At 43.1% G+C, this 121,896-nt stretch overlaps 1 protein-coding gene across 2 annotated transcripts; it reads right to left on the bottom strand.

Annotated features, from left to right (window-relative positions):
* Nucleotides 1-502: 502 nt before the first annotated feature.
* TET2 (tet methylcytosine dioxygenase 2) lies at nt 503-72,210 on the bottom strand. 2 transcript variants are annotated; one of them, XM_069013279.1, is made up of 10 exons: nt 72,113-72,210; nt 21,231-24,618; nt 19,011-19,101; nt 15,446-15,539; nt 14,114-14,322; nt 13,142-13,292; nt 10,888-10,977; nt 8,210-8,347; nt 6,497-6,854; nt 503-5,277 (listed from the first exon to the last, which is right to left on the bottom strand). In XM_069013279.1, exons 1-10 carry the CDS (start codon nt 72,140-72,142, stop codon nt 3,866-3,868), a joined length of 5,961 nt encoding a protein of 1,986 aa, XP_068869380.1. In that variant the 5' UTR covers nt 72,143-72,210; the 3' UTR covers nt 503-3,865. The 2 variants fall into 2 exon arrangements, with proteins under 2 accessions (XP_068869380.1, XP_068869382.1); XM_069013281.1 differs by having other exon boundaries at nt 503-5,259.
* Nucleotides 72,211-121,896: the final 49,686 nt, after the last annotated feature.

The raw sequence follows: 121,896 nt of genomic DNA, 5'->3' as shown, positions 1-121,896 counted from the left end.
TGTGGCACAATACTATTTGTTGCAGCATTCCACCATTTGGGAGTGATTTGAAATCAGGTAGAAAAATGCTTAACCAGGTACAGGTAAATACCCTAAACAAACCAATGAATGCTTAGAGTCTCCCCCTTGTTTTGCCTCTGCTGGGTGTGCATTTGTGGCTGCTACTTGAGCAGTGAGGCCACTGGAACAGTGAATATGCCAGATTCATTTGTGTACACAAACACCAATGGAAAACCAGCAGTGAAGCTCTACTGTCTCTTCCTGCCCATAGAAATGCCTCCCTCCTTCCCTGTAAACACAGATTTTATGGAGCAGTAGCCTGGGCTCAGCAGCCTGTGTCCCAGCCTGTTAGAGGTAAGAGTCAAAGCAGAGCTAGGAGTAAATGTGATGCTTAGGCCTCCTGTTTTGAAGTCCCCAGTGATGCACTTTGTTTGAGCATGATGCCTGCTTTGTTGTCAGCTGGTAAAAATGACAAGGAAAGACACTTTTCTGCAAGACAGACTTAGAGTGCATTAAATAAATATAAATTTTATTAAAAACACCCACATCTCAGCGTTATCAGGAATGATATAATAATAAACAGCTTTCAAATAACCTGCATTACATTACAATACTTACAGTATTTATAACCATCCTCAGATTCTTTTTATAGACATACCAAACATCTCATGAAAATGAATGAAACTAAAGTAAAAAAAAGTAGAACATAAGCATAGAAAATGCACACAGAAGTTCATTACCTTAGTGTCAAACTGCTAAAGTTTCCTACACAAGTTAACCACTAGCTTTAGAAGTGAACTTTATACTGCTGTGCGTCAATCAAGATGAAAAATTCATTCAAGTAAAGTTGACAACTCTCAGAAGCATCTTCAAGTATGGCTATAGTCAACCTGATAATCCTATACAAGCAACTCTGTCTGCTTTGTCATTCGTTCCAACTGAGGCAGGGTTCTGTACACCAAAAATTACAGCTCAGGTATTTACAATACAAAACTGATTCACCAACTAAGCTTCCTGCTCCTGCTGCCAGCAGTTTGGCAAATGATGGTGCATGGCATAGTAACCAAAAATCTACTATGGATTACATGAATTATATAGGATTAAAAAAAAAAAATCACCAAAAGATGAAGATATATAATGATTTACTTAATCTGACATATAACCATCTTTTTTTTTTTTTTTTTTAAAGATGAAACTTTTGTTTCAATGAGTGGGTAAAGTCACAGACTGAGAAAAAACATAATTGCCATAATAAATATTTGACCATTAAACCCAAAGGCCTCCTTTGATTTGAGTTAGGTTGTGATTCTGTTGGATAGAATTTTTTTCGACCAAACTTAATCTTACAGTATATTGCACAAAATATAGCTGGGACATGGAGGTTTGCATGTTTAGGGAAGCCCTTGTACAGACTGTACCTTTTTATATTTTATTCATTACAGTATCTAAGAAGCCTTATTTAGAGAGTGCCTTGAACAACTCTAGCAAACAGTCACTTGCCAAACCCCTGCCTTACATTTTTCCCTTTAATCAGCTCAGTGCATTCTACTTTCTTTTTGTTTATTCATTTGAAACAGTCAAAACATTCTAAATCTCTTAAACACTTCTGTTACAATAAAAAGAGCTAACAAATTTACAAAATTAGTTTTAGTTACACAATACATGTACAAGAAAAGTAAGAGAAGGGATTCAAAAGAAAAACATTAAATCCCTGAAAAAAAACCAAAAACAAAAACAAAAAAAAAATCCAAGAATAATATATTTAACCTACAACAGCTTTACATACACACAGGTGACACGTTGGCATAGGAGAACATGAGCTGAAATATCCCTGAATTTTTAGAACCAAAAAAAAAAAAAGGAAAAAACAAGTTGAAGTTCAAGTTATACTTGCAAAAATGTCAAGTATTGAGAGTTTTTTTGTTTAGGTTTTTTTTTTTGTTTGTTTGTTTTCAAAGGCTATTGGGGGAAAAAGATGGTATACAATATATAAACTTTCACACTCAGTTCGATATCCTATTGCCAAACTAGTGTTGAGGTATATGACAAGTAGGAACATCACTCAAACCTTTTAATGTATTTTAGCTCACATTATGATATATTTGTAGCAGGCTGAGTAGCACCATGATGTGAATTCAGCTCAAAACCCAAATATATATAGATTTAATATTTTTACAGTACTAAAATACTAAAGCATTGCGTTAAAAAAAGTTTTGTTTACAATTTAATTTACTATACAACTCTCCTGCTTTTTTTTTTTTTAATAGAAATTAATGATTTAAATCCACCACAGCAAGCCAGCTGCCTATTTTTTTTTTCTATTTAATCAACGGAATCGCACAGAACTAACCCTGTTTCATTCACCTTGTGTAGGCATCGGGCTGCTCAGTCTTCCTGGAAAAGAGGCCACTTGCACCGAGAAAGGACTTGCACCACAATGTACATAATTATCAACACTAAAGCAGTTCTGCCATTCCAGTGGGAGCGCACAGATCTCGAGAAACAGCAGAAGCCCAAGCTAACTAGGTGTAGTTTGCTGCATGCTGCTAATTATTACCTGTGGTTAATATAAAATTCTTTCCTTAAAACTGTACATATTTGAGCAATGAACTTGTCATAATAATTGTAGAAAACAGTTTACAGTATAGCTGTGTGAGATGAGCACCAGAAAAAATGTGTTTTGTGTACTAAAGTATTCCCTTATATCCAGTAAGCCCCATTTTTACCATAACTGACTGTATTAAAAATGGATATGTAGCCCACTAGCTAATGCATGGCTAAACCAAAAGTATTTAAAAGCTTTTTTAGTTTAAAAAAATTATCTTTGCATTTTAAAATCAAAGTAAACTCTTCTTTTTTTTTTTTTTTTTAATGTCTTAGTACCTTAGCATTGTTCAAGTTGCCAAGCTTAGGTAGACAAAGTGCTTTTGAAACACTATTTAAAAAAAAATATCTTTCTCTCTATTTTATTGTCCTTTTCTAGGACTTGACTGGATGAGCAAAATCCAGAGGTCTTTGTAATTCCCATATGTTAAAAAGTAAGCTTATTTTAACACCAGGTAACTTCAATACATACATGAATGAAAAGGTCCTCCCCGTTGCCGAAGAACATTTGACTGCATCATTGACGTTTTGTTATAAAGGCATTAACTGTTTAACTGATAAAATAAAGACACCATTCTCTTAGATAGCACCATGGTTTTAGAATATTCAAACAAATTCAGTGTTTTGCTGTCTATTTGTTTTATACTTATCTACTTCATTAAATAAAATCAAAAGACTATTAAGATTACAGTAAAAACTGCATGTTAAAAAGCCATAATTCCAGTATTTCAGTACATCATAGATTCAGCACCAGATGTTATTTTAAGATTCCTGCAGTTGTAATACTACAGTATTATTTTTTTAGGGTTTTCTTTTGCTCCTGTTCCATGACTATGCAAACTTGATGACATTAAAAGTGGCCACAGATGTGTAAAACTGTAAGAAAAAAAAATCCGTTTGCAGATTATCTCTTTCAGTAATAGAGCCAGTGTTTTCCAATGTAAATTGTGAAACACTTTTTTGTTGTGTTCTTTTTTTTTCCCTTTCCTTTTCTTCTTCTTCTTCTTCTTCTTTTTTTTTTTTTTTTTTTTTTTGCATAGGATGCTTTGGTCTTGTTTCCTACATGCCATCTGTGACCACTTCAAAACCCATGGAAAACAAGTGCTCTAGTGAGATTTACCTCTTTTTGCTGGTGTGCCGAGGCTTTTTCCACTGCTGAGTTCGGTTTCCTTCTCCACCCTTGCCTTCCCCGAAATCTAAAGCTCTACTACCCTAGTGACAAGGTGTTGTTTCAAATGAGGTAACCAGCCAAGGTGTGAAGTCAGATATATCGGTTGTAAGGCCCTGTGACCCGTGTAAAGGCATATGGAGATGTGGTTACTGTGGAGTCCGTGGTGACCGACAGTGTCCTTTGTGCCAGGGACTTGATGAAGCGCACGTACGTTGGCTCAGAGGGCTCGTGGGGCTCCGCAGGCTCCCGCTTGGCTTTTTTGCCGTAGGATTTCTGAGGCACATAGTCTGGGCCGTACTTCTCGCATTCCTCTTCTTTCTCTCTTGCCTTCTCAGCCATCTTTGCCTCCCACAGAGCCAGACCATGTTTTGGCTCATTCATGCTCTTGTGCTGGTAAAATACAAGGGATATTCTGGTGGGATGGTTCCTGTTGGGATTTTTTAAGGGAGTCGTTGCATGGAGCTCACGTTTTGCACACTCTATGAGAATTGACCCATGAGATGGAGCAACTGCCACTCCTCCAATTTCTGGATCCAGAAAGTTCTGCTCACTATCTGACCAGACTTCATCGGGATCCTCTGCTTTTTCTGGATTCAGCACATCAGTTTTATCTAAACCACCCTGGGGAGTAGTCCTGTCATGGTTTTGACCTGGAAGCATGTTAGACAAACCATTAACTGCATGTGAAATCATTTCATTATCCTTATTCTGGAGATGCAGTGAATTAGTAGGACCACTAAACATACTTGGAGCAGAATGGTAGTCATGTGGTAAATGTGGAGGGGGTTGCATGTGATGATGTTCACTTGTTTTACTCATGGAGGCATAATCCATGCTTGGATTACTCAGATTAGATTTTAACCTTGAGGCAACTTCCATAAAATGGCCATTGGCCTCATGGGTGGAGTAAGAGGAAAATGGCCCTAGGTGGTGTAAATTTGGTCTAATGGTGCAGTTATTGAAGGAGTCTACTGGCATATTTTGGTTTCCATAATTCAAGTACTTGGGACCAAAACTCTGATTATTCCCAAACCTATGCTGGTATAATGTTTGAATGGGTGGTAGACTGAGTTTAGACATATGGTCTTGGCTCTGGCAATTATACAAGTCCATGTGCTGATGCTGGGAAGGGTAGGAGCCCAAGTAAGAGGGGCAGTTGTCCATAGCTATGTTTCCATTGCATTGGTAGGGGGGATATTGGTTATTTTGACTTAAAGACCCTGAATAAGGGTTCATGGGACTGGAAGAATTCAAATAAGATCCCACAGACTGTGATGAGGTTGTATAGAGGTTCATGGGATTGGACCCTCCATATGGATCTGAAGTGTACGAAGAGTTTGGATAAGCATTGGCTGGATTAGGCAACCTTCCATAGAGATTTGCAGAACCTGAACCCGAGTAAGAGTTAATGGGATTTGACTGAGGGTTGTTAGGGAGAGTGCGCTGTGGATGTTGCTGCTGCTGCTGTTGTTGTGTGGCTGGTCCTGAAAGACGTAAAAGATCTGTAGATGTAAAAAGGAAAAAAACAACCACACAACAAACAGGCTTTAAAAAAAAGGCCCCAAACCAAACAACCACCCAAGAAATTACATACTTTATATGAAATTTCTAAGAAAAGTAGATTCATTAACAGACGCTCCCTTTCTCATATCTCAAACACCGTCCTTTAAGAAGCTGAATAAATACTAAGGCTACTCTTCCTTTTTGGCATGTATCCAACGAGATCAGATGCTAGTGGCAGTGAGGAAAAGAGGACAGTGCAGTCTGTTCAGAGTCACATGCACAAAATCCAAAGAGTTGAATCATCTTTTAAGTAGCCCATGAACTGGAGCATCAAAGTGCTCCCAAATAGCCGTGCACAAAGTGACTTTCTTTTCCCCAAGGATAAATAATTCTTTTCATCTATGTGAATAGAACTGACTCCAAGAAATATATGTTAAAACCAACATTCACTGATAGACAGAACAGTGCAGTAATAAGTGAGATCAGCTGAAGACATAAGAGCAAAAATACCATTCATTAAAGTGCAATGGCATCATTTAATGGTCACAACCTTTGCCTGGGTCATGGGACAGCTGACTTCTATTCATAGGTATTTCAGTGACCTTCTGGGTGGCCCTGGAGGTATCCCTTTTTTCCTCTCTGAAAACTGCTGTAATAATAAAATAGTTCTGATAACTCCTTTGCTCAGGACTCTCAAATCTGCTGCTGAAAACTGCCATAAGCTCTTACTCCACTATGGAAAACCTGCTTTGCTTTTGGTCTTGAGGCAGAGAGTATAAATTGTGGTAAAGAGGTTACACTTGTATCTCCTCAAATTAGGAGGTTCTCTTTAACAGATTGAGTGATGTGTTGGTCATTCTTTCTTTGGCAGCAGCACCACACACTTCTCTTCATGGCTTCTAACACTACTAGTCTTTTAAAGATACTTTACAATACACTGAATGGCAAGCAGAGTTTGCTTCTAGATTTCTACAAGTGTTAACTATCCAACAGTAAAGGATTTCTCAGTGCAGCTTTTTTTTTTCTTCTCAGGAGTTGTACCAAATTTGGCACTCTAGTATTTATATAATATTGATATTCACTTTCAAGAATTCTCTTGCCTTTTTACTTCAATACATTCTTGGGCTGAAAAAAATGGTTTTCTTGAGGCTGATTATAACTGGCCCTGATTTGTAGGATGCTTACCACTGCTGACCCTGCTCAGATTCCTGTGTTTACCTGCCAGCTGCTTTGCATGACCTGCTGCTTCAGAGGTGCCTTGCTTGTTGCGTGCTGCAGCAGACTTCTCTCTCTCTTTGCTAGACCCATTCTCCAAGGAGGCAAGCTTTTCTGCAGCTGCTTTCTTTGCTTCTAGCTTCCTTTGCCGACAGGTCTTAACAGGCTCTGCTAACATCCTTACTTTTCGTCGAAAGGAGGTAAGGACCTGGATGCTGCCATTCCTCTTCTTCTCCTCCTGGCCCTCAGTGCTTCCGAACTCATCCACATCAGAGACTTTGTATAACGGGAGCACATGGAGCTGCTCATCTTCTGGTGTTTGGCCAATTTCACGATTGTCTTCTCTAGTCAGTGTGCAAACCTGTCGGAAAGGTGTATTAGAGATGTGAAACTCTACCTCTGCATTGTGTCTTGCCCTGCCACGGTCAGCACTGGCATCTGGCAAGCTCTTTGTAAGTGGGGAGTTTCTGTGCAATTTTTGCATACCACAACAAGCCTGCAAATGACATTTCTTCCATTACTTTGTTAAAAGAAACAGAAGGTGTATAGATACCTATTTCTTTTACCTGTGCTGAAATGAACAGTATAGTTAGGGATTACCCTCATGTGAAATAAACTCCGATGCACTCTATAGTGGCCAGAGAGATAAAGCAGTGAAATCTGGGGCTTTGTACTCACCTGAAGGGTCTTTCACTACAATACATGAGGTAGCTGCCTATTAGAGAGAGTGTGCAATAGTGTGTTGTCTTGCACACTGCCTTACAGTGTAATAACATTAATACAGTGTATTAACATTACAGTGTCACAGTAATGTTAATAACAAGATTTAGGGAAGTTACTGTTGCCATGCAGCAAGCTTGTGTTAGTTCCAGCTAGAACAGGTATTAGGAGGATCTTTGTGGAAAAAGATGCCAATAGAGATATATTGTTGTCCCAGCTTTGGGGAAAAAACCTCAGCTGGAAATGTACGTTGTACTGGTGGTGATTAACTTGTGAATTAAGTCAGACCCTGGAAACAGGAAAAATTTAGTTGGAATTAAAAGGACAGATACTCTCTTTGGTTGCAATAAGAGCTGTGAATCTAGGGAGCTACTTCAAACTACAGCCATGATGATTTTTCATAGCTGGAGAGTATTCTTTCTCATGTTTGCCCCAACTGTTTTGTCACAGAAATAATCCAATACACATTGAAAACCAGCTTCCTTTTCTAGTATCTTCTACCAAGCTTCTGCAGTACATGCCAGAAATCAGAACTGAGGAGAGTAAAGGGTGCATGTACTTGCAGACTTTCTGCTCATCCCAAGCAGGATCAAAATCCAAAATTTCCAAAACTCTCTCAGAAAGAAGTTATTTTATTAGAAGATAGTCTCCAAAGTTGTTAGGGAAAAAAAAAAATGTGTTTCAAGAGGATAAATATAAACTGTTTTGTGCCAGGAACACTGAAATAGGCATTTCAGCTCTGCTGGGACCTTCTTTCCATTGTCTCCACAGTCCTTCTTTTATCAGTTCTGCATTAAAATGTTCTTTAATACACTGTAAGTCTCATTCATTTGAAAGAAAATGTGTAGGGGGTAATAAGTTAGCTCAGTTACTGCCTAATTTTTTTTTTTTACTAATCTGCATTATGCAGTATAACTTTAAACAGAGAGGAGATAATGAATCAAAGCCACGAGCTGAGTGCTGGAGTGAGGAGGCTGTTACACATCCCAAACTTACCAGAGTACTCCCGTTCTGCATATTGTGCAAGTCTCTGTGAGCATGAGCACAGAAGTCAAGGCAGGCAGTGACCCCCGAGAATGGGCGACCTTCCTTCAACCCCAGGCGACACTCGGGGGCTCTGTGTTCGTACTCGATCTGGAGAGACAGGACAGGTTTCACTGGCTGCTCCAGGACACCGAGTGCACAAGGAATGCTGTGCTGTGACAACGGGCAGGTCTCCCTCACATCTTGGAGGTGACAACAAACACATCTTGAAGGCAAATAAAACTACAGCAATTCAATGGCCATTTTGTATCCATGCTTCATTCCTCACTTCTTTGTTCTCTGGTACCTTCTTTCTCTGGTGTGATTGTGAAATTAGCCAATAATACTTTTCCTTGTGTATTACTCCTGATTTTCTGCTGGGGGTTGGTGTTTTTACATGACAAATGCAGTGCATGGTTTCCGTGACTGGCACTGTGAGAGTGATATGTTTGTGTAGACTGGAAGTATACCAAGCTATTAAGGGAAAATGGCTTTAGAAAACTGACTTCAGAATGACTTAATGAAAAATAATAATTTGCTTTTAGATTTGTAATATTTTGGCGTGCTAAACATGTATTTCATTAGCTTAAGTACAAATCTAACCCCTGACTGAAAAGAGAGAGAATTCAGTCAAGACAGTACTTTGTACCCATGCAGTCATTATTAAGGAGCTTTACAAAGAATTCATAATGCAACAGTAGACCTTGCACAAAAAGTAAGGATTTCGTAATGGAAGATAAATCCTTAGAAAAATGATGGTTTCATATTATATTTAGAAAATTAAAAATGAAACCACATTTATAAAATGCTTTGCTGAAATTCCTGAACCTTTCAAATGAATGCACAGAACATCTACACTTAATGGAACTTAATGGATCCCTTTTTAAGTTAAGGTCAAATTAGAAGCTTTGCCAAGTCTTCATTCAAAACCACTAAAAATATGCCTAGTTTGCTCACAGACATTTATTTTTCAAATCTGGACTATTTATTTCCCTGGAATCTGAAAATAAAAGCAGAACAGAACTTGAAAACTGTCTAAACTTCTTTGGAATTAAATGTGAGTGGTCTGAAATGTTAGCCAGACTATAATTATCTGATCAAACTATACTGGTGCAGCTGCTCTCTAAGATGTTCTGTTTGGTCCAGTTGGGAAAACAGACCTTTTCCAATTCTTGATTGTAATCCAGAAGTGGTCCAGATTTGGATTAGAGTAAATCTGGGAATTTGAAATTTGGTTTTAGGGCTTTTTTGGTTATAGAACCTTTTATAATGTCATACAAATTAGGACTCAATCATCTCTCTTTAAAGCCACTGACAGTAGCTCGAGTACAGTTTCCCCACAAATACAAGGTCTACATGAACTTCCTGAAATAGGCCAAGCTGTACACATGCCTTATTCCATAAGGTAAAAATTGAAGCTTGTAAAAGCATGTATTTTCAACAAACATTGGGTAGAAGAACCACAGCTGACTTGGAGAAAAGTTCTTTAGTAAATTTTTGTGGGAAAAGAAAAGAAGACCAAGCAAAGAAACATTTTATTGTTCCCCACCTTATTTTTTTTCCTTCCTCTTCCTTTTTTCTCTTGCAGAATGTCTCTCAGATATTTGGACAGATAACCACAGCTAGTGGGCACACAGCCACAGTTTTCTCCATAATGAATCTCCAGACATTATCTGATCAGGTAAGTGAAACTGCCTAAGTCTGCACTGAGTCTGCTTACCCTGTCTAGCTGCTACTAAAAATGCAGTAAAGGAGTAAATTTTACAGCAGATAATAATGGACAGTTTTGTGTTTGTTTACTGTTTCTGTTAAAGCTGAAAATCTGTCTTTTGCTGGTTGTACAATGCTGTCAATGGGAAAGCAGGATGGTGTCCCAGTTTGCAGTAGATGCTGAAAGTTTGGGGCCTGTAAGTTCTGTGAACGTTCCTAACAGTAGTAAACCTAAGCAATGAGAATGAAGGCCAACAGTTAGATGTTTGCAGGTGGTGTGTTGTCAAATTTCGGTGTAACTGTCTGAAAGACATTTTGTAATGAAATGTCGATGAGCCACAGTCACACTGGGAGCCTCGTCAGAGCTCTGAACGTGCTGGTGTCTGAGAACACCTGATCCATGGAACACAGGCGCGCACGATCCCCTCATGCAAGAAGGCTGATGCAGGCACTTGTGTGCCTACGCAGGGATGAGTGTGTTCAAATATAAAACTTCACTTTGAAAGCATGTTTATAAAGGCTATTTTGGTGAAAACTAAATTCATCTGCTGCTTGAGAGAGCAGAACTGAAACTGTGGCTTCAGGGCTTGAGTGCAAACTGTTGCCAATCTCACACCAGATTCATGGCAGCTTTGCTGGTTTGGCTGGTAAGTCACGCTAAATCAAGAAATTTGTATTTTAGAGCTGAAGAGTGAAATAATTTCATTGTGTTGATGTAGGTGAAAAGATTAGTTCTATTTAGTGGACCAAATCCTGCTAGTTTCACTTGTGAGAGCATTTTAAATGTAATCATTCATTTCTATTTATCTTCATGCTGATGTCTAAGAAATGTTGGCACAAAATGTATATAATGGTTTGGTGCAAGGCTGAAGCATTGGGAAGTGTGTTAAAAATCAGGTTATTTCCATGACTGCTCATATTCCTTTTTTCCCCCATCATACCTGGTTATTATATGCATCAGGTGCAAGCTTCTTGTAGGTAGGTGCCATCAGGGTTGACAGATTCTGCAGATTGGATTCTAGTTTTTCTTCCTGTTAGAAGATGAAACAGGGTTCAATGACATTTCCATACTGTACATCTGGGATCCAACAAGTTAGGGTCTTTACACAATTATGTTTACACTGATAGTTGTGTAAAGGCATAAACCAGTATCACTGGTGTTTAGACAGTAACTGTTGTGAATCTCCTTTTAATTTTATTGTTCCAAGGCCTTTAAAGGAATGGAGCAGTTACAGCAGTGTAGTGGGATACCTTCAATAGGACGTCATGTATTATACTCATAATTTGTTTTATATTAAGATAAATCACATTCTTCAACATGGATATGTTTTAGATGTAAGTGTGATAATCCTCATTATTTTCCTTTTTGGAGCTTTGGAAAATAATTATCTTCAGATAGCTTGAGAGAAATAACATCAGAATGGTCCATCAAGTAAATCTGGCTAATTTTAAGGGTTTTGCACATTGCAATGACAACACTTTGACATACTGAGACATTTTTACATGCAGCAATTTAAAAATATTTAAATATTGCAGCCTTCAAAAAGTTCCCAATCCTTAAGCAATGCAGAATAATCATGGATGTGTCTAGTAACTGGAGATATGGAGGTGGGAATTACCATAGCTCCTTTTTTCTTTGAATTGTACGCTCTCAAAATAAAGTGCTCTTTAAAAATAATCCAATAACATACTCCAGAGTTGTTCCCCATCCTCTAAGGATGAGAATCCTAAATTCAAAACCTCGCTTATATGAGGCCCTTATCTTTAATTTTAAGTGCATAAAGGACAGTGGCATACTGGAGTGGTGTACTCATTTTTAGAAGTTTTTGTATTTTAGTGAGATGTGAAGAGCTGTGAAAAAACAGGTTTCAGAGAGGTATGTATTTGGTGTGTTTAAAGTTTATATCCCATACTACAGGGCAATATCCTAGTTTGGTTTGACATGAAATTGTCAAAAATATCTTGCTGTGACCTTGTGGCTGCTGCCAGAATGTGGAGCTTTGGTATGGCCTGTAGGTTAGCATTTGTTAGTGCAACTTCTAGTTCTTTCGGTGAGAATTCTGTTTGTGCAGTCTATAAACTGTATCTATGCTATGGAACCCAGCCCCTGGTCTGGATGCATGCTTTGGCTCACCCCAATTTTGGGACCAAGACTGGAGGGTAAATCCCTCTTTCCTGCCCAAATCTGGCCTCCATTGGAAGTAAATGCAAGAATGCAAGTTGGAAGAGTGCCCTGGTGTGCTCTGGCCAGGTATCCATCTTAGAAATGTAGGTAGTTTAGGATTGCAGGCTGTGATAAAGAAGGCATTGTGCCACAGCATGTTTGGAGGAGAGCTATTCTGTAGTTCTTGGTGCTGTAGAAGAGCAGTGGGCAGGAAAATCTGTATGTTAGTGATGATGCACTCTTTTTAGCACAGACTGCAGGATGCTGAAGTACCTGTCTCTCTGGTCATGTGAGAGGAATGCTTGGATTTGAGTAAGACACCAGAATACAGTGAAACTGTGGTCTTACATGCCAGTACATGAGCAAGGGACTAAATTTGCGTGTCCGTGCCAGAAAGCAGACCGGGCCACTGGAGCTTCACATGACTTGCTGGAGGTGTCCAGGAATCACTGCAGTCATAACTTGAGGGTATCTTGTGTCCAGGCTAAGGTCAATGTTTATTACTCTGGCTTATTTTAAACATTTGCCAGTTTGCTGTAACACAGAGCCCAGTCTGGAAACATTCAGTGGGGCAGGACTGTATGCAGAATGAGTCTTCCTAACCTCTTCTTCCTATTGTCATCTCAGAGTTTCATCATGTTTGTCTCCATTGAACCAGTCTGCTCTGGTTCCCAGTTGCAGTGTTATGTGCCATTAGCTGGTAAACCTTCCATTGTGCCACTGGGGAATGCTCAATTGCAGGCCTAATAACAGCCAGAATTATTCAGGCCGTGCCCTCTCCTCTAATTGTGAAAGCCTGCAAACATGGTTTCAAGTCTCAGGACTTTTACCAGCTGTCAGAATTTGGACAGTCGATTCAGCTGGCTCAGTGACTGGAATCAATCGGTTTTGACTGGCAGTTATTTAATTACCCTACATGTACAGCACTCAGGGAGGCCTCAGGCCCTGCTCTTTTGTACTGAATCTCTATTTACAGAGTGACAGAAAACACTTCTTTGCAAATGAAGCTCATTTTAGAAATGGACACCAACCTCTTTTGGGTCATCTCCCATCAGCTTAAACTTTCTTGGAATCTTGCTTCTGGCAAACTTACAACCATTGTAGTACATGCTCCAGGAGCAACCAAAGGAAAATGAAGCACCACAAGTTTCAGGGTCCAGCCCTTGGCATGCACAAGTGCGTCTAAAAGATAAGAGAACACAGCTGTTAGCAGCAGGCAGGTCCCCCTGTGGTGCTCTGGCAGTAGGCATCAGTGTTCTGCCAGTGCTCTAGAGAATCAGCAGTGTGGATCATCTTCCATCAGTAAATAATGAAGAAATGCTAGGGGGAGACATACACATCATGACAGAAGAATTTATCAGAGTGAATAATTTCATGGTTACAAAGTAGGGTCTTTGGGGGTTCTATACTTGTGTGAGAAACCCGGCTTTGCTCAGCTCAGGGCACATTGTGTGGTGCCTTGTTAGGTACTGATATTCATGGTGCCTCAGAGGCTTGTGCTGACAGTACTGCAAGAATGTGCTTAGCCTCTGACTGGGGCTAAGCAATAATTCCTGAAATATGACTCTACCCATGAAGCCAAAGTAACATACAGTGATAGCTGTGGTAATTTTGGTCTAAATGTTCTTCTCTCTCAGAAAGGCATGGGAAAAAGATATAGTGCAATTTCTTTAGATTGAGGCTAGTCAGTGAGTGTCAGCTTACACCAGTATGATTTAGTGCACTGAGCTTTTATTTCAAGGTTGCGGTATCAGCTATCCTGGCGCCTGCTGAGATCTCTTCTTTTAAATATATTGAGATGCTTCACAACTCTGAGAAAGTGTTTTTCCTTATTTGTAAGAGTGTTTACGTTGGGTTTCCTACAAGGTTTGTGGGTTTTCAAACCACCTGAAATAGCTGGGAAGTTTGTAGAAGTTTCAGGATAACAGCATGAGCAGAGGTGCTGGGTCTGAGGCTGAAGACAGGGCTGCAGGTTTGGTGAGCACAGCCTTTGCTCCACTTACTCTTCGTTCAGGGCGCAGCGCCGGTTCGTGAGCGTGCCATACTTCCTCAGGGTGTCGGTGAGTTCAGAGTAGAGCTTATCAGCCAGGCTGGTTGGGATTCCCTCCCAGACCAGGATGAGAATCACGATGACGGCCGTCTCACACGTGTGTCCTGCTCGTTCACGCACCAAGCAGAGCAGCTTCTCCTCCTGACTGCTTCTGCGGACTACCTGCATGTACAGCAACACACACCCCAGAGCCCCAACACAAACAATGCATTTCTTAATGTGAAGAGCAAGAGAATAGGAAACCTCAGCATTACTGTGCGTGTGGGGAGGTTGCTTCTACTTGTATCCTCCTCTTTGTTTCTGGCAATTCAGTCTGTTTTTCTCACTGTGATATGGCAGGGCTACCCTTTGTGTTTAATGAAGTTGACTCTAAGAGGTTGACTGATGGCATGGAGAGCCATGGTGGTGGAAACCAGCTTTGTAAAAGTATCCTCCATGCTCTGATTCAGCAGGGATCCTCTCCTGAATCTGTGTTACGGTTGTGGTCCAGATTGATTGGTGAGAAAGAGGAAGCAAGCAGTGAGGTGTCTCCCTGCACAGAGTTGGGTAGTGGACACCTGTCTTAGAGCAGGAAGCATGCAGGGAAAGGAAGGTAGTAAGGAAGGGACTAAATAACTGGACATTGGGAGCTTTTTCCCCTCTCCTCCCAAACTTAAGCAGCTATACTCATAACCAGCTTCACAGTTTTGTGACCTGCTGTTATTACATACAAACATTACAGTGTTGAGAGGAAAGCAGTAGATGTTTTTCAAATAAAAGTGTCCTTCCAGTAGCATGAGCTCTGCCAAGCATTTCTTTAAAAGGGTGCAGTCTGGCATGCATAAAGACTATAATAATGTATTAGTTTTTCCTCATCCTGTCTTCCCCCAGCAATCCAAACCACTCAGTAATTTGTTCCAAAGTGCGACAGTGTTTGCTAAAAGGGTGTCCTAACACTTCTCTCAAACTGGGAAGGTATTTTAAAGGTATCCCAGTGGTGCACTGGACTTATTTGTAGGCTGAAATTAAACAGCAATGAAAATGTCAGGTGGTGTGATACTTAAATCTAAGCAAACATGCCTTTCTTCTTAGGTTTTTGTACCTTTAAATCAAATTTTATTCTTGCTATTCTCTGTGCAACAAGTAAATGGAGTGAGAGATGGGTGGGAGCAGGCTACAGGCACCCCATATTACTGCTGCTGTTGAGCTGTTTTAAGTTTCCTAGTGTCAGCTAACAGGACATGTCACTGCTGTCAGCTACATGAACCATCATACTGAACTAGATTGATTTGTTTACATCACTTACCCATTTAGCAATTGGACATCCTTGAGAACTTTTGCCTTCTTTCCCAGTGTAGACAACCCTCTCAATCCTTATAGCTTTACCCTTCTGTCCAAATCTTAAACAAAACAAAAATACACAAACAGCAGATTCATTTGGTTCTTTGTGAACACTGAAAAGATGGAGCACATTTGCCAGTCTTATCTTAGAAAAATACACACTATGAATTACAGGGAAAGATGTGCAATGTGGTTTACCTTGATGATTTTATTACAGTGGTGGAATGATATATTAAGAGAGGCTAATGTCTTTAATACATCCCAGATGGGTAAAAATTATCAATACCACATTAATATTACCAAACATTTTAACCATGTCTTTAGAGCATTTGTTACAGACGACATTTTGAAAAGCGGACTTTTCAAAAAAAAGAAGTCTCTTTATTTTGTTGAAGAATTTATATTTTTTTTAAATTTCTGAGTTGAAATTGTTTCTCTGAAATGTACATAATTAAGTTGTCATGGAACAACTGGCATGTAACAGTCACTCTATTAATTTTCTGTGCATGTTTCTGGCTTAGGCAATGTGAATCAGTTAAGTCAGGATTAATTTGCATCTTATCTTTTTTTTTCCTTTATCATCCATTCATAAATTGTTACTTATTTACTTCGACTTCAGTACTCCAGTTAGGATCACAAGGTGCCCTCAAATAACGCCATTTGTGTGGCTTTTTGCGGCCAAGGTGGGCAAGCTCAGCTCGTGCTGAAGCATTTAATCAAGGGGATTACACTCTCAAGGCAGACTCTAGCCCATGTGCAAGCAGTGCTGTTGCCGGAGCAAAGAGGATCCACTTTCCAGGTGGAAATATGTGGCAAATGCCATATGAAGCAAATCTTGAATCAGTAGAAAGTGCTGGATCTGTTGAGCCATTTCCAGGCATTTCTCTGGGATTGCCCACCTGCTGAGCCTGGGAGCACACCAGGGCTCAGGGGAGGCCAGGGGCAGAAACGACAGTGGCTGCAGTGTTACAGACTGAGCTGCCCTGGCCATTCAGCTGCTCCTTGGGCACTGGGCAAACTGCACTTCCATCACCATTTCTGGAATTCTGCCACTCTCATTGGTGTTAACTTTTAATAGCCAAGTGTGGGGACTGACTAAATCATTCTCCTTGTTCTTTACCTACAGAGCAGTCAAGGTATGTTCCTTTTATGCAGCCATTTAGTGATGCCTTAAGAACTTTTGACCTCTTTCCCTCTTGTTTTTGCACTAAAATCTTGGTGACATATTTTAGGTCTGGTATCTGTGTTTAAACTTTTGTCCTGTAAAGGAAGTGAAAAATGCTTATTTTTAGATGTGATCTCATTGTGAAGTTTCAGTGTCACAGGAAATTATACAAACAAAATCAAGTTGTACTACGCATGTTCTGCAGGCAACTGTTAGGTCACTTTTTCCTGCTTAGGCTTAGATGTTAGTATTTATTTGTTTCCTTAATTAACCACATTAAAAAACCCCATTTTTAAATCTTAACATTTTCTATCAGTTTTCTAATCTGGATTGCAGGACAACTGTGTGGATGCCTCTTATAGAAATATGTTGTACATTACACACTGGAAATGAAATGGACTTTGTCTCAAATTTTTTCAACTGTCAGAAAGGAATTTGTGCCTGATGTTTGTCATACTTGCTTTCAGGCCAAAGCTGATTGGCTTTAAAACTGGAGCAAAACTCACTGAACATGAAGTAGGAATTGGGAGAAGAAAGAGGGAAAATGTCTGTATCCGGTGTGGATTCTGCAAGAAATTAGTTCTGGTATAGCTAAAATTTTAATTGTAAGTCTAAATCCAAATCCTGGCTTCTTTAGCAGTGCTGATACCTTAAAAGTCAATCCATATTCATATGGGAAGCCAGGTTAAAAGCACTTCAGTTGCGATTAATGTCACCAGCTGCATATGTATGCTTGAGAGTATCTTTATAGTGAAGGATTTGGGCTTCTTTTACTTAGGGATACAAAATTAACTAATGAGTTCTGGAGTTCTTCGGTCAGAGAATTTCACAGTTCATACCATACAGTTTAACACTAGGTATTGTTCAAGTAGCTGCCCTATACTCTGCTGAACCTGGCTGAGTAGTTGCATGTTACCTATGATCTCTCATGATTTCTTTCTGCCAACATGAAATTAAATTAAATTAAAGCAAAAAGTTAAGGTCAATATTAAGAATGAAAAATTACATTCCAAAGTAAAAAAAAAAAAGTCATCTCTATAACTGACATTACAACATGAATTACTGTCGTCTTTTATTTATTATTTGTAAATACTCAAGAATTAACCAGTTGATGAGAGCTCTGGAGATAACAGATTGTAAAGAATTTCTTCAGAGAGTCAGCATTCACTTTCCCTTCCCAGAAGGAAGCTGATTTATGTAGTTTACATGCACTCAAGCTGCTCTCAAAGCTGAAAATTATTGGGGCAGGAGTCACAGGGAAGGAGGTACTAAGAAAGAGAAAGGACCTCAGGACTTAGAGGTAATCTGAAGGGTTTAATAGGCTCTAAGTGGCCCATGGTTGTGCAGTGATGAGCACAAGCTAACAGTGCTAAGAAATGGTGCTCCTTAGCTCAGACCCAGCACTGCAACAATGCCCACTTGCTTTTGCTCCTGCAATTAGCTGGAGCTTCAGTGTTGTTCTGGAGTCCAGATTTTTAAGGTACTAACAAATCAAATTCCCATCTGTCTCTGACTTAACCGAAGAGTTTTTTGTTTGCTTCTTTGTTCAGAGGGGAACTGAATCCCCAGATACCTCTAAAAATCTGGTCATTATTGGCTACAAGTAATGCAGAATTCACAGTGCAGAAGTCACTTTTGTGACAGCTTTTAATTTATGTGTCTTAGGCTGGTGGGGTTTGTGCTTACACATATTTTTAAACAGCACATATCATATATGTGTTCTGTGCCTTTAAAAATTCCTGCTTTGGTTGGTGTTGATGTAATAAATACGCCACAGGATGCAACATGATAACAGGGATTGTCCACAATCAAGATAAGACTGGGTTTGTGCAGTATTCCAAGGCAGGGGAATGTTTTCTCACAACACTACTTATTGATTCTTGGGCTGAAATCCCATCCAACAATTTTGTGGCATTCCTCTGGACATGAATTAATTAGATTTAAGTTTAGATAGTTGGTAATTTGGCAAGAGGAAACGAATGTGGAAATTCAGTATTCTGCTCTTCATCCTCCTTCTCCGCTGGCATTCTCCTAGCCAGAGGGAACACCAGCCCCATGCCTGCCTTTGCAGCCACTGCCAGACGCCCTGCTTGGCAGGCTGGTGAGAACTTGTTCCGGCTTGGGTTTGCTGGCATCTGTCTCCAAGGGCAGAGCCCGTGCCAGCCAGCAGACTATTAGCCCTGTCAAATATTGTGACTCTCTGGTGAATAGCAGGGTGCGTAATGTTGGCAACACTGGAGTAGCTAAGCCTACAAGTAATTACTTGATTTGCAGTTGTTTATTTCTTTATGTGCAAAAGCTGGAAAAATTCTGACATCCACAAAAGGATAAACATTAATCTGCTCTGGGCCTTTGGACTAATTACCTTTCTTCCATGATTTCTCTAATAGCTGCCACATTAGGACCGGCTCCTAGGTGGGTATAGAAAGGACCTTCATCTTTTTCAATAATTTGCTCTGTTTAAAACAAAATAAAGGTTATTACTTTGAAGCTTAATTCTTTCATGTAAAATGTCACATTGCAAAGCTTACATCTAGCTTGTTGGAAGACTGCTGTATGGGCCTGGGGTCAGTTTTCAAACACTTATGTCTAAGGTATTTGCCCACACAGTTTGTACAAAACATGCAAAGCAATGGCTAATCCTGCAAACAGCTGTGATAGGGACTGTGTGCCTTTCCCTAACACAAACACTTGTTCCACATCTCAGGCTCTACACTGACATTCAAATTGGCGTTTTCCTGTTATCAGCAAACAATTGTTTCTCCTTCTTCCACTTCCTCCTCTCCCAGTATATAGAAAGGAGGATAAATGGGATAACAGTGGTAAATATTGATGTTAGGGAGCTGTACTGTACTTGTTTTTCAGCAGACATGTTACAGTGCAGGAACTTACAGCTTGAAAAACTGACCAGTGAGGTTACACAGAGAATTCCTGCAACCCACAGAAAGACAGTGAAATGAAAAACAAAAACCCAAGTTTGCTGAAAGAAATCGTGCACAAGGCCTGGTCAAAATGCTTGTATGCCAAGAATGTGGCCTCGGTTTTCTGTGTGTAGGTAGGACCATATCAGCAGTCACAATACATGCTGTGTGTTTGCTTTGGTTCCAGGAGGCAGGCTCCAGCGGTGTGAAAGAAACGGCCAGGCCCTGCTTGGGTTCAGGAGATGGTGGAGCTGTGCTGGATGCTTCCTGCCATGCTAGCTCCAAGGGCTGGATGAGGTGGTGCTGCTCTTGACAGACAGCCTCTGGAAGCATGATGAAGGCATGGCATAAATCTGAACGTGTCAGTGGGGAATGGCTTAATTTAATCTTCTTAAGGACAATATTGATAAGAAAAAGCAATAAACCTGTAGATTATGCTGTGGCACTGGGTTCTTCGGAGAAAGTTTCATACTCCTGTATTTCCTAGTGTCTGCCAGGACTGAAGAATTAAAATGTAAATGGAGGATAAGTTCTTAAGTTTGCTTAGTGGTTTCAGTACAAAAAAAAAAAAAAAGAGCATAAGGAAATGACTGCTAGAAAAACTTGTGCTAACTACATGGAAGAAACAATATAAAAAACCCCCAACAAATAACAAAAAAACCTACATTTTGAAGGTTGTTTCCTATAAAACAAGGACTTGACTTCCAGTGTTCTTCCTGGGAGCTCCAGAAATACACTACTTCCTGTTTTTGTTCCCATAGATCATCTCTGAGGCATAGCCCCAACATTCAAAAAGGCAAAAAGGTCCATTTTGCATTTTGGAGGAGCATTGATTCAACTTTCCTCTTTTATAGTTGATACAAAATCCTAGTAACTGATACTGTAACAAGGATTTTTATTTTCTTCCCCCCATTTTTGCTGCTGAACCTTTTGTCTCACCCTGAATAGTTTATCCAGTAGAGTCTGAAAGTGCCTGTTATACTTGGCTACGTGCAGTGTCAGTACTGTGTGGAAGTTTGGGCTAGGGGGCCGTGCCTGTCACTCTACTTCCCTCTGCTCTATTTTTCCAGCTTTTGGAGACAGGGTATGCCATCAAGCAACAACAGCTGCTTTTTCTGGTGCTGCTTGTGTAGCTACTCTATGAAACTGTGGATCTCTTTAGCCTTACAGGAGACAAATGCCTGAAAGGGAGGATAAACTCTTGCAACAAGTGAGGAATAATCTGACATCTGTTTTTGCTTAGGCTTGACTAGGGGCAACTTCACCAATTTCACTCTTAGAGCAAAAAATGGCCATAAGTTTTGGACTAGGACCGGGTTTTTAAAAGCTGTATCTGACCTTGACAAGTAAATTAGGTCATAAAGTTATGACCTACTTTTTATCAGGATGTTGTTGTTACGTCTGCTGCTCAAGGAGAATGGATGTGAGGCCATAAGCATTCTGACTGAAAAATCAAATAGGTAATTGCTTTATGAACTATTGAGAAAGGGCCCATGTGTAGGATTGGTAAGTGGAGTAGGCATAAGTGTTTAAAATTCCAGTTTTATCAGTCTTCACTAATTGCTCTTAAAAAAACCCAAAAAATCTTCCAGCAGAAACATCCAACTTGAAGGCTCATTTCCTTCCTGTGAACTATTATGTTTTTAGTACATCTCAGCACTTACCAACACAGCTGCAAGATGGGAAATCATACTGGGTTTTGGCAGGTGTGTCCAATAAATTTTTTACAGGAGTATCCAATAACTTGGAAGGTGAGTCTAAAAAATTATTGAGAACAGTTCCAGCTGTTCTTTTGGTCGGGGTTTTCTCAGCAGACAAGTTTGCTTGCTGATCTAAGATTGGGGTTTGAGTGTCAAAATCTGCAGCACTGGTATTTCGTGATAGGATGGTAATAGGGCCTGCTGTTTCAACCTTCACATGTTTGGGTGATTTGAGAGTAAAAGTCTTATGATCAAACAGTGATTTGACCTGTATCTGTTTTAGCTGCTGCTCCATTGTCTCAATGATGCTCTTTTGTTGTGTGTTCTCGCAGCCAAAGTGCTGATTCTCTTGTTTAATTGTTTTTTTCCACATTTTGTTTTCCAGCTGTCCAGCTGATGGGCGCATGCAGACATTAGACTTTGTGCCAGCCTCAATTTTTATAGGCTTGCGTGCTGCACTGGGACCAGTCTCAGTTTTGGGTTGCTGGTATGATTGTTGCTCCTGTTTTTGCAAGAGATGCCACCGCAGAGCAGCGTGCTTTTGAAAATCCTTAGAGGTCTGGGACTGCAAATGACAGCCTCTCTGGTCTTGGGTGTGGGGGGCAGTTTGGCTGTGTGGTAAGTACTGCTGAGGGATCTGTGGAGCTTGTTTGCTCGGGAGGTCTTGGTTCAGACTAGCACCATAGCCCTGTGAGGGCTGGAGGGGTGGCAGCTGCAGAACTGAGGCTTGTTGCGTCTGTTGCTCTTGTTCTTGAAAACAATGATTCACATCTTGCTTTGCGGTCAAGTTATTTGAAAAATACTGCATGTGCTGCAAGTCCTGCATTTTGTTGGCTCCAAAGCATTCCATATTTGTGGCGTTCCCTTTCTTCTCGGAAATCACGTGCCTGTTGTTTGGGCAAGGGTGCTGGACACTGACGTTTGCCTGCTGAGTGTAAAGGGGAGCTTTGTTGTTCACGGTGTGTACCTGCTCTAGGCCTAGCTGATGGTTAGGCAGTGGGAATCCAGCTGATTTACCGTACTTATTCCCAGTTTGGAAACATTCATCTGCTTTAAGTTGATTGAAGGACTTCCTGTCTAGAGGCTGCTCAGCATTGCTTTGGGGGTGGGATATGGCTTGGGGTAGGTCTTTAGTTCTCATTTGCGGAGCCTGCTGCTGGTTTGGGGTTAGCTGTGGACTGCATGGCAGTTGCACTGGATGTGCCTGTTTTTGCAGCATCTGTTGCAAAATATGTGAATGCAAGAATTGCCCCTTTTCCCCTGGCTGGGGATTCAAGTGCTGCTGTTTCAAGGGGGCCCCTAAATGCTGTTCAGCTTGTTGTTCTGATCTTGGCTGGAAATGGAGCTGCTGTGGTGGCTGTTGTTGCACTTGCGACTTGAGAAGGGAATCCACCTTTGTGAGCTGTGGCTGCGGTGAGTGTTTGTGGAATGGCAGCTGCTGGTCAGCTGGGGGATGCGGCTGCAGCTGGGAGCTCTCGCTTTTGTACAGTGGAGGAAGTTGTTCCTTTTGCATTATCTTCTGGCTCTGGGCCTGTCCTGAAGGCCCCTTTAATGAATCAGGACTTCCAGCATACTGTTTTGTATAGACTGTTTGGGCTGTGCTTGCCTGGTACTGAAGAATTGACCGCAATAATGCTTCACTGGGCTTTTGGGGAGGCTCTCCCTGGCGGAAGTGAGTGGAAACCAGCTCTATCCAGGCTGGTTTTGAATATTGTTGAGCCTGTTGTACAGGCTCTTTCACTTGGTCCTTTTCTTTGTCAGGAGGAGTCTCAGGTTCTCTCTGTCCTGGGAAATGCTGATAGTGTTGTTGCAACTCACCCTCGCTTCTGTGTGCGTGCAGGTTTTGGAGGGGAGGTTCTGACGCCAGCGTCACTTCTTCGGGGCGCTGCAGAATTGAGGCGGCCACAGCAGCTTGCGGGTTGCTTTCACTGACATCTTGTTGTGATGTTTGTGCCTGTCGCAGAAGGCTCTGCTGAGGGTGAAGTTGTTGTTGGCTGAGGCTGGGACTTTCTGACATTGGTCCCTCCTGTTGCCCTTCATTTTTTATCTCCCCAGGAAGAGTTTCATCACATCTGTTGTCATAGGAATGGTGTCCTTCTTGCACCACGGCAGACAGTGCACTGTTCATTTCTGGAGCAGGAGGGGTGGAGGAATCTTTGTGAAACGTTGAGTTCTGTGTAAAGAAAGCACCATTATTTTCTGCTTGCTCAGAGTACCTTTCCAGAGCAGTGCTCTGAGCTTGCAGGTTACTGCTGGAACTTAGAGAGAGGTCTTGGTTGGGAACCTGCCCTATGCTTCCATGAATTTTACTGTTTCCTACAGGTAACTGTTGAGGATCATAGCCTGCAATCTGTTGTTGTAGCTGTAGTTCTGGTTTCTGAAGTGAACAGCTACCTGGCAATACAGGTGGTTTACTGGAGTCTTCTGTGTTGTAGACCTCAGTAACCACTACAGCTGGCACTTGAGGCAGCTCAGAGTTTGAGGTCTGTGAGGAAGTGATCTGCCCTGAGGTATGGGATGAATGTGTTGTCTCATAGGACAACTCATTAGTAGCCTGACTGGTAATGGCATTGATATGAGATGTGTTCTTCTGCATTGCTATGGAAACATGTTCTGGATAATATTGAGACAGTGTTTTCTCCAGGAGTTCACCATGCATGCTTCCCATGGAAGAGGCAGAAACTGTAGCACCATTAGGCATTGGCACTGCCTTGTTCTTAAGTAGTAAGACAATGTCCCTGTTATGGCAATGAATATTTTCCCGCTCCTGCTCATCCTGAATCAGAAGGTCATGAGGGTTTTCTGAACCAACACTGTTGTATCTTGTAGATGGAATCAAATCTGAAGCATCCTTTTCTTGTCTTGTAAAATTCTCGAGTTTCTTCTCACTATAACAATTGGAGACACTTGGTTTTTCACTGTTGTCCTCTGGCTCAGCTTCTTCTCCATTTACCTCTTTGTCTTGTTTCACTTTCTTGCTCTCATGAAGTCCATACAGAGCGGGCTCGCTATAAGTGCGCTTGATCCCACCATTTTGCATATATTTGGAATAGACTTTCTTTTCTTGTAAAAGGTCGGGGCTAACGCAATTGTTTGGACTTCCCTTTGGGTGGGGCACTCCAAAGTTGCTTTTATTGAATAGCGGCTTGTGGTCTCCATTTACTTCCACGTCACGCCTCTCTGTTGCTGGACTCCCATTCTGTAGCTTCACTGCAGAAGGCTCTGCCTGGCAAACGTGAGAAGACTGTGGTATTAGAAATGGACTCAATCTATTGCCGTCAACATGGTTGGTTCTGTCCTGTTCCATCTGGCCTGCTCCGGGGCCATCCACAAGGCTACCCTCTGAACGTATCTGAAAGAGAAAAGAAATAGGAGAGAATCCAAGTCAGCTTTAGTTTCCATTGAAGGACAGCCAGTTACTGACAATTCCTGCAGCACTCAAGCACCCATTGCCCTGACCAGCTCCCACACAGAGTGAGCCTGCAGGCACACCTGAGGGGTGTTTCGCTATCCTAGCACATCTTGCAGCCCCAGGTCTCCCTTTTTCTTAAAGGTTTGTTCTTCAAGATGAAAAGAGAGTGAAAATACAGTGGCTTCCTTACACCATTTAACATACAAGATATTTTACCAGAAGAAATTGCTTGTAGTGGTGCAAAAAATATTCTCTGCTTTTGAATGATTTACATAGACTCCTCTGTCATCACATTTTGCCCTTGGTAAGGCAGAAAGTCATGTTGAAGCCATGGTTCCCAGACTTGGTGCTAATCCTGTAATTTGATTAAGTGTGCCAAACCTCTTTTGTCTGACTTGAATGAGTATGGTCACCAAGTTTCCACTTAGAGGGGAAAACATTTTTTTTCTGTCCTCAGCTGTCTGACAAGGTCTTTTAAAACTGGCATTCCTAAAGACCACGCAAGTGGCACAATGCACAAGACAAAGCCATGCTTGCCTGCTGTTCACAGGAACTCTTACAGTTCATCAACAGATCAGTAATGTTGATAGAAAAAGAGTGATTTTTGAAAGGTTTGATGGAAATTTTTTTTCTGGTATTAATATCCTTTCAAATTTACATCTAGACATCAAGCATGGCTTAAACTATGTATTTGGGTTTTGAATTGAGCTCTGCAGCTGTGGAGCTAGGATTTTTTTCTTCTTTGTTTGGATGGGAAATCCCATTTTCTCATATACTCTTTATATTTTATTTACAAAGTGAAGTTTTTAGCTGGATGATAGTACTGACAATGTGCAGTGAGCAAATTCCATACAGTGACAAGCTAATCCTCTTCACATGCATCTTCCTAGAATTCACAGACCCAGTTAACATAGATAAAGCCCTTGTTTGACTCTGCTTGTAATTTATTCTTTGTTGGTTTATGGTTCTCAACCAGTCACAAATGACAGAAGGCAGACTGACAGTGAGTCTTACAGACATGAAGTTGCACAGAGAAAATTTGGACATATGCATGTCTGTTCTGAAACTTTTATTTCTGGTTTGCATAAAGGAGAATCTGAAGGGTTCTCCATTACCAGGTCAGCTCTCCTTGGACTGCAAAATCAAGAGAAGCACTACATGTGGCTCTGTACATGGTATTGCCAGTACATAGGAAGAACTATGATATGGAAAACATTCTCCCATCATGGTTGATCTGCTTATGTATTTATCCTACATTAATATTTTTATGTTAATAAAATGTAATTTTAAATGTTATTTAAATGTAATTTTTACAGTTTTTAATGCAGTATTGCCTTATTCAGTTTAGTAATATGATTCTAAAATGCTTTAAAAAGTAATATTAATTCATTAAATACATTGCATCCAGCAGAATTCTCTCTGCTTGCAGCTCTAATTTCAGTACCAGCACAATTCAAATGCACATTTTGACTGGCAAGCACCTATATGATGACTTGTATTCATTTCCTCCAAATCCCAAACTTGATTTTAGATTTACTTTTGACCTCCTGAAGTTTGTTTTTTTAATTCCTTTACTCAATTTATGTTTTTTATGACAGAAATAGAGAAGTTCTCTCTGCAAGTAACAGTACTTTAAAAAAGGATTTTTGGCGGGAAAGCTATGAACAGGGAGATGGAAAAAAATGTTTGTCAATCTTGCCTGGGTTTTTTTGACATGGTAGTGCAGGCTTATTTCCTTCTAGAAGTATTACCCACCCTAGCTTTATAGTACCACAAGACACGAGCATTTGCAGCTTTCCCAGGGAGATGATGTTCTGTGCTTAGCAGAAAGCTGTATGGAAAGGATTCCTCTGATGTGTCATTCTAGGCCAGGCAGCAGAACGATGCTCCTAGAGTGTTTCAAAAGTAAAATGCCAGCCTAATTTGGAAGCCATTCTTTCCCTTCACACCTTTCATTCCTAAAAACTGCAGGTGAACCACAACTCAGACACAAGTGTGTAGGCTGCTGCATTTCACAAGTATGAAATGAAATAAAGGGTACCATAGTAATTAACACTATGCTGTCAAGCTGCTTCTAAAAGATTTATTTCTTTAAAAAAAGTTTCAGTCTGTGCAACTAAGCTGTGAGAAACTTTGTCTGGCTCTCAAAGCCTACCTTGCTGTTGTTTTTCTAGTATACCCTGTGGGTTGCAACTAAATTCCTTCTGAGAATTCCCAGGCAATCTTTCTTCTCAACTCCTTACTATCTATCAGATAAACCCACCATTTCCTTTAGAAGTGGGGTCTCCCTGACTTCTCTAAACTTAGCTTGCAAACTCCTCAAAGGAGTACATGTGTGGTCAGAAAAGAGTCTTAGGTTCATGCCGTCCTCAAGATCCACAAGGTTATCTTGTGACATGAATTATTGTTCATGTCATTCTGAAAGACCTCATGGTATGTTCCCCCAAATTCTGACAACCTTCAGTGTAAAAGGCACTGGTGTATACATTGCAAAGAACATGGGAATCATTTGGTTCTTTAAAATACAAAGTTAATTCATGCATTGAAAGTGCCAGATTTGCATTCTTTGAAATGCATCTGTGACTTTGCATTATACTTCTTTCTCTGTCTACACTCAAGTTATTCGCTATCCTCAAGTTAGACCTGAGTAAAAATCTTCCTCAAGCACCTACAAGTCACAGCAAATGTAAAGGAATGTAATTTGTAATGTAGAACTGGCAAAAAATAAATGGCCACGATATCCCTATTACTGGTTTTAACTGGGACACCATGAAGTAGTACTCCTACCTGCTTGCACCTTAAAAAGGCTTTGTGGTTGTCCTTACAATCATTGTTGGGTGAACTGTTTGCCTCTCAAAGTAAATCTACCTTTCCCCAAGTGCAGCAGTTATTCTTTTTGGTCTTTCCCATAGCTGTATTTTATCCAGACCATTTAGAAGCTCCACGTATTTCTCTTCAGCTATAATCCATTAGAAATTCAAGTCACATCATCAGCATCTGTGAAACAATTACTGCATCTAGGACTGACTCTGCAGTCTAATCCATCATAATTATGACTGGCCTCTTTGAAGATGCCACAATGCGTGACTTTAATATAGTACATTACTGTGCAAATGGATCAGCATCTCATCCCACCAATATGCATTCAACTTAGAATTCAGACTACCACTGTTTGACTTTTTCAGATGCAATCGATGTATGTACATTTATTTCTTGCCACACATAGGGCACAAACTGGAAACTAGGCACTGAATGAGAGCCTGAGATTTTTGTGTTGTTTGTTTTATGGACAAGTTTGGCATGTTTTTGCCACCTCTTATCACTATACTATGGAAGGTGGTGTTACAAGCACAACACCCATTTCTGCAGCAACAGAAGTTGTGTTATTTTCTTTCACAGAAAACCTTTCTTTAGTTTTAGCCAGTTCTAGAGGTTCATAGCTTATTTCCTATAGCAGCTGTATCAGGGCAGTTTGTGAGTGCAAAGCAGCTCAGATGAATGAATGGATAAATACACCTGCTGCAGGGGAGTACAATCTTCTGCAAAACTGGGCGAGATTCCCAGGAGAAAAAGTAGGTGGGGGAATAGCTGTGGTAGAGGACTTGTGGATCTAAAAGGACCAAAAGGTGGAGTGTCAGATGGGTTGTTTGAGACAGACATTTATGTCCTCAGAGGTTTTTCTCCCCAGCAGAAATACACATCCTCAGATCACAGCCTGACTTGTGCTCAACTGATTATTAGGATGAGACTCAGGAAAGCAGAAGTCAGATATCCAGAAGCTTGTTGATGGCTCACTGGGTTGTTCCTGGAGTGTTGACACAGTCTCCATCCTGCTGGCACCCTTCTGCCACTGCCAGATGACACAGAGGTCTAAATTGCTCCTAGACAAGAAACCCCTCTGGCCCTTTCTCGACAGGAGGTGAATTTACCCATATGTTTTGTCAAACCTCCCGTTTGGTAAATTGTGCTTTGTGCTTACACTCTCCTGCTCCTGTTGTGTGTGTAGAGGAGCTGGCTTCACTTGTGGCTGTGTATCCTTATGTGCTGTGGTGCAGTTGCATCTCTCCGCTGAAGTTCATGCATCTGGTAAAGAGTTCTAAATACTCCTGAAGTGAAAAAGCTCCTGAAGTTAAAGGTTTGGTTTTTTTCCTATTTCAATGCTGAATGAAAATTTGAGAAGAGGCACAAGTGGTTATTACTTAGGTAAAGAAGGGCACTCATGCATGGCATTGAAAGCTCAATTTCTGCTCTAAACCCTCTAAAACCTTATGGACTTGCATACTTGCAAAATTGTTTCTGAGTTAGCCTGTGACAAAGTTTCCTCTTCGTTAATATTGGAACAAGATGTGTAAGCAGTTACAATGACGCTTAGTACCAGGATTTGTTATTATGGGATGTGGCTCTCTGGCCTAGCTAAAGACCGGTTGCTACAGCTGTGCCCTGGGTTAACACCTGTAAGCAGCTGCCAGTGTCCCTAGAGGAGAAAAGATGTGCAGTTAACTCAGATGGCCAAGGGGTGACGTAACACATCAAAGCTCCTTATTAGTGAGACATTTCCATTATTGCTGGGATAAAAAGTTGAACACGTGTGGTATAGTTTAAGGATTTCCTATATGTTCTGCACCTAAGGTACTGTAGTTTGTACGCAGAGAAACAACATGAGCTTCCACATGGAAACTTAGAGGAGAGGCAAGACCAAGAGAGATTCGAGAGAGATTGCATTCATACCCAAGGTAAATTGAGGCTCAAAACCCCACAACATCCCCTAAGGATTTGCTCTGCTCCGTACCAGCATCACTGCTGCCCCACTGCATATGTGGTGGGTGAGGAAAACACAGTGAAACTTCAGGGCAGATGTAAAGGAGGCCCCAGAAGGACAAGGACACTCTGTTGTTAGCTGGGCTCTATGGCTTACAGTAGGGTCCTTTTGCACTTCATTCAGCTGTCTCTTCATTTGGATAGTTTATTTATTTAGGGCATTAGCAATGCTTTGGAAAAAACTTGAGTAAGGATGCCATGCCTTGCCTGTCCCTTGAAGTTTTTTAGTTAAAGGTATATTTCTTCCTAAAATATACATATTGCTTTCTTATTGTAGCTTTAAAGAGCAGTTAAGGGGTTAATCTAGAAACTCCTCCATGACTCTGTGACTGTATTCTGCAGAAGGTCATATTACATGAATATAATTGTCTTCTCTGGCATTTAGATCTATGATACTTTGTGTCAAACAAAAGAAAATGTGGGATGGATAAAATTCGTTACCTAATTTATAGCTAATTTATCCTTCATTTACAGGGAAAATGGTGACTAGCGAATATAGATATAAGCAGACGTAAGGGAATGAAGAGCATGGGATTTGTGACATATGAGGATTAATAATTCATTAAATCTTATCCAAGCCAGACGCTTCAAAATTCATGCATTTTTAAAACCAACTAGTACTAAACCCCCCTCAATTTACTGACATCAGTTCCTGCATTTCAGTGATACAATGGTCTAATTGCAAAAGCACTTGAATCAGGTTTTTTTTTGACCTTAATAGAGAGGGCATGATAGTAAAGCTAAACAGTCATTTCCCCTTGCTACATTACATAACTATCAACAAGACTGAATACTGCATAATTTCTACCCAGATGTGAAAAATTGTACTATTTTAACAATTACAAAAAATCAAGGGAAGTAAAAATTAAATGCTTCTACAATATGGGTGGAAAAAAGCAATTATGCAAAGGAAATGAATTCAGGATTATAAAATGGAAGTAAACAGAAATTATAATGTTGCATCATACAGCTCTCCAGTTCCCATTTTTTTGTGATTTATCTTCCATACAAACTTTGTACCTAATTGTACTATGTAGCATTTCTAGCAAAACACCACAGCTCCTCGAGTAGTTGCTTTTAATGCCACCATGGTATGACCAGATTAGAAATGTTTCCCAAAAGGTCAAACTTCAGAACCAGGTTGAATTTAAGAAACAAAAGGACCCTGCCATTGCAATAACCAGATCATTCAAGATGAGGTTGGCATCTATGTCTGTTCTTGCCGGTTGTAAGCTCTTTTCTGTAGTTTAGGTTTGGAGTATGGTGGATCCAGGTAGTTTGTACTGACAGACCATTCCACAGAGCTGCACTGCTCCCCAGCTTGTTTGGTGCTACCTTGGCTGCTGGGATGCCAACATACTCTAAGTCCAGTATTACTCAATTTCTTGAGCACCACCTTGACTACCAGATGTCTTTAACAAATACAGGGAAGTTGAACTAAAGCACCCTTTCATCTTTGCTGGTTTTTTAAGAATCTTTGTATCTAATAATTATAATAGGAAGGCTGAGGGAATGGGAGTTAAAGCCTTAAATCTCAGGGGTGCTCAAATAAGTGTGTGTTGAGTGAGATGCTTTTGCATAATGAGAAGCTTCTCTGTGAAGTCTGGACCAGCAAAACTGTTCCAAATTGTGACCCACACAGGACATCATTTGGTAATTCCCCAGCACCTGTGAATTCAACACTGGGAAAGATGTTGGGGTTGGAAAACAGAACAAAGTCTCTTTTTCTTTGTCTTAATCCATTATGCTAGGCTAGGTGTGTTGAGCAGTGTTAACCAGGTGCACAACTGGTGCTTTGACCTGTTTCTGATTTCTGAGAAAGGATGTTATTTGAGGGGTGATTTTCCTCTCAGTACTTCAGCTACCCCATGTGTCAACTGGTGATGATGATACAGGCTGCTGATTAAAATCAGCTCCCCGAGAGCAACAGCTGACTGCTCTTGCTGTTCTGGCCAAGCTCTGCAGTGCAGCCTCTTGTGAGAACACCAGGATAAGCAAGCGTTGGTGGCTGAACCATTCCTCAAGACACACTTGATGTTATCAACCTGCTTTTTAGGGACAGTTACCAAGAGGTCACTGTCATCCTTATCTTCCAGTTTCTGTGATCTTTGTCCATTTGGCTTCAGACCTGGATATAGCATGGATTTCTTGGGTTGATGACTTCCTAGCACCAGTAAAAGGTCGGTTATCCATGATGATTTCATCACAGCTTTTAGCAGAGTGAAAAATCCCTGGATGGAAAAGAAAAACCACTGGCAAGCTAAAATTTCAAGGTTTCATCGTGTTGGGACAGTAACATTAGAAAATAGGCATATGAGCGGAAGAACTGATAGAAGAGAATAAAACACTCTGGGCTGCACCGTCCTCAGAAAACCTATTTACACAGCCCTGGTTTCCATTATCCTTTGAACTTCAAATAGGAAATCCTGTTGGTCTCACAGTTCTGTTGAAAACAGAATTTTCTACAAAATGCAGTTTTCTTAAATTCCTTTTTTAAAGTTGAAGATCATACTGAGAGGAGAATGGGGAGAATGCAAAGAGAAGGTTGATGTCTCCAAGGTGTACTCTCACTGGTGCTCCCACATGTCCAGGTGGTAAAGCAGAGCTTTCAGCCCTTTCACTGGTGTCACTATGGTAGCCTTTACACCCCTCTACACATTCCTCCTCTGTTTTTCTCATGGCTCTGCCACACCTAGTCTGGGATGTTGTAGTGAACTTAACTTTTGGCTGCTATGTTTTGAGAAATGAGAGGCAGCCAGAGAGGCAGCTCCCACACTACACAGTGTACGCTGCGTGTGCCGATATAACCGAGGGGCAGGTTCTAGGGATCCCTGGCAGGGGCAGTGAGCCACGAGATGCCCTGTGTCCCTGTGAGAGATGCTGCCTGCCACTGCATGTCCTGCTGGGGGTTCACTTCCACACAGTGGAGCTGGAGGAGTTGAACCAAAACAAGGGTACTCGCTTTGGAAAAATTTTACACTGTTTTAATTGTTGCATGATTTAATTTAAAAATGTGTTTTCATTCCCACTTGTGATTTTGTTTAATTCCTCCCAATTTGTGCCTTTTGCGACTTACAAACCAGACCAATTGCTCATAAACACATGGGAAAAATAGGTTTGTTGGTGCCCTGTTCCTTGGCTTCAGGGCAACACCAGCCAGACCTGTACCAGTCCACTCCAACCTGTTTTCAAGAGTCTCTGATGATGAGGGTTGCATAATAACACAGTTACATGCAGTAATTAATCTTACTTATTAGAAAGCTTCTACCATTTAAAACATAACCTTAGATCAGCTCATCCCATCTGCCACAGACATGTGGAACAGGTTTTTTTTCCCTTCTGTGCTATGGCTTCTTTCTCCCCATGTAACTGAAGACTGTCATTAATGCTCCCCTCCTTAGACAGAAAAAACAACCCAGTTCGTGACATCTGATCTCCTCCCTGGGTGGATCTGTATCCTTACCATTTGTTCCCTGACCAAATGCATGGAGGTCACAAAGCAAATCCACAGTCTGTTCTCTGGAGACATTATGCACATCCTGCACTCCGCTAAATTTTCTCTCAAATTCAGCTGTAACATGTATCTGTATAATCTTCCAAAAACCTGTATGAATTACCTTGACTTTCCCCTCAGTAACTAAGCAGTTTTATTCCCTCACTGTATAAATCACACTGAAATCAACAGAACAGGCTTGTTACTTCTAGTAGAGCTTTGTGGAAGAGGTTGTTTCCTTAAAATCTTGCCATGTGCTTAAGTCTTCGAGCTACTCACACAAACATCTCTTCTGACTCCCACTGTTGCTGAGGCACCACAGAAGATAAGAATCAAATGCATTTTTAGATGTCTATGAGAAGATGCTCCCTGGAGCTGTGGTTGCCATTCAGCTTTTCTGCATTCGTGTGTGGTCTTCAGGAGCAGTTTTTATGTGGGTTATTGCAATCTACACACAACAATGGCACGGATTATTGTGCTGAAATCCAGATCTGAGAAAACAGTTACAGTTACCTCTCCAGATGTACCAGAGATGAAAGACAAGGTGGTTTTGATGACCAGAGCCAGCTGACGACCTAAGAGTAGTTGAGATCTAATCCTGATAAAAGCAAAACTGGGAGAGAAACAAAACATGGGAGCTGGTGCTGCCTTACCACAGTTCCGAGCACACAAGAGAGCTTGGCATGGGTACTGTTGCCATCCCCTTCAGCTTTAGGCTGGAGATGAAGATGTGAGACTGCGTTTTCATTTTGAATACTCAACATACAAGCTTGGGAAGAACTTGGTCATTGATCTTCTTAGATAAAAGGGCTCAGGACCCAAACAAATTGTCAGTCAAGAGACACCAACTTCATATCATGGCAGCATTTACTGAGAAATCACAGCCTAGCTTCTTAAGCCTGGCTTGAAAAACACATTTTCTGTAGTTACCATCTTGGCTACAGTAATTTTCTTCCCTTTCTAATTTTAGCTTTATATCGCTTGCTGATAGAGGTTTTAGGTTTTTCTTTAGAAGGCCACTGTTAATCTTGTTCTGAGGATAAAGTGATAGGCTCCAGTTCATGCTTCCACACAACTGAGGCCATTTCTCAGCTCCTTCTTACCTTGTTCTATCCCCACTTACAAAGGATGTGGGGTTTATGTATAGCCATTTAAAACTTCTTAGTATTTAAGCATAAATGGGCAGTATATGGGGAGTTCTATGTATTTTGTGACAAGAAACATTTAAGAAAACTACTAGAGAAAAAAGATTATTACAAGGATACAGGCGTTTTCCTTTCTGTGGATTATCCCTTCAGTATTCCAGGGAAACTGGAAACCAGTAACAAGTCTAGATTTTGTGAATGGGAAGTTTGCTTCAAAACACAGCTCTAGCATGAAAGTTTCTCCCTTTAACCAAATTAAAAGACTGGATAAAAGCTTGGAATTGCTGTGCTGAGAAACAGTTGGGACCCCAAAACGAGCTGGCACTCCTTTCCTTTAATTTCCAGTAATTCAAAGGAACATTGTTTCTCCTGTTTAAATTTTTCCCTTTGTGGCGGGATACAACATGAAGAGGCAGAAAATTCACTGCTGCCAAGCTAAAAGGAGCCAGGGGAACTGGCAGATTGTGATTTAACTCTCACTAAGACTTTTAGACTCCCACAGCTGACACTTGGAAGAGTGGCATTTGAGCAGTCCTGAAGGGAACTGCAACACTTCTCTCTCTGTCCTTCCTTTTCAAATATTTTCAAAGCTTTGAAAACAGTCGGTTGTTCTTCGTTCTGGCAACTCGCCACTTGCTGCTGGCTCACATCAGTTCATAGTCTTCTGAGGTATCTAGTGGCCTGCATGGATTTGAGAGAGTTTGAAGCTCTAATGAAAGACCTTTGATATTTTGGGATATTTAAGAGACATACAGAAACGGGTGAGTTAAAAGAGCTGTTGTCAGCCTCTGCAAAGCCCACTTCATATTCTGAGTCATGAGATACCGTTTCACTAATTGATTATTGTCTGTCCACAACACAGTCATGCTCTTAGTGCACAAAGCAGCAGTGTGGATGAAAAGCTCACCATTGTAAAGTACACACTCAACTGGATTTAGAAAGCTGGGAACAACAAACGAATCTAAGATATGAGACTACTTTGAATGAAACTCATAAATCATAGCTGAGACGTTTTTCAGCTTAAGTCAACATCTTTCCTACAGACAAAAGTTAATGGAAGCTTTAAATGCCTCTCTTTAGTCTTCCTGAGGACCTAAGCAGGGGAGCTCTCCTCTAAAGGGTCAGGTGACTTCTCATTCTTTAAATCCACACCTCCAGCAATGAGGACTTGATCCCACAAGCCCTGCAGAACTGCTTCTACCTGGCAAGGTTGTGCAGAGTGTTTGCCAGGCTAGTCCTTCAGCCAGCAGCCTCATAGCTGCGGTGGTCTTGAGCTCAGGAATGCAGGTGTAGGAAAGAATGCCCTGCATTGTGTGCTTGAGTTCCTGTCAGTGTGTGCGTGTCCTCAAACACCAACTGGATTGCACAGCACAGTCCCTGCCAACACAAACCTACACTCCCTCTGTCACCCTTGCTGCCCCAAAACACATCAGGGAGAGAACAGGTTTGGGGGCAAAGCAAGGATGATAGGCATTAAGCTCTGATATATGCAACTGTTTTTGCTCAGAAGGAATACAGCAGTGTGTGATTGGTAGTGTTACTTCTATACAGCCTCTGGGGGCAATGAACAGCTGCTTTTTCATATAAAAAAACAAACCAGGGAGAGTTGGGAGAAGAGAGGAGACATCTATCAGGATACTCAATGTCTAATGCAGTCAGTTAAGCTAACATGCATACCACTGTCAAATGCATATAAGGGCACTTTATCTTTGGTTTGTTAACCTTTGAGGGTCAGCCAGGTCGATTATGAGAAAATGAGGTAATAATTTTACTGTGGGAAGAGTGGGGGACAAGGATGAACAGCAAAGTTTATCTGCTTATTATACTCCCCAGTAAACAAACCTTCCTAACAGCCTCATCTAGCTCACAAAAGTTGTCTGTGGAAACGGTGTTTAATAAATCAGATGTGTGCCTCAGCTTCCCAACCAAAATTGTCTTAAGAGTCTATGGTAGGTATTGGTGATTAAGCAAATGTTCTGAAAAGTTAGTTGCACCTAAAATTAGAACTGAGAACAAGATGGGCAAAAAAAATTCTGGCGTACCTGCAGTTAACCTTTAAAAAAACATGTGGAAGACTAAAGCAAACCAGGTGAATGCTAGAGACAGAGTATGTCCTCATACTGCTGTGCATCAACTGTGCAGCATGACAGAGAGAAATTACGGCATGAAGCTTTTGGACTCTGTGATTCAGGGTGCTGATGGCTCCAAGCCTATCCTATTTTCTACCTTTTCCCTCTGGTACTTTTAAAGTCCTTTCACTGAGAGGTCCCAACAAAACTGTGCTCCTCTCTTCAAGCAGAGAGGCCAGCTGAACATGCAGTGGATATAGGGCATGTGTCAGCACTGTGCAGCAGGCCCCCAGTCCCATCCTGGAAACTGATGGGGATCCCAGCGGCTCCCAACCTCCCCCTGCCTGTACTCCCTGCCCCAGCCCTTGTTCCTGGAGCTGTGGAGGTAGAGATGTCTTCAGAGTTGTTAGTTGTTTTCTCATACACTGCAATATAACCAGGCAGCACAAAAGTCTTAGTCTGTGCCTCAGTTTTTCTGTCTTCATTGAAAAAATTCAGTGTCTTGAAAACAGCTGGTACTACTTAATGATCTTTTGGTAACTAAGGCTGATTCCTTTTGTTATGCTCTCTGAAGATTAAATTTTGCTCTAGATTCTGTTGCCTGAAGGAGGCTATTGTAAAACAAGATACTCAAAAATCAGCAAAAAGATGTTCGAGCTAAAACAGAACACCAAAACATTTTAACTCTAGTGGTGCTGCTGCCAATGAGTTAGAGAAAAGATCCTAAGATTATGCTAAAACCAGTCTGTATTGTGGGTCAATGACTGAGGAACTGCTTTCTAAAAGTGTGCACAGCCTTGTAAATGAATCAAACCTCCATGATATAGAAGATGCTTCTTTGATGTTCAGTTTTAAATCCTGACTTGGTCAAACAGGCTATCATGGAAATAACTAGATGCTGGTAAGCACTGCTATTGCTTTAAATTAAAGGAGGGAAATACAAAGCTCAAGGATTTGCAGTCCCTTTTACAAGAGACACATTGGGAACAGCCTGCATCTACCAAATACTGAAAAGCTCCATCAGGATTCCAAAGGAAATTGCTATAAAAGATTAAATATGTGGTCAGCAGTAATAACTCTCCCTCTGTTTGTTGTGTCAGATTGTATTTGTGTTGGAGGAAAGATTGGTGTAGTTCAGATAGCAACAAGGAAGAGAAAGAGAGATTTTGAGAGAGATTTTCCATTACAAGGTTAACAAGAGGAAGTGGATGGGGATGAGGGAATGTGCTCCACAGAACTGCAGGAAGCTGAAGTTGGAGGAAGGCAGTGCAGCATCTAGAGACTGTGGCTAAAAGTTTTGATGGCTACCAACACTGACAGTAGTTTTTAGAGATGAAGTTACCAAGGACTAACAACCAACAGAGTCTTCAAGTCTCTGTTGTTGGGATGCTCCTGCAGCACTTGTGGGGATTGGCCTCTGAACCCTGGAATTGACAGGCAGTGACCTTCTGTCGGGTGTTAATTACAGAGGCTTCCCCTGGGATCTAGCCCACTAGGAACCTACTGCAGAGTTTGCACTGACTTATTTGAAAGTTTAAGCTCATGCTTTGCAGCTATGGCACTCATCTCCAAGTAACTGCAATAACTTTGATTCAAATCAGTCTTTATAGAAACTGGCCCATACGACCCTTTGACCCTTCCCAGTGCAGAGCAGCTCCGCATGCCTTCCCTGTTCTGCTTACTTGCACTGGAGTAGTCTCCTCCCATCTAGCCTGGCACCAGCACACACTCATTTGACCTGAGATCCCACCTGTGGGGTTTGTGAAGCCACTGCTTTGAGGCTGTCTCTGCCCTCCGACTCCCCACAGCGAGTTGCTGAATGATACTGGGGGTTGCATGTGACACCGCTTAGCCTTCGTTCACGCTCCAGTGCAACAGGGCGGCAGCCTTTGCCAGTTATTGTGCTCACATAGGTCACAAGCACAGATAGAGATTCGCAGGGAACTGCAGTAACCAATACATAACAATGCACAAAATGCAGGAAACGCTTTTTGTACGCACTTTGAGTGTCATTGTTGCCTCTTTCTGTTAAAGCTATAGATATGTATTTATAATATACAGAACCAGGTTAATTAAGGCAAGAACTGCCAACATGATCTTTTAGGAGTAGCTTTGCAATTCACACATGAAGACATGAACAGTGACTAGTGCATGTAATGCTGAGCATAACTGAGTAACTCTTCCTGAGGGATTCAGGGTGGCCAGACACTGTAAAACAGTGGCCACAGGCCATGAACTGTGTACAGTGTGGCGTGGCAAAATGTTGAGCACATAGGACAGGATATAGGGTGGTTTTTTCCAACCAGAAGCTCAGGGATGAACTATTCATAGGCATTGTAAAACAAACAGCTAAGCTTTTAAGTTTTAAATGAACTTATTTGACTTGAGACTTAGTGGGTTTTCAGTAAGCTGACTGAAAAGAGGAGCAGCTGTAACATCTGTTATTAACTTGTTCTCATTTGTGGCCTTATCATAATTTAGATTTAGTTTTAGGTACAACAATTTATCTAAGTGCAAAATTATTTGTTACTTTATTAATACTTTCATTTCCATGGACTGTACATGGAAAAGAGGACCATAAACATTTGCATCCAGTGCAATGGATGGAAAAACTGATGTTGACTAGGCCAGAAATCAGATTTTTACACAGAAACATTACAGATTTTAGTAACTTACAGGTGTTACCATCGGCTACAGGAAAAGTAGTGGTGGTGGTATTTTGTATATTGGTCATGCCCCAGTAACTCCCACAGTGCTCTTCTGTTGTAATACTGAGTCTTTCATGGCTTGACAATGTTTATTTGCATTCTTTGTATTTTTTGCTTGAAGGGAAGTTCTTCTGTTAGCCTTTTTAAAAAATAACAGAAAAAATCCCTCTATTTTTTAAGTCTAGTTTCTGTATTTCTCATCTTCTCTTCTCATTCTAATCTTCTCTTTTCTCAAAGGGAAAAAATAGATTTATAGTATCTGAATGAAGAAGACAGATAATATTAAGTACCTGACACCTCAAAAGAGCAAAGATCATCAGCTTTCTCTTTCAATGTTATAGTTAGACAGTGCATTTGACAAAGTTAGGCTGTCAAATAGATCATCTACTGGGAAGATTTACACAATTCTCTCACTTGTTATCTCTACTCATGACACAAAGCTTAGCTAAAGTCAAGTCACCCCAGATGAAAAATGAGAAACTGTGCTTCTTCACTTAAAATCTTTGGTGATTTTAAAATGTACAAGGTAGATCTGTTAGTTTCCTGCCCTGTACGATGGTGATCCTGAATGCATATTTAGCATCTGAGCTTTTGAGGCAGAGCTCAGGAAAGTCCAAATGACAGCACAAGGTCTTAGATAAGAGGGATATTCCTGAAAGGTTTCCCCATACCCAGAAAGGTGTGTAAATTCATACCCCATCTGACTTTGCTCCATGTTCAGTGTCTATCTCACAAGCCTAATTGGAAAATGCTTTACAGCAGAAAACGGAATCACTGTCGGATGGGCAGAAATCTTTCTTTCCTCAGTTCTACAGTCCTCACAGCTGGTTGCTTTTATTGTTTTCATTTCAACTTTAGTTGTGTTTGAGAGCTGGTGAGGAAGAAAGAAAATCCAGGCCAATCTCATGCTTACACTTCTTGTCTCACAGAAAATGTTCTATATCCCTTTTTCTTTTATTCCTCCCAATTTTAAAACAGAGCTAAGAATTTTCTTGGCTATCTTTAGGGGTGAAGGAAAGGGATTATTTCCTAGCTTTAAATGGAATTTTAGCTATTCAGAAAAACAAGCCTTTGTCATAATGAAGAACAGTATAATCACCTTGTAGCAGGTGATACGAGTGGTATAGCAAGATTTTTGGTTTTGTAAGGGTAAACACTAGTTCTGTAGTTCAGACATAAAATAGGAATCTTTCTAGATAGGAGTTGACCTTTTCTCTCCTGGAGCTTATGGGTGTTTTCTCAAGAAGTAGAAATTCTTGTTCTTGCTGTGCATGGAGAAGATAAGGACAGTATCACAGAGGGAGGCAGTTGTGTTTTCTCAAAAGGTAAATTACTGTTTAAAGAGGGAGAGAAAAAACAGATAGAAACTGTCTGGGGGGGATTTTTGCCCAGGGGAAGAAAGAAATATGTAGTATCACAGCTGAGACTAATTACACTGAAAGGACTAAGAAAAAGAAAGAACAACAGTGAAGACAGGAATCCAAAACCTGTAGAAGTAAAATGCACCCACCAAGGGTAGAACGGCAGAGATTAGCATTCTGATTTGAAACTGATTTGCTGGCTTTCTACAGAAAGAAAGGGGGGGATGAGGTTTTTGGGTTTGTTTTTGTTTGGGCTTTTTAAGTCATCATCTGATGAAATGCTTAGTTAATAGCCAAGAAAAGAAAAATCCAAATACAAGAAATCTTCCTGTGCCTCGGTAAAGAAAACTCTCAGAGTCACTAACGCATTGATTGAACCCTGTTTTAAGCAGGTAATGACTTGAAACTCCCTGCTGAAAACAAAGGTGGTTCACAATGATACATGACAGATGCAGAAGCAATGTGAGTGTGAGATGGCATGGTTATTTCAGTTTCAGGGATGATGGGAGTTTATCTAAGGATAAAGGAGGGAGGGATTCCCTGTGCAAGGTCAGTGTAGGGGAGAGATCCAGGGGGAGACCAGCTGTCTGTACTTACTAACCTCTAATCCAGGAGGATGGCTTTGTTGTGCTGCTCCAATACAGAACAGGTTAGACTGAATGCAGATGAGGTACCAGCCATCTAGGAAATCATTTTCTGTTTCACTGATTTTGGTTCTCGTTGTTTTGTTTTCCCTTCCCTTTGTATGTAAAACAAGTCTTGAAGGAGTTCCTGAATAGAAGTTGATCTGCTCCTCTCGAAGAGCGGCCTTGTGAGCAATGTGGCTCTGCTGGCCCAAGGGCTCGCCAGCACTTCACAAAGGGCCCTGATAGTACATAAATTCAGATCTTCACCAGATAGATAATTTTATGTGGTCTGCAGAAGAATAGGCCTTTGTCAGAAGGAGATGATAGCTGACTTTGTTTGGGAGGGGGAGGGGAGGGACGAGTTTTCTCATTTTCTGTGTACTTCTATTCAGCTGCTGCAGAAACATCCCCATCTGCTTTGAATCTACATTTTAATTCCAAACCCTTGCAAGAAATACAGCAAGCTGGCTTGTTCTGTCTGGCAAAGTACACACATAGCAAGTTGCTGAGCTGAAAGCTGTTCCAAAATCTAGGAATGTAACAAACTTAAAAGCCAAGTTACCTGGCCTCATGCTCTGTTTAACCATATGATGATGGTAATCAAAAAATAGATTTCATTTGTCTGTCCTTTAAATGTTGTCACTTACTCAAGAGTATGTGCTTTCTTTGCTATCTGCTCTGTCAGGAAAATGTGGTTTAAGGATATGAAATGGGTTTGGGTTTTCATTTCTCTGGTGAAAGCAGGCAATGGAACTTTTCCTGTTTTTCCTGCATGATGAAAAGGTAGTGAAACAGGAGGTGCAAATTAAATTGTTGATTACCGTCATTTATAACACCTATATCTGAATTCATGTAGTATGACACGACTTTTGCTAGTAGCAGTGAAATCTTGCATGGTTTATATATATGTGTGTGTGTGTGCATGAAAGCTCAAGCACTTATTTTAGCTTTAGGATCTGTACAATTTGTGTTTCTGCTTGTCTGTCCTAGTGCATAAAATTTTATCCCTAACTGTCAACAGGTGTTAGAAACAGAAGCAGCTGGAGCCAGAGTTGAGCACCATTTCTGTTCTGATCTGATAAACTTGCAAATAAACCATGTATAACTTCTGTTAGGGACACCCAGCAAGAGCTAATCGTGATGCAGACCTTAAGTTAATTTCTGTGCCTGTTTCACAAACTGCAAACAGGATAGTGAGTGATACACAGACTAACTCACAGGCTGATAAGCAGAACTGCCTCTAAATTGTTCCTGGTTGAAAGGAATCATAGAAATGCAAGTTATTTGCATGGCATTCTAGAGAGAGTACAATTTAAAGGGGTTTTTTTTGTGATGGAAAGAAAATGGACAAGCAAAACTGTTCAAGCAAACTTAAGCTGTTGTGAGAAAAGGCAGAAAAGGAGAAGAGCGTTTACTGTGAGCTGAAAGGGAAAAAGAATTGAAAGATGCCCATTCAAATGCTTCGTCTGCCTGCTAATTTTAATTAAGACTCCTCCTTTGTAACTATGCCACAGAGCCTGAGTCTTTTAAAAAAAAATTGTCACTAGGCAGATTTCTGAGAGTCTCCTGATTGAATCATCATTTTAATCTCTTCACTGCTATTCCCCTCTCCTGAGCAGAAGCTACCCGCTGCACTATGTGACAATTAACATGCTGAGAAATGCTACTGCACTCCTCAGGGAGTTTCAGTGATGCAAAACACTGTTCTGCTGTGTGACAAAAACACCAAAACATTTAAAATATCTCTCTGGTAAAATATCATGGGTTTTTAAAGCCTGGATGCACACCTTATTTTCACTAGGAAAAAATATTCTTCATTAACTTTTTCTGAAGAAAAAAGTATTCCTTTCCTTCAGCTCTCCCCCAGCCCACCCTAAAATCCTCTCCATGTTTGGAGAACTTGATAAATACTTTGCAAATAATTAGCAACCAGTGACAAAACCTGCTCTTTCTGGGTTTGCGTGTCTTTGCTCGGTGTACTTTTACTTTCTCAAATCCTTCATCATCCTTGCTTTACTGCTTCCTGTTTCACCTCTCTTCCCTAACAAAGCACTAGAAACAGCTTCTTGCTCTGTGCCTGATGTGGTCCCAGCCTCCTCTTCTGCACTGTCTCACTCCAGTCCCATGGGAGACAAGCCAGGTTTATTGAACTGGGTCACTGCCCCCAGTTAGACACCACCCACTGTACCAGTCTCCTCTCCTAGCAACACAAAAAAGAGGGGGGTAACAAAAAAGCAAATGAATCCTTTCTGCGTCTTTTCTCTGTCACCTTTGTAAGCCACAGATCAATCCAAGCAAGGTCTGCCCACAGGGACATGCTAATTGAGATGCTGTTTGGCAGCAGACTCTGTCCTTGCACAAATGTTCACAAAATGACTAATTAAAAACAGGCCTCTTGCCCTGCTTCCTTCCCTTGACAGGCTAACATAGGCACGTTTTTCCTTTCATTATTTTATGGACAACAATAATGAACACACCGAAGAAAGAACACTTCAGGAACAGTTTTGTCTGAAGAAAATACCAAGGGTGGTTGTCCCTTTCTTCTTCCACACCCTGATGGCTGCCAGCATTGCTGGGTGGGTGCAGTCCAGGAGGAAGTCATCAAGAGCGGGTGTAGGGGAAAGGTGAGTCAGTCCAGGCAATTCTTAATTATAGTGAAAAAGGAGGAAATATGCTTAAGCAGAAGAATTCTGTTTCTGTTGTTCCAAAAGTATTTTGGGTATTTGCGAGGAGAATAAACAGATTTTCCATGAAGCCTGGAAGGTTAGGTCTCAGTGAGAAAACCCTTTGGGTTCTGCTGCTCAGCTGAACATCTGTCCTCCCATGGCCTTGCTTGGAAGCCAGAAGGCACCAAGTAGGAGTGCAGAGTACTGCGTTACTCCAGAAAGTATACACCATGCCAGATGGGCAGAGCTCTTAATTACATCATAGATAATCATAGTGTAATCATGGAAATATGCAAGGAATGGGAGTAACTTTAATTCAGGAAAAATGGCTAAGTGGGTTGTGTAATGGGAAAAACCAGCAAATGCAGAAGAAGAACCACAGTGGTGAGGTGACTGCTGCAAAGCAGGCAACAGAATGATTTCCACAGTGATCAGAGATTGTGAAGCAACAGGCTGGATTTTTATCTGGCTGCTGTGCGTGACTAACATCAGCTCTGTGTGTACATGAAATGCTGAGGAACTGATTTCACTGCTACTCCACTGCATGTGTGTTCATTGTTGTCTAAACTTGGGAATAATTGCTGTGAAACTTTCAAGCGCCTAAGAGTTTTCCTGTAGGCAGAATGGACAAACTCCTAAGGGAGAAACAAGTTGGCTCTTTCTGAGGACCTTGATCTCTAGACTTGGAGGGGAACAGCTTTGCTGTGCTGGTAAAAGCTGCATGCGCTTCCACGTGCTTTGGAGGCAGCCTTCTCGCTGGGTGTGAGCCAGCTGCTGAGGAAGCAGCTCTCCACGCACAGCCAGACTGCTGGGTGAGTGCCCGCAGTGCACAGGGACACGGAGGGGAAGCCGTGGTTGTTCCTGCTGAGGCTACGAAGGGACGGCAGTGTGGCACTCAGCAAAACCTGAGTGTGGGACAGAAGAAATGAGCGAAAGATGGGCCAAAATGTGCAGTGGTGTTTGAGCACATAGACATGCAGATGAATACATCATGGGGATTTACAACATAAATAGAAACTCTATGGAATTACAGAAGTACTAGTCTGACTCTCTAAACATCTGAATGCCTCTGGAGAGATGGTCCTTAGGGCCTGTTTGACCAGAAGTCAGGTATGCAGGTTTGGTGACCATAAAATGCACAGCTCAGATGTTTGTGAAAGCAACTGTCCTGCAGGGTACCTGAGCTTTGCTGTGGACTGCTGGGGTTTTGGTAGCCCACTCTCCGTAACACCAGCCTGTGCCACTCAGTTAGCAGTCCCATATGTAGTTTGTGGAACTGCTGGTGACCTCCACAAGATCCTGCCAATATGTGGACAGTTGCCAGAATCAGCCTTATGAAGCTGAGGTCAAAGCATATGCAAAAAAAAAAAAAAAAAAAAAAAAAAAAAGTGCAGTAGCAATTTCACCTTGATACTGGACCTCCCTTGCTAAGCAGGTAAATAAACTTAGTCACAAGGAAAAGCCAAATGCTACAGGAAGTAAGATTCGTATTTCCACACGTAAATCCACCTTCCCTTTATGTTAGCTCCAAACCCTCAACGCAGAAAGATGAAGTTGCCTGGTTTACAGGCACAAAAATCTGTCTTCTTCTGAAATAGTTAACTACATTTTTGTTCAGAGTAAGGAAAGGGCAGGAACTGAAAAGAGTGGTCTTTACATGTTGGGTTTTTATTTATGTAAACTATCCAGAACACCTCGACAATCTCAGGGATACACAGAGCTATATATAGAAATGTGAATAAATCTATTAGTGAGCATGACACTGTGTGCAAGCCAGAATAGTCCTGAGTGTTTTAAGCCATATGCTTTCCTTCTTCCATATAGCCTTGAGTAGGTTATTCTAAATCACTTTAGCACGATGTAAAAGATTTTTTTCTTGCCTTTTATAGTCATTATTTCAGTATGGATACTATGTAGTCTGAGACTTCCTCAAAACCTCCCAGTTTGTCTTGAAGTTTCCCCTGAATAAACTTTTATTAGGGTCCTGTAAAGCTGTATCTCTATCCCACTGAGGTAGATTATTCTGCAGTGAGCAGGTTATACAGAAACCTCATTGCTGAAGAAGTAGGTGTGCTATGACATGAGGATCAGTAGATCAATAACCCCAACAGGCTGATGATTCCTCCAGAATCAGTACATACCTATCATTATCCTGAGTTACTTACAGAGCTTTTTAGAACCGAATGTGAACCTGCGAGGTAAGGTCTTTTCCAGGGGATTCAGTACTGTTACTGTTACTTGTATTCTGAGCATGAAGAGCACATGCTGTGAACTAGTATTTGGTACTCCTGAGCTGAAATGCAAATGCTAAATGATTCTGACTGGAGTGGGAACTATTCCTGATTTGGGACCCGTGGCATACTTTCCAAGCAGGTAGTTTCAGGAGCACCAAGCCTCAGGAAGACTAAGATTACCCTGGGTTTGCTTTTCTTGGGTGACTGAGAGTTTCAGCAGTGAAACTCTCCTGCTTCACAGGAAGCTTTCCTGTGGCTGGAACATGTTTAAGGGCTCTCTCCCATGGCGGTTCTTTGGTGTTTAATAACATGTGAAGTTATGCATTTGTTGTTCCTTCACTGGGATGTTTACAGGGTCTTTTTCCTTTTCTCAGCTTCTGATCTTCACAACAGTTGGAGCACTAAATCTGTCATATATGGCTGAAAGCAGACAGTTGAATCAGACTTCCTTTGTGGGGGATGGACATGTGCATATGCACAGTATCATCCCCTATTATTCCCTGTGCTGGGGAACTAGCTTAATATATATTTTTCTAGTCACAAGAGGTATGTATGACTGCAATAGCTTGTGGTAGTGAGCAGAATAGTCGCTGGTATTCATGGATAAGGGAAATATGTTCAAACCAAACAGCAGAAAGCTGTCAGACACAGCACCTTAACCACAAGTCAGAGGACACTAGGCAACACTATCTGTAAGAACTGAAAGTAGAGAGGAGACAACAGAGAATGGTAATTTTAAACAAGTCCTGAACCTCGCAATCCTCAGTGGGGATTATGCGAGGAGCTCCTCTGGAGGCAAGTGGAACAGGTTCATGGAAGACACACCCTGTTTGGGTTCACACAGAGAGGTGAGAAGGTAAGAAGTAAAACTGAGCAAGCCTTTTTGAAGCAACAGAGTTACTGTAATTTGACTGGCTAGAGGACAGGACTTTGGATTGACAGCTTTCTTGACTTCTATGGAGAGAAGCTTGATAAGTAATGTTTTGGGGAAAGTAAATCAGAAGTAAAGCCCAGAGCAATGCTTCAGAAGGAGGAAGGGCAGACAGGTGGTGCAGTGTAGAAAAATTCTGTGTTGTTTTAATGCATGCTAAGTCATGCAACTGCAGGGTAGGAATTTTGTGCCAGTCAACAAGTTTTCCCAGAGAACACTTCACACACACTAAAGTGACACACACATGAAAGGCTGGAGAGCCTCAGAACTAAAAGGGACAGAAAGCTGGGGATGTGCTAGAAGAAGTCCCTTCCTAATTTTTAATTTGGGAAGGGAACTGTTTTGGAAACAGTTAAAGATAGTTGCAAAGTTTGGTCGCAGGAACTGAAGAGAGAAGTTTGAAGGATGTGAAAGGAAGCAGGGTAGTCACACAGGCAGAAAATGTGTAGGTGCTTTGGGAGCAAGCAGCAGCCAAGAATTGAGTAAGGAGAGCGCTGTATATATCCAGATACAGATGCAGACCTTGGTTAGCTTATTCAGATGTCTGGCCTTCTTTGGGAAAAAAAGCAGTGAGATCAAAGGAAGGATTCTAAAGGAGGGCAAGAAGCAATGAGTGAGAATGTGAAATGGAGAAGGCTAGATATGGAAAAAGAGGTTCTGGATAGTGGAACAAAAAGCTTAAAAAAGCATGTTTTGAAAAAAAGCAGTGATATTTTTCAAGGTGCAGAAAGTGAACAGAGCAAGCGAGAGGTGAAAAAGAGTTTATAGAGGCAAGAAATGAGATAAGAAATAAGATTTTCTGTTTTCTTTTAAAACTAATTAACAAAATTGTGAAGTTCAGCTTTCTGTAAATGACAGTCATTGTTCTTCCTTCCTTCTAAGAGCTAGGGGGGTTGTGACCAAATGGTAACAGTTATGGACACATGAAAAAGCTCTCTGGTGAGGCAAAAATACAGGAGGATGAATTTACCCATCTAGTTAGTTCATAATGTGTGCTGTGAACACCCCATTCAAAATGATCAAATGGCTTATACGATATCTTTTCTGTGGCACGTGGAACCAAATCTGTGTGCTGGAGTAAGGTCACTACACTGTCAGCTGGGTGACAAACCTAGTTTGAGCATTGACTCAGGATTGCAGGCCATGGGCCTCAGGCCAAGGGATGTCAAGCGTGCCACAGAGGTGAGGCGCGTACTCCCAGCGGAAGGCTTCCAGTCCATCGGCACACCGCCATGCCTTCCCCGCGCCAGTTCGTGGAAAGGCAGCCGGGCTGCCTCCAAAAGGAGTGACTTGTCTGCCTGTCCAGATGGATGTGGCGCTGTGCTGGCAGCAGTGAAAACCTGGCAGAGAGGAGGAGGGGAGTCTGTTGGGGAGCCACTGGCTGTTTGTGACAAGCTTTATAAACGAGACTGAACAATTGCCGAGGATGCCCTGTTAGCTTTGGCCAAAAATATCTGGTAATTTTGCAAGAAATAGGGAAGATGAGGGCAGGTGCTGCACTGCTGTGGATCAGGGTAGCTCCCCTGATTTCAGCAGAGTCATACTGGTGGAGTTTTGGCTCAAGGTCTGAGCAATGGCATTAGCACAGTGAGGCTGTTCTGCACTCCTGTAAAATGGTACCGTTCCAGATGTTCCTGGTATAACATGGGTGTCAGCCTGTGCCTTGAGCGTTCCTGTTAAGATATGTTGCTACTGAGACTTTATTTGGGGTTTCTGCATTGGTTTGAAAGGTAGCAACCTCGTTGCTGCAGTTTAATCCTTCAGACAATGCCGTGACAACTGTACCACATGGTGCCTGCCAGGTTCAAGCAAGGACATGGTGGAGCACACGTCAACAGTGGAGCTGCAAATGAGGTAATGTGTTATCAGCAGACAGGTCACGGCTCTATGTATCAACTCCTGGAGCACAGAGTGACTAAAAATAACTTTCTATTGCAAGTACCCATTTCCCAAAGAAGGAAATGCCCTTGTTTAACACCTTCCACCCCAAAGAAACCAGGAATGACTTAATGTAGTTCCTGTACCCCTTGACATCCCAGTGTTGGACCTAGTTGGATGCCTGGCTCAAGTGCTCTGCTTTCACCTCCAGAAGGTGACCATAAGTCAAGAGTAATATAAAGACCTGAGCAATCCCAGCCACAACCCCGTCACCTGACTGTCACCATGGATAGTATTACAGTTAAGCACCAGCCTCTCTCTGTCAGGAATGTGAGTGTCTGGAGCAAGTGTGGAGAGGAACTATTCCTCGTGGCTTTTGAGGTACACATCATCAGGTCAGGATCTAGACTACTAAAGTGCCTCACATGTCAACTTCCCACTTGGGTCTGAACTGTGAACAGAGAAGCCTTTGGCTTCTGTTATTAAACTGGACTTTATACCCATACACAAGACACCAGAGAGATCCCAAGGAAATATTTCTATTATTTAAAAAAAATTACTATTCATCTGTAGCTTCTAGAGTGTCCTAAGAAGTTTACTTTATCCACTAAACTGTAGTGGATATTTTGGTCCTTGCCATGTATGAAGAAGTCTATAGCACAACACTTCAGTGTGAAGGGTGTGAGTCTGTTCTCCCTAACAGTGTGGAGCAGCATGGACTTGAGGCAAGGGTAGAAATGAGTGAGGTCCAGTTTATTATTAATATTGGAGGACAAAAAAAGAGTCAAGCTCAGGTACTCTAACGGTATTTTTGCATCTTCTTAAAAAATGTTTATCTGATTTCTGCAGCTTGTTTCACTACCTTGTCCATCAGCTCTGATGTTTTCACTCTGGCCAAGCAATTTCTATTCCTCCTGCCCTCCTAATTATACTTTTCCATATATTTACATTAGTAAGTCATGGAATATGCTGATCCTGTCTAATGAGAGTGACAGGCTTACAGCTGTGCCACTACAGGCCAATGCAGTCTTCTCCTGAAGACACTACTGCTTTGAGAACATGCAGTTGAGGGCAAAAATGGAAAAGCAAAAGCATTTTGAAAAGGCACCTACTAATAGATACACCAGGAACAAGCATGGTAAATAACTCATGGCACATCTCCTAGTGACCAAAACCACAGGTGTTTTAGTAACACACATAAGAAATGAGCTTAAGCAGGGCCATTGGATCAGGCAGGCCAAACTCCTCTGTTTGCATTATTTGACTCAGGATTGGGCTTTTTTTTTTCTGACTACAGACAGTGCAGTGAGTATAAAAAGGACAATTAAGCACCACTGCTGAGCAGTCTCTTCTTCCCATGTTGCACACCCTGGCAACAAATCAATTTTGTCTTTTGCTGCAAGACTCTGCTGGCTCAAAATTACTCTCCCAGAATCCTCTAGAGCAACTATTTTTTCCCCTTCACAGTTCATCCTGCCAGTTGCCACTTCAGTAAAAAGCATATAGCAAGCAATAATTTTATGTTTTCCATTCCCTCTAAAGGTTAACTATAGGTGAATGTTTTATTCTTTATAACAAGTAATTGACATGCATGAGCCAACTTTCTGTTCAGAACATAATTTGTATTCTTGAGAGATCTGTGCGTGTTCTTGTTCATATTGCTTCTTCCCTGAAGGGATCTGGGAGGGGGAGGAGAAGGAGAAGCTTTTAAAGTTTGGCTCACAAAAGTTACAGAGAAAGATCTAGGCTTTCAGCTCCATCAGATAAATGCTAATGTAACTGCACCATGTACAGTACAGTGGCACGTACTGATAGGAAAAGAACAGAGTAAATAAGTGGGAGGGAGAAGGGGAGAAGTCAGCAGGCAAAAACCCCAGAATACTCAAGTGTTCAGGCAAGCTGGCTGCTAAAATATCAATCATCAAACTTTGATACCAAAGGTTGGTGGTCTTATTAGAAATACAATTCAGGTGGGAATTTAATGAGAGCTTTCTAACAAAAAGTCGATGTAGTTCTTCATATCCTTACACCTGAGCACTTTGTCAGCATTTGCTTAATCAAGACTTAAAGATATGATCCCACGATCACAGAAATCAGATTTGTTTCACTCACTTCAGTGAGTTTAGAATGAAGTTCAAAAAAGCACCGTTTTAATGGGGGTGTGGCAGGGATGTTCACAGAGCGTACTTCTTTCTTTTTTTTTAATAAATCAAGAGTCTTCTCATGTGGTTACGTCTTCTTGTGAGAAGATCTTTTTAGGATTTGGGTATAAAAAGAGTGTCAGCACATATGCAACCCCTGTAATTTAGAACATAGCTTGCGGGTTGTGGTCTCGGTCAGCCTGATAGGTGTGGTGGGTACAGCTGTGTAATCCTTGTGATGCTGGAATCTGGCAGCTGCCATATTAATTTTACTACACAATCGTGATTTCTTATTTTGTAGTAAGGATCTTCAGCCCCCTTGCATATAGTTTTTTCAAAATTAAACAGACTTAAGACTGACTCCCTTTAGCAAACACAGAATATTTTGAAAAGCTAATGTAAAATCACAGATAGAGACTTGATATTCACACTTTCACCTATGAGGGTAGGTCCTGCTGACCAGCAGTAACTCTCTCCCTTAGCCTCTAACATTCAAATTTGTGGTTTTGAAAGAGTGAACAGTATGGTTTTACTGAAGAAAATACAATTTACAGACAGAACTGGGACAGGATTATGTATTAGTTGCACATGATCATGGCCATTTATGAGATTTAGCTCGTGGAGTCTTCACGCTACTTAGGTTACAGTATCCTCTTGTAGCCTGCTCCTTGCAGTTTTCTGCTGCACCCACTAACAAGCATTCTCCACACACAGATCCCAGTTGTCTACTAAAAAATACTTTAAATGCTAAGCAACTAGGCAACTCAGGCAGACTAAGCCACCTATCTTGTACAATAAATAAAAGATGGAAAGAGCACCACGAGGTTATTCTTTCCACTCACACTTTATTTCAAACAGGTGTGCAAAGGGAACATATCAGAGAGATTTAAATAGGTTAAGCAGACTGTGAATTTCCATCTACGCTTGGTCTAATTAAAGCTATGAACATACGTGAGACTGAGAATTTTGTTTAGAGTAATCCCCTTATCAAAACTGTCATATGCCAGGAAATGTTAGAAGCAGAGCTGCTTATTCCCCATGTTCTTGAGCTACTGTGTGTGCCATTTAAATATCAACATTTCTCAACAGCTTTCAGTTTAACCCACAGAGGTTTTCCCACAGTAACTTCTGGCTGACTTGTGAGCCCCTTACTCATACTGGTGATTAGTTAATTCCACAAATGCAATGGGATCACATTTAATTATGACTGCATCAATGTAAAAGGTTTCCCGTCCTTTAGGACTAACTCAGATAGTGCTATGAGATAATCTCCCAGAGGCTGTGATCACCAGACTTTTTTTCTACTTCTGCTTGTGTGAAGGATAAACCACTGCCACCACAGACAAGTGACAAAATGTTCCTATTGCAAGCCATGCTAAGCATGGGTTTGTTTTTTTTTTTTTCTATTGTTTTCTTCCTAAAAAGAGCTTTCTGCCTCTTCTGACTGTTACATTCTACCATAAAAACAAGAATTTTAAGGTCTAGGATGCAAGGATTTTCCCAACTTCACACTATATCACTTGATCCACTTCCAAGCTTTGCACTTCTACCCAGTATTTGCACTTAAAAATAATTAACAGATTATACAGAAAAAATATTTATGTGCTATTTATGTACCACAGGAATGTCTTCAGGCATCTGCTGAACTAGGGGGCCTCCTGTTAAATACTGGAAAGATATATAATGTCCTTTTGATTCCCCCCACCGTTACCTGTTTCTTCCCAAAGGGTTATAGAGTGAGTTCTTCCATGGATGCCTGTAAGTTCTCACATGTGATCTCACTGCAGTCAGGGACATTATTTGTGAGATTAATTAATCACCACTGTGGAAAGGCACTCATATTCATGTTATTTTTCATGAAAGGAAAAGGGGGAAAAAAGCTTTTCAGTACAGGGACTACAGTCCTACATGGAGCACCAGTCAAAGGCCAGGACTGGAAACAGGTGCTCATGGATCACGCAAGCCCTCCTGAGGCCACCAGAAGAGTCCGGGGCTAAATCTCCATACAGACCACAGGGCTACCCATTCCCTTAGGGCTCCTTTTGTTGGTGTCTGTGGGACAGATTACCCTCAGCTTTTGCCTGCAAGTCACAAAGCTTTCTTTTTTTAAGAACTGCTATGTAATAACCTAAAATAGCCTGCCCCATCTATCCTGAGTGCAGCCAGGCAGAGTTCCTTCATAGTATCCGTCATAACTAAAAATATTCCTGTTATGAAAATAGAGACAGAGATGTCTGGTTTTGTATGCTGTGCCTGTGTTTAATGTACATGTAAGTGCATGTGGAGATAGTCTGGGGGTAAGCTTCCTCATCCTCAGAGAGTGAATGCTGTACTGAAAAATTATTTAAAACAGTAAACATCATGAATAAGGGCTTGATACCTGTTTCTGAGTATCTGTCTATAGATCTATTGCTGCACTATGAATATATCTAAACCAAAGCAGACAGTATGTGAAACAGAGCAGGGAATACCACTGACTTCTAGACTTGCTAAACTTGCAGAGCTGTGGGCAGTGCTGCTCACACTAATACTTCACAGGCATGAGAGAAATACAGTGAGCAATGAGACAGGCTAAGCTTACTAAGTAAGTGAGATGGGGTATAAAATGGGAATGTTTGGAAGGAAAGAAACTAAAAGAGCAAAGTAGGTAAGATGTGCCTTGACTGGTGTGTGGAGGGTGACAGTGGTGAGGGTCACAATGACAAGGCAGAAAAGTGGGAGGCATTTTAGATCACATGTGGTTTTCCTTCTCTGAAAGTTTTAAGTCATGGAAAAAGCCCATAAAGGAGTCAGATATGACCATACAGAAAAAGGAACTGGTGAAAAAATTTAAGTCTCAGGGTAGAGGAAAACCCTATTAGCTGAGTGTTTCTCACAGGTTTTTTTCTCCCTTCTTGCTTTTGAAATGATGATGTGTTCAGCTTCCTGACAGAGGCAAACCCTGCAACTGAACCTGCCCAGTTTAGGTGTTCTAAAGCGCAAAGGGAAACAAAAACATGCAAGGACAAACACCTGCTGAGTTTAGGAGAACGGAAAGAAACAAAAGAAAGGATAAAACAAAGAAAAGGCCCAGGTTGTTTCCAGTTCCCTCTGAACCTAGTCCCGGTCATCACTGTTGCTGACTACAGTGCAAGACAGGAGTTTCTGCAGGATGCCCAGATAACCTTCTTTGATTCATAGTTTCTACAGTTCTACAACCAATATCTCCATGTATTCACCCTCTGCGACTGCTGAAAACTACTTCTAAATTCTCTGGAGGGAAAGACACTATCAGATGAGGTAGCACTTTCACTCCCAGTTCTGCACACAGAACCCATAACCTGTCCAAAAAGACTGCCATTTACCCCCCTGAATGTCCCAATTTAGTTCAAATCATATTCATATATATAATTAACATTTAAAAAGGATTTCTAAAGTCTGTGTCATAGCCTATAAAATGCTTTGGCACGTGCACAGGATTTTAGGTACTTTCAGGTTAAAACAGTTTTGGTGAAATAAAGAAAACCAGAAGCAGTAATAAAAAGCCCAAATCTTTGAAAGTACATGATGTGTCCTTCCTCATGCATTAGGCTGCAACAAGTGTGTTGATAGGCAACAGTAGATATGCAAGGATGAAGTAACCAAAAAGCCCAAGGATTATAAAGTAAATATTTGGGTGTATTAGCTAACTGTTTGGGGGTGTTTTGTGTTTTTAAATTGGTTTGTGTTAATGTTTGAGTCCAACTCACCTTCTAAAAATAAGATAACTGAAATGATCTGTCTTCTGCCCACAGTCATCTCCTCCATCAATATTTTTTCTTATCTCTCTTCTCATGTTTCATGTTGTTTCAAGCAGCTCTTTAGCAAGCCACAAAAATGCTAGCTATCCAGCTAGGTTTAAGTGAACCCCAGTTGAAGTAAATACTCCAAGCATATTATTTTTCTTTTCCATTTCTTGGTTAGTCCTCTTTGGGCCTGCTACATGTAGAACAGGAGTCTTTAAAGTGTTTAGTGAGGGAACCATGCATTACAGAAACTCTTGCTTTCACACTACTGTGTTTCTATAGTAACCATCTTATTAAAGCACTGCAGCCATCTGCTTTAAATACTAACTTCACAAGACCATCAGGACTAACTTAAAACAATATCACATGTTCATTAAATATTAAAACTAGAAACAAAAGGAGAGAACTACAGGAGAGAGCTTTTTCCTTCAATCTAATCTTTGAAAAAAATGCAACACTTGTTTGCTCTTTTTAGATAATTTAACAGTTTGTGCCACTGCTTTACAAAGAACTGTGGAAGTGGCCACACTTGCTGCTGGTGGCATAAACTACAACTTTCTGGGACGTTGAAAAAACAAACAAATGAAGGAAATAGCTGCTTGGGTAGGTGGTCAGTCTGTATATGTTCCTGATAAGAGAATTTCTGAACCCTGTTTTTGCAGCAGTACTCTCAGGCATACTGTGGTGAAGTCTTCAGAGGAAGGAGCACACAGGGAAGCAGCCAGCAGCAGCTGAGAAGTGCCACACTGAAGCAAACAACTGTCTGTTGTTACCATAGTCTGCTAAAAGGGCAAATGCCTCAGAGAAATGTATAATCACTCAGTAATACATTCAGCCAACCTACAGCTTATAGCCAAAACCATGAGACTTAAAGTCCCTATAGACTGTATCCTTAAGGAGCAGGAGCCTAGAAGTGGTCCTAATTCACAAAAATGTCTGGTACTTACAAAGGAACCTGCTTTAAGCGACAGGCTGGGACGGCAGGGTCTTTAGATTAAGCACACCTGCTGTCTTTGTTTCCTTTCAGCAATTTGAAATATGTTGGCTGCTGCCTTCTTCAAATACTAGCTTTCTTCAAATTGTGCTAGAGAGCCAAAGGTAGCTCCTGAGAGCCCTTCTGTGCCTTTAGTGTATGCTAGCTAGCTCACACTCCGGAGTTATTTTCACTGTGCTTTACTTCCTGCTCCCTCACTCTGTGCTGCCCGTTTGGAGGCCCTGATCCAGCACAAGCTATTGTATTTGGAGTCAGAATACATAGGAACACTCATAATTTGCAAGTTTCATCTGAAAATGCCACAGGAACAACAAAGAGGAGGAGAATTCAGATCTTCCCATGGACAAACCATACACCTCTGTCACTACAGATCAGGAGAAATATTTTCTAGTGTTTTGCATTCTCTGAAACATGTTTCTGTCTTCATTCACTACAGCTTAACAAAGCCATACATACTATTAAGATTAAGTACTGTGTTGCATCTGTTTTTCCCACTTCTCTTTACTGCCACATTTAGCAAGTACCTACACTTCAGCTGTTCATTGTATTGTCCAGATCATCTTCCCTGGCAGAGAACTCTTTGCATGATGCACAGAATAGCAGCAGTGTGTGCCCAGGTAACACAGGCATGGTCCTTTGGCCAAGAAATTCACATTCTAATGGATCACCAGACCCTCACAAAAATGTGTAATTACTTAAGATCCCCTCACTATGCAGTTCCTCCTCCTTGATGACACCAACTTCTTTGTTTCACACACTAGCTTTTTTTCTGAAGTTCTTCTGGGGTTTCTTGTCTTGGTAACCTGAGGGCAATGTCTCAAGGCAGGAACAATCATGAGGAAAAACACTGAATGAGGAACAGGAGTTCCTGGAGTTAGAGTGAACATCAAGCTGAGAAGTTATATCAACCTTTTTAAGAAAAAAGGGCAATTTTTGCACAGGCTCTTTTGGTGACTTTGTCAGATATTAAGTTACTTTTCTTCTTAAGCCTTGGCAGGGCTTCAACTGGAATACTTTATCTGTCCAAAAGGAAAAAATGTTCATCAAAATGAGAAGACTTGGAAGAGTATTGAATCTCTACTAGCAGAGGTCTTCTAAAGCAGATTATCCACCTATTTATCAAAAGTGCCAGTTATGATTTGGCTGATTTGGGAGAAGAAGATTGAATAAATGGTCTCTTCCATGGCTATTTCATACAACTTTTAGGAACAGCTTGTGCATCTTTCTCACTGCTGTGCACTGGTACAGGGGAAGGCTGTTTAGTATATCCTGCAGAGATTTTTTGTGGATAAGGGTGCAAGCAAGTTTGAACAGGCCAAAAAGGGGCTCACAAAGGAAAGATACTCTTCCCCTTAAAATTAAACTAACCCAATTTCTCCACATCAAAACTTTACACTGAAGCATGACATTGTATGGAGTTTCGTGAAAATTGCCTTTCTTGAGACAACCATACTCCATGTTTGTGGACTTACAGCAAGGATAAAAAATTAGGAAAAAGAAAAAAAAGGCTGCTGGGATAGTGAAACATGAGTAGAAGAGAAGGTCTGATTTTGCTGCTTCTGGTGTATCTCTGTTGAATTCATAAATCAGGGTTTCTGCAGCTTGGCTGTTAAATATATGCAGCTGCTTACTTTCATTGATACATAACTTGACTACTAGAAATAGGGCTTTCATCATATTTTGAAGCTTTGGAGGTTGGCCATGGCCAAAGGTAGGCTGGAGGGCAAAGCACAGTAGTTTCTTGTAGGACTGAGAGACATGGGAAGAAACCTCAGCACCTCACTGGTTTAATCCTGTGAATATGAAGGAGAGCCATTGTTAGTATGGCTCAGCCATCTTTTGTTTTTTTAAACTCACTCTTTTAGGTGGGATTTTCCTGCTTTCCTAAGTACATCTCTGGGCATTTTACCCCACACATTCCCTAGTGCTGTAAAAAATCTGAAATGCTCCTTGTTCCTTTCATTGCTTTTGCTCTCTTTTTCACATATTATAGTTCTTGTGACTCTTGAATTTAAAGGAATTGTTATGTTTTTAATTAGGGTGATGGGAAACATTTTCTGCCAGTGGTTTATACTGAACATATATTTTGGAGGCCTGTTGCATGTTCCCACCTTGCCTTTGAGTGCTGTGGGCAGTTATTAGTGTAACTCAATGTATTTTCTAGCAGGTGTTCTGTACATTTTATTCTCATAAAAACAATAAGCAGTTGGTCTGCTAAGGAACCCTCTTCTGCTGAGAAAACAATGAGTAAGAGAGACAGAAGAACAATTTGACCCCTGTCTGTCTACTTTCTAGGTCAGGAAGTCCTCTTACTGTGCCTCATTCAGTGCTGCAACTTTTGGAGCAGAATTGATGTGCAGTTCAGAAAGTATCCAAGATTCCCAGGTCCAGGAGACATTAATGCAAAACCCTCAGGTAAATACCAGAGGTGCTGTTTTATCTCTTTTCCATCTTCCCCTGCTTTTTTGGTAGATAGGTTTTTCAGAGGGATGAGGGAAGAGGAGTATTGACTGAAAAATATAAACTGGTGAATAATCTCTTGCTCTGTCCTACACATCTAGGTGGCAGAGAGACTATGGCTGAGAATAGTTGTTTATTATGCCAAGGGATTTTCTTCCCCAAACTGCACGCTGTCATGACTGTAGATCAATCCATCTAAGAAAAATAAAAAGTCCTAAGTCTGTTCCCTAGGAGTTGAATAAAACTCTTTAGTAAGACTTGCACCCATGCATCTGAAGACATAATTAAACTTTAGGTGTGCCTTTTGCTGAACTTGTTAAACAAGATTTCCACTGCTTTTTTACGTAGAGGACAAACCCATGACAGAGTCTGTATTTATTTTCAGATACTCATCTAAACTGACACAATGGCAGTATTCACCCTGTAGCATACAATGGTAATATTACACTGTTCCCTTCCCTCCTGCCCCAACTAAAAGCATTGAATAAAATAATCTTCATCATAAGCAGCACTTCTTTGCTTATATTCCCTTTACTGGGTGAATAAAGAAGCTCTTCATAGAAAGTAAGAAAATATTATAAATGCTAACAATAAGAAGATTCTCTGAGTCAAAGATAGACCAAACAGAATTTGTGTATCTGTATAGACCTTACACTGGTTAAGTTAAATGTACTGGTAAAGCCCACAGACATCATAAATACTAATAATCCAGTCCTTGTAAACCTCAGTACTTTCTGATTCAGAACAATTTAAAGAGTGCTTCAGGGTTTCTGAAGAAAGACTCCAGAGGATGTATGGTGATGTACCCAAGAGGAAAGCTATGTACATTAAGGGACGATTTTATACTAAGGCTCTAATTCTCCTTTCTCTCATTCTGCCCATACTTGTACAGTTTCACACTAAGGTGGATTTGCTTTCCTCAGGCAGGAGAAATGCTACAAAGAACTCTTAAAATTTGAACACAGCAGTGACCTATTTTAAGTACTTCCATTCTTATTTCTAGGTCTTTTATACACAGTGTAATGAACATTGAGCAGTGAAAAGACATTAATAACTGACCAAGTACATTTGCTCACATTCTAAATACAAGATTAAAAGTAGTTAGGAGACTGCACAAAACTGGCAATGGGTCAGGAGCTGACCTCCAGAGCACTTCCCCAGCTCAGGTCAGAGCTACCTGAGACCATGTGAAATCAGTTAGTAACCAAGCCAGAGTGAACACATGTCAGCCTCTCTTGTTTTATTTCGTTTACAGAGTGAAAAACCTTTGCAGGAATTTTGACAACTCTAATGCAGAGCTGTCATGGGTATGGTTGGAAAAGATGATGACTCACAAAAATTTTATTCAGTAGAGGGATTGAACTGTATTGCAGAAGAGGCATAGAGAGGCCCATAGTGTGTCTTTCCTACAGGCTTTATCTTTATGATATTTACAAACACTGAAATGTATTACAGTAACTAATACAAAATGGAACTAACATCTTTCTACCATCTCATCTACTTCTGAAAAGTCAAACTTTCTATTTGGGAGGGGAAAAAGAATTTTTCATCATTTAGGACGCTTTTGCAAAGCTGAGATTAAATTCTTCAATTCCAAAAGTGAAAACTGGAAGTAATTTTTAAGTATGGGTTATTTTTGCTCATTTAGCATCTTTTTCAAGAAAACTTTGATTATCTTAAGCAATCACTCACAGTTATAGTACCTGTCTTCCTCCACACACTTGTATTTCTGAGACAACTTCAAGAATGCTAGAATATGTCCAAAACTAATTCTTGGACCGTGTACTCCACTTTACTATAAACTGCTAACTTTAGAAAGCAAACTGCTTTGGAGTACTTTGGCATACAATACAAACTTCTTTGAAAAGCTTCAAGGGTGAGGAAGGGATGCTTTCTTTCTTTCAGTAGACCCGTACTGTAAAAAATATACATGTGAAGATAGAACATGGACATTTGACAGTTGAGCATTCAGTGCTTGGTTTGCTGAACCAGAGTTTCGGCTATGTTTTTTTTTTCTTAAGGCCCATGTCAAAAAAACCAAATCAGTCATACAGTGATAGTCATATTTTGTAGATGGAGGTGTTTCATTTGAAACGACTAAGGTATTTTTTTCCTAAATGGATGGTCACAGCCTGACTACAAAGCACTCATTAGTGCCTGAGTGCAAGTGTTAATAAAGGAATAAAAAAGGAACTGTCAATCAGGAACTACACGATCATGCAGTGTTCTTTTCTTTTAGCTGAAGTAAGCCAGCTTTGCATTTCCTTCCCGTTGTGAAAATTTTATGTGCTGAGTTAGTTCAACGCAGAAACAGACTTAGAGTGCTGAAGAATACAGTCACTTCTATCCCTGAGTTGCTGAATCACTTACCCGCCGCTCCTGCTAGTTAATAGTAGCTATTTTTAGCTTATGGTGGAAAACGTTCTCATGGTGGCAATGATACTTCAAAACAGTTTGGGAGCAAAATCATCAGCTTTGAACGTCTCTCAGAGCCTGTATTGGTACGACTGCCTCGCTATTCGTTCCCAGTGCTGGCGATCTAGGTCAGTCTGGTGCGTGAGATGTGGCACTCGCTGCCTCTTTCATAACTGCCCGTAAGAGTTCTGGGGTCATGTTTGTAAACACTGCTGCCATGTGCGCGTAAGCACGTGGCGAGACACCAGCATGACCTGGAGTGCCAAAGCCGAGAGGTAAAGCCTGGCGCCAGCGTGATGTCGCTGAGCCAACCAGCGCCAGCGCCCCGGCTGGCGCACACCCCTTGCAGCCCTGTGAGACACCGCGGCGGGGTGTTTGAAGGGCAAGTGGGAACCTTTTTCCTGTACATGGCACACGTGGACGTGTGCTAATGTTGATGGTGGCCCCACAGGTTCGTCTATCAGTGTAAGCAAATGGCAGTGCTGAATTGTTCTTAAGAAAAATGGAACTCCTTTCTGCCCTAAGTCACTAAAATTGGAGCCCATATGGTCCCAGAACACAATGCAAAACTGTGGCTCTTAGGGAAAAAAACTGTATAAGGGCACATTGCCAAAGTTTCCAAAATTACTTCAAAGACACATAACAGAGACTTCGTGTCTGTAATAGCTTTTTGCTGGCTTTGCACTGATGAAATTAAGACCACGTTTCAGGCATTTGAGGAAGTAGTTCCTAAATTATTTCTGTTTATCAGTAGAAATTGCACGATATGGCCAGTACAAACAAAAGTCACGAGTCTTTCATTTCCTCTTGACGAGAAATAAGCAGATCCAACCACCCAAACCCATGCAAAGTTTCATCTCACCCTTGCCACACACTCTATATGCTTCAAGAAAAAAGAAAAAACATGTGAGAGGGGGAACAGTCTGTGGTCAATATCCCTCTCCATTACAGTGGCTCTGTTTCAAGTGGAGCTGTAAGTCTCATTTGCTTTGACCTTTCCTGGGAGAGCTGAGAATAGGACAAAGAGTTAAAGTGTTACCAGTCCCTGCTGAGTCTGCACTTCTCGGCCAGGCAAGCCCGAGAGGCGGCTGGAAGAGGGTGTGCACACAGCAGAGGGTGAGCGGGAGGGGGTGCAGGGAGGGAGAGTAAAACAAAAGGAGAAAAATAAACTGTGCACACCCCGAAACAAAACAGGGGAACAAGTACAGAAAAAGAGCTCGTCTTTGAAGAACAGGAACTTTTCTGTTTGTTTCCCTCCATGCAGTTATATCTTGTTATCTGAACTCAAGGTACGGTAGATATATGAGTCCTTGAACTCTGAACTGGTGAGGAGAATAGCAAAAGCAAGTCAATACAATTTTAGCTGAGCAGCTGGAAAGGAACAGGCTTTGTCTTTTTGTGCCTCAGCTATGGGAGGCCATTTAATGCTGCAACACACAGCTGTTCAAACCTCTTTCTTACAGTACACCAATGGCTTGCTAAAACAAAGCAGAACTAAGGCAGTCTTCTCTGAATGATAATGCAACTCTGATTTTACATAGTAGCTGCTCCGAACTACTTGTGTTTTGTTGAGCCCCATCTCTTAAACCTGGAGAAGAAGTGGTCCCTGGTTTGTTAGTGGGAAATGAAAAAAAAAAGCGTCCATTCGTTTCCACAGGCTTTTTGAAATCCTGCCCTACTGTAAACGTTACCCAATTCCCTAGTAGTGTTTCTGGAAAGCAGAAAAGTACCTTCCTCACTGTTGTGTGTATATCTAGCTAGCGCTCTCCAGTGCTACTACGCTATCGAGCAATGAAGTTTCTATTTTTGACTCACTGTGGACGACCTTGCTCTAAACCCCTGGCCTGAATATTGCTTAAATGTAAAATGAGCAAACCTGAACAAGCTAGCAGGCTCCACAGCCCATCACAGACCTGCCTTTGGCTACAACTGCTACAAGCAGCCAAGAACGTAGGTGAAAAACAGGAGCTCTCACAAGCTGCAGTGGGACACCTGGGAGGGTGTTTGTAAACAGCATGGCCACGTGCATGCGAGCCATGTGGGGCTTGGCTGGCTAAACCTCCAGACTACTGTGGGGAGAGGAGCAACTGCGGGAGGCAAGTCCAAATGCTCTGCTCCATCTTTTTCCAAAGTAGTTTGCAGTGCTACTGTATCTCTAAACATGGCAGGGAAAAATCTATCTGTTCTTCACAGTCAACTGCGTCTGCCAGCATCCAGAGATGCTGCACAAGCTAAATTACCTATTGGATTTTATTACCAAATGCATTTCATCATGGATTGTATCACAAGTCCATGAATGTTCTGAAGGTAAATAGGGTAGGCTCTTGGTTAAATGTGCTATGTAACCAGGCAGGCTGAGCTGTGACTATGACCCACAGCAAAGGAATTCACAAAGGCCAGAGACATTAAAGCTTACCCTCTCCAATCCCTGTGATGAGATAAAGGGAGACTCTTGAACAGAAAGCTTTGAATGCTGCTATAGTTAATATTACCTGCAGGTTTGTGCATCCCATCTCCAGTAGAGATTTCTGACAACAAATTAAAATTGGTTTTGTTTTGGTATTTTTCCCTCCGTTGAGCTCTGCTACCAAGTATGATGTCAACATGAGGGTTCATGGACCCTGACAAACCTTTAATTGATAAAACAGATCAAGTGGGAGTTGTGTGGTAGGTTGGAGCTGATGTACATGAACAGTTTGCAGACTGTGGGAAATCTTGCCTGAATGAATAGGAGGATTGAGGGTATTAAAGGGAGTTAACTAGAGTACCTACTTATAGAAATGTCATAACTGTTTCACACACTGTGATTAACTGACAAAACATACTACTTTGAATTATTGTTATTTTAATTATTTGTTTGGAGGTACATGTAGACACCTACAGTGCCAGTAAAACTGAGATAACATTCTTCCCTGCATCCTTTCTCACTTGGAGTGGAGGGTTTAAACAGTGCTGCAAAGCAGTGAACAAAAAGCCATCCTTTTCCCTGAGGAGATTTGTTTAATTTTAATTTGCTGAGTTGTTTTGGTAAGCATTGCTGATTTAGAGGTCCGTAAGTTTGTGCAGCAAAACCAGAACAGGTTGTCAGTCAACAGAAAATGCTACTGAAAACTAAATTCTGAAAAAAAGTGAAAAGCGTCTAGTTTCTGTTTCTTAAAATTGATACTTCTGTTATCTTAGTAAGCAGAGAAAACGATCAGTAAACTTCTGAATGAGCAGGAAGGAGGGTATCATGGGTAAAGCACTGGGGTTTAGGAGATATGGGTTCAGTTCCCAGCTATACCACAGCTTTCCTGTAGGTCTTCTAGGGTTAAGGAAAAAAAAGGCACAGAAATGAATGACTCCAGCAGGGTTTGTACCACATTGCATGATCTCTGTGTGCTTTGGTTCTCAGTTGTTGCTTATTAATTTTATACCCTTTCTCTCCTTCTTTGCATGTTTTGCCTGCTCATTAACATTAGCACCCTGGGGAAAAGGCTGCAGCAGTGCTGCTTAGGAACTCCTCTGACACACACACACACATGCACAGAGCGGGCACTAATAGCAGCTTTGCTTTATTTACTGCAAATATTTAGTTTTTTGAAAGGGAGCTGCCTGCCTCTGCTATAAACAAGAGTTACTAACACTCTGGCCCCTTGTGTGCTGCCAGACCCCTTTTCTCTGCCTCTTTTACTGAATTAAATGGTAAGACAGAACAAAAATGGCTTATGTTTGTATAGCCCAAAGCACAGTGGGATTCTGTTTCATGGCTGGGATATGAGGTGCCTCCTAATGTGCAATAATTAATTTCACTCTATCCACTCTCCTTATATTTAGAAGCATCAGAGTTGCCATCCTGAATTAGACTCATGCTCCAACTTGTCCAACGAAGTATCTCCAACCAGCTTGTTGTTTCAAGAAAAAGCAGCTATTCTCTGAGTAGTTAGACTCACTCTTCCAGAAGCATAACTTTTAATTCATCTGCTAAAGTTTGTTTTATAGCAAAATACATGTTAACTTGCAACTGCTTTGAAAAGTTGGAGGTTTTTAAGTAAAAATTAGATTTTAGCTTCTATACCTGTAGTCTTTCCATCCATTTCTTCTCCCTGTCCCCTCAAAAAAGAAAAAAAATAGCCCCAAAACAACTTTTTCTTTTTTCCAGCACTACAAAGTATATGACTGACTAGGTGCCTCACTGCTCCAAGTGCCTCTGGTATAGCTTCCTGAGCCCAAGGAAAATAGGGCTTTGTGAAAATGGCAGTTTGCAGGATCACAAGTCAGGTGACATGGGGGGGGAAAAAAAAGCCACCTATACGTAATGTATTGTCAACTTCACAACATAGACACAGTGGAAAAATAGATAAAATCTGTATTTTCCTGTCTGGTTTCTCACTTGTCAGGCACTACACACAATAATAAAAGAAAGAAAACAAATCAGCACAATTCTTGGTTTTCTTACTGCTTTCTCACACCTACAGAAGCTGCTCTGCATTAAGGATTACAGGGAAGCAGAAAAGTACAATTCTAAACTTATTTAAGGAAAATAAATATTCCATGTAGAGTATGGAAAGCACCATAAAAACAGCAGAGGAGTGAAAGGCTGTATTTTTCTGGTTTGTGTGCTTTTCATCTTTATAAATGTGTTTTTCCCTATTTGGTCTATATTTTCACTTGCTCCTAGGTATGTGATGTGTACATTTGCAACTACCTGTGCATGGAATGGGAAACACACTAGCATACATTTTCCTTGCCCCAAAATGTCTACTAGATATACAAAATTAAGTAAGTGTTAAATCTGACCCTTGCCAGTTGTTCAGCTTTCATGTTTTTGATTTTTAGTGTTGCCATTTAAGTAATACTTCAGAGCTTTTTGGGCAGAAAAACTTGAAGTGAAATATAAAAGCATGCAAAGGAGTGCAGAGGGAACAAAAATTTGGTAACCTGAAAAGAAAGTATGTTAAAATCTGTAATATGTCCACACACATACCACCACTGCTCCATATCCCAGGAAGAGATGAGTCCCATGTATTTCCCCGTTTACTATGTTCTCTTTAGGGGATAAATGGCATTCCTTTTATTAAGCTGTACATGCACGTGAAGCTGCATGGAAATGCCTTACTTCTGTGGTCTTTAACTTTGGGAAAATGGTAGAAACTCCTTCCTGTTTTACTGCAGCAATTCCTTTTCCTCATTTTACCGTGAGGAGAGTAATGCTACTTGCACACAAGAGAAAATACGCAATCATTCTTTTCTCCTTTTTGCTTACATAAGAGCTGAAAGAGTTTTGTGTCCTTTGGCAAGTATAAAAATTTTATAACTTCAAAGAATGTGACTTCAAACACAAGTGAAGTAGCAGTGAAAGAACAAACAGATTAAACAAAGATGAAAAAAAGCATCAGGGGCATGAAATGGGGGTGAGTGTTGCATGAACAGTTGTTGTCTTTTATTCCAAGGGACAAATCTGGAAAGATACTAAAGGACACTGAAATTGAGGGCAAAACTCTCCCACCAGAATCAGGCCCAGGGTTAATGTTTACCGTTTGATCTCTCTAACAACCGTAGAAGTGGCAAGAGAAGGAACAAATAGTCAGGGCAAACTCAGGAATGCCTTTGTCATATATTCTCTCACATTCTTTACTCTTGCTTGCTACCTTCTGCTACCTAGCTGGTGCAAGAGTAATGGGAACTGTAGGTCAAAAAGAAGCCAGAAAAGAAAATGAAAGGTGGTAAAGAGCTTACTGAAACAGAAGCAGATTCTGGATATGACACAAATCATTTTGTCCTGAAAATGACAGGACAGGTGAGCAAGAAACCACTCCAGTGTAATTACAAAATTACAGTGTTGTAATAGACATCAACATAAAATGGGAGCAACCAATGTGAACGTACAACTGCTAGCAGCAGCCATGTGTATAACAAGATGTGGGATCAGCCTTCCTACTCTGTTGCATGACAGTGAATACCATGACTCATCCAGACAAATTCAGAATATGGAAGAGGCATTTGTACCAACTGCTTCCTCCCTATGAGGAGAAAACAGATTTTAGGATTCATTTTGTAAAGCAAGTGATGTGCTTTGCACAATGTTCTAAGTGCTTCCTACAAAACTGCTAAGAAAGTCTGAAAAAAATGTGCATGGGACTGGATAAGGAGCATAAGCAGATAGAACCTCTGATAATAAGGTCCTACTGCACATGCAGGGCATAGGCTTCGAGTGTCTCTGAAGACCAGAACTGGCCTGACAGGTTTGGTTTAGGTCCAGAGGGTAGAGCATGAAACATGTTGTCAGTTGGGTGCTTCTGACCAGCTACAGTGCATTTTCACAGAATCACAAAATTTTCATCTCTGCAAGGCATCCCCAATGATTACCACCACTTCCCCCCACACTTTTTTTTTTTTTTTTTGAGCAACAGATTGGTGCCATTATTCACTTGATTGGGTAAATGCAGAAATTTCCACCAAGCTGCTTACATTTAATGCAGATCCAAAACTTGCCTTGCAGTGGTATTAGCTTTCGTAACAGCAACGCCTCTTTGTGTCAACATGTCTCATTAAGTAATAAAGACTTTCAGCTATTTGATTTTACTCATAAAGTTAGTAGGATTCATGATTTCTTTCTTGTTCTTTAAAAAGGGAATTGTTCTAGTATCCTAACAGGCAGTGAATCATGCTTAATTAAGGAAAAAATATATAACCATTTACAGTAGGATTCTTGTACTGTAAAGAGCTGTTTTGTCACAAAAGCTTTTGGGACTTGAATTAATTATACATTTTTAAAAGGGGAGGAGGGGCACAAAAATAACTTGAAACCTTTGTGACAATTCCCTTAGCCCCCATCTCATACTTTGGGTCAGTCTGTTCCAGACAAACCCGTCAACACAGCCCAGACTGCACTGAAGCGCAGAGGATAAAAACAACGGCACTTGACAAAGGACACAGTGGTCTAGAATGTAACACAGATGCAGAAAGCTCAGCCAAAACCCAAACTATGATATGTGTTCTTAAAACTGTGCAGTTTTTTATTCCTTTCCCCCTCCTCCACTGTCCGTGAGGACCAGGGACATTCCTAGAACTCTGTCCTCACTGGCTGCGTCAAGGCAGCTGCCGAGGATGCTGGGACACTGTTTGTAAACACTCAAACCACGTGCACGCAACCACATGGAGAGTCATCCTCCTGACCTAAACCTACCCACTTGGTAAGCTGGGGTTTCACTGCAATGGAGCCAAATCCTTTCCCAACACAGCGTGACTTAGGGTAGCTCACGCCAGGACGCTGGAACACAAACTTGGACTGCTTATGCATTATTGGAAAGGAGATTAGGCAGAAGAGTTGTTTAAACTTTAGTCATTGAAATGTACATTTAGGGACAGAGGAGCTCATGTAGAGTAAAGAATGCAGAAGATGTTCTTTTATACAGCTGCAAAAATTCAACTTAAACCTGGAAACTTCTCCTCCGCCATGCATACACCTGGTAAAACCAATATTCGTATGCTGGGAAAACGTGGAATATATTTGAGGTTAGAGGTAATGCTGTAGAACATCTGAAGATTATTTCATTGTCTAAATTGCATCATAGTATTTAATCAGAGTGCCGATGGTACTGCCCTGTACCTCGGGAAGACACTTCCAAGGGGTATTTGGTTATTGAGCTATTCCTGGTTATCTTAGCTATCTAAACACTCACCTGCTCACTCTGTCTGTTGTGGTTTAACAAAACTTGTACTTGATTAGGCTTAAAATGCTGAATTATCCTTTCTTGCTGAACTTGAGCATAGAACAACCCTATTCCTTTCCACACTGCAACAGAAATGCCTCCTGTATTTCATTTATTATTTTTGTTTTAGTAAGAGGAAAAACACACACACAAGAAATTAGGTCAGATACTGCAAGCCTTTATTTATCTGAAAGAATAATCCTTCTGGGATTTCTTGCCATATGTATACTACAAGGCAATAACACTCCAACTTGGAATCCCCACCTCCACAGAAAACTTTGCTTTTTAAAGACAGCCTGAATTTTGTTCAGGTTACTAAGATGATTCAGAGTTCTGGAAGGTGTTTGACACAGATGAGCAAGCCTGCTTGAAAAGATAGACACGAATCTAAATCTTTATGATTTTATTTGTTAAAGTGTTTTTCAAAGCATGGCAATTGTCTTTAAAGTAACCCCAGATTTAAAATCCTTTACTATGAAAAACTAGTAGATCCACCTATAAGTTAGGACTTATTTTTTTCTTCATTTCAAGAACAGTGTGAGATATGTGGGTGAAATTAGTTAGCTGTTCTTTCTATTTCTCAAACCTTGTTTTTCTCTACCTTCCTCCTGTTACTCCCTGCTATGTAATGCAAGGCACATTCCCAGTATTTTAATCCAAACAACCTTTTTGGGTCAGTCATCAGCTGTCCTTGGGATTAGTCCAGCTGATGCTGGAGGTTCAGAATTTTATTCCTTAACCCCACCATCTCTGCATCCACCCACTGAGCAATTCCTTGGCAAAATGGGTGATTTTCCATATACGTATATATACACACACACATATAGATAATTTTTTAAAGCAGACTTATCTACCCTAAGGTAAGGCAGAAGTGATTTCTTTTCAATAGGTGACTGAGAGGATGATTACTCATGGTACTTTCCATTTGTAAGGCTTTATTATCTAGGATTATTGGGACGAGGTATGCAAATTGAACATGTAAGCAAGCAGTGATGATAAAGTAACAACCGGAACTATGGCAACTTGTTAGTAGTTATTTGTTCAGTGTTCAAAAGCATATTTCTGCTGCAGAATATCACTAAATGAGTAAGATGGTATTCACTGCCTTATGAAGTAAGAGATGGGAATAATGCTGCAAGTGTGATTGATTCATACAATTCTCTTTTTGGCTTTCAGCCATGATGCAGTCATATGCTTTATCTCTGTTCAGACTACAGCTTTTTTTTTTAATAATGAATCATAGTACATCCCACTCCATTTCAGAACCAGCACATTGCCTTTCAAAATGATGTCACAACACTTAATGCTGCTGGCTGACTGCCTTAACAGCAATCAGAGAGCTGGACTAAATAAATACTGTATATTATTTGCCAAAATAATTTGTGGTTGTGTTCTCCAGCGCAGTTTCCAAGATAACCACTGACTCTACTTGAAACTTGGCAACTTTGTTCTACCACTTTCAAGCTCCAGTTGTGAAGCTGGCTTACAGATGCTGCTACCATGCCTAGAGCTACTGTGCGGCAGCCGAGGGAGAAAGGTAGAGGGGTCATTTGCTGTGACAAGCCAAATTTCACAGCTCTTCAGGAATTCCACCTTGACAAATTGTCAGCTTTTTAAAAAGGACCTTACTTGGCTCCTGTAGAAACACAAAATACATCTTCCACTTGGAACAAAATGGAACAAGGGATTTAAAGTCACTGCTTAGGCACACTGATAAAAACACTACTGTCCATGCAAGTAACTTAGGTGTGAGGCACTCCCTGTAACCCTGACCAGGGTCAGTAACATTAATGCAACCTGACCTTCATGTTTTTAACATCCGAGCAGCAGGTTTGTTCCAAAATATGGTGAGGGGTTTTTTTCCCTTTTCTTTAGGGCTGTCTAACTGTTGCTAATATTTAAAGGAATCATTTGGAAGACACAGGCCCAGCAGTATCTGAAGTGCTTGGGGCAAGAAGGAACAGTCCCATCCAACTTTGGCAGCTGAAACATCCATTCCAGCAGCAACTACAGGTTCTCCCAATTCTGCATGCAGAAGTCAAAACATTTACGACCTCCTATTTCTGCTACCCAGTGCAGCACTGGTACCAACAAGAGACCTTGGAAATCTGTCCATCGTCAGAACTCCTCAATAACTCTGCAACAAGCACACGTTTCTTGTTTTAAACAATGCTGACACGCCAAAGTCTAGGACCATGTGCACTATATCAAAACAATACCAGTTTTCCTGGCTAAAAGCCACCACAATGAATCACCACAATGCCAAAGTTCTCGTTAAAAACCTTACTACCAACAGTGATAATTTGGTAGATTCAGGTGCCTCAGTGTCTCCCATTCAACCTTGTCTTCTTTTGAAGATTTGTTCGGAATGGGCAACACAAAACAACTTTCTGAGGTTCCCTGGATGCATTCACAAAGGTCTTGTTTCAATGTCACTTCCCAAAATGAAACAACTATTTCCACTGAAAGATGACTTTTGAGTTCTTCATCTCACATAAACAGCACTTTAGTCCCACAACCAAAACAATGTTATTTTCCACATATTTGCCTTCCTTTTTTCCCCTCCTCCCTACACCCTGGCTTCTAGATTTAAATGTTTTCTGACTTCACTGGCAGGGTTCATACTACACTTTCCATGAGAGAGACAAAATACTGCTCAATAGTGATTTATTTTCATTGGTTCCAAATGGTCGTTTTCTGCGGGGTAGAATCCAAGATGGGTATGTTGTTTCAGAGAGTTTACAGCAGCAGTCAGATCCCCTTGCAACTCTACTTTATACATGACTACTGACCACTCACATCTTCCTGTTGAGTATCTTCGGCAACCACGTCCTGTTTTGCACTTTACAGCCTCCAGAGAAAGTGCCATAGTGGAATACACATGCGGATACACAAGGGAATGTGTGACTGCACTCACCCCCTGCTGCAGTAAGTCAACCTGCCATTAACACGCGAATAGAGCGGCCTCATTAGCCGACAAACAACACCCACTGACCTGCTTTCACTAGGGACAGTATATCGCCTCATCTCTGAAACTCTTAAACTTCACATTGAAAAGGAGAAGAAAATAAAATTATGCTGAACATATATTCAGAGCTGCCGATCACTGCTCAAAGCCTGCACGTTCGCATGCCGCTCATCATGGAAAACAAATCTTGTGATGAGATCTTTGGTTGCAGCGTTTCGATGAAAGCACGCTAGACCACATCACTTTTCCCTTCACCTCACTCCGAAAAGGAAAATTACTTAGCAGAAAAGAGTCTGCTGAATTTCCAACACTCAGACCGCGAGCCGAAAAGCCTCCTTTTAACTCTGGGCACGAGAATGAGTGCTGGTGTCTAAGGAGGTGATTTAACGCCGATACACGCCGCGATGCGAGCGAGCGAGCGCACACTGCCGCGCGTCCGACTCAGGCGTGGTGAGGTTGTTGCTCTTGCCTGTCATCTGGCGGGGAACGAGCCTGACCTCGCCGAAAGCGTTATTTTAGGGGAACACGCTCGGGAAAGTGATTCTCTTTTTCATCCCGTGGCCACATTGTGCCCCGACGGCAAGGTTTAGCAACGCGGGCAAAACACGCGTGTGGCTCATTGCACAGAAAAAGGGAGGCCTCGCTCCGAGCCCCCGCCTCGCTCGCACACACTTCTCCCTCCCGAGCCCCCCGGCACCGCGGTCCGCTCGCCACCCCCTCGCCCTCCCCAAGCCCCGCAAGCCCCCCGCCTTTCTGCCCTCTCCCCGGGCTGCGCCCGCCTTTGTGTCCGCCCGGGGCCGGGGAGCGGCACAAAGCCGGGGCGCCTCCGGCCGCCGTCCCCCGTCCGCAGACAAAGGCGCGGGGAGGGGCGGCGAGGCGAAGCCCGGGTCCGGCCCCGCGGGGAGGGGGCGGCGGCGGCCCCGCCGGCCCTGTCAGTCAGCCATGTTGGGGGACCCACGGCGGCGCCCCCTCCTCGCCGACCCCCGGCGGCGCGGCGCGGCGCTGCCCCGCGACACCTCCCGGCGGTGCCGGGCGGGGAAGGCGGCCGGCGCGGGAATCCCGCTCTGACCTCTGCCGTGTCCCTCAGCCTCGCCGACATCCAGCACGCACAGCCCGGGCGCCGCGCTCCCCGCTCCTACAGCGCCGCCATCTTGCTTCCTTCTGCTCCTTGGCGAGCGCGGCCGGGCCCCCGCATCAATATGCGCGCGGCGCCCTGACGTCGGCGCCCGCCCCGCGCACCGCCCCGCGCGCGCGGCACGGCTCCCCCCGGCCCCCCCCCCCCCAGCGCGCGGCGCGGGGGCGCCCCCAGCACCGTCACCGGCGCCGTCCCTGTTCCCGACCGCGCGGGGCTTTTTTCCCGGCTGCTGACGCTCTTTCGGCCTTTTGGGGATTCCCCCCCGCCCTCTTGTGTCCCCCTCCGCTTCTTCTGCTTTCGCCGGGGTGTTCGCGGGACACGGCGGGGCGCAGGGTACCGCCCTCCAGCGCCAGCCCCCGCCGCCCCCCGTGGGACGCCCCCCGTCCCGCATCCCTCCCGTCGGCGGGGGCCGGCGGCGCTTTCCCACGGCCCCGAGAGCCCGTCTGCTATCCCCGGGCTGTTCTCCCCCGGGGGTGCAGCTTGGTAGTGCTCGGTAGCCGGCTGACAGCGTAAAAGAAAAGCCAAGAAAGAAAAGGAGGGGGGGGAAATCGACAAAATCTCCTCAGGCTTCCCCAAAATGAAGCCCTGTCCCCGCAGACACTGGGCTGCCAGGGAGGGATTGCTCAGCGCGGGATGAGCTGGACACCCAGCTCGGGAGCGCCTGCAGCCTCGCGGCTCGGTGCGTGACGAGAGGGACTAGCGGCACCATTCCCAAACTATGGGCTCGTGGCTCGCCCCAGGAGAAACCGTGTTGTGCCCGCGACAGCTGGAGCCGCAGAAGGAGGTCCGGCTGCCGTTCCCAACCCCGCAGCCCCGAGAGCGGAGGTTGGTGCCCCCGAGCCTGCCAGCCCCCGCCGGCGGCGGACAGGTTCCCGCTGCCATCCCCTCCGTGCGCCGCTCGCCTCCTTTCACCGGGGGAGCTGGAGCCCTTCCAGCTGGGCAGCTGCGAAGAGCAGAAGTAAAAGTATGCAAAGTCGCCTCTCTGGGAACCGGCAGTGGGCTTTCACACCGCCGAAACACCGCGCGGAGTCCCGAGCGCCGGACGAAGCCGAGGGCCTCCCCTTCCAGCGGGTCCCTCTACTTCCCGCTGCGCTAAATAGAGCAGCCTTCAGGCTGCTTTCCTCCGGCCTGCCCGGGACGCGTGCGGGGCCAGGGAGGATTTTAGGAGAGCATTAGTTTCACGGCCAGACCCTCTCCCCTTCTCCGGTGTGTCCTTCACCCGGGGCGGGGGGTGTCAGGAGAAGGTCTACAAGCGCTGCGTTCATCAGTGGTGCCCAAGAGATGCTGAATCCCCATCTGTCCCCGGCCTGGCAAAGGCAAGCTGGTGAAAACGGGCTTCAGCAAGATGACAAATTCGGTGCATTTGATGCAGATCAGAGTGATTTCTAGGAAGTTCAGGTCATCACTGAATAATTTGTTTTTCATATTATAGTTTGTTCTCTGAGTTTTGGTTTTACTTTAATTTCTGTGAAACATTTCAGAAGCACACTAGAGATAAAAGTTTGCCCTTACAACTTGTTAAAACAGCTCTGTGATTGGTGACAGAGTGTCAGATCTGTACCTTTGCAAGGCAGCTCATTCTCCTCGGCCCTTGGAAAGGTGCTGGGCTGGCTAGCCCTATTCTGTAGGAAAAGGCATGGCATTTCTGACAAAGATATTTGTGTTTACTTTTGCAGAGCCGACTTCTGCAGCATTTCGTGCAGCCTAAAGCTATGCAAATAGACTTAGGTCTCTCTCTTTTTGGAAAAGTAAATGAAGCAAAAATTGGTCAAGGTCTGCCTCAGTTTTGCCTTTTTTTGATTTTTTTTTTTTGTGCTTTCACAGCACTTGCTTGATTTCCAGCAGCCTTTAATCAGTGTTTAAAACTCTTTGAAGTTTGCCTGTTTTATTAAAGCCTAGGGTTGCCTTTTCCCCTGGTGTGGCACATCCAGCTGATATTACAAGGAACGAACATGCTCAGCCTCTCAGTGGGTTCAAAGTGCTGTCTGGTCCCTGAGCTGCTCTTATGGCACTGTAGGCACCTCCATCCACTGCACCGTCTTGTTCTGCCTAACCAGGACTCGGCGTTGACAGGGTTTGGCGGGGCCTCTCTCTCTGTGCTTTTCTCCAGCAATTTGCATTGCGCTGGAAGAGATGACCGTCCTTTGCATGGCTCAGATCCCTCCCGTGCCCGTGAGCCCTCTGTGGCTGCAAAAGGCAGGTGGCTGGTTTTGGCAGGAGACTGCTGCATCGGAGCAAAGACCTATATTCCCTTTGCATGAGCAAGCAGCTGCAAACGTGGGTAACTGATGGGGTGGGTAAAATAGAAAAAAAGAAAAAAAGAAAAAAACTCCAACAAGCACCAACCCAAAAACCACAAACAGGAGTTTGAAACTGAGCTGGGATTCTTTTTGTTTTCTGACTGTGTTCCTGTGCCGAAGATAAGGGACCACTCATGCATGTGTTACCTGTACATATGAATGTGAGAAACGTGTGCATTTTTTAAATGCTTCTTGACAAAGGTGTGGTTCCATTCCCTATTCTTTTCTCTCTCTCACTCTCTCCCTCTTTAAACTTTACTGCCCTAATGACAGGCTGTTGTAATCACCAGGCTCAATAAACCCAGGAGCAGTCCTGCTGAACCAGCAGTACTGTCTTGCCTCCCGGAGCACATGGCACATTTACCCGAGCCTCCCCTGCCCCGCCAGCTTGTGCTCAGCTATCTTGACCTACAAACCTCCTAAGTGACCCAGTGCCATCCCGTAGTCCTGCTACATTTTGACAAACTGCAGGATCTTTTGGCTTCCAAAGCAATGACTTTCTGTTGTGCGTGCCTCTGTCAAATGTAGCATGCTCTGCAATCATGTTACTTGGTATCTGTTAGCAGCCTGATGGGAGGGACATGAACCTAAATTCTCCCTTGGAGTAGTTCTGTTTGCTTCAATGTATTTATTGAATGAGAAATTTTGACCTATTTTGCTTTGCTCTATCTATCAAACGGGGAGAAAAGTGACTGAACATCACCACAGTGAGAAGGGACATAAAAACCCCCACACCTTTTCACCCTTAAAGAGTTGGGGGCAGAAAGCTTTTTACCTCTCAAACATCCTGTTCCCTGACTTAAGTTGTATGCATTTCTCAAAGCAAGTATCTGCTGTAGAAAGCAGATATGCAGCTTCCTTGGAAATGTGCTGAAATGCACTTAGCTCAAAGAGTGTTCTGGAGCTCTTTCTAGAGCTATCCCAGCCACACCATTTTTCATGGGCAAAACATTAGGTAAAAAGCATCCTGCAGTTAGAGCATTTGTGTGTACAGCGTGTAATTGTGCACAGTTAATCCAGCGGTTTCAAAGAGCGTGGGCCTTGCCCTTTGCTAGAGGAAAAGCTCACCATGAAGGATGTCGGGGTGGCCAGGACAAGAGTTGCAGCTAGTTTCCTCCTAAAGCTGCAGTGAGCAAACCTGACTGACTTACTGAAGGAACCTGATGTAGTTGGCCTCCTCAAAGCCCCAAATGAAACATCCAGAGAGACATACAGTGCAGATAATAGTTCATCCTGTATGCCACATTGCAGAATTTGTATTAACTACCCCCTTCGCATAGCTTGCAGGGACAAATCGAACTCTGACTTAGAATTTCTGTGTAAAAACCAGTTCAGAGCCATAATTTAATTGTTTCTACTGAGACTTCAGTTTTTATGTCGTTTTTATTCATGTTGTCTTGCCCCCATAATAAAGTGTGAACAGCTATTGAGGTGAAAGGAAAGAAATTTGCTAGATAGCCCATTTCACCTCCTCGCACAAACCTCTGGACCCCAGAGGACTGTCTGCTGTGACATGACAGGCCTGCAGAAAATCTCTCATGTCCTTTTTCCACACAGATATTTGTCTCTGTCAAGAGGGACACTGATATCTCGTAGACCCATGTCCAGATCACAGCAGCATCCAACAGAAGCCCTAGAGGGACACAGTGAGGGAAAGGCAACAAGTCCAGTTCAGTGAGCTGTTGTTTTGCTTTGGTTTATACTTTCAGCAGGGCTTTTTCAGGTCCTGAGAAATCTGCTCATTCACAAGCTTGAGAGTCCAGCCTAGAACTGAGGGATCACACTGATGCTGGGGCTGCAGCCATGCCAGCAGGCAGTGGGAGGTGGCCCTGCCAGACTCACATTAATGACAGGATCAGATCTCACTTTTTTGCCCTGAATTCATCAAAGACCACTATTTGTCATTTCTTTGCATTCCTACCCTGGTCAGGAAGGGGCTTTTCCAGGACTGCACAGATGAGTTGTTGCAGAGGAAATGTGTGGGAAGCCCAGTTTTGTTTGTCTGTTTGGGAGTGAGGTGCCCAGTGGCTGGGATGCCTGCAGGGATGATATCAATGCTGTGATGTGTTGTCTGCCCAGTGCTGTCATTCTGTGGGTGGGAGATGTGTGTTTCCTAAGAGATATAAATGGCTCAGCTTTTAAACCCTTGGCTTTTGCCAGTGGGTGTAGGTGTCTTTGTGCTGCTCTTCAGTGTTTATGGCTCTAAGGTGACTGTAGCCATGTGACTGCTTTGGCATTTTTGGCTGGAAAGCCTGAATTTTGGCACCCTAGATATTTGCTAGGCAATTCCTGCCCCCAGGATCATGGCTGGGATGAATGCCCTGGGGCAGTGGAGGAGGGGTAAGGGAGGCTTAAACAGAGGTGAAGCAGGAGGACCCTTTCTGAAGGTACAGCTTGTCCTTTTGGGGTCCCAGGCTTGCTTTTTCATGGTTGTAGGAGTAAAATCCTGAGTCCTCCATGCAAGAGAAGCAGAAACTCTACTCAAGGGATGTAGGGGAAGGTCTGGGCTGAGAGATGGACACTGGGTCTGTGGTTACTCCTAATGAGTGGTGCTTCACTTACTGACTTCTGGTAATACCCTTCCAAGAAAGGGCCAGAAGCTGACCTGCAAAGGAAGAGCACTCAGCAGTGTGTCTAGATCCTGGATGCAACTGAGTTGGTGACATTCAGGATCAAAGTCAATTCTTCCTGCTCTTCTCATCCCACTCCCCAGCCTGCCAGCATTTCCCGTGTGTGTCCACTCCTGGACTGCAGCACCTTTGGGAAGGCAGCAAAGCTGGGAAAACCAGTGCATCAACCCAGTACCACAGACCAACATAAGCAGAGAGGCAGGAGCAGAGCAGATGGTTGCCCTTCCTCAAAACACCTCCCTGTGAGCAGAGGGCAACCAGTCTCACTCCATCAGTCAGGCTTGCTGTGGCTGAATGTTCTCCCGCAGGCAAATGCCTGTCACAGCAAAGTGTGGTGAGCTGTGTTGTGTTTCTGTCAAGTGCATTACGCAGCCATCAGGTGGCTCAAAGCCGTGCCATCAGTCAGTCCAGCTCTGGGGAGGAAAGCTGTGCTTTTAGCCCTCTGCAGAATCACTGGGCAATGATGTGCAACCAGGACTGCTCCACCAGCGTCAGGCTCTGTATGTGACAATGTGCATCTCTCACTGACTTTCTGGGCTAGAGCAACGTTTGGTAGCTGTATCTATCCATTCTCTGATTGTTGGAGGAATTAAAATCCTTTGATAACCCCTGAACTGTGAGCATTTTGCTGCTGCATGAATAGTTGAGGGCTCAGGTGGACTGAGCAGGAAGGGCAGCATACAGCTGCCAAATCCTTTACTGATGTTTTTCCCCTCCCTTCTCTACTGATGTTTGGTTTTCTCCTTATCTTCAAGGCCTTCCACAGCATTGTGGGTGGCATCCTGGCATGGATCCTTACGTGCTGCCCATGGGGGCTGCTGCACTGCTCGGTATCACCTCTCTTGCTGGCAGCTCTTGCCCTGTGGCTCCTCAGCAGCATTAAGGGAGCAGGCAGGTGGATGAGGCCATGGAGTCTCCTGTGTGCTCTTCCTGGTCTCTGCTGGTGGCAGTGATGGAGGGGGATCCCTTGCATATGATGAGGCCTCAGTAGCAGTGTGAGCAGAGCCTGTGTGAAGCGGGGCTGGCGAGGCTTTTGTGGGAGTTTGGTGCTTCTGTTGCTGGATATCAAGTAGTGCTCGCTCTGCCTTCTCAGCTTTACCAAAAAGTGTCCCAGTTTGAATGGTGGCTTGTTTTCAAGGGCCTCTCTCTCCTCTGTCCCTGAACATGACTTTTGCTTGACTACAAATTGAACAGGATGGATGGAGGGCTAAATTCCTACAGCTGCTGGGCCCTGAGAGGGGCTCAGTGTCTTTTCTCCTTGGAAACTGATTCCACATTCCTCAGAAAATCATGGTAGAAGATGAAGAAGTGACTGAGCACTGATCTCCTGAAACCACATTTTCAAATTAGGTGTCTGAAAACAGGCTCCCCGTGTCTGTACCCCTGAGGAAGGGTGGCTGTGTTCTGGGTGAGCTTGATGTCTGCTGGTGACACTAGTGACAGTCTGGTTCCTTTCAGTTACATATTTTCCAATGTATATATTTAAACATACAGCTTTAGGTATCAGGAATTTGGTCATTTTCTACAGTTCATCTCTCAATTAGGAAGGAAGAGGTCTTGCTGTTAACTGAGAGAAGTCAGGGATATATGCCACTTTTTGCAGTGCAGCCTGTGGTTTCCTGGCATATAGTGAAAGCTGGCTCCTAAGAAAGTCTTGCAAAGGGAAAGGTGCCAAGGGAAAACTAGAAAGGACTGATAAAACAGTTAAACCGGCTGATACACAGACACCCGGGATGTGATACAGCAAATGCCAGTCTTTGGAAGGAGCCTTAGCTGTGTGCCTGGGCAGGAGCTGGGAAAGGCAGGGACTGCAAGGTTGTGTGACTCAAAGAGCTTTACCTTTTCATTTTTAATCATTTGCCTTTTTAACAAGCTCAGTAGGACTTTACTGGTTGGTTTCCATTCTCCCAGTGCATCCAGATGAGAAGCCCAAATCTAATAATGGGGTTTCCATTGCCCTGAGACTCAGAAATTCTCAGCCCTTGAGCAGAAGTGTCATGTTTGTTCGTACCCTCAGTGCAGGCACAATTATATTGAGTTAAATTCTGCTTAAATCAATTTTACCCTGTAAATGAAAGCTATATGCAAAGCTAACTGCTTTGCAGCATGCATTTAAGCAGCTAAATAGTGTTCAAAAGCAATGTAAATGTGTGTGTGCCCGTGATCTCTTTAGTGTGGATTTTCTAATCTAGAGGCAATGTATAAAGAAGATAAATGTTGTAGCTGTCTTTGTCTCTTTTGATTTCCTTCTCTGGCAGAGCAGTTTGTCTGTGGTCCTAGCTGAGCTGTCAGCTTGCTTTGATTTTTTCTTATATGCCTGCTACTGGTTTAGGCAGTGAGTCAGCACCGTAGCTCCTTGGGGGTAAGACACCTAGGAGCAAGACACCTGAGGAATCTCCCGTTTGGACACCAACTGGCAGTAGCCTGAGGTTTTGCAGCTCAAGGAAGGAGCTGTGCATCCAGTCCTTTTTCTGTGGGTAAATGTGGGGATGTTACATACAGTTGCCCTTCTCCCCTTCTTCAAAAAACTGTTGAGAAGCTCTGCTGAAAGATGCAAATATACATCAGAGCCACAATCACTGCATGATATTAAAAGGTGCATTTTTATTTCAGGATCCGAAGAACAAGAAGAGTAGACTGTCAGGGCTTGGCAGCTATGAGGTACCAGCAGAAGCCCTTGCCACCCTGAGCAGCTTAAAAACACCACAAATTCTCTCTTCTTTGAGGAAGAGACAGCTGCCTTCCTGGCTCATTGGGGCAGCTTTCACTATCACAAGTTTTCCTCTGTCATCAAAATGTACCGGCCTGTGCCCCTTTCTGGCTGGCAGCAGGGTGATGCAGGTGGAATTTGCTTTTGGTCATTGGCATCAGCAGGTACTTTGAGTCAGGGCTGAGGGCTGGAGGCCAAAGTGTGTTCAGTGGTCAGCCTTAAACTGGCAACATGCACCTTTGCATGCAGCCACTGCCTCCAGTGTAGTATGCTCCTGTCAAAATGAAAAATAGCTGCAGTGCTTCTTGGTGGTGACAAGCTGCCCTGTCTTCTGCTTCCCTTAATGGGATGTTGGGAGACAAGGAAAAAAAAATCTATGAAACTGGTTAAAAAAAAAAAAAAGCTGTTGGGATGATCTCTGCCTTGCTAATTCCATCTCTGAAAAATTAGGAGACATATTAAAAAGTAATTGCTCTGATAGAAGAAGGTTGTCTGTCACCAAGGACCCTGACTGCCACAGAGCCTGTAATGTATTTATCTTATTTCCTTCCAGGAAAAAGCTGTGAATGAGCTCTCCACCTCTATGGCAGGATCCTCAGTTTTCTGGAGTATCAAGGGAGTGGGGATGCTTGGAGGTCCCTAAACTGAAGCACCTTAAGGGGCATTAATTTTAGAGGATATTTATTTGGCATTTTCAGAAAATGCAACTGCTGGGTGCTTTCAGGACATCTCAAATTAGGGACTCATGGACTTTATGAGATTTTTACTTCCAGTCCTACTTTGCCTTGCTCTTCTATTTGTAAATAAGAACACTAATACCCTTATCAGCAGAGGAATTTAGGAAAGATAAATAGATTCAGTCTTAATTCCTTCAGAAATCGTGCCAGAAGTACAGAAAATAAACAGGAAGTATTTGAATACTCAGCACTGAAGCAAACCAGGATTTAACAGGCACCACAGAGACGCTGGGGGACAGATTACAGCTTGGAAAGATGGATATGGAAGGGCATGGCTGATTTAGGAAAACTAAGCAGAGAAAACAGGGGTTAAATTTTGTGACAAATACTGGGAAAGGCTGTTCTTCATCTGACATTTGTGAGGAAGCAAGAGGAAGATTTATTGAATGACTTTGGAGACAGATAAACACGAAAGAGAGGGGGGTGTCAAGAGGAGGGTTGTTACAGCCCACTTGGTGGGAAGGGAGATGTTTAGGAAGGTGCTGCACAAGCAGCTGCTGAGCAGTCACCCTCTGGCAGTGAAGGGCACCTGCCCCCTCCCCATGGGTCCCGGGGAGGGGCACAATCTTGGCATCAGCAGAACAGGCTGCTCTGGAGCCAGCAAAGTGTGCCCCACAGCGTGTTTGCCGTGGGGAGGCATCCTCTGGTGTTCACTGCTTGGTGAAGCTTCAGGTGGAGAAATGCAGCCAGCTGGAGTAATATATTAGAGGAGGGAGTTCAGAGATGGTCTGCAGGAATGACAGCTTATACAGCAAAGCTCTCCCCCAAGCAGAAGGGTTTGGAATTGCTGAATTTGGATTTTGGCAGCTGTGAGGACATGGTAAGTCATCTGCTCCATGTTAAACTCTGTTAAAATGCTGAGCATCGACTGCCTTTCACATCCTCTGGAAATAAAGCAAGAAAAACCTGGGCTAATTGGCAGAAATGCACATCTATTGCCAGGACAATAATTTCTGACTGTAAAGATTCTTCTGCACTTAAAGTAGTTGCCTGGAGGCAGGGCCAGGTCTGTCAGGAAATATCTACCCAGCTGAGGGCCAAGGATGGATCAGAAACCACCTACAGTCCTTCACAGACCGATATTTCCATTTTGCCAAGAAAATGATGGACTTTTTTAAGAGTCTCAGGAAGAACAACAGTGTCCCACTTGGAGACCACGCAGAAAATAAAATCTGGGTGCTTGGAGTAAGATAAATAGTGGAGATGTGCCATTTGCTGGCCTGTCCACACTTGGAGAGTTACAGAACACATTGTCACAGGTGAAGGAGGGGACACAACTTGCATGGTTCTTTGCTAGGATGCCAGGGAGTGGACTCAACCTGGAATATTGAAATATACATTAAAAATATGGCTGATTGTAAACCGAGGAGTGACTTGAATGGAAAATGTTCTTTAATGTATAGAGATGACAGCCCAACAAAACCAAGCTTCAAAAGTTTTTAAAACTACTTAAATACAGCAGAAATACATAAATGTAAAGTCAAGGAAATAAAATTCTTACGGGGAATACCTAAGAAAGAGGGGACATTCAAAGTACTTAATGGAAAGTTATACCGGTTGGAAGGGGGGAGACTGTGGTGTTGCATCCAAATGATGCTAACAGGTTGGGAGGGGTTTGGAGAGGATCTGCAAGCTTCCCATCAGTTTCTGACCTTTTGTTTTGAGGTCAGAAAAAGTTGTCTCCCTCTGAGAGATGCAAATAAATTTAATCCATTTGTTTTAAGAAAGGCAAGATTAAGGTCGTGGTCCTCAAATGTCTACAAAAGCAAATGTTCTCAGCAGCTGCAAGTTCTTTAATCAATCAGACAAAGACAAAACAAAACACAGTAGATGAGGGCTAAAGCTAGAGAAATTCAGCCTGAAATGTTCTCATTTTTAAGATCAAGTGGCATTTTTTTCTTAAATTGTGGAATAATTTAGCAGGGGAAGTGGCAGAGCCTTTCCATCAAGGGTTTGTCTAAAAGATGCATAATGGTGCTTTAGCTGGTTACCTAAAGGCTGTGCTGTATGGGAAGTCAAAAAAGATGATTGTGTGGCCCAGTTTAGTTTGTGGATCACACTTTTAAGCCATTTGTGTGTTTACTGTGATGAAAGCATGACACAAACCTGAAGATTTCTGCCCTGTTGTTGGAGGTGTATCCAGAGAGCAGACGCCTGGCATTCCAAAGTGAAGAGATAAAGTCAAGATGTCCCATGCAAAAGAATTGTAATGGTGTTAATTTCACAGTTCTTCCAGGGCTTTTGAATCCAGGGATTGACAGAGGAGTCACGAGAGGTGGCTGCTAGACCACTAGGGAGCTCATGAAGCTCTTGCATGTGTCCTGGTTATCAAGAAACTGTGGGCTGTTGCTGTGGGGCTCCTGTGGCTTTGACTGTTTCAGCTGGCTGTCTTTCCCTGCCAGAACTCTTCTTAATTTTCAAGCAAGAAATAAAAGGGTGCTCCATCTGAGGGAGGTCAAGAGAGCAACAAGTTTATGAAAAGGGCAGGACTCAAATTAATAAATGTGGGTGGGATGGAGATAGTGAGGTGCAGTTGTCTTTCACATCTAGTCACCCATGTTAATCTGTCCTAATTGCATTACAGAGAACGAACAGGCAGCAGAGCTGATGTTTGCTGAGGCTGATGTTTGTAACAGCTCTGGGCATCTGCTGGGAGATTTCACCAGGTCAGCTGCACTGAGGGCAAAGATGCCGATCCCAAGCGAAGGCAGACACCACCTGTACATGTGTACATGTGCCTGTGCTAGGTTAGTGACAGGAATGTAATCATACGTATGCATAAATGCTCTCAGGAAAGACAGCTTGAAAATTTCATTAATATAATGCACCTTCACTCCAAACTTAGGTGAGACCCACACTTTGCATGTTGAAAAACAAGCTCTTCGTTTCTCAATTCCTCCTCTTACGTTTTGAACATGATGTTTTCCCAGCAGTTAACATTCATCCTGTCCCCTACAGTGTGCTGGCTCTTTCGTACTGTTCTTCTCTGGCAAAGCTTTTGAGCAATGAATTGTGTCATCAAAGCTTCAGAGCAGATCAGAGTCTGAGTCTCACTGAGGACAAACTTTCCTGAGGCAAGGAGGGGAAGATCTGGTCTGGGAGCTGAATTTAAGTACATAGGCACTTTAAAGTCAGGGGAGCAATCTCAGAGAGTGGCGGTGTGACCCAGCCTGCCTGGGCTTTAACGCACCAAATTGAAGAGAGCAGCGCAGCTCCCAGTTGCAAGAGGGGCAATTTAGGAAGGGATTTCCCTGAAGAGACAGGTAGCCCTAGGCAGGAGAAACCTCTTGTGTTCTTTTGGTGCTTTTTGCAGGATTTCAATGGCATTAAATTCCTCTGAGTCCCGCAGGTGTGTTTTTCTCCCGAAGTAATGCTTTTGGGTGGAAAATTGCCTATAAAATGTCCATCCTTTGAGAGTACAGTCTGGGGAGTTGACTTTTGATTGTTAATTTTGTCAATGTATTTCTTTTACATTAAGGTGTGAAAAACATATATTTACAAGAAAGCAGCCACCGAGATAGTCAGTAGAAGCCTTGATGGTCTCTCTGAGTTTTGAACAGAAAGTGATGTTCTCTGAATGTCAAAGCCAACCCAAACCAGCACAAACAATCGTTAAGTCATTAGCAAAGGCTGTGAATGCCAGTAGTCCTAATATTAAGCCTTCTGGTGCTCTCCCTGGAATTGTCTGACTCGATTGCATCCTGTTACACTTGCAATCTGCTTTCTGCTATCGGGAGATAGGCTGGCAGACGTATAAATTCTCATTTAGAAAAATCTGAGAGCACTTCATTTGGGACATTTTGGGTTTTTCTCTGGCTTTTTTTCCTTGTTCTGACAAAATGTTACGGTTCCCAGAGGGCAGCCTGGGGGCGGGCTTGATGTCCCTTGGGGCTGAACAGCAACAGCTTGCTTTTGGGCTGGTACAGTCAACAGCAGGGACAGCTGACAGGAAGGGTGAGCCTTGTTAGGTGTGGGAGACGTCAGTGTGCTGCTCCCACCTCCATCCTCATCCTCTGTCCCTGTCTCTTATTGGGTTTGTTTTCCGAGGAGACATGGGAGAAGGAGATGCCAGCGTTTCCGCAGCCCAGAGAGGCACAAGCCTTTTTAGGGGGTTTTGTGGCACCAGGAGGCAGCATGAGAGACGTGGGAGGAGCTAGGTCTCATGGAGCTGAGATTTGGGCTAGGCACAAGGATAAACTTAAATCTTCCTGGGGAGAGCGAGGTGAAGTTGTTATTCTAACATGAACAGGGAAGTTCTTCCTCCTCAAACTATTGCACTCCTCGTCCTGACACAAAACACGGGGGAGCAGGGAGAGCCCCCTCTTCCCATCAGCCCCTCCTGCAGCCATTTGTGCAATCCTGACCCTCGGGACCACATCCCAGTGCTGTGGTGAGTCACTACCTGAGTGAACAGGGCTCCCCCCGAGCCTCCCACCCTCCTCCCCATCACCTCCTCTTTGCCGGGATGAAAGGCTGTTTGCTGGAGACACCTGGCAGCACTGGCCCCTGCAGTCACCTTTCAGTCTCATGGAAGATTTCCCTGTGCAAACTTCCCCGGCTGCCCGAGGTGAGAAGCTGCTGCTGCCAGCGGCACTGCTTGGCGCCTGCCATTTCGGCATCCACAGGTGTGAGACACCACTGGGGATGCCAGCTACTAACACAGCCTGTGGTGGCATTAAACACTAATTCATTTACTCCATTTTACTACAGGCAAGGCATTTCCAGAGGGTTTAAAATATGCAGGGACATGAATTCCCCCTCCTGAATGCTGATGTGTAAGTCTCTCATTTGCACAACTGTGAAGGTGTCAGGAGGTTTCCTGTAGGATTTGGCTGGGATGCCGACCCTGAGGGCAGCTTTTGCATCCTTAGGTCTGCTATGCGGGAAGGATCTTTAGATGTGGGCAACCTTCATACAAACACTATCTGCCCAGCTGCTGGCTTTGGGAGACTTTGTCCTGAGGGAATATTTTCTAATTTTTGGTCATGGCTCCATGACATAATGAACTGTAACCATGTCCTGGCATATCTATCTGTATACAAATCATTAACCTAGTGTGAGAAAAATCATTTGCCCAGCAAGGTTTAGCTCCTTGGTGCTGCTTTACACTACTAAATTCTATAAGCAAATAAAGCCTGACAACCTCATTTTTGTCTGTAATGAACCACAGCTAACCGATTGACTGCCTCCTGGGAGAGGGCTGCACACATCCCCAGTCAAGGAGCGCCATCACATGTGCCTAAGCCGTGCTCGAGAACTTGAGGAATGCTTTGGTGAGCATATTTCCTCCATGGAAGACACTTTTTTGGGGAAGCCACAAGATGCAGATACATCCCAGCTGATGGCAAATCCTTTGACCTGGTTCCCACCAACATGTGAAAACCGTGCTCCCTCATTCTTTCAGTTCTGTGTGCCGGGGGTGGGCCTGGCCTGGGGGCTGGTCCCCATGTGTTTGGTGGAAAGGAGAACTGCTGGGGGGTTTGGGGCAGTTTGGTTTAATCTCATCTGCCAAAAGCAGTCTCAGGGGAGGCTGAGGAGGCAAACGAATGCCAGGTTTGCCTAATGGCTGTATTCCCAGGGAGACACACACTAAATCCTCAGACAGATGTAGGAAGCCTAGGAGAACCAAAGGACGTTTTGGGAGATGCTCTGAAGTGCTCCAGGAGCAAAGTTAGGACCACCAGTTGAACAGCAGGCTAATGACTTCAAAGTACAGCCTCAACACGCTCTTCTCAGGCAGCCCACAAATCTCTTGCTTCCTCACCCTGCTCTGCAAAGAACCGGACCGAAACACTGGAAAAGTGGCTACTGCATGTCTCTCCCACCTCTCTTCCCATCTCCTTTTGGCTCTGTTGGGAAAGAGGGGTGCTGGTGGTGCTTTCCCTGCCACAGCTGAGCCTCCAGCTGCATGGGCAGGTGTGGGGACTGCACACCTGCCACCATGTCTACAGGCCAAGTTTGTTCCTTGCAGCATCTGTTTGCGAAGGAAATGGCTCCTGCCGCAGAAAGGGGCTTCATAAGGAAGGGGCAAAGGGGCGTTATGTCACTGCCAGCTGCCCTCCAAGGAAGCAGAGATCTCAGGAGCACCACCAAACACTTCTAGGGAACTTAATCCTCTACTCAGAGACAGGGGAGGAGATAGTGGCTGGACCAAGACGTGCTGGGAAGGTTCAGGATGAGAAGCTGCTTATGTGCCCTGAGAGGAAACTCCTCTCCCTTCTCCAGGTGACAAGTTTATGACATGTGGCTAAAGGATGCTCAGTTTCTCAGAAGTCACAAACATCCCTCAGTGCCAAGAGCTGCCAAATTACGTGTACTGTCTCTGGGTACACGTATGACTGCGTAGGCAGTCACGCATACGTACGTGCGTATCTATGCAGATTTATATGCACACACATATGCATGTGTATGACATGTGCACCCAAAACTTTTATCAGTGAACAGGGTTTGACTCAGTGGCACAGAGATGTCACATCATGGCATATGTTCCCCACCATCCATGGCTTCCTCCCTCCCTCCTGCGAGCTTTAGGGTGGTCTCCTCCAGTGTGTGGGTGCAGGGGCTCAGCAGCACTGTCTTTGGCACCAGCTGCTTCTCGTGGTGCTGCTCTGAGTCAGCACAGGTGGCAGATGATTCATCTCCAGCATCAGTATGATGCTCATCTGCACAGTCTCAGGTTAGATGTGTTTTTTTTCTATATTTTTCTTTTTTTCAATGGCAAGATGATTAATCTCCTTGTGCTAGTACTTCAAAAGCTTCAGTCCCGGGGGCACTGTTTTATGTGGTTGGTCTTCTAAAGAAAATTGTGCCACCACTTCCCTTCCTCTGTGCTAAGCTGCACTGTCGGGGTTTTTGCGCTTTGCTCCTTCCTTTCATGTTGACTTATGGTTGGCTTTTTGTGGCATCCGGATAGCATTAGCTATCCAGGAGTGATAATTCTCCTTGCCACCTCATCCCTAATAATTTAGGAGGGCACTGATTACCACGGCATTCTCCAGTCTCACTCCTGCAGAACTTGGTCTAAAGATGGTGAAATGGTTTGGCTGAAAATGTCTTACACTACCAGAAAAGCCTCCCCAACTGCCTCTCCCTGGATTGAGTGGGCATGTCCCTCCTGAAGGAAACCCAAATGCTTACCCAATGTGAAAAAACACATATTCAGCTTTTAGCAGCGCAGAGGTGAAACCTTTTCAGCTGCTGGCAATGTTAGGTACTGGTCCTCAGTCATAATTGCTGGCTCCTGAAGTAGAGAGAAAGAGCTGGTGGAGGTAATGGGAATGAGGGCTTTAAACAGGGTGTTTGCAAGCACTGGCTGGAGATGGACAAGAGGACATCAAAGAGTCACAGGATTGGTCCAGCGAGAGAACTTTGAAAGTACTGATACATCCAGAGGAAGGAAATACCCTTTCTTCCAGGAAGAAAATATCCCCATGAATGTGGAAAAGGGGGACAGTGAGGGAGGGGGTAAGGTCCAGTCCGTAGCATGGATGCAGCAGAGACCACGTGGGTTTCTGACTTTGATTTTGATTTTAATGTTTCTTGAAAAATAGTAATAGTTTCTCAGAATACTCTGGCAGGTGTGAAATATGTCTTCACCACAGATATGTTTTCACTGTTTGTGGTGTTCCCTCTGAAGTGGGCTGTAAAAAACCTGCCTTTCTAATTGAATTTTTGTGTAGATGGAGAAGGTGCAATCTAAGATAATTAATGCTAATTAATTATTGCATGGTCAAATGAGCAGGAAATGCATATAGAAACTTGAAAAAAATTAATTATATGAAAATAGGATAATTGCTTGTGTGTTCAGATACACATTTATCTGGGCAAGCATATACTCAGCATTTTAAAAAGGGTTACTGTAGGACAAAAAAAAAATCTGTGAAGAGAAAACATTTCCTAAAAGTCTCCCTACTGCATATTAAGAAAACCCCAAAGGTAGCAAAAAATAGATGAAGTTAAGAAGAGGCTAGTTTCAGTATCACTTGCTTTTGAAAGGGAAAACACTGACATCACACAGCCTACTGCACTCTCACCATACAAACACACCTGGCCTCTGAATGTAGCCATTGTTGAAAAAAAACCAGAAAAGGCTAAATTTTGATAATTTGTCTCACAGTGTGCAGCACTTTGTTTTGTAAGGAGCTGCAGCGAGGCTGGAGAAAGCAAGGTGAGAAGGCTGACGGGTGAGTGGCTGAGACCCATGGGATGGGAGAGTGCCGAGGCAAACTGATGGTTTTTACATCTGCCACAACTTGGCCCAAATACACATTACAGCTGCAGCAGGCAGAAGCTGGTTTCCTTAAAAATACAAAAATACTTGCTTAGAAAGTCTCCAGAGCTCTCAGGATCCAGGTTTTCTTCCCATATGTTTTTTTCCCTGTCAGCTCCCTGACTGTAGCACATGATGAAGTGCTCCTCCTTAGCAGCCAAGGCTGGGCTCAGAGCTGGTGGAGGCAGGAGGAGATGGTGGCTGCAGCCTGGGAAACTGGGGCTCTCTAAAGGGGCCTGTGGGGTTCGCCTCCCTCTCTCCACGGGCACTCGTGCGTAGGTAGTACAGCACTGCATTGCTAAGCAGGTGCACCACCTCCAGAGTTACTGGTGAGTTGCGTGGGACAGTTTGTGATGGAAAATCTGTCCAGGGAGCATGAGATGGACTCCCAGGAGAGAGAGATTTAAAATATAAACCTTTATAGCCAAAATTTCTCACTTTCTCCCTGTTCCTCATCCAAGGATTCTGATTTTAGACAGTTTATTGAAAAAGCAAGCTTGCCAAAGGTTTGCAAAAAATTGCTTGGTGGGAAATCTAATTTTATCCTGAAAGTGTGTTTGATTCAGAAATTCATCCTAACCCTGGTCTGAAGACTTGCAGTGCCAAGACACTTGTTTATCTGCTTACAGCTTTCCTCTGAGAAGCAAGTGATAGGAAGATGGCCAGAGCTTGGATCTTTCTCTGAGGAAGAGCACCGCAGTTTGCTGTTGGTGCACCTCAGTACTAACTTTCTATCATCTTTGGAGAAAAAGAAAGAAAGATGGAGGAGCTATCCTTGGAAATGGATAATGGGCTCAGCATTTTCTGGGATTTGCTCTTGTCCGGAGGGCTGGAGGAGGAGCTCAGCGCTGCACCTAAAAGCGTAATCAAGTCCTCAAAAATATCTAACAGCTAAATTCTCATCTCTGAAAGGCTGCAGCAACACTGATTTGGGATTCATCGAATATTTTATCCAGGCACAGGCATCAGGTTGGCTTCCAGGAAGTGGGTGGATGAAAGTGTGAGGGGGAGTGTGTGATTTGTATTAAATTAGAAATAATCAGTTAAGCCAATAGTGGTTCCAGGGAGCCCCAGCAGAGCATTTCCAGTAATTGATTTTTTGGGAGCCCCGCAGATAGATCTTTTTTTTTGTTTTATAATGGATCTGTCCCCTGATGATTAACTAAGCAATTCCTCCAGCAATTACATCCTCTCTGAAATGACAGTTTCATGGCTTAGAAGTTACTGGGAGCAGCTCTGATCACCGAGCCTGTGCAGTTTACACCGCTGGGGCAGTCCCACCTCATCCCTCCAACACCCTCATCCCTCTCATCTTCATCTGTCCCCACTGCTTGAGCCCCATGCTCTGTCCCCTGTGCTTGCACATGAGAACCTCATTGCAACACTGTAAATGTGACATAAAGATGGCAAATGCCTCCCACCCTGGCTCTGGCACAAGGGCCATGCCTGGTCTCTTGTTGGGCGCTGAAGCCTGCGGGGTGGGAAGGCAGGTGCTGGCAGATGTGGGGATGGCTGTGGAGTGCAGGAGTTGGGGCAGTCATCTCGTTTCTCACCTGGAACCTTGGCATTTGGTGACACTGGGGACGCAGTGGTGCTGGGCAGTAGCTCAGGCAGGAGTGGCTTGTTCTCTCTCAGCAGCCATAGGAGTCATGAGCATTTGCAGTTGGAGGTGTGACCACTCATGGAGGAAGGCTCTCCATCTGCATGCAGGGTGTGACACAGAAAGATGATCTGGATGTTGATGTGCACTGTCCATCCCACTCTGCTTCAAGGTGCATTTTGGGCATACCTAGGAGATAACAGACATATTTCTGCTATTCTATTCTATTGTATTTAAAATTGCCTCCTTAACTCTAATAGTTAATATACCATGATTAACCACTTTCACCTTTGAGCGGGAGCTGCACAGGCACATCTTTTCCCAGAAGAAAGCTGTAAACTTGAGGGTGTGTGATGGAGACAAGTCCCTGTGGCCACTGGCCAACAGCAAATGATTACAAACCAGCAGGGCACTCACTTCCTTCAGCTTCATATAAACCAGATAATTATCCTTTGGCTTTGGTATCATCAGTGCAGTGTTGGCTTGTCAAGTTGGCAGGAGCCTGCTCAGTCTAAGCAACAGGAAGTTTCCTCTGTGAATACTTAAAACTTTAATAATTATTTATTGAATAAGTAGGATGAGATCCAGGACACTGCAGAAATGTGAGGAGTTTCCCAGGTGACTTTCCAAAATTTTTGAGATAGTAGCAGGTCTGGCTCTAGTTATTGAAAGGAAAGAAAATCCTCTCTAAAGAGCTTTTGGCTATTCTTCTTGCTCTCTTTCCCTCCCTCATTTATCTGGGCAAATCTCTTCAATCTGCCTTTATTTAGTGAAGTTAAGGAAACATTTTTTTTTAATAAACGAGTCCTTCCTGAGTGATCTTGGTGGAAGAGATGGAAGAAGAGAATACAAATCACAGCACCATATTTATTCCTGACAATGGGAGCTGTTGCTGCTAGTCCCAAGACAAACAGATAAGTCCAGTAATTATAGATAAGTGCTTTTGTTTGATCTGTATAACAATTTCTGCATTTTCAGGTAATTTCCCTTAGGCGTTCACAGGCAGGTGGGAAGCTGTTCTTATACAGTCTGTATTTTAATCTATATTCAATTGACTTCTTTATGAGAAGACAAACAACTTTCTTCCATTTTTAGGACTAAGCCTTTTCCTGAGACTGTTTATGAGCCAAAGTTATGATAAGTTTTTAATATTATACTTTCTGACTTCTGCCCTTTCCTCCAAGTAAGTCAGCAAATAAAATAAAATGAAGTTGCTTCACTCTTGATTTTTCTCAGTAAAAAGAACTTCAAAATGCCCTAGCATGTTGCAAGGCCACCTTACAATACAGAAGCCAAAAGCCCTCATGAAGATTTGTCCTAAGCCTGCTAGAAGTTATAAAAACTTCTCCAGAGAAGTGAGAGTGGTGTGTGAATAACTCAAACCCTTCATTTTCCTAGCCTTCATATTCCTCTGAAAGCCCACTGGGATGTTTTCCAGAGGTATAAACAGACACAGAGGTGCTTTGCTAAATCCCATTTGCAAGCTGACATGCAATCAGAACTTCAGGGCTGCTTGCAGACACGCTCCCCTGGCCTGGAGGTTCGAAAGTGGACACGAGCTGAAGCCAGCTCCGCGATGGAGTGATGAATCCAAGCATTTGCTTTCCCACCTTCAGCTGCCTGAAACAAAGCCAAGCTGATAGGGCAGGTTTGGGAGTTAGCAGGATGGCTCATGCAGGTGTTTAGAAAGCTCTTGCCTGACTGAAATTGCCCCACTCTGTTGGTGGTTTTAGGTGATTGTGAGAAATTTCAGAGGTTTCTGCTCGAGAAGGGTGTATTTTTTGGTGTGTGAAATGAATGCAATATTAGTTAGCTTGTCAGTTTGACTGGCAATTGTTCTTTTAGTGGTGAGAGAGCAGCAGCTTGAGAAGACTTAAAGCAAGGTATGTTGAGCTTTGCATCTTGCCCTTCCTGCTCTTCTCTACTCTTTCTGTCCCCTTACACCAGTACAACAGCATTCACTGCTCCTGTCTCAAGGCTCAGTTTGGCCCTAACAGCAACCCCAAAAGGGGTGGCCAGTGGGTCTGGCTGAAGAAGAGAGTAGGTAGGTGGCTTACTTCTGGGTTTTTCTGTGTCCAGATGGTGCTGATGCTGGGTGGACTGAATGGTCAGAAAGGCAATGAGAGTGTGGCCCAAGAATCATAGAATGGTTTGAGTTGGAAGTGAACATAAAGATCATGAAGTTCCAACCCTACTGCCATGGGCAGAGACACCTTCCACTAGACCAGGTTGCTCAACACCCTGTCCAACATGGACTTGAACACTTCCAGGAATGGGGCAGAAATTTGCTTGCTCTGCACAGTACCTTGTGGCCTTGGGGCAGCTGCCTCCTGATGAGGGACAGTTGTCCTTTGGCAGTGCAAGACCTCTTGTAGTCAAAGGAAGCATCTCTCTTGGCAGTTCTGTGAGCAAAAGCCACATCTGAATGGATTCCAGCTCAGCTTCTTGCAATGAAGCTTCAAGGATGTTTTAGTGAGGTTCCCAGGGCCTGATGAACCCTAGAGTTTCTTAAGCATCTTGTCCATATTTGAGTTACTGCCACCTTAATGAAAAAGCTGATGTTGAACTGGATGAAGAAACATCTGCATAAGGCAAATGGAGAATGAGGCTCCCATTTAGGAGCAAGGAATATCTAGTGGGATCATGTTGTGTGGTGTGATTGCCTGGCACTGAGGGAGCACGGGTGTTTAATTGTGGGCCATGTTAGTGTCAGCTAGGTGTAGAGGGAATGAGTGTCTAATAAGTATTTGACACAGTTCACTATCAGTCATGGTAGATTAAATAACAAGACATACATTAACTCATTTAATAATTAGCTACCATCATATCAACTTGATAAAAGAGTACTATTAAGTTAGTCAGAGATTGTATTAATACAGTCTTTAATTTTTAACACAGAAGATTAAGATAAAGTAACTGTCAAGGATTGCATTGTAACACCTTTTCCAGCTATGTTGGGGTAAATATCTTTTTGACAGGTATTAACCCCCATGTCTGGTATTTTTCTGAATCTTTGTGTTTGTATTAATTGCTCCCTTGTCTCCCTTTCCTTTGGGAAAGAGCAAACTTGGAATGGGCACCTGCCACAGCAGAGCCAGTTTCAGGGGAGAAAAGGCGAGGATGTGGTGAAGAGTGGTGACTGTCCCATGCCAGGAAGCACAAAAAAAAAGGATGGATGAAGGACCTGGCTTGGGTCTGTCCTGGGGTTCTCCATGATATTCAAGCTCTTCACTCACCTCCCTTTGCATTACTTTTTCTGTGTAAAAATAGTAATACTGATATATTTTTTTTCCGTGTCATGTTGTTCGCTATGTCACTGCTAGTGTTGCCGTACTTTGTGTGGGGTTAACCACATTTCCTGGGGTGGTTCGGAAGGCAGTGAGAGTGCGAGAGCTGCTGTCCTGTATGCATTTCTGTTGACCACATGGAAAGTCTGGGTTTACGTTAATGTGGCAACAAAAGTGATGTGTGGTTTGCGAGTGACTTAAGCTGGTTACACCTAGCAGATACCTTCCTCATAGTGAAATTGAGTAGGAAGTCAGATGAGAGGCAATCACTTGGGTTATGATCATGTTGTATAAATTTGCTGTGTGTATATTTTGTCTTTTATTTTGCTTCCATTGGTGCTGGGGGGTTTTGTGCTAGTAGTGCTTGTTTGAGCCCTTCAGGTAGCACCTACCCTCCAGCAGGACCTTTGATCCCTTGCCTTCACTTCTGGATTTCCCAGCAGGGGAAGACTGCTGGTGGGAATTACACCCAGCAATAAGTGGGTGTGTAGCAGCAGCTGTCCTCTGGCCAAAGCACTGGTGGGCACCCAGGGGAAAGCAGAGCTATGGTGGGGTTTTCCAGCAGAAACTTCCCCAGTAAAGGTGCCCCATAGTGGTGCTGAGGGGATTTCTTTTGCAGGAGCTCATCTAAACTTCTTTCAAACCCATGTAAGCTTTCAGCACCCAGGAGGATATGCTGCCAGGATTGGCCAGCCACTGTGCAGATGAATTTCTTTCCTATCTCCAACACACTGCCTGCTAGTTCCTTTCCATTCCTGCTCAGCTCCTGTGTTAAAATGAGTGTGAATAATCCATGTCTGTTGATGTGCACCAGCTTATTGCCTTTGCTATGTCACTGGGCAAGTCACCGCATATTAATGTGAAGGTTTTGGGGGGGTAAATTTCAGTTCAACTTCAGAAACCAGATCTTTTTTTTTTTTCTGGAGAAAAAGTGATAGAAGATGAGTATTTGGTTTGCAAATAGATGTTGACTAATTTGAATATTAATTTCTGTGTTTGTTGCTGACATGAAAGACTAAGTGGCCACACCATAGAGGGGTTGGAGAGATCTTTACGAAAGGGACTGAAATACTGTTATACCTATGCTTTCCTTGTTAAATGCTGCAGTAATGCCAGTGGCTGATATTAAACAAAAAAAGGTAGATTCAGAAAAAACAGAAGTCAGCTTAAACTCATAAGAAGGAAAGGAATATATATACACACACATCTGGAGAGAGACCATTTTAGTTCTTATTTACCCATTGTTTTTTGAGCTGCTGTTTATGCTTGCAAGCTCTTTTCCTACACTCATATGCTGTATCAATACTTTTTTATTACATTGAAAATGAGGTACACGTGATATTACTCAGCTGGAAGGCAAAGGCTTTAAGAAAAGTAAGTATGACAAGATTCTTGATAAAATCATGGGACGTGACAAGCTACTGTAGCTGTTTAAAGCATCTTTTCTGGTGAAACATGTTGAATAGTCAGTTGGGAGTGGGTACAGGTAATGGTTCTGAAAAATTGCATTAACAGTGTTCATTCAGGAAAATGAGCTCTTGATGGGAGGTGCTAATTGTTATTAATTAAACAACTTACAGGTGATATGATTAGTATTGACCCACAATATTAAAACAGTAAATTACTTACAGAGTGGGCAAGACTACAATACGGGAAATTGAATAAGTTAATAAATCAAAATTAATGGGTGTCTGGAACAATTATAGCCATTAGTGGAACTACAGTCACTTTAAATATGTAAAGGGAAGTTCATAAAAGCTAATAATGTTGCCCTGAAAAGGGACTTCTTGGACCAAAACAGACATAGAGACTACCCCAGATCCCATGTAGTAGGGACATCAAATGAGGGGTCACCTGTGGTCAGGAGAGACTTTTCTTCCCTGTAGCTTTCTTAAAGTGGCTCACAGAAACTGTTTCCAAGCTGTATGCAAGATACACCTCCCCAGTGATGCCAGTGAAAATTAATGACTGAAAATACGTCTCAAGATCAGGCTTTGATGTGAAGTCCTCCCAGAGATTTACAAAAAATAAATTGCACTTAATTTAGTAAGCCCAAATCCTGCTCTATGCTCATAAGGACTTTCTAAAGTGCTCTGAAACTTGGAGAATCACTAAGGGTTTAGAAGAAAAGCTGCTGCTTCTTGGCTGCTCCTGGGACACTGAGCTGCCAGTGACTCACGTTGCTTTTGCTTTCTTACCAGGCTGTGTTTGTACAGCTGCTTTGTTCCAGTTTGGAGCTGGGACCTCAGTCCATAAACCTTCTCTCGCCCTGCTGAGTCCAATAGTGATACCTTCACTGGCTTGGGTGGAGAGACACGCTTGGTTTCAGATTTTGGAATCTCACATATCCCTCTGAGGTTTCCATCTGTGGGAGGGAAAAGGGCTTGCACTTGTGGGATGAACTATTTCCACCACTAAGGGCAGAGGACCTTGTGTTCCAAGATGATCTTGCTCTTCAACAGGAAGTTGCGGGTCCTGGTCACCTCTGGAAACCATGGCTACTGGCTTCTGGACTGTGGGGTTGTGAGGACACATAGGGCTCCTTTTGCAGAGAGAGGGACAGGAGCACACTCTGAACCCGTGTCAGGGCAAAGGAGATAGCGTGCTATGGATCTGCTCGCCCTCATTTGTGTTAGCTTATGTGAAAACTCAATGAAGCCTTAACACCGAGTCACCAGGAAATGGAATACGTCCAGCCAAAGTTGTACTCTGTTACTGAGGCAGATTTAATCAACAGGAACCAGTGCTGGAGGGCAGTGACAGATAAGCAGAGAAATTAGTCCCAGAGTCATTGTAATTAAAAACATCTGGGTGATGTCAGCCTGTCTAAAAGGCCATGTTCATGAAGGGTTTGTGAGTACTCCTAAACCCCTCATACTAATTGGCAAGAGCAAGCCTGTGCGTTACCTGCCACCCTTTTTTTTTTCTCCTGTGTGCACGTCTGTGCAATATTTATTGGTTTGGATATTCCCACACATACAATTTCCCATTTTTCAGTGTTGGAAAACCAGTGCCACTTAAGAATTTGCAAGCACAAATTGATGGCCAGACTCTTTGGCAGATGGAAATATTTAACAAATTTCTACATCCACTGGAGAGACTTTGACGGATGTATCTTACCCGGAGACTTCAGCCAAGTCTTTTTTTGTACATGGGGAAATGTTCTTTTTTTTTATATGAGAATTTTCTTTTCACTGACACTGAGCAGAAACAAAGAAACAATACCTCTCATCCCCACCTCTGAGGCAGCAGAGTCGGCTCTGATGGATGCAATTTAAATAGAAAATGGGCAGAGTTCAGCTCTCCTTCCTTGGATGTACAGCAAGACTTTCAACATCAGTGCCCTTCAGTCAGGGAATATGTCCTTCACCTTATTATTCAATAGGGAGAAGACAGATGGGTTACTTCAGGCCAGCACTGGAGTAGGAGTTTTCCATTTGGACACTGGGAGGGTTGAGCTGAGTGCTGGGCATGGGAAGGGATGTTGAGCCTGACACTGCTCTGGTTTTCTCCAGCATGGGAAAATGAGGACAGAGAGAAGGAGTGGATGGGGTGGGGACACTCTCATCAAGGCACCGCAGTGCACGGGAAGCAGGGCTGACTGCTGACAGGCACCTGTGCTGCCTTTCTGGGCATGGGCAGCTTAGGGATATGATGAGGATTTCCCTGCCGGGGAGATCAGCCAGGGCAAGTACAGACACAAGATGTTTTCCCTTTCCCAAGGTCAGTAAGACTTTTTGATGAGGAAAGACTAATATGCCTAATGTCTGATAGGTATTATTATTATTATTTTTTATTGTTCAGTTTAATTGACAGCTGGCTGTGATTTTTATTGTTTGTAGGGCATGCTTTGCCCCTGCTAGACTTCACATCTTACTGGTTTGGTTTACAGTCTGAGCAAGAGTCATCCTCAGTAATGTTAGTGTGAGACTGTCGAGTAAAAGAGAGCTCAGGCCTTTTTCAGATGCTCTCCTTGTTATTTTATGTAATCCAAAGCAGAGGAACAGATGCTTTGATGCAAACTTGCTGCGCTGCAAAAACTGGTGTGAGAAGCGGTGGTGAGGGTCACCGGGAGCTGTTGCAAGACATGCCATGCAGTGAAATGTCACTGACATCTCCATTAATGAGCTGCTGCAGGAAATTGTAATTGCACTAAAATTAACCTGGGGTATTATTTAAGCATTTTATCAGGCTGATCTAATCTGCTTCTGCAGGTGTTTATAACATAATCATAGTTGGGTATTTTTGCATGCTACAAAACTCTCTGAAACTCTGAACATGTTACTTTAGAGACTGAGTTTTCTCTGTGTAAGCATCTCCCTGGAGCAGAGAGGGCTTACCTTGTTTTTGCTGTACAGAAGAGTAGAAGGGGTTTTTTTTGATGAGGCCAATATAATACATTCCAAGCTCGTTTTGACTTTATGGTTCTGTGCAGCAGAGAACATCATCCCTTAGCCCCACACTTTCAGGAGCAGCCTCTAACATGCAGTGCTATGTGCATCAGGCCTGTTATTCTGGTGCTGGCTCACAGAGGTGTGGAGTTTGGCTTCCCACAGGCCCTGGCGGGATCCTCTGCAGCTCTGAAACAAGCCTGAGGGCTGAGCACACCACAACCAACGTGTGAGAAAAATAGCAGCTGCTTTTGTAGATGTTTCAAACAAAAGGGAAGGAAAAGAGCCGCATTCTCTGACCTCTTTGCCACAATGTGCTCACCATATTATTTCTCCTGCCCAAAGGAGGTCATGTTTTCTAAAGTGCACAAATAGCTCCCCCAGTAGCCAGGGCTATTTTGAAGACACTTTTCTATTGTTTTTTTTCTGCCGTGCAGTGTCTTGAAAATATTTTAACTTTCTGTTAAATAGAAAGTAAGTTTTCTTAAAGAGATTTGTATTGTAGGAATCTGCACAGAAGGAAACCATGACACGCATTAAAAATACCCAACTGAACCATTTCAATTTGTGTTAAAGTGTGTCAAAAATCCCATGAGATGAATGGGCTGCATTTGGGCAAGGTCAGACATGCTGTCTTTTAACCAAGCTTCAAGACCAGTCATGTGGTGGCAAAGTCCATCCAAGCAAAGAAACAGTCAGTCAGAGGGAGGCTTGTCAGCCCTGCTGCCTCATCCTGCTTTTCCTTCCCTTGCAGCCCCCAAAAGCTTCCTCTACAGAGGGGGTGAGAGTGTCCTGCCAGAAATGCTGCATGGCTAGGATGGAGTAGAGTTGTCATCTGCCCTGCCTTTCCAGAGCTAATTCCCACCATATGTCCCCAGGTTGACCTTGGTACATTCCAAAAAAACCTAAGGAGGCCAAAGGGTGCCCATAGGATGGGGTGGAGGGCTTGTCCAGTTGCATTTGTTGCTGCTCTCCCTCCCAAGGCAGTGGTGGGTGAGAGGTGCAGGCCTTAACTTTTGTCCGACTCCAAAGCCTCGTAAAACATAATAGATCAGATCAAAGGCCTCTGCAGCTTAATAGACACTTCCCTCCTTCCCTCCTAGCTTTTTGCTAAGGCAGTACCGGGAGTACAAACCTGAATGAACAGGTTGAGGGCAAAATCACATGTTTTCACAGGGAATGACATTTGTGCTTCAACAACCAGGAATAAAAAGCCTGAGACCAACAATTTGCTGAGTACCACAGCTTACTAGTTATTAGGCATGTACAAACCTGAGGGAATTGCTGCTCCCACAGCCTTGTGCTCAGCTGGAAGTGGGCAGGGGAGGTGGTGATGCTTTGGCTGCCCTTTGCATCACTCATCAGCCTCAATCTTCCTTGCTTCAGCAGTGCAAACCGGTGGTACCCGCTCCGTTGGGATCCGGGATCTGCCGTTCCTAACAGCAAAGCACCGCAGGGGCTGGTGGTGGTGCACTGAGGGAAAAGAGATGAAACTGCCCGTTCTTGTCACTTGGATTAATTAGAAGGTCTGTGCTGGTGCAAGGGAGGGAGGGGATCCCTAACAGGTGGATTGTTGGATGAAGGACTGTCCTTAACCCCATGGTGTGGCTCCTGGGAGTGAAATCTATTTCATGCCTTACTGTTTTTCCTGCTCCCATGCCTCAAAATGTTATTTCCAAACAACTCAGCCTGTTTACCGGGGAAGTTGATCATACCAGCTGGTGCAGATGCTATTGAAAACTAGAAGTTTTAAACTTTGGAATGTCACCAGTATTTCCAGTTTTCTTGCCAGGCTGGGCTGCATTGAAAACAGTAAGTGAAACTTCTAATAATTACCTGATTCTTACTGAAGACAAAGGTGCAGGGCAACTTAGTCCTTGTCACCTGGAGTGCAAGGTAACAGGTCATCATCAGAGGAATGAGATCAGAATTTATGGAATGGCTTGCTCTATAGCAAGTGGGTGAATGTAGTGTGATGCTTTCCGTGAATATTCATTCCAATTTTAAGTGACTTTACATCAACCATTCTGGGGTATTTGGTGTCTCTGGAGACGATTACCCACTTAGGGATACTGGCAAATTTGTGTGCCTTGAATTTTTTAAAAGCAAAGGTCCTTTGCAGTGTGTTTTCCAAGTGAGATGTTTTTTACAGAGATGGGAATAGTGAACACTGCCCTGTGGGGTCCTCTCCCCCAGCCTGCTGCAAGAACAAGTCTTCCAAATGCGGGGGGGTGGGGAAGGCTTTTTACTGTGGTGGTGAAGGGAACTGAGGGTGAGCCAAATTATGGCTGCTACTGTCGTTCTAAATTTGGAAGGAAATTATCTTGATATCAGGTATTTTATAGCATGCCTCAAACTTCCCCTTTTTTTTCAAATTACAAGCAACAAAGGTTTTTTCCAAATACGGACATCAGAGTTTAGATTGGTAGCAGTGCTGGATTAGGGCTGTGTCCAAATATTGTGCGGAAGCTGAGTAACACCACTTCATTAGGCAGCAGGTTTGCTCTTGATATCCAGGAGTGTGGCAGAAATGGGAACACTCAACACAGATGGGACGTCTGTCTTGGGAAGGGGCCAGTTGCCAGCATGCAAGGTTGCAGCTTGCAGCATGCAGACTGACCAAGTCCAGCCTGCACGGGTTATAGGAAAAGCAGCTCCATCACTCCAGAAAAGCTGGAGATCTTTAAATGCTAGAGGTGCTGACCATCCTCAGGAGCCCCACCTGGCTCCCCTCCCTGCTCCCCACAGCTGCCTGGCAGGCAGAGACAGCTCTGACAGCTGCTGGGAATACATTTGTTCTAAACATTTCCGAGCTGCTGTTCAGGTCATCAAGACCCTCCTTGCATTAGGGGAGGAGGAAAGGGGCCATGCAGTGAACAAAAGAGCTCCTGAAAATCTTCCAGTGTTCTCCAGCTTGGCTGCAGATGAACTAGATACAGAAAACACATATGTTAGACTATGTGTGACTAAAACAGTGGGGCAGCCCCTGCTCTGGTGCCTGGGACATGGAAGGGGTCTGTGGGAGTTGCCAGCCCTCCCAGTGTCTCTCCTTGAACTGGTCCTGCCCCAGGTTATAGCAAGGCCAAATGTGGGACCCAGAGGGGAGGATGCATGGAGAGGCAGCCCAGCAACCCCCACTAGTGCATTTTTCTTGGGATATCACCATAGGGTGGTTATTTGGGTTGCCTTTTTTTTTTTTTTTTTTTCCTGTAAAACATTTACTGCATTAATAAAGAATGTTTCACAGGGCTCTGCTTTTAAAAGAAAAACCAAAGTAACTTTTGCAGGGTGTTGCCAGCCCTACCCACTCAACTACTTTTTGCTTTAAAAGACCTCATCAAGTTGAACACAACTGACAGGTCATATTGCAAGGAAGCGAGCCAAAAATGTTTTCACTATTTAGTTGGGTAAATTTGAGTGCTGAGCAGTTCAACCCCAACACACCCTCCTCATTTGCTCCCTACATGCCTTTTAAAATTGGTTTTGGAAAGGAAAAATGTAGCTTGGCTATTTGTGCACTGAAACATAAGTGTGTATTTTCTACAGCATTATAAATATGTGGATGATCATTTAGTAAAGGTAGCCAGGGGTAAGGGGAAGAAAACCCCGAAAGGTAATTTCCATCAGTGCTCCCAGACTCCACTTCCACTGTTATGCAATTAAATCCAATTCAGTTGATGCATTTGTTACCCAAAATGGAAAGACAGAAGGTTTATCTCTCTTTCCATTATTATGAGTGTGATGAAAGTACCACAGGACCCCATCCCTGATAGGGACCGCTATTGTCTGAGACACAAAGCTGAGTAATAAACACAGTCCCCTGGGGAGATTCTCAGCCTGTGTAAATTATCACAGCAATTAATGTGCTATTTTGAAGTATGGCAATTTACAACAGATGATAATCTTCCTCCTGGCCAGGAAGAATTACTGATTTTAGCACACGATTCAATAAAGCCAGCTACAATTGCAAACTGCCCTGAATTTTACATGCTCGGCTAAAAACCTTCTCTGTCAGTTCCTGTGAATTAAGAGGATTAAGTGCATCATTTAGGTTCTCCCTCTTTTTTACAACAGACACCTCTTGAGCACCCACCTTCCAGGTGCAGCCAGTAGTTTTAAGGCATTGCTCTTCTGGTAGAGAGTTGTCTCAGCCTCATGAAGGCAGTCTGGACTTGCCCTGTTAGCTTCACCCTGCCTGTGCTCTCTTCCTGTCTGGTGTTGTGGAGGTTTGTTGCTCTGGAGGTGTGGGGTTTTATAGTTGCTGCCTTAAGGAGTCTCTAAAATGATCTTTGGAAATGAGATGGAAATGCAGGCTTTGAAAAGCAAAACAGCAGGCAAAGGAGGTGTATTTCTGCAGCTGTGTTGTGGCCTGAAGGATAAGGAATGATGAGGTTAGAGGGAAACCCTTCTGGAGCCCGTCTTGTCACAGTAGCTACCAGCAGTGGCTTCTCTTTGCCTCACAGGGTACACTCATTCAGCACCTTTGGGCACATAAGTATTTATCTGCTATTACTTTTGTTACCCTTTTTTGGCTTTGGTGTATGTAGGACATCAACATCACAGAATAAACTGAAGCAACCCTCAGGGATCATTGATTCCAGCTCTTGGCTCTGCACAGGAGCATCCCCAAGAGTCACACTACAGGCCTGAGAGTGTCGTCCAAACAGTTCTTAAACAGGCTCCATGCTGTGACCACTCCCCTGGGGAGCCTGTTCCAATGCCCAACCACTCTCTGGGTGAAGAACATTTTTCTAATATCTAGCCATGATCTCCACCATGGCTGAAATACTTCTGTCATTCCAGAAGACCCTTGAGGAGCTCTGCATTTTTTAAAGACATGCATACAGACTTCCACAACATCTAAAGGAGAAATTTCAAAGTCTGGCTGTGGATTTAGGCACCTAAATTATCTAAGCCCCTCTCAAGCAAAATTATTTTTTAATTGCCTTTCACTTTGTGGAGGTTGGATTGCTATTGTTTCATCTGTACACATTTATTTTTAAACCTATGAATTACACTGAAAGCTCACAAGAGTGAGGACCCCTCAGACGTACTTTTCACCTGGCACAAATACACACTATGTTGAATCCTGGCTTAATTTTTTTCTTTTTTTCTTTTAGCCTGGAGATATTCCAGATGCCAGTGCTTTTACACGTGTGCGATGAAAACAAGATTTTTTTTATCTGGTTAAGCACTTTTGGATCCTGCAGGATGTAGACATTACTATTATAATAATGGTTATGGTAATTTCCAAGGTAGGTGATAAATCTATCACTTAATCCATCTCTTCCTTAATTAGCCAGCAAGCATAACATCACTGTCTGGGATAGAATGAGTCTCAAGTGAGATCAGTGTTTAAAATCTAAAATTCAAATTATCCTTTCCTTTCTGAAGATGGGGTGGGGGACACTGTTTAAAAATAACAGACTCCAGTGATTTATATGGTATTCTCTGGTCTTATCAAAAAAACACAGATTCAAATTGAAAAAGCTTTAGTGGTCCTAATGGAGAAAAGTCTTGAGTTTAATCCTACCAGGCATTTTAAAACCATGAGATGATACAGAGCACAGATTTTAAGAGGCAAAATGAAATACTTAATCTTCATCAGTTAAAAAAAGGCCACTTCAATAACACAGAAGATTATGTAACTTTGAGGAGAGGGCTTAAGTGGTTACTACAACCTAAGTAAACCGGGATTGTGGGAGCTAGGAACAGGAGATGTGAGTGGGGGTTTTGGGTTTGACTCAGTGTTGGGGGGTCCGTGCATGCAAATTCTAGTCCTGACCATGTAAGTTGAGATCCTGGCTCACCCGGGGCCCCTCTTATGCAGGAAAAGTCCAAAATGTTTGAATAACTCAAAGGAACAGGATGAGCCGTGCATGTCCATGTGATACTGAAGCAAGGGCCAAAGTGGTGTGGGAAGGTGGCTTGGCTGGTACAGCTCCTATGGGAATGGATTGCTGGTCACAGTCTGTATCGGATTTTACTGCCCTCATTTTAATCTGCTAAAAATTGTTCTTTTGGAAAGGTTTTGCAGCCAATTTTACTGGTTCGAGAAGCCTTTCAGGTGCTGGCTTAGAGGTCTCCTGCCCATGAACTGGAGCTCTTGTAGAGAGCTCTGCACTCTTGCTGATGGCTTCTGGATTAGGCTTATTATTACAGTGCACTTGGCATCAAACCTACATGAGCTGCATCCTCCAAAGAGCTTAGAAGTGAGAATAAATTCCAGTTTTTGTAGGAAAAAAAGAAAAAAGGTGAGTCAATCAGTTTGAAATTTCACCCAGTGTGATCTTGCAGGTGATCTGCTAGTGCTATATAACTTTTTATTCCATGAACTTTCAATAGGCTGTGTTTGAAGCTAGGCTGTGACTGCAGTTCATCCTTTCCCCTCTTATTTTTTACTGCTCTAAACTTTTCTTTCATTAAAAAAAATAAGGTGCTTTCTACACACAAATCAGAATGTTCTGAATGCTTCTGATGTAACAGGTGGTTTTGAGGAGAAAAATGTTTGTATTTAGGGCATTTTTAGCTGATTTGCAGCATAACAAGCAGCTTATGTCTGTGGTCTTAAACATGAGTGGCAGGGGCTTGTCACTCATAAAGCCTTATCTGATGCAGAAGATTTCCTCCATCTGGAGCTTCTCTGTTCTGCCAACTTTGATCCTACTGTGGAGAAGCTATAAGGATTGGATCATTAATTAATAGTGGTATCCTAAGGATATTGTCTTAAACCAATGCAGTAAAACAGAGCACTGATGTATTGAGTTGTTTCTTTTCCCTGCCTTAATAGACCCAAAAATTCTCCCCTTTCTCCCCCCCAAAAAAAACCCTCACCCAAAAAACCAAACCCCAGAAGTGGGGTTTGTTACAGTGGCAAAATCTAGACATAGTGAAACTGGTGCATGTGCTGTAGGATGGGGGAAGAGCAAGGAAAACCCCATCTTGCCTCCCCCTCTGTCAGGAGCACAGTGTGTATAAAACAACTAAGGTAGCTTATGAAGAAAAGCTCTGCAAACAAGGCTGAAAGCAGTCTTCACCCCTGCCTCAACAACAGCACCTGGGATGTCCTGTGTGGCCTGACTGGCTGGGATGGGCATGTCCACTCAGGGTTAGTCTCTGCAGAGCTACTGCTTTTGGAGGAGATGTGCAGATTAATACCAGCCATGGACCTCCCCCCCCAGCCATCAAATTTTTTTTTAGTTTTAATTAATATCGGCTTAACTCAGATCAGAAGAGACACCACTGTGCCAATAAACCCACAGCCACTCTCCTGATGGGATATGAATTGGTGGCCTTTTACTTAGACCTGCCTGCATTCATCTCATATACCAACATAATCATCTGGCATTAGCATCCAGATGAGGGTCTTAAAAGAGGAAGATTAACGTGACATATCAGAGGTGACATTCAAATACAAAGTCCCTATCATTTTTTTTGACTAGAATTCTGCAGTTATGAAAAAAATGAGCCCATTACATGCTGGAGGTCCTTTCAGACTGCAGGACAGCCTTGCAGGCAGGGAGTGCAGCAACAACACAAATCCCACTTTGTGTTCAAACAGTATTTGACAGCATTAAATGTAACACAGGTTCATCTAACCTTCACGTCTCCATTCAGGTGCCTCACCATGGCAGCAGTGTTGTTTTATTATGGATTGAAGTGCATCTTGAGTGGCTTTTCTTTGCCCTTCAGAGGATGCTGGAGAGATCTAGATATCCTTTTTTTTGGTGTATTGAGGCAGCTGAGGCGATTCTCTTAACTCACACATCTCTCCCATGGCATGGACAGCCAGCTGTGGGGGCTGAGCATCTCTATAGCCCTGTCAGCGGCCAAGCCTCCTGCTCCCAATCCAAGGGCAGCACTGAGTATTTGGTGAGTGGCAAGGAGCTGTGAGGAGGGGATAGGAAATAAAGGAGCAACAGATCGGCCACACTGGTATTGTTTGACTTTTCATGCATTCAGCAGCAGCGTGGAGGGGGTGCTGGAGTCTGTGTCTGTGGGTTAATCTATCCTGACAGCAGAGCTGTCAAGGTATCTTTGCTTAATGGGACCTAGAGATAATTAGATTTAGCACTCAGGGCCAAGCTGTGAACTTCTGGAGTGAAGGGGCTGGTAATTGGGATTACTCCCTGTGGTGGGGTCAGGGTGTCTGCCCGGCCAGGAGGTGGCTGGGGTGAAATCTTTGCTAAAGCCCCCCTTGCTTTCTGCTGAGCTTGGGATAATGCGCCAGAACCCACAGCTCCTTCCTCAGGGTGAAATTCCTTTCAGCATCACCTTATTTTGCGCCCCCTCATCTCAGATGACTTTTCCTCCCTCCCAATGATTAATCTCAAAGGAATATTTTGAGAAAAATAAATATTTTTATATAGAATTGTTTCTTTTCTTTTTTAATTGTAGTCTTATACAGCATTTCAAGCCGTCCTTAGGAAATAATAAAAGTTACAGAAGTCAAGCTGAAAAGAAAGATGAAACACAATTATGCCAAAATGTAATTTAAAATGCAAATTTGCCAGAGAAACTGCAAACCCCTAATTGCGGTGTTCTCTCTTATCATTGCTTCAAAAGCTCTGCGTGCTCCCTTCCTCCCTCCGGGAAGGGCCTCAGCCACAGCTGTACTGCTACACTCCGACCTCCCCAGTGAAATGCGGGTGACCCAAAATAAAACCAAGAGGGGAAGGAGGTGGCTGGGGCGCCTGCACCCCCTGGGACTCAGCGGTCTGTGGTGGGTGTTCCAGGAGGGGTGCTTGCACCACGGACAGCGTGGGAATGATTATTTACAGGGAGCGGTCTAACATCTAGGTCTGGAGAACACCAGCCTGCTGCCTGCACCTTCAAGGCAGTCTGTAATGCTGAAAAACCCCATAACCGCACTTTAGAAGAAGCTTAGCTGAGAAATTTGAAAATACTGCAGGTATTGAGATGCCTTTTACAGAGCCTGGTAAGTGAAATGTAAGAAAAATATACTTAGTTGTTGAGCAAAACGTTTGTAGCTCCGCAGAGTTGTCCTCGGTGGCTGAAATCCCTGGTTGGACTATGTAGCTCCACACACCACCACAGCCTTTGGCCAGCACCTCTTGCCTCTGGTTGGGTGCCCAGAGGCAGAGGGGCCTCTCCAGTGTCCTCTCCCCTGCCTTCATGGGCTGCCACTGCCAAGCGTTATGGTAGAGGTCTCAGTGTTTGCCAGGCAGCATGAGTGGCCAGCAGTGGACATGAGGCCATGCTCTGGTCATCAAGGATGCCCTCAAGGACAACACAAAAGCAATTTCACCCCATGGTCTCAGCAGGCTGTCCTTCTGTGACCGTCTCCAATCACTTTCTGAAGTGAAAGCTGTTTGTGTTTTAAGCTTTGCATATTAAGTAGCCCCCACGGTTTTACCCTGATTCCTTGTGTGGCCTTGGAGGATCTCCACCAGGCTTTGGGCTCAGCATCTCACAGTGAATTCAGAAGAACTGGGTATTTCTAACGTGTTCAGCCAGACTGTGGCTTTTTCTGCCTGTGGTCTGTGTCACTTTCTCTTTAGTTATGCTTTATAAGTGAACCTGAGATGCCCTGAGACTGATTACTGACAGGCAGTGGAGTCATTTCAGAAGCCCTGATTACTGTGGGAGGGGCTGATGCCTCCATCTCCCCTGCACAGGCTGCCCACGGTGGTGACAGACACCAGGGTGTCACCAGTCACCAGGTGTCACCCTGCCTGCCACAGGACTGTGAGGTTTATTTCAGCACAAGGGGAAACAGCAATCACAGATCTCTGTTGAAAGGCACCAAGCAGTCAGAGGCCTCACAGAGTCACAGATGGGATTTGCTGGCTGTGTACTCACCACGGTTGCAGGGCACGTTTCCCTTTCCAGTCCCCCCTGTGCTGTAGAGTGCTGTACTTTGCCTAAATTTTGGCAATGCACTGAGATGAAGCAGTTAACTTTATCTTTTCCCTGGCAAGGTTTCACAGAGACTGGGGAACATCTGGGATGCAGGTAGGGTGTCTCTCTGGTGCTTGACAGAGCCTGAAACTGTGGTGGGTCTGAGGGTGCTGGGCTGGGAGGTTTTTCTTGTGCCTCTGACCCAGCAGGGTGCTAATGTGAGCAGTGGAAAATCCATTACCTTTTTAACAGTTCTAGATGGCATTTGAAAACGAGTAGGTAAAAAAGAGGATGAAGGCAGGCATATGACACTGTTTCTACTTGCACAAGGGGCTCAGGAAATAGTCAGGTGGGTTGTGCTGCTTCAAACAGAGTCCTGCTTTCCATTTTCCCTCTTTCCCCTTGCAGCATGAGGTAGTAGAGGCAAATCAGCCCATTTGGTGGCTCATGTTTTAGTTTAAATCCAGTTCCATTGGTAGTATGGGCTCAGATCCTTGCACTGAAGTGTCTGAGCTGCTGGGTCAGCATCCAGGTAGGAGCTGCAGGATGACAAGGAGTTGTGGGCCCAGCTTCTGCCATGTGTAAGACCTGCTGCTGCACTGGCTCCTGATCGCTGCTTAATTTTGCTTATCCTTGCTCTGCCTTTTGCAGGCTCTGGCCTGCTTTTTAGGTTGCACCCTGCACAGCTGCTCTTCAGCCACGGGGGGCTGAGTTCCCTCAGTGATTCCCCATCAAAGGTGTAGCGGAGCATGATGAGGACTTCACAACCTCTATGCTGGCTCTTATGGGATAGAATTGTCATGGTAAGGCATTTGGGATGCTCTAAAACAGTGAGAAAAGGGTTTCTTGGTGTGGCTACTGGCCTCTCCTTTGGGCTTGCACTGGGGGACACCTGTGGCACAGCCAGTCACATGCTACTTTGGTCTGCCATGGAGAGGGGACAGGGCTTTGCAGGCAGGCTGGCATGTGTGTTACTATCCAAGCTGGTTTGGGTAAAATGACTATTGCTTGGCACATCCAGCGCCGTTTAACAGCGTGAACAGCTTGCTGGCAGGTAGGGCGCCAGCTGGAAGCACAGCCACAAATGTAAGCACGAGGAAGAGGCATTCGTGTAATCTGAGAATCAAACCCTGACTCTTAAAGGCCAGCGTGTTGTTTTTCCTGAGCTGGGATCTTGAATTATTAGCAGCTTTTCGCTGGAGATATGTATTAGATGTGGAAATTTTTGGTGTTACCACTTGTTGATGACATTTCTGAGTTGGATTTTGCCAATCAATTTTTGAATTGATCAGTACTTTATTGAATAGTGTCCCGCATTTTCTCTGGAAATACTTGTATAGTGCTACTTACCTTGTGGCCTAATGACATGGTTTAATTTGGCACATCATTAATGCTGCTACTGTCAGTGTGTCCTCAAAGCACCGCAGCAGTGTCTCAAGCCCTTACCGACCGTGCCAGGGCCAGCCAGGAGGGTGGCAGCAGCATTAGCTGGCTTAAGTAGCCTAAGGCAGCAAATTAAGTTTCAAAAAGAGCTTCCACATGTTATTCCTGCCCTGAACCTGGGTTGGATGCTGTGCCCATTCAAGCATAGGCATCACCCTGCTCCTGAAAGCTTCTAATGGCTTTTGTTCCAAGAGTCTCAGAAATCTAAGCACAATGGACAAACACTAGTTGAAGAGATGTTTCTAAAGCCAAAATGTGGGTCATACTTAGTTCGTGAAGATGGGTGAAGGCAGCACGCATTTACTCTCATGCTAACTGCAGTGTGACTTTGAAATTTTGAAGGTGGAGGTTGGGTACCTACACACAGTCAAGGGAGCTGCAGCCAATGGTCGTGGCTTGACAGCAGCAGAGCTGAGCAAAGATTATTTATTTCCACCAAGCAGAGCCATAATAAAAAGCTTCTTGCATCAGACAGGTGCAGTGCTCACCTGGCTCTTTCTGTGCTGATGGATGGGGAAGTGAATGAGGTTTTACTTGAAAATATTCACAAAGAAAGCCAGCCTGAGCTCAGCTTGTTGGAAGAGCTGCCAGGGACTTTTAAAGCCATTTTTGGGGGTAGGGCAGTAGTGAAGTAATTATTATCTGAACGCATGCATACAGTAAAATGGGTATGTTTTCTAAATGGTCTCTTAAAGCAAAACTGAGTAGTAAGTAGGAATGCTTCCCTGCAGGCTGGCAGAAGGACACAGTTGGTATCACACATTTTAGCAGCTGGCATGTTAATGAGGCCATTTTTATTGAAATGAGCTAAATACTATTAACATTTGTGGACTCCCAACTGATTTCTGAAGCATTTATTGAACTTCAAAAACTGCCTCAAGAATCAATTAAAAATAATTTTTTAGATTTGATAGAAAGAACACCAAAGAAAATTGTGCCATCGTGTTTGTGTTTATCTGAACAGATCTTACCTTTCTGTTGCTGACTTTAAAGAGTTTCCTCTCTTTTTTCCTTTTTGGTGCTTAAAATATCACTGAAAAAGATCTCTTTGGAGAAAGTGGTAAGGTAGTTTGTAGTCAACATGATTTTTGTTGGTGTGGGTTCTCTTCTGCACGGGAAGATGGTTGGTGTGTGGTTGAAAATGAATATAAGGCTCTGTAATAGAGATAGCACTTGGTCACTTTTACCAGTGAACTTAAAATATATTTAAATGATTAATTAAAATATTAAGAAGTTTTAGAAAGGAAGAAACCAATGACGAGCTGTCTGGCCTAGCATTGTGGGGGATTGGATGACAAAAATGCTTCCTATTTATCCTTTCACCAGGCAGGTGTGGGGAAAACCCTTGAGCTTTGATATGTTTTGGGAAGCCTGAGCAGTCAAGTCTGGGAGCAGTGGTGAGGAGCTGCTTGTCCTCACCGGGGCATCTGGTCCAGCACACCCAAACCCACCATGGCACAGGCTGGTGAGGCCTTGTCAGCCCCTTGGCTGCTTCCCTTGGCTTAAGGAGAGCTGCAGCCCAATATTTAAAGCATTGTGACAAGCTCTAGTATCTTCAAGGCAGAGTCAATTATTCGGTGCTAAGGTGAGGGGCTTGTTGGTAAAGACAAATGTTAGAAAGAAAAATCAAGCCACGTTCTTGAAAGCGACATTAATCTAAGCAGTGTGTCAGCCTGCAGATGCTGCTGGAGTCATTATCCCAAGCTGAAACAACAACCTATGCAATTTTATTTCCCTTGTTTTGTATTTTTTGTCACAGCAGGGATTCATTGCCTGCAAATATGTGTAATGTTCATCAAAGACAGTCAAAAGTTGCCCCAAGCCTTGACAGTGCATTAGGGTGGCAGGAGCCAGGCACAGTGTGGTGGCTGAGGGCACCCCCTGAGCAATGGGCTTGGGGTGTCCTGTGCAGCTGCTTCAGGTGGGGGCAAATTCACAAAAAGGGGTGACTGGCTGGTTTGTTCAAATAATCTGAGTAAGGATGGCTGGGCCATCGTGTGGCCTCCCCCCAGGGACTGCAGGGCTGTAGGTCCTTCCTTGCTGTCAGATGTGCTTTATGGCTGGAGCAGAAAACTTGCTCATCAGCAAGGCTCCCAGGAAAGCAAGTTTGTGCATTGAACGCTGCTGGAGGGGCCGACATAAAAAACTGGAGTGGGAATTTTAGTCTTTATCCCAAGCACATCTTGCCCATTTACTGATGAATCCAGTCGGTGACAGAAAAATCCTCTTGGCTCCATTTAACAGCTCTGGAGAGGAAGGCAGAGCATTAGAGTATGATCTACAGTTACATACCAAAAATACAGGCTGTTAGGTCTGCGTGCAGTCTGCGAGACCACAGCCTGCCACAAATGCGCAACCGTGCAGCAGCTGAAATGAGCAGCGCTTCTGTTTCTGTACGCCCTCCAAAAAGTTTTATCAGTGCTGCTAATTTTACCTCATATCTAACCTGAAAATTACTAGCCACTAGGATGATGATATTTTTTTCATTGGTTTCCTTTGAAAGGGAAAAAAAAAGCAACAAAACAAATCCTCAAAACAAGCAAAAAGATCCCATTATGAAAGCACAGCCTGTGCAAAAATAAACCAGTAGGCAAAAAAAAAAGAAAAAGAAAAAAAAGAGACTAGTTGTTGTATAAATATGCCTAGAAGTGGTTGTATTTCTTTTTTTTTTTTTCTCATTTGACTTGAATCCTTTCCCAAACTTTAAAAATATCCTCATCTGAAAGAAGGATAAGGAAACAAGAAACAGCCTTTAATAGTAAAGCTGTGCTTCTCCAAGCTCCCAGCTTGTTGCCCAGCCCACACTTCGGTGGTGGGTGTGTGACACACAAGCAGAGCAGACCAGAGCTCACCCTGAGGTGAAGGAAGGAGATTCTCCCCCCCTTAAGTGATGGAGATGAGACATAAGCCTGACAGGCCAGGATGGTGTGGAGGAGAGGAGGTGAGCATCTGTGGCAGCAGCATGAGGAGGTGCAGGCTCATCCCACCAGCAGAGTAACATCCCTCTCCTGCCTCCTTCACCCTTCCTTGCCAGTGGCATCCCTTGCATGCTCATGCTTCTGGCTGTCAGAGGAACAAGCTTGAAACACTCTGCATGGAGGTGTCAGAGATCTAGATCATGGCTGACAAAGTCAGCACACTACAGCTGGAGAAATTACTCAATGTACATTTCTTCACTCTTCTGAGTTCAGTTCTGTCATGTGAAAAAGAAAATGGATGATGCTGTTGCCTAAGTTAATTGCTAAACACTGATCTTCATTATTTAGCCCCATGGCAAAATCTGGTTTAGCTGCTTGTTGTCTCTGAGGCTGCACAGTCACTTCAGAATTCACCCAGGCAGGACTTTGTCCTTTTACCATTATGGAAATCATGGACTGTTTCTCAGCATGTGAGAGAGACCCCTCAATGCAATGTGGTGACCTTCCTTCTGTTGGACGCAAACACATGTGAGCACCAAAGATGTTCTTCAACTTCTCACTCTGTGGCTCCCTCTGTGAATGATTTCTGTATTTTTATGTTGTATTTATTATAGAGTCCAGGGTTAGTGATCTGTCTGGTGGAACTTGACCTCTTTTGAGACCGCTTTCATTCTGCTGATACAGTACAGCTGTGGATCTTGATTGTTCTCTTGAAAATGCAGGTTCAAAATACTCTTAAAATGCTTTCTGATTACTTTTTCAGTGACCAGAAAACCTCTTTCAGTTCATTCATGCTGAGTTCCACATTACTCACTCAGTTACCAGGACAGGGGCAGCATGCAGGTAAGCCTGCTAAATGAAGGCTATGAGCACCAGTGTGGCAGAAATCCAAGATGTGCTTGTAGCTGTGCTGCAATTACAACACATAAGTAATTAACACATTTAAATAAAACCCCCAACCAAGGTGTTTGATGATAAAGGCAAAGTTCAATTAATCTGTCAATTAATCCCTGGGAAGGGCTGCTGCTCCCCAAGCCCAAGGGCTGCTGTGAGGCTGGAGGCTGGGCAGGGGTAAGAGCTCCAGCCCTGGCATTGTGCGACCAGGCACAAATCCAGTGGGTTACTGCTGGTTGGTTTTAAATTGCTTAAACGATTTGTATAGGTCTCTTTAGATGCTGAATGGTTTTATGGCAGCTGCTGCCTGGAAAACTTCATGTGCCAGGGCCCTAGTCCTGAAATAGTAATTTAGGTGGTAACTCTTACTAAGATTAGTAGCTCTGTTTTACTGGGATGGGATTGTTCCCAGTAGTTAACCAGGTGGGAGTTTGCTGGAAGATGAGCAGCTGAAGATCTGAAGTCAGCAGGAGGATGTGATAACTGATAGGTGTTAAAGGAAGCAGAAAGGATAACTAAGATGATGGCATTAGTGAGACAGGATTTCAGTATAATTCTTCTTACTGCTATGCAGCTTCACTTTATCCTTGGTCCTGTTTCTGTTTGGTTTTGGGTTTATGTTTGGGGCATTTTTTGGTTGATTGGTTGGGGCGGGGGGGAGGGGATGATTGTTTGTTGTTTGTTGTTTATTTTTTCTTTTCTACAAGTCTCAATTTTCACCTGTTATTGTTCAGGGAAATCCACCTCATCCAGCCCTTGCCTGTCTCAGTGCCTTTGCTGCTGCAGGGATGTTCCTGCTCCTCTGCCCAATTTGGCCACGAGGAGCACTGGCAATGTGCCTCCTTGGGAAGCTTTGCAGTTTGGATGCTGTTTCACTTATATTTTCATTTAAAAAATTGAAAATGTACCAGCAGCGGGAACCTTGCCCACAGGACTCCAGTGTGCCAAAATGAGTGGAGCCAAATGGCACTGGTTGCAGCTCCCTGTTCATGCTGTGCCACTGGATCCAAGCATCATTTGCTGAAGCTGGACAGGTTCTGGGAGAGATTGCTGGTTCTTATATGACACAATGAGAAGTGTTAAAAAGCAGGGCTGGCTCTTAACCTACAGAGAAAGTAGGTGGTTGCTGAAGAGCAGCAGGAAAACCCCCAGAAACATAATGGCCGTTTATTGCCTGAGAGAGCAAATGGTTATTTTCCTTGCAAATGAGAGTTTAGAGTGGCACGGGTGAAGATTGGGTAAAGATTATCTTTCCCCCCTGCCTCCTGTGCATGAGTCTGTGCCTGAGTGAAAGTCTAGGAGGGAAGGGTTTGCTGACCTGTACAGGCACTTGAGATGTGAAATGCCGAAACAAGCACCGTGGCTAAACGCCTCTCCTCTGGGCTTGGCTTTGCTTCCCCATTTGCTGGGGAGGTGTCTGCCTTTTTTGGGACAGGCAGCCCTCACCCAGTATGTGTGACAAGCCAGAGCTGCAAAGAGTTACTGAGATGAGTGAGTTCCCTGAGTGCCAGAATAAAAAATTAGTTCAGACGGGAGCTGGCATCTCCTTTATTACTCACTGAGTGACAGCACCAGCCTCAGCTGCTGTACACAACCCAGAGGCTTTAACTCGAGGTGACTCATTCAGGAAATAACATTTTCCCTCCCTCCCCATCCAGCCACTCCACTTTCCCAAAGAGGTGATGCCCTCTCTGCTCGGCTGTTCCCCGTCCCAGCACACGGGAATACTGGCAGCTCGGAGCTCCCCTCCCTGCCCGTGCCTGCTGGTGGCTTGCCCAGGGCAGCAGCAAGGAGCTGGGGGCTCCCCTGCAGACGTGCAAGGGATACGACAGTCATTTTGCAGAGACTTGTCCAAAACCAAGCAGAGTTCTCGGCACGATGCTGCCGGAATCAGCGTCACCCTACACCTGGCCGTGTGCACAGTGCCGTAATGAGCCCCTGCTTTTTCCAGCTGCGCTTGGTTGTGATCAGGAGGCATCTCTCTGCCTCCCTAAAAACAAACAAACAAAAATCCAACAGGAGAAAACCCAACCCCACTTCTCCCCCTCCCCACCCCCCAACCCCAGCTCTGTGAAGAGAAAGGGTGTTAGAAGGAAATGAGTCAAATCGAAGTGTTTTTCTCTGAGCTCTGTTCTCTAATGTCACAGTGTGGTCAAAGCAAAGAAATCAGAGGTCAGATGTTTTTAAGGCTTAAATAATTAATTTTAGTGCAAACAAGGCATAAGGGCTGACATGAGACTAGACTTAATGACTCCTGAGTAGCAACGGGTGCTGTTAGATGTGTAATACCAGGGAAAATGGGACTATGTGAGAAGCTGGTACAGTCTGTTGATGCTAAAGCTGGACACAAAATTGGCATTCAGACCAAAATCAGTGCAATTAGTAAAAACAACTCTTCTCTCAAGCTCAACATTTTTGCAAACACTCTCTGTATCATTGCCACCCACTCATCGTGAAGAGTACAAGGGGCTGCCTTCTGAATTATCTTTTTCATTTATATATAATCACCTTGAAATCATGTGATGGTGCTGTAGTCTTCTCCAGAAAAATGCTGCTTCAAACAGAAATCCCTCTGCCTGTAAAACTATAAAAAATGTATGACTCTGTAAACACAAACTAAAAGGGCTGAATTTCTTTCCTGTAACTTTGCTAAAGCTGGTGCTATGATCTGTGTCTGTATGAATGAAATCAGTCTGAGCAGCAAGGGAACTGACTTTATACCAGATTATTGCAAATGTTTGCAGATATTCCACTTTGCTGCCAGAAGTGCATCACTGTCACACAGATTTTAAGTACAATGTATCACATAAAACCAGAAACAGGAAGCTCTGTTCTGTTAAATGACTGAAATTTATTTTAGACGCCCCACTTTGTGAGACATTGGGAAATTGCTATCACTTATATTTTAAGAGCCCACTTGCAAACCAGCAGTCACTAGGAAAACACAGAGTTTGAGGCTTGGTTTTGTGGTGGGGTGGCTTAAATGGTTAGATTTGGTGAATTTTTGCTGTTCCAGGTTGTAAGCAAAGTTATTGTTCTGCTGCTGTCTCTTCAGGAATCATGCTGGCTTTTTTCACTTCCCTGTGAGTGGGAAAAACATAAAGCAAGCTGGCATCAGGGATTGTGCTTTATAAGAAAGGAACGAGGAAAGATAAAATGGCTACATATGGCAATATGGACAGTTTCCAACTTAATGGAAATAAAAGAGTCAGATTTTTTGCAGCATATAGTGAGAATTGAACTATATTTTTATGCAAATGCTGTAGAAAATGCAGTTCAGCAAAGGCTGCTTTCCTACTGTTGGCTGGAAAGCATTTTGAGTGCCTAAAGACTCATATTTTCCACAAGAACTTGGTAAGGAAGAATATAAAGGGGTAATAGAGCATTTAAACCCATTATACCTACCAGAGGTTTCTTTTTTTTTTAAATCCAAGAATCAGCTAAGAGGAGGAAACACTACTGAGCCTTTAACAAGCCTAAATAATGATTCTTCCTTGCTGTTTTGTTTGTTTGTATGTTGTTTTTAAATGCAGGTCAAACCCAAATTTGTTTATGGAGCAGCACACCAGGAAAAATGGTGTATGCCTGCACAGCACAACCCAGCCCTGGGGGCTGCCACGGGGGGTACTTTAGGTGCAATATAGCCTTGATAGGGTGGAGCTTTATGTGTCCAAGAGAGAGTACAGCAGCACAGCACTGCTGTGCAGTGCTAATTCATCTCTGCTGCTGAGAGGACCCAGCCTCACCATTCTGTATTGAATGGTGCTGTGCACGCTGACTGAAAACTCATTGCATGTGATGAATGACATGGTGTCACTATCAAAGGGAGCTCCACCACCTAGAAAAACCTTTGGGAGAGGGTAGTTGGGACACACCTTGGCGTATGGATGAGCATGGCTCAGAATGAGGGTGCTCCTTAGAGTAAGAGCTGAAGGGCCCAAGCCCCTTTACTGGCATTGATGGGATGGGCTGAGTTGCTATGTATCCTGTTACTGTGAAAACAAACCATGTGGCATTAAGCCTGGAAGACTAGCAAAGAAAAATTTCTGGAGTTAAGTCTGAATGAAATGAACTTGTTGTTAAGGGGTCCCAGAAAGGGGGGAGAAGGAGTTTTAGGCTGTGTGGGTGTCACAGTAACTTCTCCATATACCTGTTTGCCCTTAGAGTTAACTGGGACTGAAGGAGACGGTCTCCTGCCAATAGGCAGAAAGTGACGATATGTGAGCATAAGCCAGACCAAGGAGCAGCACACTGGAGACTTGCCAGCGAGGGGGAGCTGGTACAGTGTAGAGCCCTATGTAGGGCAGACATTTGTTTTATAAGCAGCACCACAGGAAGGCTGGAGGAGCAGGCGATGCCATTTCTCAATCGCTGTGGGTGAGACTGGTGCCATTTATGTAGGGGAGGGTGGCTGCGGAGAGGCGGCTGGATAGATCAGAGGAGCAGTGGGATGGACTGCAGAGGCTGGGTATAATTCCACCTGCAGATTCCAGGGCAGCATATACCAGCCATATGTGCTCCCAAGACTGGGTAAGGATTTGTGGGAACTATAAAGTCACTGTAAATCCTCATCTACAAATGGGTCAGTACCCAATTCCCATACCATAAGATTCATTCACAGCAATTTTGAGAAGGGGGAATTGACATCTCTCAGCTGGTCTTCCAAAATGATTTGATGGTGAAGATACCCAAGGGGCCATTTACAAACATGTCAGTAACACTCAGAGTGGCCAATCTATTTGCCACAGGATGAGGTTTGGGAATTTCCTGGGCTTTTTGGAAAGTGTTTTAATGAATGGTATTATTGAGAGGGACAGTTCTAAAAGTTTGAGGGGACACTAAAGAGGCTGCAAATATATAGTTATACTGTTAAGAGAAGTAAGTTCATTTCACTTCACTGGACTTATTTGCTCTCCGTAAGGGCAGGAGCAATCCGCTTATTAAAAGGGAAAACAAAAATAACTAAGAATGTACTGGTACCACAGAATACTGTTTCTGGTCATGTTAAGCTGTTGTAGTTTAAAAGTTTTCTTGAAATATATTAGCTTTGATCAGCTTGATGTCTGGCTTGTTTTAAAAATTGAAAGAAAAGCTTCATTCAGGAGAGCGAAATTAGACATTCTGGCAATCAAATAGCTTGAGCCCTTTGATGCATTTTATTCTTTATCATTAACATTAGTACCTGTACTGGAAGGACTGGTTCCTGAACTTTCAAATATCTATTATGAGATGAGTAAAAGAACCTCTGTATCGTTATCTTACTGAACATCTCAAAACTGGCCATCATTCATCTTAAATAATGCTGCTCTGCTGTGCTCCTTTCACTACAAAACCCTTCTGTCCATCATTTGCAAATAAATGCTAGAATGACTTGTTGGGATGAAAATAACTGTCCTCATCACCAATCCAAAGCCCGAAGCACTGAGGCTGAGAATATGCATTTCTCCACTGGTAGAGGCCAGATAGCAGACACTGAGTTTTGTTAGGTAAGCATTTTACCAAAATACCTTTTAGAATAGACCCTCAAAAATGCTTTCTTGTGCTCACAGAGGAAAGAAAAAGCAAAGCGGTTCAGTGTATGTTTTCTATTCTACAGGCCTTTCTTAACAGTGCTAAAGAAATTGTTCTGGAAACAAGAAATAACTTAATTTTGGTTATAGTTGTACACTCTGGACTTCAGGGATGGCCACGTTACATCACTGGTGGCCAGCTTAAGCCAGAGTGCTTTTAGAAAATTGATATTTTCCTTAGTTCTTTGCCAGGGGGAATACTAGGGACAATAAAAAAAAGCTTACAAAGAGACACACTGGTATAATTACCTGAGTAGTACCAAGAGACTGTTAAATTGAAAAGGACGAAAAACCTCATTTTGTGTGCCTGCTGCTTTCCCACAGGGTAGACGCAGGCAGCAGTTTGTGCTCTCCCAGCAGATCATGGCACTTGCAATGCCCAGGTGTGCTGGTACCTGGGGACGTGTGCTGTGCCACCACATGTTAATTTTGCAGCGGGGAGAAAAGCTGCTGCTTTCCCTGCTGGCTGGGACATTTTACTGGTGCCAGGACAGGATATGAGGGATGGGAACGTGTGCTGTAAAAGCCCAAGAGCTTCATGAAACAAAATTTGCTGAAACCAGACCCAGATGACCCTCGTACCAGCCCCAGTCCTGGCATGCCCATCCTGCCAAACAGACCAAGTGCTTCAGGAGTGAGTGGGAGACACCTGTGTTGGTGCACTGCTACAGCTTCCCTTGGCTCGCATGGGCTGGCTGCACAGAAAGTGTCACCAGGTACCCCTGACATAAAGCATTCCCTGTGCTGAAATCAAGCAGGCTCAAAACACCCAGCAGTGGAAAGTTCTCTGTTCCTGCTTCCCCCATGTAATGCCCGAAGTTTCTGCTCAGAGCTAATGGTGCCAGTGTACAATTGGATAGGACATGGAAATTTGGGAAAAGGCGTGGTAAAACAGATTTTGTTGCCACTGACTTATTAAGTAGAGTTAAAGGGGGTGTGATGAAGAGACGTGCTGATTAATTGAAAAGCTTAGAGCAGATGTAATATGTGGCTCCAGAAGTCAATAAAAATGGCCTCAGTTTTATAGGTTTTTGTTGTTTCAGAAAATAACACCCAAGGAAAGGTGAGAATGGAAAGATGTGTGGGCTTCCAGAAGGAAAGGGCAAGATAAAAATCAGACATTTAATTCTCTCCCTGATGCCCAACATCAGGGAGAATGACCACTGAATTCCGAGTGCTTCCCCAAGGTCAGGCTTGTGATTTATTTTTCTGTTGGGGATGTCATTGGGGTAATGTACAAGGGAGAAACTTGCTGTATTGACAAGCTGTGCTTTAAAGCTTATGGGGCTGCTGATTTCTAGTTCACTGGGTAAAAAGTATCTAAGATTTTGGGTTTTGTTTCAATCATGATTATTGCATAATGGGGGCTGATAGACCTTCTGTGTCCACTTCCTCTCAAGGGTTACTGGTTTGTAACTTCTTCACATGGATCAGCCACCTAACTGGAAACAGCTTATAGAAATGAATATGAAAGATAACAGCAGCAATCTAAAAAAACTGTGGAGAAATTAATTGAAAAAGTGAATTATAATAACCTCATTTAGGTTTTTGCAGTGGGCAGCACAAATTGCTTACAGCTGATAGCATTCCTCATCAGAGAGATTGTACCTCACTCACTTGGAGGACAAACACCCATAAGCCTTTAAGAGTCAGGTCCCTGACAGACTGGGAGAGCCCATCCTTCCCTGTGGTGTGACTGCTCACTTGGGCATGAGCCAAAATTTGGCCCTGGTAAAGTGGTGATACCCAAGTGATGGCCAAGGGGGACCTTGGCCAGATACTGACTTTGTTGGTTTGTTGATGCCCACCTAAGGCAGGAGAGGGGCTATGTAAGGACAGTTTTGTGCCAGGTTTGGTGCATGAACAGAAGGCTGAGAGTGGTCCTTCCCCAAAGGCAGAAGGGTGGCCTTGGACAGCCCTTTGCCTCTTTCTTTAAGGGCTAAGCCTTGCAAGATGTGTATACTCCAGCTGCCTGGTTTTACAGTCTGCCTCATTTTTCTACTACATGATTCAAAAAGAAAAAGAAATTAGATTGTACTTCTCAGCTCGCTCTTCTTAGAGGGATGAAAATTTGCTCATATAGAGCCCATTAGTATTGCCAAAGGTTGCTTATTAAATGCTTGCCTCTTACAGACTGTCCCTGTCAGTCTCAGAGTTGTCTGTCTATACCTTCAACACTGCCAAATCACAAGCTGAAGGGGAAAGAACTTTCCTTGAAGCTCTAGCTCTGGGTTTCGTGTGATTAAACTGGATTCTCATTTTCTATTGTAAAAAAGGAAGCTTCCAGCTGCTGTGATTGCAAAGAAAAGGGTGAAAGTCTAAGCCCAAAGTATGCAAAGCAAGAGAAGCAAATATAAAGAATATGAGGAGGCTTTTTCATTTAGTCCTCTGTTTTGAACTACTCCTTTCTCCAGGATGCTGATTCATTCTTTTGAACGGATTGCACTGGTTATACGGTATTTTTTTGTTCCCTAAGGGAAAACTTCAGAGCTTTTCTTCCAAAACTTCTCTTCCCAGTTTAGACATCTCTTAAAAAAACTAAATGAGAAGGAATTTGTAAGAAAAATTAATGATCTGCTATATAAATTTTTCACAACTTTGTACATGGATGGAATGGGTTTGTAGAATTACAGAATTGCAGTGACTAATAATAGTAATAAAGTATCTGATTGTATTATGTAGTTTAAGATAGTCATAATAGTCTCATTGTCTTGTCTTCCCACTCCTTGCTGTGACATCAGCCCATCCCAGCCCATCACATCCTGCTCATGGCTGTGCCTTTGTTGATAAATAATGAGTCATTATATGCTCTTCTCTATGACTTGTACAGCTGTATTGCCCAATTTTCCTCCTTCCAGAATGAAATCCCCGTTTGCAAGGATTTAATAGTATGCCTTTAAAACAGCCAAGTTTGTCTTGTGACAAATGTGCACTTCAGCGGAAATAGGAATTCATGAAATAAGTTTTTTTTTTCTGGCTGTTTGATACCTGAAGTAGATTCACCTACTGTAAATTATATATTTTTATTAATGACAGAACTCCACCACTTCTGTGTACTGATGGCACAATCTACCTCATGCTGAAGCCATCTTTTCCATGCCTTGTCCC

Source organism: Aphelocoma coerulescens, chromosome 4 (assembly GCF_041296385.1).
Source record: "Aphelocoma coerulescens isolate FSJ_1873_10779 chromosome 4, UR_Acoe_1.0, whole genome shotgun sequence".
In the NCBI taxonomy this organism is placed as follows: domain Eukaryota; kingdom Metazoa; phylum Chordata; class Aves; order Passeriformes; family Corvidae; genus Aphelocoma; species Aphelocoma coerulescens.
This window is presented reverse-complemented; position numbering and strand designations above follow the sequence as displayed.

What these genes read in the sequence shown, in the direction of transcription:
- TET2 (XM_069013279.1), bottom strand. Translation starts at nt 72,142, where the DNA reads ATGTCGGCGAGGCTGAGGGACACGGCAGAG. An exon ending in AGAGAAATCATGGAAGAAAG is followed by an intron (nt 15,540 to 19,010) that starts GTAATTAGTCCA and finishes GTTTTGTTTAAG; the next exon opens with ATTTGGACAGAAGGGTAAAG. An exon ending in CTGATGCATATAATAACCAG is followed by an intron (nt 8,348 to 10,887) that starts GTATGATGGGGG and finishes CTGTCTCTCCAG; the next exon opens with ATCGAGTACGAACACAGAGC.